Source organism: Callorhinus ursinus, unplaced genomic scaffold, assembly GCF_003265705.2.
Source record: "Callorhinus ursinus isolate GAN/ISIS: 27379988/994484 unplaced genomic scaffold, GSC_fseal_2.0 scaffold18, whole genome shotgun sequence".
In the NCBI taxonomy this organism is placed as follows: Eukaryota; Metazoa; Chordata; class Mammalia; order Carnivora; family Otariidae; genus Callorhinus; species Callorhinus ursinus.
In genome coordinates this window covers 18568013-18708437 of record NW_027397080.1, presented here as the reverse complement: position 1 = coordinate 18708437, position 140425 = coordinate 18568013, and the positions used below count along the sequence as shown (strand labels likewise).

General features: G+C 44.5%; 2 protein-coding genes and 2 long non-coding RNA genes across 5 annotated transcripts in view; 3 read left to right on the top strand and 1 right to left on the bottom strand.

Moving 5' to 3' along the window:
- Window positions 1–2192: 2192 nt before the first annotated feature.
- On the top strand, window positions 2193–5636 carry LOC112811702 (uncharacterized). The gene is made up of 3 exons (XR_012381425.1): window positions 2193–2275; window positions 2377–2525; window positions 5424–5636. It is a non-coding gene; the product is annotated as an uncharacterized lncRNA (long non-coding RNA).
- Window positions 5637–24131: 18495 nt separating this feature from the next.
- Window positions 24132–95531, top strand: CLIC4 (chloride intracellular channel 4). Its single transcript, XM_025856439.2, has 6 exons — window positions 24132–24385; window positions 61203–61312; window positions 72171–72296; window positions 78740–78846; window positions 91123–91304; window positions 92062–95531. Exons 1-6 carry the CDS (start codon window positions 24314–24316, stop codon window positions 92224–92226), a joined length of 762 nt encoding a protein of 253 aa, XP_025712224.1. The 5' UTR covers window positions 24132–24313; the 3' UTR covers window positions 92227–95531.
- A 6536-nt stretch (window positions 95532–102067) lies between these two features.
- Window positions 102068–106778, top strand: LOC141374443 (uncharacterized). 2 transcript variants are annotated; one of them, XR_012381338.1, is made up of 3 exons: window positions 102068–102315; window positions 103849–103912; window positions 106424–106778. It is a non-coding gene; the product is annotated as an uncharacterized lncRNA (long non-coding RNA). The 2 variants fall into 2 exon arrangements; XR_012381339.1 differs by lacking the exons at window positions 102068–102315; window positions 103849–103912 and adding an exon at window positions 104737–105141.
- Window positions 106779–136938: 30160 nt separating this feature from the next.
- The window catches only part of RUNX3 (RUNX family transcription factor 3), a 60977-nt gene continuing 57490 nt past the window's right edge, over window positions 136939–140425 (bottom strand). Inside the window, exon 6 of the mRNA XM_025857186.2 lies at window positions 136939–139982. Coding sequence (XP_025712971.1) covers window positions 139453–139982 — 530 coding nt within the window. The 3' untranslated portion in view covers window positions 136939–139452. The remainder of the gene's footprint in view (window positions 139983–140425) is intronic.

The following is a 140425-nucleotide window of genomic DNA, read 5'->3' as shown; positions in this document are numbered from 1 at the left end:
TTTTTTTTTTTTTTTTTTTTTTAAGATTTTATCCATTCATTTGAGAGTGAGAGATCACAAGCAGGGGGAGCAGCAGAGGGAGAGGGAGAAGCAGACTCCTCACTGAGCTGGGAGCCCGATGTGGGGCTCGATCCCAGGATCCTGGAATCATGACCTGAGCTGAAGGCAGACGCTTAACCAACTGAGCCACCCAGGCGCCCCTCTGACAATCCTTTTATATGCCCTCCCCTTAGATATTGGTCCTGTGACTGCTTGACCAATAGAATACAGTAGAAATGACCTAAATCTTAAGAGACTGGTAGGCTCCACTTCCTATTTCTAGAGACACTTATTCTTGGAATCCAGCTGCCACGCTGTGCCCAGGGCACACTGAAAGGCCAAGTGTAGGTGTTCTGGCTAACCAGTCCCGACCGAGATTCCAGCTGCCAACCGGTGTCACCTGCCAGCCATGGGCCTGAGGAAGCCTCTGGATCACTCCAACTCCATTCACCACGACTGCAACGGCACAAAAAGCCCTGAGCGAGAACCCCTTGTTAGGCCCAGTGAACCCCCAGAACTGTGAGAAAAAAATAATAAAATGATTTTGCTCTAGGCTAGTAACTAAGTTTTTTTTTTTTTTTTTTTTTTAAGATTTTATTTGTGTATTTGAGAAAGAGAGCACATAAGAGGGGGCAGGGTCAGAGGGAGAAGCAGACTCCCCGCCGAGCAGGGAGCCCGATGCGGGACTCCATCCCGGGACTCCAGGATCATGACCTGAGCCGGAGGCAGTCACTTAACCAACTGAGCCACCCAGGCTCCCGCTAGTAACTAAGTTTTGGTCAATCCATTTTGCAACAATGGTTTCACTGGACCGGGAGACAAGGCATGGATCCCTTCACAAGTGGGATGGGATAGGGGAGCCAACTTTTCATGAAATCTTAAAGTACAGAGGGGCCTCAGCAAACTGTTCTACTCGGAGGCTGACAGGAGTGACATCTGGATGAACTTGGTATGAGATAAAGTTTCTGCTGTGACCTTGAGGAGGGGGCCTGGGGCGTGTCCAGGTGAGAAACGGAAAGGTGTCAAGGGTGACTCGGAAGCGTCTGTCTTGGGCAACTGTCCTCAGGGACAATGTGAACTGAAATTGGGGGCGGGGGGTTGGGAGGAAGGGGAGAAGACCAGTTTGGGATGCACTGCTGCATTTTCGATGTGCCTTGTAGAAATACCAGAACCTGCTGATACATTAATAAAAAAAGAGAAGCTTCAGCTCGTGCCCCCAGAGCAGAGATTTGAGACGTCTGAACCCCAGAACTCATTTGTCAATGCCCACGTGCGTTCATTCATGTATTCCCTCGCTTACTCAGCCATTCAGGCAGGCAGATTTATGTCTAAGAGGGCAGACCCTGCAGCCAGACCGCCTGCGTTCAAAGCCCAGCTCGATCTCTTCCTAGTGGCAGGGCCGTGGGCAGGCGATGCAGGCCCTGTGCTTGCAATTCTTTGTCTCTAAATAGAGAAGATAACAGTATCTATATTATTGTAATGATTAAAAGAGTACACACGTGGGCGCCTGGGGGGCTCAGTCGTTAAGCGTCTGCCTTCGGCTCAGGTCATGATCCCGGGGTCCTGGGATCGAGCCCTGCCTGCATCGGGCTCCCTGCTCCGCGGGAAGCCTGCTTCTCCCTCTCCCACTCCCCCTGCTTGTGTTCCCTCTCTCGCTCTCTGTCAAATAAATAAATAAAATCTTAAAAAAAAAAAAAAAGAGTACACACGTGGAAAATTCTTAGAACGGTGCTTGCAACATAAGTACATATGACTTGTGAGCTACTAATATTCAACCAAAAATCTTGGGGCCCCTGCTGCACTCTGGACCCCATGCCGCACTGAGAACGCAGCAGGGAACAAGGCAGACACAGGCCCTGCCCCGGGAAGCTTCCATGCCAGTCCTTATTCAGCACTGGGGCCCTATGGTTCCTTAGGTTTTTTTCTCCTATGTATTGTTCCATTTGATCCTCAGAAGGGCCCCAGGAGGTTGTTATAACAGTGACCTTATCCCTACTTGACAGAGGTGGAAACGGAGGCCTGGAGAGGAGAATTGCTGTCTTCCTTGCACAATTGATGTCCTCCATCTGCAGTCACAAATCTGTGTGTCCCTTCAACAAAGGCTCTGTGACACGAGGGGTGACCAACCTCTTGCGCCCGAGTGAGGGGCCCCACAGCCCTCTCGTGCCAAAGGTTCTGGAGGCATGAGGTGGGGGCACTGGACCTGAGCTGCTCCTCTCCCTGCTCAGTCTCCCAGGTGAAGTGGGTGTTTTTCCACTGGGTGTGACTCACAAAACCCCACCCAATACCATCTTCATGGATGCCTGAAATTCCACCATTTGTGATTCATTCTTTCAGGTTGAGCAATTGTTCCCAGGAACATCTTTTAATATCCCAAATTCTTCTGGGATGGGTTACTAAAGGCCCTAAAGATGATCCCTTTCCTTCTATGGATGAAGAAAGTGTGCTCCAGAAGGAAAAGTGACTTGCCCAAGGACATACGACCGGTCAGTGGCAGAGCGGGGATGAGAAGCCAACATTGCTGACCCTGCAGCCCCACCCTGGCCGGGGGGGGGCAGCGAGAGATACTCCCATGCACCTTACGCTACTTTGCAGCCTGCGAGGAGCTTCCCTCCCAGAGTCCACTTGCTTCGGGTCATCCCTACCAGCTGGCCACCCTCCTCCCTGCTGTGGGCATGAGCTGTGTGGGGCTGCTACAACCATCCCCTCTTCTGATAACAGGGCTTGGTTTATTATTTCGGGAACTAACCTAAAGGTGCCTTTCCCTGGTCCCCGCTGCTGGATCCCTGAGGGGCTATGGTTTCTGGCCTTTCCCAGGCCTGGTTTACCTCCTCCTTCCATCTTATGGGCAGCCACAGATCCTTGCAGGGCATTCGTTTTCATTGTTGAGATAGTTTTTTTGTTTTGTTTTGTTTTTTAAAGATTGTATTTATTTACTTGACAGAGAGAGACCCAGCGAGAGCGGGAACACACGCAGGGGGAGCGGGAGAGGGAGAAGCCGACTCCCGCCGAGCAGGGAGCCCGATGCGGGGCTCCATCCCAGGACCCTGGGACCATGACCTGAGCCGAAGGCAGACGCTCAACGACTGAGCCACCCAGGCGCCCTCGTTGTTGAGATAGTTTAAGTGAGCCAAAGTTGGTTTCTGTTGCTTCCTCCTGAAGAGCTCGTTAGAGCTCTTCGGCATACCCACTTTCCAGACGAGGAGGTTGAGGCGTGGAGAGGAAAGGTGAAGGAGACGTAGGGCCAGGACCGCGAGCCTGTGGCCTGCTTCCCAGCCTGGGCTTGTACTCACATCGCCCTGGGGACTCGGAGCAGCGGGGTCCTAAGAAAAGAGGGAGAGAGGGATACAAGTGAACAGGCCTGAACAGGGTGTAAGTGAGAGGTTTTGGAGTCAGACAGACCTGAGTCTGAAGCCTCTATCTGTGATATATTAGTTTTGGGGCCTTGGACAAGTCATTTCATCTCCTCAGAGCCTGCTTCCCTCAGCTGTAACATAAGGAGAATAGCACCTTGGTACAGACACAGGTCTGCAGGGTTCTGTTGGTGAGTAGTGCACTGCGGGAATTTTGGCTTTCACACATTTCCCTTGACGGGGACCCCTGTGCAGTGAACAACCTGGACAATGGTACAAGACATCCCTATGGATAGATAATATCGGCCTTATGTGGTTGGTATGAGGATAAATGAGATGATGTATATAAAGTTTCTGGCACAGTGCTCAATACTTAATAGGTACCCAATAAATAGTAGCTAAGTATTGTAACACAACCCCACAGGCTCAGTCTGGAAGCTCTCCGGCACTCTGTGCTGACACTGTACAGCTTAAGCTCCTCCCTTTCTCACCACCCACCCCCAAGCCCCATAACCTTTCCTGGATGGCCTCAGTGCCCTGCCTCTCCCTTCGTGGCTCTTCAAGTTTGGCTAGGCTGCTGGGCAACAGGGTTCTGGCCTTGTCCGGCACACCATGGCTTTCAGTTTGGCAAAGGCCCCAGATCCGCTGGGGTCCAGCTGGCAAGGCCCTCCTGTTCCAAGTTTCTGAAGGTTCCAGCAGCCAACCCTGCCCTCCAGGCTCCTCCCTCAGACCCCAGGCAGATGGCAAGCATATACTCGGAGCCTAGCTGCTGCAGGCCCAGAAGTCCCCTATAGCCGCCCAAGCCCCCTTTGGCCTCCTCCCTGCTCTCTGGAAAGGCCCAAGCAGCCAGAAACAGGAATGGCTGGACAAGGGCCTCTGGGAAAGCCACGTATGCCAGCCCAGCTCCTGCCAGCTCTCAGGCTGATCTCACAATGGCTCCTTTCACCAGAGAGAGGAGCTGGCCTGCCTGTAGCCCGCGAGGTGCTGTCCCAGGCCCCAGGGGCATGGAGTGGGGAGATCAGAAACTAAGGAAGGGGTTGCTAAGGCTGGGAGAGGTAAAGGTGCTGAGCCACCCCCTCACGACCACCTGATGTCAAGGTCACCACCCCACAACTGAGGCCCAGGAGATCAGGTTCTCTGGGGCCCGGGGCTGGAGTGGGGGTGGGGGGGGTGAATAAGTGTGGGAGCAGATGGAGGGAAAGAGTTAGTCATGGGGTTCTGGGGGGGATGGGAGACCGGGCCCTCAGCCCACGCTCTCGCTGGCATCTGCAGGCCCATAGCAAGAGGGTGACGTGGTCCTGGTCCTTGAAAAGCCCTTCCAGTAACAACTGGGGCATCCCAGCCAGGCGTCTTTCACATCCCCCCTCTTTTCCATGCCCTCTGCCCAGGCTTCCAGGATCTCTCAGAGGGACTTGCATCTTCCTACAAATATATCTGCCCCCATCCACTCCCCCTTCTCCATTCCCAAGGCACAAATCTGATCTAAGCTGCTCAGTGAATTAAAGTCCTCACCAGCTGCCCACTGCCCGAAGGACCATGGCCTCGGGGTCCAGACCACCGTCTTTGCCCACTCAATATCTACCCCTTCTTCCCATCACTAAACCCTCTTTTTTTTTTTTTAATGTTTTTTTTTATTTATTTATTCATGAGAGTCAGAGAGAGAGGCAGAGGCAGAGGTTCGAAGCAGGCTCCCCGCCTAGCAGGGAGCCCGATGCGGGACTCGATCCCAGGACCCTGGGATCATGACCTGAGCCGAAGGCAGACGCTTAGCCATCTGAGCCACCCAGGCGCCCACACTAAATCCTCTTATTCCCAGGAAACCATCTTTCCCCCACCCTCAGTCCCCGTGGTGTGGGTGGGGCTCACACCTACGGATAGGCATGTGACCCCAATTTGGCCAATGAGGTATTCTCCCCCACTTCCACACAGTGACTGGTTCAGGCATAGGCATGTGACCCAAACAACTCCAGAGAGATGCAATTGCAGAATCTGTGTTTAAACGTTTGGACAAATGAATCTTTCCTTCCACAGGGCTTGGAACTGGGAGGGTGTCAGCCTGGAGCTGCCTTCATTTGGAAAGTAACTGCTCCACAGTGAAGTCAACAAAGGAAGCAGAAAGATGGGAGCCCAAGTCCTGGTGGCATCATTTGAACCCCTAGATCCAGCTGTACCTGAAGCAGATAAGCTCAATTATTTTTGTTTGTTTGTTTGTTTCTTGAGTCAGTACATTTCCTTTTCATTTAAGCCTCTTGGAATTGTGTTTTCCGTCTCTTGCAACCCAGGATTATGACCAATACAGTGGCCTCAAGCCAGTTTTGCAGTCCCATCTGCCTTGCTCTGGACTTGCCATTCCCTTGAACACCCCATGTGCTTGGTGACTTCTGTTGGCCACTCTACTTGGGATGGACTGACTTTCCCCCTTTCACACTTGCTCAGCTCTCTCTCTCTCTCTCTCCTTTTTTAAAGATTTTATTTACTTATTTGACAGAGAAAGAGAGAGCATGAGCACAGTGGGGGGAGGCAGAGGGAGAAGCAGACTCCCCACTGAGCAGGGAGCCTGACGCGGGGCTCGATCCCGGGGCCCTGGGATCATGACCTGAACTGAAGGCAGATGCTTAACCGACTGAGCCACCCAGGCGCCCCTGTCCTTGCTCAGCTCTTAAAAGTCCAGTTCAAATGCCAGTTCCCTCACAGAGCCTTCCGCAGCACCTCCCCAGGGAGAATTTGCTCTTTGCTCCTGTCCATTCCGGAAGCATTATTAGACTGTTTCCTAGTGATCTGCTTGTTTGTATATCCATCCCTTCGGTTAAATTATTTGAGCTTCTTGAGGGCAAGACCTATGGTATCTTGTTCTTTTCTTAGTACCCAGTGCCTGGCTTGGCACAGAGTAAGTGCCCAAGAAATGCTTCTGGACTGACCTCACTTGCCTTCGGACCGGGGGGGCCTGGCTGGGTGTTGGTGCTGCGGGGCTGGGGTTGGCGCTACGACTAGGCAGCTCTGCGGCCCATTTCCACCTCTGTGCAAATGCTGTTTCTTCAACCTAAAGTATTTATCTCCCCTCAGCCCGAATACCCTGCTCATCCATCAGGAGACTCCGCCCCTCATATGTGACGAGGGGGCTGTTCCGGAAGCAAACAGACTTGAGTTCAAGCCCGATTCTTCTACATGGCACTTGAGTGATGTGGGCCGAGTCACAGAACTTCCTTGAGCCTCGGTTTCCTTAAAATAGCAAACACATGGTGCTTATTTATGTGCTGGGCATTGTTCTAAGCGCTTTCCAATGTCCTAGCCCTTGCAGTTTCCTTATCCGCCCTGTGAGGCGTAGGTACTGTTACTGTCCTCGATCTAATGACAAGAGAGCTGAGGCCCGGAGAGATTAAGTGTCGCCCGAGGCCGTGACCCGGAAGTGGCCGAGCAGGGTTCGGAACGCCAGCTCCGGTCAATGCTCTTCACACTCAACTGTCCTGCCCCGTGGAAAATGGACATACTAGAACCTTCGTCATAAGGTTGTTGTGAAGTCCAACCCTTACGTAAGGCGTGTGGACGATCCAGCAGAGCTGAGCGCTGCTGTCACCGCTGGTGTGTTCTGAGCCTGGCGGAGTCCAGTCCTCTCAGAGAATCCTGAATCTTGCGGTCGGGCCGCCGGGAATGGGGGGGCCGTGGCTGGGCCAGAACAGCATCCACTTGGCTCTGGCTACATTCTAGGGCTCTCTCTGCTTGGCAGAAGGACTCTGCTCATAAGGCTCATTTGTCCAGACTGTGGTTCAGTGGCTTCTGCATTCTCTGCACGCACTTCCCTGGGCCCAGAAGGGATGGAGGGCGACGGAGGTCAGGGAAAGCTGCTGGGAATTAAGAGGTCTGGGGAGGCAGGATTAGCCTAGTTTCTAGAAACCCCAGCTGTGCCACAGCCTCGTTGTGAGAACTTGGGTAAATCTCATACTCTCCCTGGGCCTCAGTTCCTTCATCTGTGAAATGGGGACAGTAATTGTGCCTACTTTATCGGGTGGTGTAAGGATGAAAACAGATGATGTATTTTGCAGTACCTTTGTGGGCACCCAATAGACAACAGTTAATTATTAGTTTTATTCGGCTGTTTGCTCAGCCAGGCTGCCTAAGTTTCAGTCTTGGCTCTACCATTTCCTAGCTGTGTGACCTTGAGCAAGTTACTTAACCTCTCTGTGCTCAGTTCCTCACTTATAACCTGGGGACGAGGACAAAACGCTAATTTAACAACAATGTGTCTGCCCCGTTAAAAGTGCTCCGTAAGCTTTGGCGCTTGCTGTTATTATTCTCCAGCTGCAAGACCTTGGCCACAGCCTGTTCCTTCCCATGCCTCAGTTTCACCACTAGTTCAGCGAAGTTTAGACCTGACTGTGAATGCCATGTGCTAACAGATTTCCGGGCTCCACCCCACTCTACCAAGTCGGTCTGTCCTTGTTTTTGCTCATTGGCGTATTCTCAGAACCTGGCCTGGATCCGGCCCTCACTAAATATTTACCGAATTTATGTTTTTCATTAAACAAATACCAACTTAGTGCCTTTTTTTGGCATTGATTTTTATTTTTTTTAAGTAGGCTCCACACCCAACACGGGGCTGGAACTCACGATCCCGAGATCAAGAGTTGCATTCTCTACCCGCTGAGCCAGCCAGCCGCCAACTTAGTGCTTTTTACGTGCCAGGCACTCTTCTGAGTGCTTTACAGATATGAATGCATTTATTCCTCGCCGTCTTGGAGGGAGGGACTATCAGTATCCTCATTTTTTTTTTTTTTAAACAGATGGGGCAGCTGAGGCAGAGAGTGAATGTGCTGGGGGATTTGAACCCAGATCCTCTGGCTCCAGGTTTATCTTCTGAACTTCTCTGACCCTGTCCCCTCTGTTCAGGAGCTGGGGTGCACAGTGTATGCACCCATCCATGGGCATCCATCACTCATCTCCTGGGATGGGATTCTCCCATCTTCGGGGTGGGAGGAGGGGGTTGGCTGTGGGACGTGGGGAGCTGAGCAATGCGCCTAGCCCCTGGGGACAGCCTGCCAACACCTGCTGCTCGGCCAAGTCCAAAAATGGCTTGGGCGCAGCTCCCGTCCTGCCGTTCTTCCGGAGCCTGGGAAGGGAACAGGAAAGGCTCAGAGGCCTGGTTTCGGTACTGACTCATGGGGAGGTGGGGGGAGCCGCAGAGTCGGGAAGGGCTCAGCGTGCGTTAACTTTGTCTTCCTTCCTTGGACACTCACTGGAATGAGGCTGGGTCCCCGGAGCCAGAGGCCTGAATCCACCCACCCCAGAGCCTCAAGATTCTCACAGACTTGGCAGAGGGAGGGATGCCACGTTGAAACCCGGCCACAGCATTCCTCCTGGAAGAAGGGGGGGTCTTTGCATGGCCAAATACACTGGTGGCCACCTCGGGTGTGAAGGGCACTGCCCTCCCCCTGGCCACAGCCTCCAGGAAGGCCTCGAGCAAGGAAACAAGGGAAGACCTGTGACCAGAAATGGGTGAAGAGGACGAGAGCAGCGAAATGGAGCCTGAAGAAAGAGGCAACCTGTCCAGGGTCCCATTGTTCCCGGGGTGGAAATGTTTGCGGGACTTTTAAGATGAAGGATATTTACTAATCAGACTCAACTGTTGAGCAGTGACTCTGTCGCCATTAACCCTCCAGACGGATACCTGCCACACCTGGGCCTTCCCACCACTTAGGGGCGGGGGTTTCCAGGACTGAGCGTGGGGGTGTGGACAGCACACACGGGGCCCTAGAGAGGTCTGGAGAGGGCCAATTCAGTGGATGCGGTCCGGGGAGGCCAGTGAGATGGGTCGCCTGTAACCTGCCCATCTCCCAGGCTTCTCCCCACTGGGCACTAGGGCTTTGAATCAGGTGGTCCAGACTGCAGACTGAGCACTAGATTGTGCGGGCTTGACTCCCTTACCGCCCACGTAAACGTGGGTCCTGTCCTGGACTCTCTGGGCCTTGGTTTCGTCTGCAAAATGAGAATAATAACATAAAGGCTAAGGTGTAAGGACTTTATGTGGATTATCCTATTTTAACCCTTGCTACAACCCTATAGAGTAGGTGCTCTTTGCAGGCCAGGACACTGAGGCAGGGGAAGCAGCTGGCTACGTTTCCACAATAGGTAGCAGAGCTGTGAAAACCCAGGAGGTCTCACTCCAGAAAATGTGCTGTGACCTGTGACACGAATCACATCAACCCACGAAGGTAGTTGTGAATGTTAAGTGAATTTAAGTACGTAAAGCTCTCAGAACAGTGCCTGGTGCACGGGAAGTGCTCAAAAAGTTAAATGTGAGCTCTTGTGCTGTGGTCAGTGATGTGGACACCTGACTCAATAGGCTTAAACATTAAGGTAATTTATTATTTCACCAACAGGAAGTCCTGACGCATTCCTGGCCTCAGGATTGATTAATTCAATGGTTTGACGATGGCATAAGGACCCAGGAGCTTTCTGCGTCCTGCTCTGTGCAGTGGATGCAGTCTAAGGTCAGCTCCCCTCTTGGTGGCAAGATGGCTGCCAGCAACACCTAGACCGTCAAACATCCTTACTCTTTCCCAGCAAGAGGGAGAGGCTATGCCCCTAAACCAGACATCCAGGGCCTTCCCCTCAGTCTGACTGGGCAAGCCGTGTCATGTGGTCATCCCTGGACCAATAACGACACCAAAACAATGCCAGGAGCTGGTTGGCTTTGCCTTCTCCGTCTACAGGCTTGGAACTGATATGGGGGCAGGCTTTCCCTGAATAAGGGGGCTGGCCAGAGGGTTCTGTTGGGAAGGGATAAGGGGGTTGTGGATGCAATTTTAAAGAACTAGTGACCCTTGTCAACTGGAGGATCTGGGGAGGACCCCTGGGTTACACAAATAATTTGAATACAGTGTGTTCACCCAGTGTCTGTTGGTGCCGGATCCAGAGAAGGAAGAGGTTTATTTGGACTGAGGGTGGAGGTGTATTTGTAGGAAGATCCCTGGAGGCTTCGCCTCTGAATCCTGGACTATGAGAAAGATTTCCTCGGCCGGGAAAGCCTGAGAGGAGGGTCAGAGGGTACAGCATGAGCAAAGATCTGTGTGCTTCTGGGAAGCTGGGGCTTACGGGCAGAGTAGCCTGGGAATGGGGAGTGTGGAGACATGGCCCTCGGAACACAGAACTGGTTCCTCTCTACTTCCTCCCCAGCCTAGAGCACCAGAACTTTAACAGCTAGCACTCCGGAGCACTTGCTATGTGCACGCACTTCTCTGGCGTTCAAGACAATGAGATACAGAAAGCTAAAGTCCCACAGCTGCCAAAGGGCTCTCTGACCCCAACGCCAGGGCTTTCAATGTTCCCGGTACCTTCCTCACCAGGTCCCCATGCCTGCAGTGGGAGGAGAGAGAGGAGCCCCATCAGGCCAGGGCGTCAGTGCATGAGTCACTGCAGCTGGTGGCGGCCTCTGTTAGGGGAACCTGCATCTGGCAGACAAAGGCGGGAAGCCAGGTTTTGTCTCTGGTGAGCAGGGAGGTGGCTTCCTCCCGAGGTCTGAGAGATGGGGAGAAGGTGGGGGAGCGGATGTGGAAAGAGGCCCTAGAGCCCAGAGATCTTGCTTTCTAGGACTAGCTCCCCAAATCCCTGTTTGCTCACCTGAAGTAATAACAATTATATATATTGTTATAACAATAACAAATACCTGCAGTATTTCAAATAGCCTGCCATTGGGAGGGGGCAGATGGAACACGGTGAAGAATGCCAAGAGCCTCTTTACCATGCCATTCAAATGTTACTTGTTTTTCTTATTAAAGCAGAAATCCTGGGTTGAAAATGTGGGCAGCAATTGCCTTTGCTGCTCAGCCTTTGTTCTGCTTTTCTACTTTTTGTGTTTTTTTCCCCCGATGTTCTCTACAACGAACATATTTTACTTTTTAATGGACTCCCCACCCCCACAAAGAAGAACATTAAAATTCATTATTAAAATTCCTCCGTGGGATATGTCTACATAAACCTATGCATATATGCATAGAATGTCTTTGGAAGGCAACCTAGAAAAATGGTCAAGCACAGGGCTGGTGGGAGGGGAAATGGGGGAGGGGGGCTCTGGGCTGTAGTGTCCGTGGGACTGCTTGAATTATTATTTATTTATCTTACCATATGTGTGCATAACCCTTCAAAAAAGTGTGTTTAATTTTGTTTTTGTTTAGATTTTCTTTTCTTTAAGTAATCTCCACAGCCAACATGGGGCTCAAACAACGCTGAGATCAAGAATCACATGCTGTACCGACCAAGCCCGCCAGGGGCCCCCTCAGAAAAGTTCTGTTTTGTTTCCCTTTTAGTCAAGAATATCAACCAGACTCAAGCCCCAAATTTCCATTGGGTCCCCCAGTTGCCATCCTGGGGACTCGGTTATGGGCTTCCCCCTCATTCTCTGGTTCTGGCTCTTGAAGAGACACCCCTTTGGAGAGACCCTGGGTCCAACTGGGAGTCTCCCAGCCAAGTGGCTGTTTCTACCAAAGTGGGCACCTGGCTGCTCAGGGAGCAAAACCTCGGGGGTGCCCCTCTGCCTGGAGGACCCCCACCAGGGCAGGCAGCTGCTCCTCACTGCACCTCCACACCAAAGAGGAAGGCCACGTATCTTAGGAAAGCATGGGGTCCTCCCTGACCAGCCCCCCCTTCCGTCTAGTTCATCCTCTCCACTCCCTCATCACTGACGCTCGGCTGGGAAGCAGAAGAACCTTCCTTCTCTCACCTCAGGCCCACGCACAAGCTGTTCTCTGTACCTGAACAGTCCCCCTCCCCCATCTAATTCGCCCACCATCTAATTCGCCCAGCTAATATCGACTCATTACGCAAACCTGATCTTAAATGGGCCCTCCTCCAAGAAGCCTTCCCTGATCAGTCCTGTTAGGGGCCCTCCGTAGGGCTCCCATGACACACCGGGATTCCCTAGTGCGGGCTAATTACCTAACCTCACCGATCCTCAGTTTTCTCGTTTGTGAAACAGCGCTTAGTGCAGAGTTGTAAAAGATGACATGACTTAGGGGCGCCTGAGTGGCTCAGATGGTTAAGCATCTGCTGTTGGCTCAGGTCATGATCCCAGGGCCCTGGGATCAAGCCCCGCATCAGGCTCCTGGCTCAGCGGGGAGCCTGCTTCTCCCTCTCCCTCTGCCTCTCCCTCTGCTCGTGCTCTCTCTCTCTCTGTATCTCTGTGTCTCAAATAAATAAATAAAATTAAAAAAAAAACAATATTAAAGATGACATGACTTAATAAAGATAAAATGCTCAAAATAGCGCCTGGTACACGGTAAGAACTCATTAACTCTTGGTTCTTATCACGCGATACTTAGAATCGCCCATTGATCTGTCTCCCCAGCTAGACTGTGTTGAGTTTCTTGCACACCGTGGTTGGGTCATGTCATCCTGACAGTCACTCGGGGCCTGGTACATATTAAAAAATTTTCAAAAAAATTCTTGTTAAAATGACATGATCCATTCACACCAAGAACCATTTCTTGAGCATTTGCAAAGCATGTAAAGTATTGAACGCTCTGTGTCAAACACTGAGCTACGCATACTCTCTACATGATTTTCATTTAATCCTTGTGTGGAGGGTGTGAGTTAGATCCTTGTAGTATCCCCATTTCACAGATGGGTAAACCTTCTATCCTCTCAACCCGTTTTATTTTTTCATCACAGCACATCCCCTCCTGATGCATTATGTTTTATTTGTTTGCTAGCAATAGAACCTGACTGTCACCCCACCAGAGTAGAAGCTCGGTGAGAACTTGTGTTCTATTTTGGTGGTGTTCACAGGGCCTAGCACAGGGCCTAGCACACAGCAGATGCTCAGTTTATATCTGTGCTAAATATCCTTGCTTCTGGAAAACCTGTTGGCTCTTCTCCATCCCAGACTAAGATGGATGCCACCACCTTTACTTTCACAGCATGTGCAAATTATGAGTACGTCCCCTTCTTTGATATTCCTTCTTAAATCTGTGGCTGTCTTGGCCAGCCAGCAAACTCTTGGAGGATGGGGCCTGTGGTTAACAATAGGAACAACAATGAACATTCGTTGAGCATTTAGCATCGGCCAGCTCTTCACCTGAGGTATCCCATTCACCAGTTTCAAGGAGCCTATGGGTAGGGTCTTGTCCCCTCCTTACGGAGGGGGAAACTGAGGCTTATGGAGGTGAAGAGACTTACCACAGGTCACTGGCTAGTCACTTGCTTACGGCACCTGACCCAGGCAGTCTGAATTTAGCATTGGGGTCCTTAACCGCCACACACATTGCCTCTTTGGGAAAGACAGTAGTCATCTGGACCATAGATTGAGTGGGGAACATTCCCAAACGCCTTGACAAGCAGGAAACAGAAAAGGTGGTTTCTGGTTCCACTGATTCCCAGCCCCACTTGAGACAATGGGAGGTGGGATGCTTGACAGAAGTCCCTGCAGGGGAGGAATCGTGCAGGAGGAATCAGGCCGACTTTCCAACTTGCCTTTCATGACATTGATATTTAGAAGCATACGGACCAGGTATTTTCATAGAATGTTGCTTGATTTGGGTGAGTCTGTTGTTTCCTCAGGGCCAGATTCAGGTGATACATTCTCAGCTGGAATATTTATGCAACTGATACTCTGGGCGTCTCTTCCAGAAGCCCCCGATGTCTTTCTGCCTGGAGAGGGTGATGTTTATTTTGATCACCAGTTAAGAGGTGGTCTGGTTTCTCAACTGAATGTTACAGTTTTCATCCTTGCAAGTAATAAGCAATCTGTAGGGACACTTCAAGGTCACATAAATATCCTGTTCTTGTTAACTCTTGTAGTCATTTTCTTTTTTTTTTAAAGATTTTATTCGTTTATTTATTTATTTGTTTATTTATTCATTTATTCAGAGAGAGAGCACAAGTGTGGGGAGAGGCAGAGGGAGAAAGAGAATCTGGAGCAGACTCCTTACTGAGGATGGAGCCCCATCTCATGACCCTGAGGTCACGACCTGAGCTGAAATCAAGAGTTGGACACTTAACTGACTGAGCCACCCAGGCGCCCTTCTTGTAGTGTTTATTTCTGATCAGCAGGAAGAGGTGCCTGGCCCCCTTTCACCTTCCTTGTCCTTGTCATCCTCCTCTGGCGAGGGACTGGGATGGGCCTTGCTTAGCTTACTAGATCAGCATTCTGTGGGGCTTGGACATGCTCACCCCCTGAGGGGCCCCACTGGGTGAATCCAGGGACTCAGACCCCTACCTTGGCAGGGTATATCCAGCAGCTAAAGAGAACGGCAGGGGAAGAAAGGACTCCCTCCGGAGCCTCACCTGAAAAGGAAGAGGTGAACCAAACGACAGAAGAAAATAGTACTGGGCTCATCCCCCAGGACTCTGGCCATGTCTGTGAACAGGTCAGACAAGGCTGTTGTTCTTCTGTCAGGGACCATCCCCTGGGGGTTACACAAAGATTAGGCGGTCCTGGTCTAAACATGGACATTGCTTTAGCTCTGTGGGTCTCCAGGTATCACCAAGCCAACAACTGAGGGAGGTGGACCCCCCAGGGCATGGGATGCAGCTGGGAAAACATCAACTCCAGGCTTTTCCTTTTTCCCTGTTTGCAGGGTCTCCTCTGGTTGCTGACATTCAGCACAGCTCAGAGCTGGGGAACTCATTTTTTCTTTTGAAGCGTGAAGGACGCTTCTCAGCTTTGAAAAAAGACTGTTGCCTGCTTGAATTTCAAATAGTTTAACGCCCCCTCTGCTACCTAGCTGTGATCTAAAGGCCTGATTGTTCAGGCCTCAAAGTACCGAATAAATGAACTATGAATGCCCAAGGATGGAGAAGAAATGTCCTTATTCGAATCAAACCTTATGGCTAGAGATGATTGTCGATTTTTGCTCTTATGTAGCAAGGAAACAGCTGGGAAGGAGACTACTCAGCCCCAGGGTTCTCCTGGAGCCACGGCTTGGCTGTCTCTGCACCTTTAGGCAGAAGGAAATGAGCAGCTCCTCTGAGTCAGGGTCACTAGCTATTTGTCTGTGTTGGAAGATCTCATTCGTAGTCTTAGGTCAGAGGTCACAGGGCAGAGCAGCCATCTAGCAGAACACTGCTGAACACAGAGTACTGCCCACAGAATGGCTGTGGGAGATGGGAGAGGGGCAGAACAGTGTAGGACAGTGTACCACCTGGAGTCAGAATAGCCTTGGGTTCCAATCCCAGCTCCACTGCCCATTTACCAGCTGTTTGACTTAAGCAACTGATTTAACCTCTCTAAGCCTCAGTTTGTCCTCTGCAAAATGGGGAGCAATAATAATATTCAACTCAGGGGCGCCTGTCTGGCTCAGTCAGTAGAGCGTGTGACGCTTGACCTCAGGGTTGTGAGTTCAAGCCCCACATTTTGTGCAGAGATTACCTAGAAATACCGTCTTTCAAAAAAAATAATACTCAACTCAGGTTGTAGGTATCATAGGTATTTTAAATGAGATTGTAGGTATTAAATGAGATTGTGTTCACAATCCAATCAGGCAGATACTAAGGGGCCTGTGAACCCCTAAAAATAGTGTAAGATCTAATAATAATAATGGTGATGATGATGATGATGATGATGATGATCACTATTGTTTCTGAGCCTCCAGGCTGCTATGTTAGGGTTGACAAGGAAGTTGGAGCCGGGGTGAAGTAGGAGTGGGGTGTGGGCTAAGGGAATAGCCCGTGGCACTGAGCTGAGGCCGGCAGGTACAGAAAGCCATCCCCCTGGTGGCTACCCTGTCAGTAGACCTATTCATGGCAACCCTCAACCTAATTTTTAATGACCGCATGTTATTCCATTATACGGATGTACTATGTCTTATTTAAGCAAACAATCATTTTTAACAGTTGCAGAATATATTTTTTTAAAGTTTTTTTTAAGATTTTATTTTTTATGTATTTGAGAGAGAGAGCACAAGAGGGGGTAGGGTCAGAGGGAGGAGCAGACTCCCTGCTGAGCAGGGAGCCCGATGCAGGACTCCATCCCCGGACTCCGGAATCATGACCTGAGCCGAAGGCAGTCCCTTAACCAACTGAGCCACCCAGGCGCCCAACAGTTGCAGAATATTTCCATGATTAGATGGATCACATTTTAGTAGGGAACCAAAGGGGTGTATTAGAATCAGAATAGGCTTTGAAGATAGAGATCATCAACCATTTAATCAACACTTTTTTCCCGCCTTGACTCCGGGCCAGGCCCTGTGCTTTGTGCCAGGGTAAACAGGACAGACGTGGACTTGCTCCCACAATGCTCATGAGCCACAGTGGAGACAGACATATAATCGGCCCTGAGTTGAAACCCCTGGCTATGTGGGCTTAAGCAAGTCACGTGTCCTCCCTGAGTCATACTTTCCTCATATTGAAAGCTCAATGTATAGTGTTACAAGCACAGTGTTCAGCCAACAAATACTACTTCCCTCTTCTAATGATTAGTGGTTTTAAATATATACATATATTATTCTTTTGTTTTTATGGATACTGTAGCCATAGATATCCTCATAAATGTCTGGGTTTTTTTGTTGTTGTTGCTGTTGTTAGTTTTGTTTTGTGCATGGGTTATTTATCATCCTGGGATGATTTCTGTTTTCCAGCTAAATAAGCTTTTCTAAACCCTCTGCTACTTTTGAGTGTTCACTAGGCAGAGACGTGGGTTAGAGCCACTGAACAGGTGGCAGGAAGTGTCAGCAAACAGGTCACCAAACTGTCTGGAGCTTTGATTTCTCAGCTGCCTCTTTACCATTTCTCCAACACGCTGAGGAAATTCCTGCCTCAGTGCCTTTGTACTTGCTCTTCTCTCTACCTAGAGTGCTGTTTGCCTGGATATTGTCCTACTTCCTTCAGGTCTTTACTCCAATGTCACTTCATCAGAGAGGCTCTTCCTACTCCCTGCCCCCAGCACCCCTCCCCATCCCCTGACTCTGCTTTGTTCTTCACAATAGCTCTTATTACCTCCGGACATAAGCAAATTGTCCTGGGTATTGGTTTATGGTCTGTCTCCCCACATAAAATGTAATCTTCATGAAAGCCAAGATGCTGTCTGACCTGGGTCTGGAACAGTGCCTGACACACAGTAGGCTCGCAATAAAAATTTATGGCATGAGTGAATAAAGAGATCAAATGAGACTACTCATAATACTTGCAGTGTTTGCTAGTGCCTGGAAACAGTAAAAACTTGCTTAAACAGAAGGGAGAGTCATAATAATTGGAAACTTAATACAGGACCTTATTTGGGTGGTAGGCCATTGAAGATCTCAGCTGGGCCATGTGCAAGTGGGGACTGGGGTGAGGGAGGAAGTATTTCCTCCCTGCCAAGCTGCAGCAAGAGGCTAATGGCCTCCACAGGGATCCAATCCAATTAAGGCCCTGGCTCCATGTCAACTCTGGTTCCCTTCCTGGCCACTGCAGCTTCCAAGTGACAAAATGAAACCTGTAACTTTCCCGAGGCGAGACAGTCTCCAGGCGAGCAGGGCAGGAAGGGTCTGCGGGTAGGGTTTCTGCTCCCAGGGAAGCAGATGTGCATTGCACCCAAATGGTTTTAATACTGTGTGTGTGTGTGTGTGTGTGTGTGTGTGTGTGTGTGTGTGTGAGAGAGAGAGAGAGAGAGAGAGCGCGCGCACACAAGCAGGGGGAGGGGCAGAGGGAGAAGCGGACTCCCCGCTGAGCAGGGAGTCCCATGCTGGGCTCCATCTGGGGTCTCCAGGATCATGACTTGAGCCTAAGGCCAACACTTCACCGACTGAGCCACCCAGGCACCCCTGTTTATTTCTTTTTAAAACCAATTTTTGGAGAAGTTATGCATACCCAAGCACAGACTTTTTCAGTTATGAAACAAAACAGTGTGTAGTAAACAAAGGTTCACCCCTGTCCCCTGTGAGCCAGTTCTCCTCTTGGGGGATAAATACCCTTAGCAATTTCTTGTGTGTCCTTCCAGAGAAAAATGTATATGTGATGAAAGATGAATTACAGGTTATGAAAAGATGATTCACAGGCGTGCACGTGTGATATACAGGCATGCAAAGATGATACATGGGTATCGCATTAAATTTTGGATTAATATGGAAAGACCTAATATCATAATGATTTTGAGTCTCCTTATCCAAGAATAGATCACGCCTCTCGATTTGTCCAAGCATTTCCAAAGTTTTTTTGTGAATATGTATATTCTCTCACGTATATATGTTTCTCAAAAGCATAACCATTTTTTTTTTCAAATGGAACTTGTACATGCTATTAAGATGCTTTCCTATTTCTTAAATGTTTTTATATTTTTGGTCACTTTTAGTAAATGAGATGTTTTGTTCCGTTATGATTTAAAAGATGGTAGGGGTTTGTATATAGAAAGACACTGATTTCTAAAAGAGTATTAACTTTGTATCTCATCGCTTTTGTGAGGTCTTGTATTGTTGGTGATAGATTTCCAGCTGGTTTTCTCCGGAAGTAATGTTGAAGACAGCCAACCCAGTAGATCCTGTGAGCATGTTAATAAATTCTTTTCGATATGAATAATGGCCTCTCACATCTGTGTAAACTTTCCCTTCCTTCCCTGATTCTACATAAGCCTCTGACACTTGGCAGGAGAAGAAACTGAGGCTTAATAAGGTGGAACAATTTGCCCAAATTGGTGAGCGACAAAGGTGGAGTTTGAACCAAGGCCTGTTATGCAACGTCTTTTGACCTCAGGATCAGGAGGCAAAGGAGAAATTGAGTTGAGGAGGGGTTTGTGCAGAAGAAGCAGAAGATGACAGTTTTTGAATGTCTACACTGTGCTAAAAACTTTACCATTTTAAAATTTTGATTTGATTTTTTTCTTAAGTAATCTCTACGCCCAACGTGGGGCTCAAACTCACAATCCTGAGATCAAGAGTCACATGCTCTACTGACCAAGCCAGCCAGGTGCCTCCCTGTGCCATCTTTTTAAAACACTCATAAGAACCCTTTAAGACCAGCATTATGAGAAGATGGTTGGCCAGGGTCTGGGCGACACGGATAAAGAGATCTGGGTTTGATTATTGGCTCTGCCACTTACCGGACGTGTGACCCTAGGCAAACTCCTTAACCTCTCTGAAACTTTCTCCACTGTACCCTTGTTTCAAATGGTACCTGGATGGGTCCTTTTCTTAATGAAGGTCCATCTACTGGGGCTTGTGGCCAGGAGGAACATGTTAGTCCTTGGACCCACACACTGGAACTCTATCCTAAGGGCCTAGAAAAGCTGAACTGAAATGTGTCTCCAGCTTCTGTGTTTGATTCTTCCAGGGGAGCCCAGATCTATCTATAGAGAGGCTGGAAATGTTGGTGCTTCTATGGACACAGCATTCAGGTTAAACTTTAGCCAGAATTATGGCTAAGTCACAATTAGCAAGATTTTATAGGACTTAATTCACATCAATGGGGACAGAGTTGAAACTCAAAGCTGCGTTGGGATTTTCCATAGCTGGGTTGACTGGCATCATCAAAGAATAACTGAACACCTATAATATGTGCAGTGAGAGTAACAACAATATGAACTTAGGAAATGGGAAGTTAAAAGGCAATGTTTGAAATTTATTTTATTTATTCTTTCACTTAGTCTGATTATTATTATCCTATATAATGTGCCAGGCACTGAGTTAAGCAATAGTAGAGCATATATAATAACTAATGTGTATTGAGCACGTAGTATATGCCGGACACTATGTTAAGTGCTTTACATTTATCAACCTGTATAATCTCCATCACAAGCCTGTGACGTAGGTATTGTAATTATCATCATTTTGCATGAGGAAACCGAAGGTACAGAGAAGGTAACTTGCTTGAAATCACATGGCCGGGAAGTGAAATATTTAGCTCAAGTAAGGATGTATATGACAAGTTTCCCAGTGCTCCAGGAAGCTCATAGAATACCAGGGCAGAACACATTGATATGAATAGTAATCATAGCTAATATTTATTAAATGCTTCTTATTAAATGCTTAATGCAGATATTATCTCATTTAATCCTCACAGTGACTTTAGGAGTTAGGTTTTCTTCTATTGTCTGCTGTAGTGATGAGGGAACGTACTTGAGTAACTCACCCAAGTTGGGGTTGGAAATCAGGCAGTTTGCCAGTGAAGCCCACACTGAGAACTGCAACACCACCCTGACCTTGACCTTGATGGGTGGTGGTGTAGAATCCGGACCAGTGCAACAGTGGAAAGACACTCCCTAGAGCAGGGGAATTTATGAGTGTGCCTGGAAGTATGAGTAGGAGCCTACCTTTTCCCATACCCACTTAGTGGACAGTGTAGCCAAGAGATAATCGTGGGTTCGAATCGCAGCCCCACCATCTTCCCAGCTGAACGGCTTCTGTTTATCCCCTCTGACCCTGTTTTCTTAATTGTAAAATGGGGACAATGAAAACTATTCCTCTGACACCCCCTGAGGAATAGATGTGATTGGTTCAGGAAACAACCAGCTAGCAGTTGGGCATGTAATGTGGGACAGTGGTCAAGCCGATGCACACATGGGTACAATATCAACAGTCCCTACAGAGCACTTACCACACGCCAGGCACCATTCCAAGCACTTAACATAGATTCATTTACCAATGATCTTATCAAATAGGTATAATTTTTAGGTCCATTCTATAGATAAGAGACTGTAGCCCAGAGAGACTGGATAAGTTATGCTGAGCTAGGAAATGACAGAGTGGAAACCAGGCAGTCTGGCCCCAGAGTGCCTGTGCATAGCATCTCTCTACTGCCTCAGTTGTAGAAAGTGGGGTTTGAGACTGTCGGCCAGCAACGCCACATAATCAAGAGTGGGAGGAGGGAAGTGTGTCATCAGGGGAAGCTTTTTGGAGGCGCCATCTTGTCCTTTGGAAAACCTGACTCCTTGGCAAGTGGCAATCATAACACACACAAAGCACCTGGCTTCTCAGACCAGGAAAGCAGGACCCTCCAGAGTATGCCCGGGGTACAGGAAACCATAGCCTAAACACGGCTTGTTCACTCATTCCATAAGTTTTTATTGCGTACCATGAGAAGTTCCACGAGCTGGAAATATAGCCATGAGCAAAATCAAACAAAAATCTCTGCTCTCATAGAGTTGATGTTCTAGTGTGGGGAGACAGACAAGATGCAAATAAATAAGTAGACTGTATGACCGGGGGTGGTGGTATAGAGAGAGATAAAATAGGGGCGCCTGGGTGGCTCAGTCTTTGAGCGGCTGCCTTCGGCTCGGGTCATGATCCCAGGGTCCTGGGATCGAGGCCCACGTCAGGCTCCCTGCTCCGCGGGAAGCCTGCTTCTCCCTCTCCCCCTCCCCCTGCTTGTGTTCCCTCTCTCAAATAAATAAAATCTTAAAAAAAAAAAGATAAAATGGAGGGTGGAATGACCTATAACAGCTTGCAAGGTCAGATAGGATGGTATTTGGGAGATCTCTCAGAGTGTTTGGCCTGTTGAAGGAATAGCAAGGAGATGGGTGTGGCTGGGGTAGAGAGCAAAGGGGAGAGCAGTTAAGATGAGGTCAGAAAGGTGTAGGGGGAGGTGGGAAGGAGAACGCATCTCCACCCATCTTTAAAGTTGGTGTGTGTGCTATAGAAACAAACATGAGTTTAGAAAGCAAACTATGCATACATTTCACAGTTGGAAAATGAGACTTGAGCACAACGTGCTCATGGAGCCTCCCCTGCATAAACATCCCAACTCACCCCCTCTCTCCCCATCCCTGCGAGCCCATGGGGTTGAAAGTGGGAAAACCAGGTAGGAGTGACTTTGACCGGGTTTCTAAGCACAGGCTTGGGGTCTGAGCCTTGGAGACCACCACTGCCTCAGTGTTCCGAGGAGGAGAATGTCTGGTTTCCTTACAGCTAAGATCTGAGCGTAGTCAAGGAGGTCTCAAGAGCCCTACTTCCAGGCTTTCCCCATCTCTTTGTCCTGGTGCCGGGAGGCCAGTACGTGACTGGCAACAGCCACCGCAGGGAATGTTCGCTGATTCAAACTGAATTCGATAACCCCTCAGGCACACCTGGGAGAACAGGATGCCTGGAAATATTCCTCGGCTCCAGGGCCAGTTTGGGGCCTTCTTTGAGGTTTCATTTGATCGTTTTAGACTTGGATTTGCTTTGAACCGGTTGACCACTTTGGTTGCTTTTCAGGCAGGGTGGAAGGGGGTGGCTGGAAGGGAACTTTGGTTCAGTTCATAATTTCGTGAAAAACTAACATTGAGTTCAGTTCAGAGTCCAGACAGGCACTTCAGTTTGTTTTAGGTGTTAAGTCCCTGTCTGTGGGGCAGCCCCCTGGTGTTTCTTTCTTTTCAACAAACAAGCTGGTCACGGAGGGAGTTGAATATGACGTCATCCTAGGCTGCAGGGGTGAACGGGGACGGTACAAGGCTCAGGGCAGAGCTGACAGCCGTCACTGACTGAGTGGCACTTGCCATAAGGCAGAGACTGGTGAGAGCGCCCCACCCGCCATAATGAAACTGAGGCTTAGGGGTTTCAGGACTTCGTCTGACTCTAGAGCAGGGCTCCTGACCTCTGGGGACACTGTCTCTTTCACAGAGTCCCTACAAGAATATTTGAGCAACTTGCTATGGTCTGGGAGAGGAAGAAGCTGCAGGTTTCACAGTATTTTCACGCATACATTCAATTTGTTCAAACTGAAATGTGTTAATACACTAAGGATGTCGAGAGACAAACCTCCTATATGACTGGCCTTCATCATTCAACTGAACCTGGGAAGTGGGGAAAAGTTCTGAGTCAAGTATACGGAAAGTCAGAAGAGGGAACAAGTAACTCTTTCCGGGGCGGGCGGTGGTGGTGATATTTGCTCCAGGCATTCAGCAGTAGCAAACCTGGACTAGGTACTTACCTCCTGCCTGGCTCAAAGGGTCACAGTCCCTGTCTTTGGGGCCGAAAACCCAGGACAGTTTCTCCGGTTTAAGGACCACCTATATCAAAATTGTCCTGATGCTTGTTAAAATGTGAATCTCCCCTTTCCCCAGAGAAGTGGAATTAGATGGATAAAGCAGGTCTGGGTGTAGCACCCAGGTGATTCTGATGCACATTCGAGTTGGCCAGGTGAGTGGGGGTAAGAAATCAGTCCAGGCAGGAGGAACAGCATGGAAATGGCTTAGGAATCTTTCCTAGCCTTCAGGCACTAGGGTTGCAGCTCAAGACTGTAGGCTCTAGGAGAGGGGATCATGTCCGTGCTGTTTACCACCCGGGGCCTGAAACACACGAGGGCTTCATAAATATTTGTCAATATGCTGGCTCCAAGATAGAAGTGACAGGAGATCCAAAGAAAAAAGGAAGAAGTCAGAGGAGGAAAAAAAAGGTGTTTCTAAGGGGATGAAAACTTTTCAAAAAGTCCCTCTGGAAGGCAGCTCCGCCTAGCAGAGGGAGTTGGGGAGGTGGCCGCTGCGGAAAAGGGCTGAGTCCAGTGGGCTGCAGCGGGCGGACAGAGCGGGAGGCGCCTCCTCTCCTCCCCAGGCCAGCCGAAGGCATGAGGTCACCGGGCAGGGCGCCAGCAGCAGCTGCGAGGACGCGCCCGCGCCGCGGCGGGAGGCGGTGTCAGGCTCCGGCCCCCGCGGGAATTTCCCACCCGCCCCCTCGGGAGGCGTGGCTCGGAGTCCCACCCACCTACTGCCGGAGCCTGAGCTTCTCTACCGCCCCCGCCCGAAGCCACACCCCGCGAGCTGCGTCCTCCCTGTTTCCTCCAGGGTCCCGAGACGCAGGGCCTTTGGCCCCGCCCCCGACCAGGCCCCGCCCCCGGGCCCCGCCCCGCGGCTTGAAGCGGCTCAGGCTGGGGACGCCTCCGAGTCGCGCGCGGGGCGTGGGGCAGTGCTGGGCAGGCGAGGCTGCTGCGAGCTCGACGCCGGGACTGTCCAGGGAGGCGCAGCGCAGCGCGGCGGGAACCCTCAGCCGGAGCAGCCCCGGAGCAGGAGCAGCCGCCGCCGCCGTCCACGGAGCGCAGCCGAACCGGCCATGGCGTTGTCGATGCCGCTGAACGGGCTGAAGGAGGAGGACAAAGAGCCTGTCATCGAGCTCTTCGTCAAGGTGAGCGCTCGCCCGCCGTCCCGCCCCGCTGAACCCCCGGCGTCCGCCCGGCGGGCCGTGGAGGGGCGGCGTCCCTGCGCCCCCACTGCGCCCTCGCGCGGCCCCCGACCCCCCGGCCCAGAGAAGCTGCTCCCGCGCCCCCGGCCCATTGTCTCGGGCCCACCCGCGCCTTCCCGCCGCCCCGGCCGGTTGAGGGAGCCCGGGCGGGACCGGCACCCCCGGCACCCGGCACGCGGAGTGGCGGTCACCGCTTCCAGCTGCGCGGGCTCCGGCGGCCGCCAGACCGTCGTCCCGCGTCGGCGTGGGACGCGCCGCTGCCCGCAGGACCCGGGCGGGGGTGGGCCCGGTAACCCCCGGCCCGGCTCCCGCCCCAGCGCCGGCCCACCCTCACCTCCGAGTCTCCCCCGGCCGGGACCGAAACCTCTCAGTCGGGAGATGATGAACCCAACTTCTTGGAACGCTTTGTCAACGAGCATTTCGCTTCCCGCTGGCATGAAACTCTAACTTTAATTTTCGACGCGATCTTAAATTTTTTTTTTTTTTTTTTTTTAGAAAGCAGACATTCCGGGGCTTCCGGGAAAGACTTGGGTTTTCCTGTCTTAGGTATTTTACCACCATCTGGGTTTCTTGTTTCTCAAACTCGGAGTGGTTTGTATGATGCAACATTTTGGCTGCTCCCTTCGGTGTTGCTGCCTCGGGAAAGATTGTGTGTGCCCTTTTGTTTTGAAAGAAAAACTGATGAGGGAAAGAATTCATAACTTGCTTGGGCTTTAAAGGGTTGATTTTCCCCTCTGGTCTCTTTCCTGGAACTATCTTATTTGCTTACAGATTATACCCTTATCTCTTTCCTATTTTAATATTTTTCTTTTTAGCAAAGGAGAAGTTATGAACATCTGGCTCCAGCTGCCTCCCTCAAAACCTCAAAATCCTTGAGATTCTCATAGTCTCTTACGCAGGCTTATTCAGAGCTAGGCTCTGAATTGGAAAGTTAACAGGAATCTAGAACAATTTCGTTCTTTTTTTCCCTTTTTATTTTAAAGAAGGGAAGATACTGAAGGGTGTGTTTGAGAGATGGTAGAGAAGACATGATCAGAACAATGTTTGTTTTAGGATTTTCTTTCAGCTATCGGTGTTAGAAATATTTTGGTGTTAGAAACATTTTGGATCGGGGAACTGGAACAGCAGACAGGTATAGAACCCCCAGAATATCTTCAAAGATTCTGTTTGGGTGACAGATACAGTACTGGGAAGTGCAGAGGATGTAGGAAGGAACCTGAAATAAGAGAAAGTAAGATGGGTGGAAGGCAGAAGGGTGGGTCACAGATCGGTGTTCAAAAAATTTTATTGAATTAGGAATAGGAAGGAATTTCCATAAACTCAAAAACAGTGTATCTACTAAAGTTCTAAAAAAAAAAAACCCCACAATACTTAATGGTGAAACTTTAGAAGTAGCATTAAATTTAGACTCAGATAAGGATACTATCAGTAATGGTTTCTTTTCAGCCTTGTACTGGAGGTCCTAGCCAATACAACAAGACAAGAAAAAGAAATCAAGTGTATGAATTAGAGAGGAAGAGATCAATGCTTAATGCTCTGCCTACTGTTAATTTAACCCTTCAATTAGAAGGAGAGGGGCATGGGGCATTGTTTCTCAAACTTGAGTGATTGTATACTGCTTCCCAGTTTTCCATGTTTGTGTTGGACGTGTATTATTATTTACTAAATACGTCTCGTAGTAATACCCGAAACTGATTAGGTGTGGTGATTATATTTCTCCTGTGCCTAACTATTAAAGTAAAAAATGTTGTGATCCACCTAAAAGCATGCTGCTTACCACTCATTGTAAGCCTTTCTGACGGGGCTTGGTGGCAGAGATCCAGGGTTCAAGTCTCAATTCTGTACTCAATGGGCAAGTTGTTTTCCCTTTCTGAGACTTATTTTCTTCATTTGTGAAATAAGAGGTGAAATGTTTTCTGCTGCCCTGTGATTCTGCTTAGGTAAAACATTGTACTGATATAAACCAGGAGATTGTTTCAAAGGAGCAAAAAAAAGGTCCAGGTAAATTGTTGGGAAGAGTATTCTTTTTTTTTTTTTTTTTTTTTTTGTTAAAGAGTATTCTGGATTTCTTCTCAAAATCTATATATGGGAAATGCAAATGGGGGAAGATACCCTGGTAAATATAGTTATTTTGAAAGCAGTGAGGGGGCAGAGGCCATGGTTGTTCAGCATGGTATGTTAAACAGTGTTAATTATTCTGCCAGGAGGTATCTGAGTGTGTAGCCAAAAACTGTTATATACACTTAAAGCATATGAGTGAAAAGGATATTGAGCTTCCCTGTTTAGGTAGCTTTACATTTAAGAGAAATAGACCAGGACCTTACTAACTAGTGTGACTGGCCTCACAGCTACGTTGCCTTCCTGGTGAGTGTTGTTTTTGGAGTTCTCTGCCCCTGAGGCCAGTGGCTCCCCATCACCCGGATAAGTGCAGTTCTCCATTTGTGTTTGTTTACCCCAATATGCAGAGGGTAGGGCACCCTCCCAATAGTAAAAGCAGCTTACAAAGGCCGTCATCCTCAACAGTGGGAATGCCTTCTTCCCCCACCAAGGGGGGCCTGGTAGGTGTATATATTTTGATATACCGGCTCTAGTTGGGAACCACTGACCAATAGGGTGAAATTCAGATCCTTTAGCAAGAGCATAAGCTTCTTTATGATTTGAATGTAATTAAAATTTCTGGTCCACTTTGTTCCCTTACTGGTTGTGTGTCCCAGGACACAGGACTTAAACCTCCCCGTGCCTCATCTGTACAGTTAGGGTGTTAATAGACCAAGCTCACAGGGATAAGTTAGTTGGTAGGTGGAGCATGTAATAAGATTAGAAAAGTTTCTGATACACAGAAAATAGATACTAAGTGTGTGTACATATTTATATGCATATCTCCCCTTCTAGATAGACAGTTCCTTGAAGGTAAAGTCTGTATGTTCTTCTAAGTGCCTGGAAAATAAGAGGGTACCAGATGTTTAAAATGAGATTTGTTTCCCTTTTTCTTAGCACTTTGCTGTTTATATATATGTCTGACATGCTTTGGAATTGGGAACTACTTACTTAGGTCCTCATAGTCTGAGTCTCAAACCTTGGTCCTTTGCTTCTAAAACCCCATGTGGTTTTATCTACCTACTTTACCCTCCCTCTAGTTTGTAGTACTTCTAGTCTTTTCTGGTACCTGCCATATTTTCCATCAATATTTCTTCTTGGCCATGTTTAGAATTTGGGAACCAAGATTTGTGTACTAAGTAAAAATATTAATTATTGAACCACACAATGAGAGAAATTGAAAATGACTGATTTTCGTTTTTTTCTCTGGCTTGTATAAACCCAACTTCTGTTGACACTGCTGACTCCCCAAGCCCCTCCTAGTAGCTTTGGTATGATGCGATGGTATTTCTGATCTTAGCATAGAAGGAATCCCTTTGTAGAGTTTACTTTTATGGGCTGGAATTTATTTATTTAATGATTTATTTATTTGAGAGAGAGACAGGGAGAGGGACAGGGGAGAGGGAAGAAAAAGAGAAGCTGACTGCCTGCTGAGAGCAGAGCCCTACTTGGGACTCCATCCCATGACCCTAAGGTCACCACCCCAGCCAAAACCAAAAAGTGGGGATGCTCAACTGACTGAGCCACCCAGGCGCCCTTTATGGGCTGGAATTTAAACTTGTTGGTGCATGATTTTGAACCAGGACAATCCCTGTTGGCAGTGGTCACTAAACTGCTGGGATTGGGGTGGTGGTTGTAAAAAATTAGTCTGGTGCAGGGTGGCATAACACACAAGAATAACTGTTTCTTTTGAGATATTTGGCAGGATTTCCAGTGTGCATGGGCCCTGGAGCCAGACTGCTTGGCTTGACTCTGGCTTCAAGTAGTGTGTCAGGCAAGTTTCCTAAGTTCTTAGCGCCTCAAATTCCTGACCTCTAATTTCAGGATAATAATAATAACAACAATTTTATAGGGTTGCTGAAGGGATTAGCTGCTAATCTGTATGTATTAATTAGGGTAGTCTGAAGTGCTTTAATAAATAATTCATCCCAAACAATGATTCAAACAAGATGGAAGTTTATTTCCTTTCTCACTTAGCAGTCCAGGGAGGGTGTTTTATTTATTTTTATTTTTTAAAGATTTCATTGATTTATTTGACAGAGAGACACAGTGAGAGAGGGAACACAAGCAGGGGGAGTGGGAGAGGGAGAAGCAGGCTTCCTGCGGAGCAGGGAGCCTGATGCGGGGCTTGATCCCAGGTCTCCGGGATCATGACCTGAGCTGAAGGCAGACGCTTAACGACTGAGCCCCCCAGGCGCCCCCCAGGGAGAGTGTTTTAGACATTGGGGTGGCATTCTTTCTTAGTCATACAGGGACCAAAGTGTTAACAACTTGTTTTTCCAGCAGTCTCCAGAGCATTGAACTCCCCTAAGCTGTCAAAGCTGGTGGCTGGGAAGTCGTTTATAGCCAGTGGGAGGTGGAGTATATGTAGGAGGCACATGTCTCTTAAGGGCCCTAACCCAGAAGTTCTGCCTGTCACTTCCTTTCTCATTCGACTGGGGAGAACTTGATCACATGGCTTCTTCTAATTGCAAGGAAGGCTGGGAAATGTGATCTAGCCATACACCATTCTATGGAAAGCATTAGGAATAGGGCTTGGCACACAGTAAAGACTTATTTTTTTGTTGATGACAATATATTATTCTTTTTTTTTAATGACAGTATATTACTCTTTTTTTTTAAATATTTTATTTATTTATTTGATAGAGACACAGCGAGAGAGGGAACACAAGCAGGGGGAGTGGGAAAGGGAGAAGCAGGCTTCCCGCAGAGCAGGGAGCCCGATCCAGGGCTCGATCCCAGGACTCTGGGATCATGACCTGAGCCGAAGGCAGACGCTTAATGACTGAGCCACCCAGGTGCCCCGACAGTATATTATTCTTAAATGTAGGCTTCATTAATAGCATTCAGGGGATTCTGTAAATCCTTGAAATTACATAAAAAATCCTATGTGAGTCTTTTTTTTTCTGGGGATTCCTGACACAGGTTTAAGAACCATTGCTCTTAAAAAAGTAAATGGTGGAGTTCTGATTGTCAAGCATAATTCATATAAGCGAGGTGTAAAAGAAGGGTTTGGGCTAGATCATCATTAAGATCACTTCCATCTGATTATCTGTGACTTAAAGCATTTATTGGAGTGAATTAAGTGCCCAGTACTGAACTAGGTACTATGGAAGTTATAAGAAATTATTAAACATTTCCTATACTTACGTTTATAAATTTTATTGGAAAGAAAACAACAACACAAGATGATACATGCTTAAGGAGTCAAGTGTAATTCATATAAAGCTAAGAGATGGGGGAAAGATGGAAGTGGATTTGGACTTGACCTTAAAAAAGTGGGCAGAATAGGTGGATTGGGAATAGCCAAGAATGGGAGTGTTAGGTTTTTTTTTTTAAATATTTATTTGACACAGAGAGAGGGAGGGAGAGAGGGGAATGTTAGTTTTGACATTACTTGTAAACTCATTATCCGGGAAATAGTAGATAGAATGATACTTTTGAAAGAAGGAGCCAGGAGTGATTCAAATCCATAGTGCCAAGGAGACAAGTTATTTAAAAGTTGAGGATGAGACTTTTCAAACCTTACTTAGGTTTTTGCTCAGACATACAATTTTCCCAGCCTCGTTTGTTCTCCTAACACTTCCCTATGTTTTGGATTGCTGTCTACTCAACGGCTTCTCCATGGCATTTGGGAGGGTGCAGTTGGATCACAGAGAAGGGCAAACTGTCAGCTATTTTGCCAGTATAAAGTGAGTTCTGTATATTTTGTATCAAGGGCAGCTTTCAACCTCCTTTTTTAACACAAATGAAATACATTTTCTATAGGAAGTGATGCTGGGAACTTTGTTCTTAAAATTGAACAAAACAAATTCAACATTAAGACAATGTTACCTTGGCTCTAATTGGTTTGACATTCCTTTGAGGTTTCCAGAGAGGAAAATTCAGGAGATAAAAATGAATGTAAAATATGACGTTAGTGGGAACTCTATTCTTTCTACATGTCTCACCTATTCCTGAAGTCCTCCCAGTGCTACTCTTTGTAAGGGCCAAGGTCACGATTTTGGTTAACTGTAAAATTCTGAGGGAAAGGGACCCCGGATGGGGGCTGCTGAGGTAGGGGACTGAATCAATGAGAAGCCTAACACAATATGAATAATGATAGGAAAGAGGCAGTGGGGAGGACCTGGCTGTCCCTGAAAATTACAGTTGGTTTGAAAGGATGCTCACAGAGATGCTGAGAAGCCAGTAAAAGGATGATGAGCAAGACTTTCCCACTTCCTGTTTCATTAGTACTGTGAATCCTCAGTGTCAGGTGTCTCCTGGATAGGGAATTAGTGAGTCCATAAAAGGGAAATGCGTTAGGCCGGCTGGGAAGTGTGATTAAAGCATTAATTAGGATTTAGATCAGGTAGGGGTAAGTTAAGATGAGTTTACCCATTTTAGAGACTCTTGTAGAGAATGGAAAGGGAAATTTCTGAAGGAAGATTACATCATTACAAACCTTCCAAGTATGAATTAACAGGAATCTAAATTTAATTCAGGGTATCGGTTTGTGAGTTCTTTTGGAACTTTTAATCCTGTCTTCTTTTTTTGGACTTGGCTTTTATCCCTCAGTGCTCAGTACTTGGTATTGGTATAAGGAATATCAATTAGCCTTGTTTGGTTTCTGTTTTTTCTTCCATTTATTCATTTATTTACTTTATTATTTTATTTTATTTTTTTAAAGATTTTATTTATTTGACAGAGAGAGAGTACAAGCAAGGGGAGTGGCAGGCAGAGGGAGAGGGAGAAGCAGGCTCCTGACCCTGGGATCATGACCTGAGCCAAAGGCAGATGCTTAACCGTCTGAGCCACCCAGGTGCCCCTCCCCCCCCCTTTTTAAAAAGATTTTATTTATTTATTCATGAGAGACAGAGAGAGAGAGAGGCAGAGGGAGAAGCAGGCTCCCAAGGAGCAGGGAGCCGATGCGGGACTCGATCCCAAGACCCTGGGATCCTGACCTGAGCCGAAGGCAGACGCTTAACCGTCTGAGCCACCCAGGCGCCCGCCCCTCCCCTTTATTTAAAACCAGAATACTCTATTAGTCTAAATTTATGGAAGTAACAACTTAATGTAGATAAGTAAGACTGTATGTGAAAGTCTACTGATACATATATGTGATATTTATGTGGTATTTTAAGTATGTGAGATCCAAGTCTACAGGTAGACTAAGAGTATCTTAAATTTTAATGGTTAATGGTTACTTTGAAGAAGTAACAATATTAGAGTCTTAAACTTTAATGGTTTAATGGTTACTTTGAAGAAGTAACAATATTAGAACCAGGGCCAGATATTGACCTGAGTTTATCGTGCATATATTTTGTTTCATAGATTTTTGTTTTGCCTTTTTTTCTTAAGAGACATGTTTTTTTGTTTTTTTAGGATTTCACTTTTTTTTTTTTTTTTTTTTTTTTAAGAGGGAGAGAGAGGTGGGTAGGGGCAGAGGGAGAGGAGAGAGAGAATCTTAAACAGGCTGGGCTCGATCTCACAACCCTGGAATCATGACCTGAGCCAAAATCAAGAGTCAGCTGCCTAACCGACTGAGCCACCCAGGCACCCTTAAAGGTTTCACTTTTTAAAGTAATCTCTGCATCCAATGTGGGGCTCGAACCCAGAACCCTGAGATCAAGAGTCACATGCTCCACCAACTGAACCAGCCAAGAAGCCAGGCAAAAGGAAGCCCCTCTTTTCTTTTCTTTTCTTTTTTCTTTCTTTTCTTTCTTTTTTTCCTTCTTTTTGCTTTTCTTGAAGCTGAAATACAGTGTGGCTCTAAGGAGCATAACCCCCCCTTTTTCTTTTTGTGATAAAATTATTCCAACTTGACATGTGCAATAACTCATTCTTATGAAAAGGATTTCGTTCTCATTATAGTAGAGTTGTAAACATGTCAGTCGTCTGTAATAATTGAAGTATTGGATTTTCCCACCACATCGCATAGCTAATTATTTCTATCTGTGAGAGAAGAAAGAAAGAGAATCTGAGCAAACACTGGAGACTAGAAAAGCTGAAGTCATTAAGAACTTGTAAGGCTATGTGAGTTCTTCGCTTGTTTTGCTCTGCTAACAACTAGTTCCTTTATTTTGGAGGTGGAGACTGGGTGGTAGGTGACCAGAGGGAAAGTTCATTGAAAACTGAAGACAAACTGAAGTGGGCTGTTGTGCTGCTAAGGAAGCTGCCACTGCGGTAGCCATGACGGCTGCTGGACTAACAGGCTAATGGGAGAAAAAGAAGGTTCAGACTTAGGAAATGAAATTTTGGCCTTGAACATAGAAATGTTCGAGATGGAATTGAAATATTTTCAAAGAAATAAACTTCGAAGAGTGTGCAGTTTTCTGTTACTTGATGTTCTAAATTACAGCATATTTTAGTTAACACCGAGATCCCGAGTTTTGGCTTAGAAATGTTGAAGGCTTGTCGATTCTTCACTGAATGGTGGAAAAACTGTTGCTAGCTATCGGTAACACAAACTTTGTTTACATTTTGTACTTGTCAGCAGAACCCTTGGTTACAGTATTCGGTTTTTTAGTCACTTAGCATAAGTAGTATCTAACTTTGGTCTACTTTTGTTTAAATATTGGCCCCACATTTGGAAAGTACTGTCATTTCCTTTCTGCTTCCTAGTATATTCATTTTATATGTAATGGGCCTTTTAAAAAAACACGTTTCCCCCCCCCAATTATAACAAAGCATATGCATTTATTGTAGACAACCTAGAAAACACACATAAAATAAAATTACTTATAACTCCTCCTTTGGAAATGGCTGCTATTTCTATTTTGTTGTATGTCATAGTCTTTTCTATAAACTTGCATGAATTATTGATGAGAGTATAATATTTTAATGTTCTTCATGACAGCAGAATACTTGGAATGAAAAATGAAGCCCAGTCTAGTATGTAACATGTACTGAGTTGTGAGTTGGTTTAAAGGAAATATACTTTATTTCATTTTTTTCAGAGAAACTCAGATTGTATCTGGATTTATCTTCCTAATGGCACTAAAAGAGCATTTACTCTGATCTTTGCTGGAAGAAAGCAAGCTTTTTTTTTGTTGTGAAATTTGAACACCTAGAATTGCTCATAGAATAGATATTGATTAAATGGTTTGAGGTAGGCTGTTCTTTTACGCTCTTTAGGAGAAATCTGTTCTGAAAATCCAAATGATTTTTTAGTATTAATTTTCTCCTTCAATCTTATAGTAGGTTAGAGGATATAAGGTACAATCTTTATCTAGAAATGGTCCAGCACAGTTTAGGGATATTATTAATAGAAGCAAATGTTAACTGAATACATTCCATGCAGTAAGTGCTGGAGAGATAAAGAAATAAGAGCAAGTCTCTAGTCTTGAAGGAGCTCACTGTATAGCCTAATGGACAGTCAGCAGGTGAGTAAATGAGCCATGGTTGATGGCTTTTTCCTGTATAGTATAGTAACTTTTTGTCTTGTGCTTTTTAAAATCCAGTTAAGGGGCACCTGGGTGGCTCAGTCGGTTGCGCATCTGACTCTTGATTTCGGCTCAGGTCATGATCTCAGGGTGGTGAGATTGAGCCCTGAGTCGGGCTCTGTGTGGGGCGTGGAGCCTACCTAAGATTCTTCTCTCTCCCTCTCCCTCTGCCCCCCACCAAAAAAAAAAAAAAAAAGAAATTCCAGTTGAATTAAGACCTTAAGAAATGATTTATGTGACAAGCTAAATGAACTAATTGACTTAGAGATGAGTGAAATGTTTATGTTGTATGCTGACAGATGAAGTGTAGTTAGTATTATGGAGTCTAAGTATGGTGTATATTATCAGTTGTTTAAAAAAACTTGTATCTTTTCCCTCAATAATTTAGTTATTAATATTCTGTAATTTTAATCTGTCTAAAATAAAACTGATACTTCTTGCCTCAAATGTTAAGTGGATCCTACTTTCTCTAGTTTATTGAATTAGATACAACAACTTGATCTGGCAGTCAGAATCTTCCAGATCATGACCCAGCTATGTTCCTGGGCTTATCTCCCATAGCAGCTGCAAATTTACCTCATATTCTAGCTAAACTCATCCTGAACATGCCCTGTACTTCTCTGCCTTCATGTAAGATTTTTCCTGGTGTTTCCTTCATTTGAAATATCTTTGACTGCTCCAGCGCCTCTCCCACCTCCAATTTCTGCCTACCAGAATAATTATTCTTTTTTCTTTCAGTCATTGAACAGATATTGAGGTAGTGTTGTGGTGGCTTGGCTACAACAAGGAACAGCCTGGAGTTTGTATTCAGGTGGCAGAGGCAAACAATAAATGTATGTCTGCTAGTGATAAGGGCTATGAAGAAAACTGAAGTGTAGGGTAAGGAGCATGGGGAATGGTAGGAGGTGCGGTTTTTGACTTAACAGGACATTTGGATAACATTGCAGAGGATAGCACATAAGGAGGCATGGTCAGAAGCAGAGAGACCGATGAGGTGTCTATTTAGTAATTCAGGCAAGAGATGGTGGCTTGGGCTAAGGTGTGAAGTAGTCTGAGTCTAGATATATTTCTAAGATGGAGATAACAGAATTTCCTGATGTGGAATATGAGAGAAAGAGGAGTCAAAGATAATTCTGAGATTTTCGTTCTGAAGAAATTATAGAATGGTGAGGTTGCTATTAGTTGAGATGGGGAAGGCTGTGGAGAGCTGGTTCTGACGGGGAGGAGATCAGGAGTTGATGTTACATTGAGTATGTTAAGACCTTATGTAATCTCTTGTCTAGTGGGGGAGGCTTATGTTAAAGAAATACACAAATAAAGACAGTATGTAATTACATTAAGGACAAGAACAGGGCTTCTTGAGAAGGAATGACAGGAAATCCGATTAAATGAAAGCTGAGTGAGGTGTTCTCTGAGAAATGACATTTGGACGAATGGTGGTTAGGAGAAGAAGGGGGAGCAGAGGAGCCCAGGCTGGAGGAATTGCTACAGGTACAGGCTGGAAATATTCAACAAACACTGCTGTTTGAGGGTATGCCTGGAATGGGGAGAACAACATTGAGGTCCAGAGTGAGATATACATGGGCCACATCATGGAGGTCTTTGTAAGTCCTGTGGATTTTATCCTTAGTAAAAAGAGCAGTTCTCAAAATGGTTTGAGCAAGCGAGTGCCATGGTTTGATGTGCACTTTAAGAGGAGTAGTCTGGCCGCTCCCCGGAAAAGGAACTGGAGAGGAAAGGCAAGAGTGGAAACAAGGCAAACTATATGGAGGCCATTGTAGTTGAGAAAGAGATGATGGTGGTTTGGATTAGGGTGGTGATGGGGAGAAGAGAATGACTTTGAGATAAATTTTGAAGGTGGAGTCAATAGGAAGATACTGAAGGAGATGTGAGTTTCTAATCAGATTCACTGGTTGGTAGCAGTGCCTTTTATTGAGATGGAGGAGGAGCAGACAGTGTTCAGGTTTTGACTTGATGAGTTTCAGATGACTGAGAAGTCAAGTGGTGATGTCTAGTAGAAAAGCTGGATATATAGATCTGATGTTCAGCCTTGATACATATGTATGATATTTATGTGGTATTTAAAGTGTGTGAGATCATGCAGTGGATGAATGAAGAGTAGCAGGGAAAATGCCCAGGACCAAGTTCTGAGGAACTCTCAACACTTACGGGTGCAATGTTAGAGGAGAAACTGAAGGAGAGCGGGGAGCTGCAGTAGGCAGCGTGGGAAAGAGGAGGACTGTAGGAGTGAAGTACCAAAGGAGCCAGGAGAGGCTTTTAAGAAGGGAGTGGCCATTTGTGTGGAGTAAAGATGAGTGTCTATTTGATTTGTCGGCCTGGAAGTCATTGGTAACACTGTAGCACTCTTGGTGGAATCCTGGTGGGGATGCCGGAGTGGCGCGTAGGTGCAAGAGTGAGTGGAAGCAAGAGTAGGGGCAGCGTGTAAAGCCAGCTCTAGTGAGAAACTTGGCCATGTGGAAGGGACAGGTTGGTAGCCAGAAGGGGAAACATTTTAGGGGGAGGCATTTTTAAAAATTATGAGCTGAAAGAGCTACAGTGTTGGAAGGAACACTACACCATCCTGTTAGAGGGGAAAATATTTCCCATGGGAGTTGTCATAATTCACTGGGATGCCTTTTTCACTCCGAGGAAGGTTTGTTTTGTGTATATTTAGAGTAGATGTGCTTATTACCACTGACTGATTTTTCTGTTGCGTTTCCCAAATGCATGAGATAGAATGAATATATAGAAGAGTACTTCATACTTAACTGAAATAATATAAACATTAATGGGGTGCTTTCTATGTGCCAGGCCCTGTGTTAACTGCATTACATGTCTTAACTCAGTAAAATGTATGCTGAGAGAATATACAGAAGCTTTTTTCTCCCTTGCACAGGGTTGATTCCAGAGAAAGCTGGTGGGAAAAGAAGACATAAAATGTCATATGCTTGGGGAAAAGCAAATGCTTATTAAATTCACAGAAATCTTTGTACAAGAAGCCAGAGAAATAGAATATGATGCAGATCGCTGGGCTCAGTTCATTTTGATTTAGTGCCTCAAGACGGTAATTTTAGATTGAAATGAAGATTTACTTTTTTTTCTTGCACAATAGAAAAGAGCAAAGGGAAAGTCCACGATTGTGTCCTGTCCCTGAGTGTGTGGCTTGACAGCCAGTGGGATGAAGAGTTGCAGTCACTGTCTTGATGACTCAGCAGAGACTTCTGTGCTAGATCATAGTGCTACCTTGGTATTGATCGGAAAGGTTCTTTCTATCCTCGGTAGTATTTGGGATTCGAGATCCCAAAGTCAGAGCCAGGGGATGACTGTTGACTTCAAGTATCCTTTGTATTCCCTCTGTAGGCACTAAATAGTCTGTTTCAGAGTTGAGGATGGTTAGAATTAATATTTCAAGTAGGCAGTTGAGTTGCATTTGGAAGACTGGATCTTTGTGTTACATTGTCACGCTGTAGTGGTTAAGAGCGTGGACTGTTTCAATACCGGTACTACCTTTCACTAGCCACCTTAGGGTCTTCACTAGGGTAATGGTCTACTTCTTGGGCTTTTGTAAAGATTAAAAGAGCTAATACAAGAAAAAAAACTTAAGGTCTAGCATATAGTAAGCATTGTTGGCTTATTATTATTCCATGGGCCTCTGGAATGCTGAGTTAAGACTGTATCGGCTCATGGTTAGCTTATTTTATTTTATTTTTATTTTAAAAAGACTTTATTTATTTGAGAGAGAGAGCAACAGAGATAGAGAGAGAGCATGAGCTGGGAGGAGAGGGAGAAGTAGGCTCCCCACTCAGCAGGGAGCCTGACGCAGGACTCGATCCCACGACTGAGCGAAGGCAGATGCACCCAGGTGCCTCTCATGGCTAGTTTATATGTTCAATATATGTGGTTTCAATCTCCAGGATGTTACTAAGAGAAGCATCTGCCAGGCTGCCACTACAAATAAATAGGTGGGGGCACTTACCCTTCTTTATCGGAAGAGCATATTTAGTGTAAAAAAAAAAAATCCAAGATTAGACTCAAATTTATTCCTGAATTAAGTGAACCATGATTGTGTTGACACTTTCTAGATAACTAAAGGACATTCAGATTGGACTCTGCCATCTTAAACTCTGCCTCAGCAGCTCTTTCTGGACTAGTAGCTCAAGCTTAAGAGTCTATTATTAGTAAGAGTGGTTTTCTTTTTTCTTCCTTTCTTTTTTAGAGCATAAAGAAGTAAAGAGGAGTAATCTGTGGCTTATTGGATCTAGTGGTTCTGTGGAAGTACTTTTTGAATTATGGATTTGGCATAATAGCTTCTTGTGCTACTACATTTTACTATTCCTTGATTTTTTGTGGTATTATAAAGTTGAGCTGGTCATATATTAACTGACATTTATGTAATGCTTTACGGGAAATACAGACATGTTTAGGAGAGATCAGGTTCTTTCTACTTAATTTGTAGCAGAAGAAATTGAGCTAGTGTAGATTGACAGGTTTTATGCTTAGTAATTTTTAAGGGATTAGAGTAGAGAGAGTTGAAGTCTCCTAATTCTTAATTTATTTCTAGATCCTGAGATTGTTGTTGTTTTAAATTTTTACTTTATACCACAATGGGATGATAAGCAAACGTTAAAACTTTAGCATGGCTATAATTGAGTGATGTAGGGATCTTAAACTGATTTTTTTTTAAAGATTTTATTTATTTATTCATGAGAGACAGAGAGAGAGAGAGAGAGAGGCAGAGGGAGAAGCAGGCTCCCAAGGAGCAGGGAGCCCGATGCGGGACTTGATCCCAGGACTCTGGGATCCTGACCTGAGCCAAAGGCAGACGCTTAACCATCTGAGCCACCCAGGCGCCCGATCTTAAACTGATTTTAAAACACTTCATTTTATGATAATGTTTTAAGCTTTTTTTCTAAAAGATTTTATTTATTTATTTGACAGAGAGAGACACAGTGAGAGAGGGAACACAAGCAGGGGGAGTGGGAGAGGGAGAAGCAGGCTTCCCATGGAGCAGGCATTGGGCTCAATCCAAGGACCCCGGGATCATGACCTGAGCCGAAGGCAGATGCTTAACAGTTGGGCCACCCAGGCACCCCGTGTTTTAAGCTTCTTGAAACTATTTAATTTATTCCTGTATAAAATAGAGTACACTGATACATGAAAATAGAGTTAAGTTTTTGTTTTTCTGTTAAAGTCAGAATAAGAGTTATAAAATAGGGCCGCTTATTTATATATAATATAATATATATAATATATAATACATATATAATATATATAATATATAATATAACAGTATTGCAAGCTTACTCTCTCTGGTCCAGGCACAGTGTGCCAAGCCCTTTACATGTTAGCTAATTTAATCCTCCTATAAACTCTGAAGGTACTATGGATACTATTTTACATGTGAGGTTTAGAGAGGTCATTGCTTGTGTGTGGTCATGGGGTTGGTAAGTAGCAGAACTGGGATTTGTACCAAGGTCTTTGTTATCCAGAGCCTGACTCTTAACCACTAAGAGCTTTTTTATTTGTTTATTATCCTTTCTTTTATTTGAAACTCGAATGTTTATCTAATTGTTTTCAGTCTTTGCTGTATTCAGTCACCCTGAAAAATAAAAATAAAAAACTCTGAGAATGTTTAAGGGTATTCCTAAAACATACTAACAATCAGCGACTCCAAATGGTTCGTTAAATGAGTTTGGTTGCTTTCAGTTCTTGTAGTTAGATTTGAAAGGAAACTGTAAAATTTCCATGACCTCACCTCTGTGCATTTTTGAGGCCCGGTTAATTAGTATTTTGTAAAAGTTCTTTAAAGGGTTTATTTATAAACTTGTTAAGGAACTTGACTGGAACATCACATATTTGATTTTAGGATTGTTTTACAATTTTAAGTGTCAAAGCAGTCCAAGTTTAACAGAAATAACATACCAAATTGTTAATATTTTTCTTTGCTTTTTTTTTTTTTAACCTCTCCTTTTAGAGGAGCAGGAGCCTACACTAATCTTTGCATTGTTGATAGAAAAAAAAGCAAGGAAGTTTCTTTTTGTGGAGAGAGGAAACGGCTGTTAGTTCGGGACTTTATCCATATTAGGTATAAACTAAATATAGAAGTGTAATCCAGGAGTGAAGTCACATCTATAAAGTTTCTTAAGCAGAGCTAATGAGATCAGCCAGTGCTTTTGGATCTGAGGTTTTTTGTTTGTTTGTTTCTTTTTTTTTTAACTTTTGGCTCACTTAAAAGGCTACCAAACTGTTTAGTCGTATGGTCTGTCTTCCTTTGTCCTTTAAAGAAAAACCAAACCATTTACAAGGAATCTTTTCTTTAAAACAAACATACACACACAAATTCTTTCTATATAAAGAATAGTTGCTTATCCCCTTTTTGAGGGAGGTTGTAAATATGTTGATTTCTTTAGTTTCTTGATCCTGTTGTCATTTTCCTATCCCCAGTTCTTCTCTCTCTTTTTTTTTTTTTAAGGTGGTTTTATCCTTAAGTCTTTTTCACATGTATTTTTACTGTGAGACTAGACTCTTGTTGTCTTTTGTAAGATTGGTATTTTCTTGGTTTATTCAGTTTTTAAGCATTAAGTCAGATCTCACTGTGGTCAGTTGGTAATAAGACTCTTCTGGGGGGGTTGTTCATAGATATTGTAGAACAGAATGAAGGAATAAATCTGTTTCTGGCCAAAGCACATGTTCTCAAATAAGGACTCTTAAAAGCCCCAAAAACATTCTTACTGACAATAACTGTTTTCAGCTTTTGAGCTCCTTTGAGAGCTCTTTGCAAGCATGCAGAGCATTGAGGCACTTAGGAATGTGCTATGTTTCTGAAGAGAAGAACCATATACCTTTATGGCATATTTTATTATAACTATTTTGGAGTACACCCAACTCTGTAAAAAGTTTATCTTAACATATAATTTCAAGGGTTTTAGTTCATGAAAATAAATGCCTTCCAAGGTTTTAGCACTTTCTCTGAATTTGTTCCTCCCTCAGCAGGGCGAATCCTTCCCACTCTGTCTGGAGCTTTGTGCATTTGCCTATTCTGCCATTCATCTGAATCATTTCTCATCCTCTCTTTGTTTCAGGCCCAAGTGTGAATTCCAGGAGATCAGGGATCAGGGACTATTTTCTTCATCTTTTATATTTTCCACCCAACACAATCTCGTCATATAGTAGAAAGCTCACTAATTGAGTAAATGTCTTTTGGAGTTTTGGGGCACATTGGTATGTGAAGTCTGGGGACGGATGCATGTAAGAGAGTTTTAAGTCTGTTTTTGGTGTTGGGTTCTGTATTGCCTCATAGTAAAATACCAGAGATAAAAATAGTCTTCAGTTATTGAACTTGAGACATGTAATTTGGGTTTTATGTCTAGTGCTCACTAGATAGCCATTGATCTAAACTTAATAACAGATGGGTTTAGAGGTCTAGAATCTTCAAATTACATAACTGGAAGACCAGGTTCAAATTGTTGTTCTCATCTGTAAAGTGGGTGTGTTTCTTAGAACTAATGTCCAATCTAGTCCAGATTTATTTTATGTACCAGAGTAGCCTTAGTCTTGGATATTTTGGGTCCAGACAGAAAATTGAGACTTGTAATTTCAAAGTCAGATCCAGATAATTAAATTCTCATAATTAGATGCAGTTTATTGGAAAACAAATACAAATGGAAGTAATAAAAATTCTCAGTGATAATGAGGGCAGTTTGTCAGAGAAATGAAGAATATTTCGAAAGTGAATTCCTTGATGAAAAATATATTTTATTTTCCAAATGAACTACCTGAAAGATAAAGGAAAGATTTTGTTTGTGTGTCTAAAATAAGACAGATACAGAACTATTTATTCTAGGTTAGAATTTACTTTTTTCATATTTAAGGCACCTGTGCATTGAAATGGCAAGTAAGAATTTCAGTAATAAATATGCTATCTTGTACTGTTCAGATATTTGAAATTTATTTTAGACCAGCTAAGAAGATAGACAAGAATTCTAATGTTAATTTTTCACAGCTGCAGTACATTGTCGAGTATATTATTAAAAAAAATATTTTGTAATATATTTTAATGAAAAATTTAAACATAGATAATCCAAAATAAAATACCAGAGAAAAATTCATTCTTTCATATATTTATTGACTGCTAATGTTTTATGTTAAAATTCTGTAGCATTTTTATGACTGCAGTTTTTCATTGTTCATTGTTATCATTATTAATCCACTGTTCTTAGTTATTTACAGGTCCAAAATTTACCTATTAAACAGTACTGTAATGTGTGTCTTTATAGCTAATTTTCTGTGCATAACCATATCATGTAATTCGGTTTTTAAAGTTGCTCACATATCTTGTTTATCCTCTGAATTCTTTATTTTTATTTTGTTTACCTAAAGTGTAATCTCTTAAAAAAGAACTTCCTGGAGAATTTAGATTTTTTTTTATAAAGGGAGAAATTGGATTTTTGATCCTATTGCTGAGCTCTTAGTGGAATTTCTAGGTCTGGGAACTTGTTGATAAAGAGAAATACCTCTCATCCACTAAAATCAGGTAGCTGCTGTAAACACAGATTGGGGAGGAAGTTTTCTTTCATCCCAGGTCTCTTTCTGAGTCTCATTTATACTACAGCATGTATATTTTTAAACTACCCTTAGGGAAAGTGGCTGCTGGGTTTTGACTTGCATAAGAATTTCACCTCCCCCGCCACACTGTATTTGTCTTTGGCTAATAAAGGAAGACTCTGGAAGTTAGTGAATTTATATTTGGTTAGAAGATGTTTAAAAGAATGAGTCTTAGTGGAAAAGTTGGAGATACATTTTTTGTATGTGACCAAAGTGAAAATAACTAATTGTAAAGGACACATTTTTTTTTTTTTTTAGTAATATAATTAAGATTTATTTATTTTAGAGAGAACGTGCTGGGGGGAGGGGAGAGGAGCAGACTCCCTGCTGGGTGCATGCTGATGTGGGTCTTGATCTCACAACCCTGAAATCATGACCTGAGCCGAAATCAAAAGTAATCACCTGAGCCACCCAGGCGCCCTGAGCATATACTTCTTTTATGTTCTTGAGCATAGTTATAATAACTGCTTGAAAGTCCTTACCTGCAAATTACAGAGTTTGGGTCAGCATAAGGTGTATTTCCTTGATTATTTTTTATCTTGAGAATGGGTTGTGTTTTCCTCTCTCTTCCTGTGGGGAATACTTTTGGATTGTATTCTGGATATTGTGAATGACAAGTTGTAGAAACTTTGGATTTTGTTGTTCTTCTGAGGAATATTGATTTTGCTACCTTTTTTTTTTTTTTTTTTTTTAAAGCAGATAATTAAGTCAGCTGAACTCAAACTGCAGAACTCTCTCCCCTGTGGTGGTGGCAGCTCAGATTTCAGTTCAGTTCTTTCAGCTGTCTTGCTTGGAGTCTGTACTGTGCATGTGTATTGTCAGGGATCAGCTAGAGATTTGGGCAGAGTTTTATTCAGATTTTAGGGCTTCTGTCTTTGGCTCTCTTTTTTACAGTCTTCTACCTTATTTTCCAGTGGCGATGGTTGCTCTGAATGCTGTTCTTGAAGCCAGTAGAACTCTGAATTTTCCATTGGAGTTTTAGCTGCCCTGCATGGCATGAGGTTAAAAGATAAAAATTGGGGAAACTTGTCCAGCGTATTTCCCTTTTTCCAAATGTCAGTTCCCCTTCAACATCTGCCTGCTTTTGTTTACTCTTCAGTGCTGTCAAGTGGTTGCTTTGGTCTAGAAGTTATTCTTGTGATGGGGGCAGAGGGTTGATCTATGGGAACTTTTTGCCATACTAGAAGCCTCAAATTGTTCATTTATTTTTACTTTTTTAAAAAGGTTTTAAAGTAAGTTCTACACCCACTGTGGGGCCCAAACTCACAACCCTGAGATCAAGAGTCATATATTCAACCAACTGAGCCAGCCAGGTGACCCTCTAATTGTTTTTTTAAAGTTAACTTTATTATTTTAGAATGGTTTCAGATTTATAGGAAAATTGCAAAGATAGTACAGAGAATTCTCAAACTGATTTTAAATGAAAGAAGTTTTTAAAGATTTTATTTATTTGAGAGAGCGAGTTGCGTGCGTGTGAGCGAGGACATGAGTGGGGAAGGGGGAGAGGGGAGAGGGACAAGCGGACTACCTGCTGAGTCCCAATTCCGGGACCCCAAGGTCATGACCTGAGCCAAAGGCAGATGCTTAACCAACTGAGCCACCCAGGCGCCCCTGAATGAAAATATTTCTAAAATATATTAATGGTTGCTTGACTTCTTAAAATGCTGAATTTAACTGCCCATTAATGCCAGCATTCTGATGAACTAGGTAATATGGCAATGGCCTGGGGAACTGTTGAGGTATGGAAGACGATTTTTGCCTTTCCGCTAAGTGGCCTCAGCTGTTACACTTTTTGTATCTAGATCTCTTCTCTGTGTGTGCATGCATGGGTGTGTGTGTGTGTGTGTGTGTGTGTGTGTGTGTGTGGTGTGTGTGCGCGCGTGCGCTTTATTTCTTCCTTTGCCAGCTTAGCTCTGTTGATGCAGCCCATTTCCTTTACTTTTCTGTTGTAATCTGTTGTAGTTTGGTAAGCCAAACTTGTTCAAGTTTGTTTGGAATAAGAATATATCATTTCTGAGAGCTTGAATGTTGAGTTGTTGAGTCCAGGTACACAACCTTTAGTACATGGTCTTGGTGTTGCTTGTTCAGAGGCTTTTTCTCTAGACATGTGCTGACCAATATGATAGCCACTAGCCATAGGTGGCTGCTGAGTGTTCGAAGTGTGTTTAGTTTGAACTGAGATGTACTATAAAATCTATAGCAGATTTCAAAGATTTAGTACAAAGAATGTAGTTATTTTTCATGTTGATTACATGTTGAAGTTATATTTTAGATATATAGAATTAAATATTTAAATTAATTTCACCTGTTTTTTACTTTTTTAAAACTATGCTACTAGAAAATTTGAAATAACGTTTGTAGATTACATTATATTGATTGTAGTTCAGGTAATTTATCTTACTTGGTAGTAATGTCCATATGAATGAGATGGTGGTTGTACCGTTAAATCATGAGATTAAACAGGTAAGATTCTAGTATCTCTTTCTCACCTTGGTGTAAGAAATTGTAGAAGTGCTTAATAGCATGGGCCTCAGACATCAGACTTCAGTTCTGCTACTCCTCAGTTGTGTGACCTAAGGCAAGTTACTGAAGCCTCTCAAAATCTGTTTCCTTATCTGAAATATGAGGAAAATAGTATCTAACTTCTTATGGTTATTGTGGGAATTAACATATGTAAAACATTTTCATAATAGTGCATATCAAGTGAGAAACTGGATTAAACAGTAGCTGTTAACTTGTTTCTAGGCCACTTTGGTGACATTTTCATTTGTTGTATTTGATTCCTATAGGGAGTAGAATCAAGGTTGATCCAGACAGAAAGAAGCGTTCTACTTTTGGTTATCTTTTTTTTTTCTTTCTTGTCATTCAGTATTTTTAATTATATATGGCATATAATTTGCTCTGGAGAGATAAGAAACTTTATTTCTCCTTAGGCTTTTGATGGGTGAATGTAAATTAAACATTCCAGCAGAACTTGTTTTTGTTACGGTTCTGTTGTGCTTAGATGGGAGTCTGGTCAGTATATCTGACACTTTATTTTAACAAATGATTCTAGCTGTGACATTTCAGATTTGATTTGAGTATAGATTAGAGCGTTTGTTTTCATTTTCAGCATATGCTTCAAATATGTAACAGAACGAAAGTATTCAATAGAATCTTTCTCGACTGTCATTCATTCCCTACTTTATTTAATAAGCTAGTCATTTTTGAGTGATTACTTTGCGTTCACCATTTTTTCAAGCAATATGAAGAATTCTTGAAGAATTTCTGTCATCTTTAAGCAGTTTAGTATCTTGGCAGTGGTTAGGGACAGGAATAAGATTGTCACGTGTAAACATTTTGAACATTTTCTCCTTTTGTAATTTTCTTTTTCTTTTTTTTTTTTTAAGATTTTATTTATTTAGGGGCGCCTGGGTGGCTCAGTCGTGAAGCGTCTGCCTTCGGCTCAGGTCATGATCCCAGGGTCCTGGGATCGAGCCCCACATCGGGCTCCCTGCTCGGCGGGAAGCCTGCTTCTCCCTCTCCCACTCCCCCTGCTTGTGTTCCTGCTCTCGCTGTGTCTCTCTCTGTCAAATAAATAAAATCTTAAAAAAAAATTATTTATTTATTTATTTATTTGAGAGAGAGAGAATGAGAGAGCACGAGAGGGAAGAGGGTCAGAGGGAGAAGCAGACTCCCCGCTGAGCAGGGAGCCCGATGCGGGACTCGATCCCGGGACTCCAGGATCATGACCTGAGCCGAAGGCAGTCGCTTAACCAACTGAGCCACCCAGGCGCCCTCCTTCTGTAATTTTCTTAATACCCCCTGCCAAAAAAAAAAAAAAAGGAGAAGCAAAACAGTACAGAGGTGTATAAAGTTAATACCACCGTCTCCACCTCTCCTAAAGTGTGTCGTGAGGTCAACAATGTCAGTTTTGGTTTGTAGCCTTTCACACTTAAATTTATTTTTAAGCCAAGCTGATAGTTGTACAGTTATCTCTTGAAGGGATTTCTCTGTTTTCCAGCAAAGTATAGGCACACCCCCACCCCCATCTTGAGGCTTTCTTCTACCCAGTTGCTCAAACCAGTAATCCTGGAGTTAATTGATTTCTTTCTTTCCTTCACTTTTTTTTTTTTAATTTATTTTGTTAATCACCATACATTAGTTTTTTTTTAAAGATTTTATTTATTTGAGAGAGAATGAGAGATAGAGAGCACGAGAGGGAAGAGGGTCAGAGGGAGAAGCAGACTCCCTGCTGAGCAGGGAGCCCGATGTGGGACTCGATCCCAGGACTCCAGGATCATGACCCGAGCCGAAGGCAGTCGCTTAACCAACTGAGCCACCCAGACGCCCTCTTTCCTTCACTTTTGACATGCAAATCCTCACATCCTCACAAGTCTTTAGGATTTTATCCTCCCAATTCAATTTAATCCATGCATTTCTTTCTAACTACGTTGCCTCGAATCCAAGCCACATTCCAAGTCTCCCAATGTACATTCTTTGCCAGCTCTATGTCCCCAGCCTGTTCTCCATATGGTAGCAAGTGTTATTTATTGTCTTAAAATGGAAGTTGGATTTTGCCCTCATATGCCCCTACCCTTCAGTGGTATCCCATTACCCCATTCTCTGGCATTTCCCCCAAGCTCAATGAAGTCGTGAAATTGTTCTCTACTTAGCACGTACTTTGTTACTGAGCACTTACCAGATGCTGGGCAGTGTTTTAAGAGATTGTCATATTTACTCATTTAATCTCCTAACTATGAAGTTAGGTAATCCCCATTTTACATATAAGGAAACAGAGTCCCAGAGAGGTTAAGTAGTGTACTGGTATCACACAGTAGGTTAGGTAGACTATCAAACCAGACACTCTGCTTCCACAGTCCTTGTTGCTAACCATTGTATTAGATAATTTCTTTCTGCGCAGTAGGCACTTGGTGAACATTTGTTAAATAAGCAAATAAATGTTCCCACTATAAACATAAAATTCAAACTCCTTAATTTGGTCTAGAAGATCTTTCATGATCTGGCCCCTGCCAATACCATTTCTTCTCATACTCACACTGGCTCCTGCACAGCTGACTTCTTCTCATTCTGTAGGTCTAAGAGATCCTTTATGACCATCTTATCTATAGTAGGTGCTCCTTATCCTTATTCTTAGTACTTTGTTTCCCTTTTGGCACTTACTACAGTATGTGGTTTTTTTTTGTTGTTGTTGTTGGGTTTTTTTTTTTTTGGTGTCATGATTTTTTAAAAATTTTTTATTGTTATGTTAATCACCATACATTACATCATTAGTTTTTGATGTAGTGTTCCATGATTCATTGTTTGTGCATAACACCCAGTGCTCTATGCATGTTGTTTTTTTTTTTTTAAAGATTTTATTTATTTAAGAGAGAGAGACAGAGATAGCGAGAGAGAGCACAGGTGGGGAGGAGAAGGAGAAGCAGGCTCCCAGCCGAGCAGGGAGCCTGACGCGGGGCTAGGTCACGCCCTGAGCCGAAGGCAGACGCTTAACCCACTGAGCCACCCAGGCACCCCAGTATACATTTTTAACTTGATATATTATCTGTTTGTTCCATACAAATCTAAATTTCAGGAGCCGTCAGGTCTTATCTGACTCATTCACAGTTGTTTCCCCAGTGCCAACTCCCAGTGCTTGGGAGATAGTAGGTCCTCAGTAAGTATGTGTTGCATGTGGAATAAATATTACCTGGGTTCTGGGCAAGGAGGTGTTCTTTCTGTGAGCTGTCCCATTAATGAGGAAGAGAGCTTATAGCTTGAACATCAGTGGCACGTGCTACCCAGCCCACTGAAATCCCAGAGCCAAGTCTAAATCGCAGCCTGTAGAAAATAGAATTAATAGTAAACAAACCAGAGCCCCGGAATGGCTATTATATCTCCTTTAGCTTATATCGAGAACTTTGTTTTTTCTTTCCTTACCATGTAAGTGTTTTTATTCTTCCTGCTACTCATAATTGGAGATAAATGGTGAGAATGTTTTGAATACTTATGATTGTGAAAAACAGAAAACTCTACCTCAAATTGTCTTTGACACCTAAGGAAACATATGTAATGAAAGAAGTATGGTAGGAGGTCTGGCTCCCTTCTTTGCGATGCTCTTGGCTCTTGGTGTTGGTTGCAGCCTCTGGCTTCCCTGTCAGGTTGGCCACAGCAGCCACAGGCCTCACATCCAAGGGTTTCCTCGTCTGGTGTCTTTGTCTTAAGAGCAAAGAGCAAAGACGAGGACTGGATCTAATCACCGGGTCTTGCTACTAATCACTGGCAAGAGTAATGGAACTATCATGACTGGCTTAGAATCAGTCAGGATTTATTCCTAGCTTTGGGGATTGGGTCATCATCCTCTGTGTCCCTTGGGGGATGGACAAACAGATGCCTCATCAAAAATGGGAGTTCTATCAGCCATAAAAAGTGGGAGAATGGGTGTTGGGCAGCCAACTCTCAGAGTTTGTTATAAGTGGCTTCTGTGGTTTGTTAGCTCTGTCCCAAGTTCACCTGAAGAACTAACTGAATTTTTGAGAAGCATTAATCAGGAAGATTTGACTTGTTTTGTTTTGTTTTGTTTTTCTGTACTGATAACCTGGAGCTCATTCTTTGTAACTCAGAGGCTTTCGTTGTTAGCAATGACTAGAAAGCTAATAAATACTAAGGCACCTGCAGCAGATGAGGTGCTATGGGAGGATAAAAAAAAATGTATGCCATCTCAATGAAGTTACAGACTAGCCCAGGAGATACAGTGCAGGGAACAGTAACGATTTAAGAGATCACAAGGCAACTCAATACTAATTGTTAAATCAGTGGCACAGGCTTGCTACTTCTTGAAGTTTGTAAGAGATGCAGAATCTTGAGCCCCACCCCAGATCTACTGAATCAGAAGCTGCATCGATCTTCTGATGATTTGTGTTGACATCTGAGTCTGAGAAGCCAGAGTTCTAAGTCGAGAGGACAGGTAACTGGTTTGGGCCAGAGTGATCTAGAACGGTTTCATAGAGGTGAGGCTTGAGCTTCACTTGAAGGGCAGGTGCAGCAGTGGGTGTTTTTGTGGAAGATAATGTGATTTGAGTCACAAAAGTGTCCAGGTTCATGTGGCCTTGTTGTACAGGACAAATGGGAGGGGATAATGGAATCATGGTATAGGGTCCTCTAGAACATGGGTAGGAAGTCATCTTGGGAGAGGAGAAGTGAGAACTTTTGCAAAGACCTCATTTTTATAGACTATTGTACCTATTTACAGGCTTTTTATTTTAAGTTAAACTATTGGCTATATTAGGTAATTGAATCATAATTTGGTCATTTACTAATGGAAACAGAACTAGCCTGAGAAGCTATTGGAAAATGAATTCTGTTTGACATTCGACAGGTGTAATTATCCATAGTTGTAGGTGGACGAAGCTTAAAAAAGAGCTGTATCACTAAACCGTGACATTTGGCTAAGGCAGTGAGCTAAATTGTGTATTTCAGTGATTTCCTCCAACAGCCCTCAAGTAACTTTGAATCTTGATGACTTTAGTAATAACTATAAATTTTAGAAGGTTATTTTATATGGTTAAGCATGATAAACTTTGTCTTACACTTTTAGTTCCTCCCTCCCACATTTAAAAATGTGCATAGTACAAATATCAAAAAGTGTGAAAGGGTATACTTGAGAATAAAATAAAGCAAAAATACATATTTTTGAATAGTTTTGAATAATTCCTCAATTTGGTGATTTAGACTAAAGCAAGAGAACATCAAGTCCCCTGTTAAAAGCTGAATTACCAACTCAGAGGAGGAGCCATGGCAAGCCCATAAAACTGAAACTCACAAAATCATGATTTATTGGGGGATGTTTATGACACTTTAAATGTTAAAGTGTTATTTCAATTGTTGGGAAATGTGGGGTTTTTTTGTTTTTTTTTGTAAAGATTTTCTTATTTATTTGACATAGAGAGAGCAGGAGAGCACAAGCAGTGGGAGCAGCAGAGGGAGAGGGAGAAGCAGGCCCCCTGTCGAGCAGGGAAGCCCGAAGCAGGGCTCGATCCCAGGACCCTGGGATCCTGACCTGAGCCGAAGGTAGTCACTTAACCAACTGAGCCACCCAGGCGCCCCTGTTTGTTTTTTGTTTTTTGTTTTTTTTTAAAGATTTTATTTATTTATTTGACAGAGCACAAGTAGGTAGAGCGGCAGGCAGAGGGAGAGGGTGGAGCAAGCTCTCTGATGAGCAGGGAGCATGATGCGGGGCTCGATCCCAGGATCCCGGGATCATGACCTAAGCCGAAGGCAGCTGCCTACGGACTGAGCCACCCAGGCGCCCCTGGGTTTTTTTTTTTTTTTTTTTTAAGATTTTATTTATTTCTAAGTAATCTCTACACCCAACATGGGGCTCAAACTCAGAACCCGAGATTAAGAGTCGCATGCTTCACCGACTGAGCCAGCCAGGAGCCCCAGATGGGGGATGTATTTTGAGTTACACTGTATCCTATATTGATTTTCATTTTTAGTGTGTTCTCATATTCCTAAATTATTCAGATTCAATTTTATAGAACATAGGTAATACAAAGGTAGGAGCCATGTCTTTTCTTATTCATCACTAGATCTCCAGTATTTAGTGTAGGTAGATCCTCCCATTGTTGATGGATGATTAAGAAATAAAAAATTTTAATTTAAAAAGATTGATTTTTATCTGTCCTTGGGGATAATATAAAAATGGTACAGTAAAAATGAATTATAGTTATAAACTGTTAGTACAGAAGTGGCAACTAGATGAATAATTTAAAAACTAATTCGGAAATAATTTTACACTTTCAAGTTGCAGGAATAAGAACAGTACAAAGACCATCCTTTACCCAGTTTACCTATCAACATGTTACCCATTTGCTTTATTATTTGCTCCTTTTCTTGAAGTTGCATACACTGTATTCCCTGAGAGTAGGAATATATATCTTGTATCACAACATTATAGTTAATCAGCTTCTGTAACGCAGTCTCCAACCCCCCACCCCCTTGCCCCAGACCACCCCCGTTTCCAGAAGAGAAAACTAAAAGTCAAAACGGTTAAGTGGGGCGCCTGGGTGGCTCAGTTGGTTGAGCGACTGCCTTCGGCTCGGGTCGTGATCCTGGGGTCCCGGGATCGAGTCCCGCATCGGGCTCCCTGCTCGGCAGGGAGTCTGCTTCTCCCTCTGACCCTCTTCCCTCTCATGCTGTCTGTCTCTCATTCTCTCTCTCTCTTGGATAAATAAATAAAATCTTTAAAAAAAAAAAAAACGGTTAAGTGACTTACCCAAATGTAAAGTTCTATAGCTTCTAAGTGGAAAACCCAGGCTGTTTTTCAAGTCAGGTATTGGTCCATGTCCCTAAGAAGAATCTTTTTTTTTTCTCCTGACAAGTCACATCATTTAGTAATATAGTAATTAAAATTTGCAATTGTTCTTTTAAACCAGATACAGCAATCCCACAGAATAAAGGACTTGATCTATAGAGGACTCTGTGTCACCATAATGTCCTTAACATTATACTTGACTGTAGGATAAGCCCTTAGAATTATTATTGTTACATTGTTTTGCTTCTGCTTCTTGGTTTGTATAAATAAGAATGTTCTTCAGTTTGAGTGTCTAGGTGTTTTTGTTTTGTTTTGTTTTTAGATTTTCATTTGAGAGAGCAAGAGAGAGAATGCAAGCTTGGGTGGGGGGTAGGAGGGGCAGAGGGAGAAGGAGAGAAGTAGACTTCCCACTGACCGTGGAGCCTAACGTGGGGCTCAATCCAAAGACCCTCAGATCACGACCTGAGCCTAAACTAAGAGTCCATCCCTTAGCCAACGGCTTAACTGACTGAGCCACCCAGGCGCCCTTGAGTGTTTAGGTTTTTGAGGGCTTTTAGGTTGCCTTGGTTTTGGTCTTGATATATCCTACTTTGAGGACGGATAGAGTGGTATTCCTTTAAAGTATGAGAGGAGGCTGCTATTTACCAAAACTGCGTTTAACAAATGGTGACCAGGTTGCTGGTCTACAAAGAGCAGAGTCCAGAAGGCATCATGAGGAATTAAAACTCAAAGTCTAACCGTGGAGTAAACTTCTTTCCAGTCTTTATTTTTGGCATGTTTTTCCTCTGTGTCAGTATTTACCAGAATGTGGTCTGCTCACCAAATGCATCAGAATTAGAATTGCTTAAAGTGCTTGTTAAAAATTGCAGATTCCTGGACCCCACCAAAGACATACTGAATCCAAATGTCCGGAGGTGAGGCCTGGTAATCTGTATTTTATTTATTATTATTTTTTTTCTTTTTTAAAGATTTATTTGAGAGAGAGCGAGAGAGAGAGAGAGAGAGTGTGTGTGTGTGCAGGGCGAGGGGGAGAGGGAGCCCGATGAGGGGCTAGATCCCAGGACCCAGGGATCATGACCTGAGCTGAAGGCAGAGGCTTAATTGAGCCACCCAGGCGCCCCTGTGACTTTTGTTTTACATCATTTTCATATGTTTGGGGTGCGAAGGCTTTTGTTTGCTTGCCTTTTTTTTTTTTAATTTTATTTTATTATGTTACATACATACATTACATCATTAGTTTTTTAAAATTTTTATTGTTATGTTAATCACCATATATTACATCATTAGTTTTTGATGTAGTGTTCCATGATTCATTGTTTGCATATAACACCCAGTGCTCCATTCAGTACGTGCCCTCTTTAATACCCATCACCTGGCTAACCCATCCCCCTGCCCCCCTCCCCTCTAGAACCCTCAGTTTGTTTCTTAGAGTCCATAGTCTTTCATGGTTCATCTCCCCCTCCAAATCTGCCCCCCTTCATTTTTCCCTTCCTACTATCTTCTTCTTCTTCTTCTTCTTTTTTTAAACATATATTGTATTATTTGTTTCAGAGGTACAGGTCTGTGATTCATCAGTCTTGCACAATTCACAGTGCTCACCATAGCACATACCCTCCCCAATGTCTATCACCCAGCCACCCCAGCCCTCCCACCCCCCCACCCCCCCACTCCAGCAACACTCAGTTTGTTTCCTGAGATTAAGAATTCCTCATTATCAGTGAGACCATATGATACATGTCTTTCTCTGATTGACTTATTTCGCTTAGCATAATACCCTCTAGTTCCATCCACATTGTTGCAAATTGCTTGCCTTTTTTTTTTAAACGAAAGATTCATGTGCATAGTACAAATATCAAAAAGTGTGAAAGGGTATACAGTGAACAACTCCCTCCTATCCCCTTGGTTTTAGACCATTGTGCTGTTCTAAGCCCTTGGATTTGTTAACTCCTTCAGTTCCCCTCAACAGCCCAACTAGGTAGGTCATCTTATTGTTTCCATTTTGTGGAAGAGGAAAACTGGCCCAGAGAGGTTGAATCACTTTTTCTCAAAGTCACACAGCTAGGAAGTGGGATGTTCTGTGAGTGTGGCTTTGCTGAGTCAGAGAATATAAGGATGAAGTAGGTGAGTACATGTGAAGAGCTTGTTTGGGGATAGTAGAGAGTTCCTTTTCAGTAAGGTAAATGTTTTATGTGGAACTCGAACAGCGTAGCCTGGAGTTTCATCTAACCCTGGTAGTTGGGTATCTTCATGTAATTTCACACGAATCTGTTCTTCCCTAAATTGCATAGGACCTAACCTGGAGAGTAGACTTCAGGGCTTGGTGATCCTGAACAAGAAGATGGTAGCATCTTAGGTCTTTCCCATGCCCTGCCATTGGCTGTGTTTTATTTACGTCACCAGAGCTTGGGATATAGTAATCGTTCCGTCATGTATCCTTTGGCTTTATTTGTGGAATTATTCCTCCACAGTTCTTTCCCCTTTCTTATTTTCTGGAAGAATAAAGGAACTAGGGAGTCTAATGACTAAGTGCTTGAACTGAAGAACCTATTGTTAGGCCTTGAGTTCTGTGCATGAAGCATCTTTAAAGTCAAGTAACATTTACTAATTCTTACCATATGCCAGGAACTGTATGTACCCCAACTGATTTGACCCCCTAATAGTGTGGCGTAGGAAAGTTTCACAGATGTTAAGTAATTTACTAAAGATTACACAGCTAATAAGTAGTGAGGTCAGGATTCAAATCCATATATTTTTGCTTCTAAACCTTGTTGTTTCCTTCATGCTCTGCAGACCCCGTAGAAGGATGAGAGCTTATTAAACCTTAGGACTCTAAATCTTGGTTCTAGCATGTGGTCAGGAAAAGCTCTGAAGAAATGAATAATAGAAACCCGATGACTTTGCCCGTTTATCATGTTGTTTTGAGACTTTTTAGGTTAATCTAAGTCAAAGCAAGCCATTTTGTGTATTCAGACAGCTAAGTTAGATAGAAGCCACACTAAAGGTAAATGAAGCCTTAAAAAGTTTTTTTTGTTTTGTTTTTGTTTTAAGATTTTATTTATTTATTTGACAGAGAGAGAGAACACAAGTAGGCAGAGTGGCAGGCAGAGAGAGAGGGAGAAGCAGCCTCCCCACTGAGCAGAGAGCCCTACGCAGGGCTCGATCCCAGGATCCTGGGATCATGACCTGAGCCAAAGGCAGATGCTTAACCGACTGAGCCACCCAGGCGCCCTGAAGCCTTAAAAGTTTTTAAGTTTATTCTTTTGGCAGCATGTTGTATGCATTCCCTAGAAAATGTGTCAAGGAAAATAATTTAATGGTCAGGAGCACATTTTTACCTTCAGATCCCAGGCTTGTCTTTCTTACCCTAGTCACCATCACCCCCACCCCCATTCCCTTAAACACAAATAGAGAGGAATGAAGTTCAAGCTCACCTTCTTGGGTGTTTTAAAATGACTATTCTAGCAACTGATTAAACTAGATTTTCTAAGTGAGCCATTCCTTAACCTTGAATTAGTAAAACATTAAAATATTTATGGCATCTACCAGTGACCCCTATTCAGCAATGTAGGAGTTAATCTGGCAGTTTCTGATTAAATACTGGTATTAGGCAATTGAAGAATTACAACAGAGGCCTGAAGGGAGAAGGGTGAGGAATAATGAGTGTGTAAGAGAAACCCCAGATAGCAAGTTAAACAAAACTTACCCCTTTTATAAGAACAAAACCCAAAGGAATGGGAAGATTCATCCTTTATCTGGAAATTGGTGATTATTTCTGTGTCAGTGGGATTCTTCAAGTTTTTGCTTTATTTGAGTTTTCTAATTTTGGGGAAAACATTATGGGCATGTATGTTTTTTGTATACTATGAAATCATAATATTAGAACTATATTTCCCAAGTTAAAATCTTTTCTAGTATGTGTATATTTATACTTGTAATTTGTGCCTATATATTTAAAACAGCTTTATTGAGATATGATTCATATATCATACAATGCATCCATTTAAAGTGTGCAGTTCAGTGGTTTTTAGTACATTCACAAAGTTGTACAGCAATCACCACAATCCAATTTTAGAACATTTTTAGTGCTCCAGAAAAAAATCACTGTACTCATTAGCAGTCATTCCTCAACCCTTTTTCCTTCCTGCCCCACAAAAGCCCTAGGTAGGTAACTACTAATCTACTTTATGTCACTATGGATTTGCCTATTTTGGACATTTCATATAAATGGAATCATATACTCTGTGGTTTTTTTTTTTGTGATTGGCTCCTTTCATTTAGCATAATTTTTCAAAATTCATCTGACTTCTGGCATATATCAAAATACCTCATTGCTTTTTATTGTTGAATACTATTCCACTGTATGGATATACCACATTTTCTACACTTTTAATTTTGCTTTCTAAGTTTAATACTTCTGAGAGACTTCTGCTTCTGGGAAGGCAGAGTAGATGAGTTCCTTGGGTTTTTTGCCCTGGTCTATCCCAGACTCAGAGCTAGAGGAGCTGGCAGCTGGAAACACCAACAGGTGCAGACAGGGCTCTAAGAGAAGTCCACTATCGCTGTAGCCAGAGGACCAGGAAAGGGGCAGCCGAGGCTTAAGACAGAAGACTCAGGCAGTAGCTGCTCTGCTTCAAACACCACAGGGAAGAACTGACAATACTCTTACCCATGCCAGCAAAGGCCACACGGTTAGCCCAGCCTTCCACCCTCCGGCGGTGGTCTGTAATTAACAGATCCTTTATCGGCGCTGGGCGGTCGTCAGTGGTTTGCTGTTACAAACGGTGCTTCAGTGTTCCTCTCTCTTGTGTCTTTGGGCATCTGTATCGAAGTTTCTACAGAATAAATTTATACATAGGAAATTGTTGGATGAATAGCATAAATGAAGCCTTCAAAAATAACTGTTAGATGGATGACCTCAATATATGGAAATATATAGGAAGTGGGGTATTTTCAGTCTACTTTTTCTCTGTGCAGAGTGGGTCGTTTCTGTTCTGTCTTCCAATTCAGGGATTCTTTCCTCTGTTCCTTCCATTTGGCAGTTTGGCTGTTGAGCTCATCCTCTGAGCTTTTTTTTTTTTTGTTATTTTATGTTTTAGTTATAAAATTTCCTTCTGGTTCTTTACATATTCTGTTTCTTTGTCTATATTCTCACGTTTCAAGCTGTTCATAATTGCTCACTGAAGCACTTTTATCATGGCTGCTTTAAAATCTTTGTCAGTAGATTCTAACAGCTCTGTCATCCTGATGGCGACATTATTGCCTCTTTTCATTCAGTTTGATATGGCTCTCAGTATGACAAGTGAGTTTTGGCTGAAACTTGGACATTTTCGTATTGTGTTATGAGACTCTGGATCTTGTTTAAGCTTTGTTTAAACTTCTCTAACACTCAAATAAGGCTTCTCTGATGCTGCTCTGGAGGAGGGTGGGAGGGGAGAAGGGCAACGACCTTGCCTTGTTGCAGCCACACAGAGAATGAGTAGCTACAGTGGCCTCCGGAATCCCCTGGGTGGCTCCTCATTTCTGCTAGGCGGGGCTTGGGGGTTCTAGTTCCCTGTTGTAGTCTCTGCTGACATCACCTCCAGTTGCTCGTGAGCGTCCTGACTACTGTATACCGGGCCTCCTCTGACCGCCCGCCCCCCCCCCCCGCCGGACGGGGGGGAGGAATAGGGCCTCCTTTTCCTGGCTGGCAGGGTAGAAAGCCCTGGCTCTCTCCTTGGCCCTGTTGGACACCATTCTGGCAGGCACATGACAGCCTCTGGAGGGTTGATTGCATTAAATTGAGAATAAAATAAGGTAGATCACAAAAAAGTTGTATATCGTGTGATCACATTTTTAAAAGAGAAAAGTAGTATGTACACAGAAAATAAAAATCTAGAAGATTAGGGGCGCCTGGGTGGCTCAGTCATTGGGCGTCTGCCTTCGGCTCGGGTAGTGATCCCGGGGTCCTGGGATCGAGCCCCGCATCGGGCTCCCTGCTCCGCGGGAAGACTGCCTCTCCCTCTCCCACTCCCTCTGCTTGTGTTCCCTCTCTCGCTGTGTCTCTGTCAAATAAATGAATAAAATATTAAAAATCTAGAAGATTAAGCAACTAGCGAATGGTTCAAAGGTAAGGGAACTCTGACCTGCAGGGTTTCAGTTTTTAATTACTTTTAAAATAATGAGTGTACTGTTAGAAGCAGTAAAAAGCAAAGTTCTTTTTTTTTCTTAAAGGTATACTTTTCTTTTTTTTTTTTTAAAGATTTTATTTATTTATTTGAGAGAGAGAGAATGAGAGATAGAGAGCATGAGAGGGAAGAGGGTCAGAGGGTCAGAGGGTCAGAGGGAGAAGCAGACTCCCCGCTGAGCAGGGAGCCCGAAGCGGGACTCGATCCCGGGACTCCAGGATCATGACCTGAGCCGAAGGCAGTCGCTTAACCAACTGAGCCACCCAGGCGCCCAAAGGTATACTTTTCTTAGACGCTATGGTTAGATATACCTATGTGTTAATTTTTGTTATAATAAAAAACTGGGTGTAGAATAAAGGTACCCTGATTTTCAGTGTGTAATGCTTTCCACTATACCAGAACATCCTCCTCAGTGGATTGTACCAGTAGGTTATGTTCAGTATAGTTCATACTGAAGAGCATGCTTTTGATCCTTTACCTTGAGTGGAATTTTATTGAAATGTTGAAATGGAACTTTATTATTACAACATGCATTAAAAGAGGAAGTTTTTGACTTACGACTTTTAGAGATCCGAATTTTTCCAGTTTCACTACACTTGATGAAAACATTATCTGGTTATTAGCTCTCAATCTTCTCATGCTATTAAAAGTTCAGAAAAACTTGTACTTGGCAATGTTTCTTGCTTGAATTGTCATGAGTTTTGGAAGTAGTTGATTAAAATAGCAGTTCTTCAGATCTGTCTTGAAGATTACACATACTTTTATTTGGGTGTGCATAAAAGAATAGTTTTATAAGGAGTATGAGATGTGTAATAAGCTTCAGATATGCCTGAGAGAGTACCTTGGTAAAGTTTGCTAGAAAATTATAGGCAAGGGAGGTGGAAGGAGAGGGGGCATTTGCATCCTGACTAGGTCTTCCGGCAGCATCCCTGTCCCAAGATTCTCCGTCTGAACTCCAGCATACGCTCTGCAGCCCGTCGTTGGAAGTTGTGGTGTGGTATTTTTGATCTGTAGCCAGTTGCTGTTTATCTCCAGCTTGCCTTGGGTTTAATGTCTTTCCAAGTGCCTATATGTAACATCTTTATTACAAATTCTTTACCAATATAATTATTTTAACACTGCTATGACAGGCATCTTGGGAAATTATGGCTCATTTTATAGATTAAACGAGTGGAATAGGACAAAGTGAGTCAGACTTGTTCTTTGTCTACCAGACTTCACTGCTTTCTCAGTAAGGCTGAGATTTGGTAGACGTTTTCTTGTTGTTATATTTCTGCTGCTAAGCATGTTAATACTGGGAGGGGAAAACAAAACAAGAATGATAGTAAAATTTTAGTATCTAAGGCCACAGCCTTGTGTAAAAATATTAATCATCAAGCTATATAGAAAGATATATCTTAACTTTTTATTATCTGTGGTAAACTCACCTCCATGTTATCTGTGTTCTGTAGGTGTTGGGATGGCCAGCATCTTCAAAAAAGCAACCTTGAGTACTGGTTTGTTACATTGTATCGTAGGATGACTTAATACTATGAACTGACTTGCACTTTGAAGAAGGACTGTCATCCTGAACTTCCCACACCAGTGTCTTTCAGTGTGTTGAGCAGATGTTTTGCTTTGTGATCTCCTTGGTCGCCTAAAACAAAATGAGGATTCCTGGGCCCCACCCAGGAATTCTTTTGAATCAGAATCTCTGGATATAGGCCCAGAAATCCTCATTTAAAATGTTTATTTAGGTTATTCTTAATCACCTTAAAGTTTAAGAACTAGGCCTTCTTTAGGAAGTCAAGTTTGTGCAAGTTGCAGTACTAGAAATTAATACGATTCACTCTGGCTACAATTCTGTGTATGTTTTGTTTCTGATAAAGAACGATTTAAAAAGCAAAAAACGACTTCAGTTGTAACTCTCTCGTGCTGTCTGATTAGGGTAGGGTTCTGGGATCCTCCTTTTATGCCCATTTATTTTGTTAGTTGTGTTATGCTTAATCAGGTAACTGCTTTTATTTATTTTTTTTTACTTCACCCTATTTCCCCATTAGTTTAGGAATCAGTAACTTTTCTAATGTAGCATCTTACCGAAATGGTTTCTGAATGTTTTGAGAGTTACTTTAGGATAATAAACAGAACTTGAGCCATGCGTCTCTGAATGAGCTGTTGAAAGTTATTTCTGGCTTTCTCCACAGACTTTGTGGTGAAGAAGGCTGTGTTGCTCCCTAGCAAGTGTCAGAATGTTCTCTTCCAGCATGCTGGCTTTCTTGCCCCCACTCCTGTTCTTTGCTTCCCCTGTCCCTCCTTTGTGAACTGGGGGTGTACCTGAGAGGAGTAAAGATTTGTCCCACCCTGATTTCTTGGAAAATTCTACCTCACCGTTGAGCTCGGGGAGGTCGTCAGCTGCTCCATTCATATTAAGTAGGATTACAGATAGCTTTTATAAAGATATCTTGTTATTTTCTTGCTCCTTGAAGGAATGTGTACAGGATATGGGATTTTCATAATGAATTTTTTTTTTTTTTAATGAGTGGGGGTTGGGGATTATTTAACTCTTTGGAGATAGATACACCTGCAAGTTTCCCCCTTTATGTTTTTTTTTTTTTTAAAGATTTTATTTATTTATTTGAGAGAGAGAGAAACAGCATGAGAGGGGAGAGGGTCAGAGGGAGAAGCAGGCTCCCCGCTGAGCCGGGAGCCCGATGTGGGACTCGATCTCGGGACTCCGGGATCATGACCTGAGCCGAAGGCAGTCGCTTAACCAACTGAGCCACCCAGGCGCCCCCCTTTATGTTGCCTTATAAAGAATACTGTCTCATAGAACAAGAAATTACTTAATATTTAATAAAATTAATTAAAAGCAAATAAAAAAATTCAGTGGAATTAGTCACATTTTAAGCACTCATTAGCCATATGTCACAAATGACTACTGTATTTGGACAGTGGTAATACAGATCGTTTCTACCACTGCAGAAAGTTCTATAGGACAGTGCTGTAGTAGACTGGCCATTTTTAAGAAGAGAGGGGGGCAAATGAAAGCAGAGTAAGAGACCTGAGTTTCCACCCTCCCTTCTACAGTGCAACTTTTCCTGTTTTCTTGAGCTGTTGATTAGAAATCAGAAATTGGTCTATCATTTTGAGTATCACCACTTTGACCCTGTTCTTCAATGTTGATTTCTCTTTCCCAGGCTGGCAGTGATGGTGAAAGCATAGGAAATTGCCCCTTTTCCCAGAGGCTCTTCATGATTCTTTGGCTCAAAGGAGTTGTATTTAGTGTCACAACTGTGGATCTGAAGAGGTAAGACTTTGTTGCAGTTTGAAATCAACTTAAGTTGAGTATATACTGTTTTCAGTTTGAATCTCTCCCCATTCCTCACTTTGCATGCGTATGTTCTCTAAAGGAAATAAATATATTTATTAAATTTCAGCTGATTTGTGGACAAATTTAACTTGTATAAGTATTATGGATAACTCACAGTGTCAGTAAATTGCATTTACTGGCCACTCAGTATTTTTAAAAACTTACTGTATGTTTACCTTTAATTTCAAGAGCAGCACCAGGAGCTAAATTTTAGTGTGGATGCAGGGACATTTTTGACTTTCCGGGGTAAACGTGGAGCTTTACTTTACTTTCTAAGCGGACAACTTCTTGGTTTAAAATGTACTAAACACGCGGTGTATGTAGTCTGGATCCTTAAAAACAAGAGTGGGATTTTAGGAGGATGAATACTGCTGTGGTCTATTTCATTTATTCTACTTTTCAGGGAATAATAGGAATTTCCTGTAATACGATTTTAACCATATTTGGTTAAATATGATTGTAAGATAAGAGGGATTATCCGTGGCCCTGTGATTGTTCTTGCTAGTTGAAGAGTGTTTCTCACTTTCCATAGAACAAAGTGGAGAGGGCTGAGAAGAGCCCTGATAAATAGTAAGCTCCTTTGACTCAGGAGCTTCTGTTTTTCCTTAGCAAACAGGTTTGAGGTGAAGAACATTCATACTTAGGGAAAAAGAAGAGAATTAATCAAGGGTTAAGAACAGTTATACTAACAAAATCTAGGATTAGGCAGTGGAAAGGTATGCCTCTTGACACAAAGGCGACAACATGGTTTGTTGCTTATTTTTTTTTTAAAGATTTTATTTATTTATTTGAGAGAGAGAGAATGAGATCGAGAGAGAGAGCATGAGAGGGGGGAGGGTCAGAGGGAGAAGCAGACTCCCTGCTGAGCAGGGAGCCCGATGCGGGACTCGATCCTGGGACTCCAGGATCATGACCTGAGCCGAAGGCAGTCGCTTAACCAACTGAGCCACCCAGGCGCCCTTTGTTGCTTATTTTTTTAAGCATGTCAGTCACGAACAGGATCGAGGAGAAATTGGTTGGGCTGTCACATGATGGGTGGCGGAATTCATGTGTGCTATCCCTCCCGGCATCACCAAGTGAGAGTTATCTGGGAGCTGTCATTCCGTTCCCAGTTCTCGGCTGGCATTCCCTTGTTCTGTCTGTTCCTTAAACTTTCTTCTTTACTTACTGCTAGTGCACTTATTTGAGACTGTAGAGACTTAAGGTTTATTTATTGAAAATAAGCTGTGAAGTCTTCCAGGAACCCCTTTAGTTATGTATATGAATGCAGAGGTAAACCTCTGGGGATGGTGAGAGTTCAAACTGCAGGCTCTTCCAAAGGTACGCCTACCTCATTTTAGACAGAGCTGCCATAAGAATGAAGTAATTCATGCAGTTACCCTTCTATTACTGTTTTTTTTCCCTACATGCGCTCAAAAAGGAAGTTTCTCAATGTAACCTAAAAATAGACCATGCTGCCAGGCACACACCCTAACCGTGTCTTAAAATACACGGATTTCTCCTATTCCATTTTTGGCTTTGAGCGAGCGAGTTGACTGCCACGCTTTGAGAAAGCCTTCTTTGAGCAGCTCGACACAGTGCTTGATTGTGGTTCATACAGTGATAGTGCCGTGAATGAGGGGGATCTGGTTCAGGAAAGGAAGTGAACTCAGAATGGCTGTTTCACTTTTCCTGTACAAGCTCCTGAAGATATTATTCCTGTAAGTTGGTTGATATTTGAGGACTTGTATATGTTTAAGAGTAATATACCCTACATGTAAAAAGTGACACATGGGAGGCAGGATGAAAGATTCAGGGCTTCCTAGTTAGTCAGTATCACCATCCAAAGAAGATGTCTGTTTATTTTCTAGGGCTTTGTGTAAAATCAACAGAGAGCACTTAAAATTGGAGCCAATAGTAGTTTTCTTTAGAAATCTTAGGTCTATGGTACATCTAAAACATGCTTCTTGAGGGCCATTAAAGGTGTAGAAGAGTAGTACATGATAATGAATCCCCTCCACCCCCAGGCCCTGGTCATCAGCTTCCCCCTCACAGATACCACTGCATTTAGGTTTGGTCTTTATCCTTCCGGACCTTTTCTATGAATTTAGACACTTATAGTCTTGAGTAAGATTTCAAGAGAGTGAACATGGGCTCAATAAAACGTTGAAAGATAACGTTGTCACGGAGGAGTAAAACACTCCGTAGTAAAAAGTACTTTTCATAATCTTAACTTTAAAACTTTAGATATGACTGTTTTTATAAAACTGTGGGGGAGGAAGTGCCTCTAGTGCTTATTTTCTTGCTTTTCCTGGTAATTGCTAATTCCTTGCTGAAGAGGACTGATTCGTAGAACCAACCGGTGGAGAGCAATAAGACTCGATTGTGAACTATTTAGAGGCCCACTGTGTGCTCTGAGGAAATTGTTGTTACATGACATTTCATCCATACGAACAAGCTGGTTTCTAGTTCTGGCACCTTGTGACACGCTCTCTTTGAGTCTCAGCTGGTGTTAATGACTCTGCTGGTGGTATTCATGTGCCCCTGTGAGGCTTGGAACAGTCTCCCATTGCCTGCCTGTCAGTGCTGCCTTAATGCTTTGGTGGGAGTCATTTCTAAACCTCATTTTCTGTTCATGATGCAGTTGTATTACAGAACTGGTAGATTAAAAAAAAAAAAAAAGTGCCCGGGCTTCAGAAGGAACCACCATTTAAGCAAAATCTTCGGGTAAATCTAAATGAAAATATTAAAATTTGGGGCATATTTAAAAATGTTATCACATGTCATCAAATGGGGAGCAGTGGATTAGGGAAAGAGCCCTGGTTCTGTGTGGAGAGAGCCCTGTCACTGGTTTCCCTAGGACATTGGGCAAGACGCCTCATCTTTGGAGGTCAGTTACCTCGTTTTTAAATTCACGAAAAAGGAAGGAAAACATTAACATTTCTTCTTTTTCATTGTCTACTATGTGCCAAACACTGTTGGAGGTACTTTTTTACTACTCATCAAACCATTTTCCGACCTTTTGTTGAATAGAATTCATTGTTTTATATCATACTTCCTGGCTGACAGGTTTGGGCAATGGTGAAAATCTTTGAAGACTTCTGCTACCTTCATTATGCCCGGAAATTTCTAAATCAGTGATCAGCATCTTTAGAGCACAGATAAGCCTGAGAGGCAGGCAAAGGGGAGAGAAGCAATAAAGTGTGACAACAGTCGTCCCCCGGCCCCCTGTCTTTCTCTTTGTCTCTATTTCTCAGACTCCCCCCACCCCCCCACACCCACCCCTGAGACGCTGACTTGGATGTAGCTGAGTGTCACATACTTGTTAGGTAAGCTTTTTTAGTTTTGAGAAGTGATAAGTTTAAGAAATTAGCTTTTTATTGTAAAAGCAGTGATACTTGCTATATTACCAGTGAATAAAATCCCTCCTCCGTGGTGTTCTCTGAGAAAATAAATAAATTGGAGAAGACTGCTTTTAAAAAATCTGGGAAATGGGGCGCCTGGGTGGCTCAGTCGTTAAGCGTCTGCCTTTGGCTCAAGTCATGATCCCAGGGTCCTGGGATAGAGTTCCACATCAGGCTCCCTGCTCGGCGGGAAGCCTGCTTCCCCCTCTCCCACTCCCCCTGCTTGTGTTCCTGCTCTCGCTCTCTCTGTCTCTGTCAAATAAATAAATAAAATCTTAAAAAAAAGATCTGGGAAAGGTATGCTTCCATTTTCCCATTTCCTCCTTAAACGCTGACACTTCCTCATCCTTTGCATTGTCACAAATGGTTTCCTTCTGCTGCACATGTCAACATACCTTTGTGAGGTATTGTGTAAGACTCACTTAATAACAGCATAAAGTTTTGGAAGCTTACGATAGTTTAAACTTTAACAATTTTGTAACCATTTAACATGGAGCCATGGAGCCATAAAATCTTGAAAGTCATTTATAAACTCAGAACAAAATCTGATTTCTAAATAGATTCTTTAGCTAATTTGCTTTCCTTATCATGTCTCTGTGGTTGCATGCTTCTGAAAGCTGTCTTCAGCAAGCTGAGAGATCAGTTTGGTTTCCATGTGGTGACAGCGGTGTGAATGACACGTACAGAGAGAGACTGAATGGAATGGAACAGGCCAGCCTTGCAGAGAAACCCTCAATTTCCTGCTATTGGCCAGTCAGGAGAGTCCAGACTCCCTTCTTTCCCTTTGTGAGGTTGACTTGAGCTACATGAAGCCCTCGTTACCCCTGCAAATGTGTCTCGTAAACACATTCTGAATCACGCGGACGCCCCATGTGTGTGTGTGTGTGTGTGTGTGTGTGTGTGTTTTGAGGGCGAGGGGACAGATACACGGAGAGAGACAGACATGGACAGGCAGAGAGAGAGAGCATGTCTCGTTACCACATCTTCACGGGCTTTTTCAAAATGATTTCAAAGATGATAGATCCTGTTGAGGTTACTAAGAGCTGAATTAGAAAAACGGATTATTGGTGAATGTTTTTCTAAACCTATCAGTGTAAACTCTAAGTTGTGTTAAGAAAATCTCTTAAGAATTACAGAAGCTGTATTTGAAACCTTTTGGTTGGTGCTGTTTTGTTTTAACATGATTGCTCTGCAAATTGACATTAAAGTAGACAAAGATTTAGCAGTATACCACGTCATGAAAATAAAATCCTTTAACTGGTTGAATTGGGACACATAGACAAATGCTTAGTAACTGGGACCTTGGTGTGTATGTTTTGGTGAATCCATGATTCATTCATTCCGTTGATGACTTTAGTCAGAATATGGCAAACCTAGTGAAGAATAAGTATTCTGAAACAAAGTATTTTTGGTGTTAAGTTGTTTTTTCATACTTGCCATAGAGTGTCCAATATTCTCTTGATTTGTGTGGATGAATTTTATGCCTTGAAAATCAGTACCTTCAAAAATAAATCAATTAAAAATAGAAGTTCTAGGGGCACCTGGGTGGTTCAGTCTATTGAGCATCTGACTCTTAGTTTTGGCTCAGGTCATGATCTCAATCTTGTGAGCTTGAGCCCAGTATGAAGCCCACGTGGGGCTCCATCCTAAGCAGACTTGAGGTTATCTCTCCCATTCCCCACCCCCCACACCGTGTACACATACACGCACACTCTCTTTCTCTCTCAAATAAATAAATAAATGAAATCTTTAAAAAAAAAATATATAAGTTCGGGCGCCTGGGTGGCTCAGTCGTTAAGCGTCTGCCTTCGGCTCAGGTCATGGTCCCAGGGTCCTGGGATCGAGCCCCGCATCAGGCTCCCTGCTCGGCGGAAAGCCTGCTTCTCCCTCTCCCACTCCCCCTGCTTGTGTTCCCTCTTTCGCTGTGTCTCTGTCAAATAAATAAATGTCTTTTAAAAAAAATATATAAGTTCTACATGGTATTTTTCCCCTCCATTTAGTGGAGTCAGCTAGTTACAAAATAGGTCATCTCTAAGACCCAGCTCCGGGGTCCTGTGGCTATAATGTACTCCTTTTATAAGCAGCAGCTGGAGCTGAGCCACCAGCCCAGTGTTCGCCAATTGTTGCAAGTGTGCTGAATTAAACTTTAATTGAAGTTAAGCCACTTAAGTTGCTTAAGGTATTGGGTCCCATGAGGTTCCTCCTAGCTCTCCTTTCCCTCTCTGTCTCTTGTATTAGTTTGTTTCTCTTTATTTCCTTTCCTTCAACCAGAAGCAAAAGAATCTTTTTTCATCTACTCTGACAAAAAATAAATAAATAAATAAAGACTACTGAGATAAGTAACATTAAAAATAAGAAAACCCCCAAACATTGAAGAGTATTTGTGCTCTGCATTTTGCTTTTTCTAGATGTCACTTAAGGAAATGAGTTTGAATGAATCATTGAGTATTTATTGAAGGGCTTTTATGAAATAAACCAAAGATGTCCTGACAGTTTCAGCCATTGCCTGTCTGTTCAGTTTCATTTCTGTCCCCCTGCACTTTCTGAAATGTTAAGTTTCTATGCAGCATCTGTAAAATGAGCCTTTGTGGGTCAAACCAAATACCTGAGGCCTTGGGAGTGCCAGGTGAGATTCTGCTTGGCTGATGACTCCATAGATACAGTTTAAGTCACCTCAGTGCTTGCAACTTGAACATTTATTTTGAAGTCTGCTAATCCATTCAGATGCATCCAAGTTTCTTCTGGGATCTACTTTCACTTGGAGTAAGGACCCAACATGGTTGCCCTTCATCTTAACACTTAATCCTAGAAAACAGTTTCATCACCTTTGCTTTTTAAAAATCGATACAGCTTTTCAGCAGAAACAAAATGGAATAGTCACTAGTCACTGATATTAGTAGAAAATTGGTAATCATATGCTTGGTTTCACTTTACTTTTAAGACTCGATTTTTTTTAAAGATTTTATTTATTTGAGAGAGAGAGAGAGAGAGAGAAAGCACGAGATGGGGGAGGGTCTGAGGGAGAAGCAGACTCCCTGCGGAGCAGAGAGCCCAGTGTGGGACTTGATCCTGGAACTCCAGGATCATGACCCGAGCTGAAGACAGACACTTAACTGACTGAGCCACCCAGGCACCCAACTTACAAGCCTCTGTTAATCAGATTTCTTATTACCAGTCAGTTAATGCTAGATAACCAGTTTTGAACCATCAGACCTCAAGTAGAGTTTAAAACTGCCAGTCTCATCTCCTGCATAATGCTATGTTAAATGTGATCCTGAAAGCAGGCGTGGATCTCATTCACACACTTTGGTTTAGCTCACGTTCACACGCCTTATTTGATCTTCACAGGCAAAGCAGGTCTTATATCACAGTACAGAGCAGGAAATCCGAAGAGGTTGTGATTTCCTTTGTCACATAGCTGGTAGATGGCAGAACTATCCAATTTGGGACTTTAACCAGGTCCTTTTTATTCAGTCTTTGACTCTTTCTTCTCTACCGTGTCAACTCTATCCTTCTGCATTTTTATTTGGAGAGCTAAAAGCTGTCATAATTTATTATAGAATAGCTGTTACTTATTTTGCTGCCCTCCCCCCATGGGTTATTGTAAAGCATCTATCCTTTCTTCCCCTTTAATAACTCTACCTTGTTCATGAAAAAATTATTTGTAAAACATACAGATGCATGTTATTACCTTATATTTAGGCATTAATGGACTGTTAGTCATAAAAAATGTTGATGCATATGTTTTATAACTTTGGAATGAGAAAAGTCTTTTTTTTTTTTAAGATTTATTTATTAGATTAGAGAGAGTGACAATGGCGGGGGGAGGGCCAGAGAGAGAGAATCTCCAGCAGACTGCCCGCTGAGCTCGGAGGAGCCTGGTGTGAGGCTCCATCCCATGACCCGAGTCATGACCAGAGCTGAAACCAAGAGTCGGATGCTTAACCAACTGAGCCACCCAGGTGCCCTCCCCTTTAACTTTAAAATGTTAAAACTTGAAAATAAATTTATACACCCTGAACTGTTAGGGTTTCTGGACCCTTGGTTATGTACAAGGTCTTTGTGAGTTGAGGAGGAAATAAAGTGTAACTGGGAACATCTGTGAGCTGTGAGTGGGAACGTGAGGGGACTTGAAGACCAAAGATGGCACAGTCTGGGACCTGGTGGACTTGTTAGTGATCAAAGAACAGGTGGTCAGGGTGAGAAGTAAAAAGGACTAACCAAACAAACCAAAGACATGAAACCTAGAAACGGATTAGTTCTGACCTGGAGTTGAGTACTTACATGAGTTCCAAGAGTCTCGTGTGTACATCACTGTTTAAATACACGTGGATCTGGAAGACTTACTCAGCTTTCATGTTTTCCCGTCATTTTGTGCTCAACTTTACCTTCTCAGACAAAGTCTGCTCAGGAAAGGTATCAGAATTGAACATCAAATCAGATTTTGACTTTTAAAAGTCCTCTGTTAGAGCTTAGGTTCTTTTTTTTTTTTTTTAAGATTTTATTTATTTATTTGAAAGAGAGAGAGAATGAGAGAGAGCACATGAGAGGGGGGAGGGTCAGAGGGAGAAGCAGACTCCCCTGCCGAGCAGGGAGCCCGATGCGGGACTCGATCCCGGGACTCGATCCCGGGACTCCAGGGTCATGACCTGAGCCAGAGGCAGTCGCTTAACTGACTGAGCCACCCAGGCGCCCCTAGAGCTTAGGTTCTTAATACAAGTTGATAGAAAACATATTTTTCTTTGGTTTGGGAAGGAGATGGGCTCTAGAGCTTGGTGGGGGGGGCGTCTGAGCTAGAAAATTTGGAATGATCAGATAATTAATAAGCCTTTGTATTTTTGGAATGTAGTCATAGAGGAAATAACTTTCCAAACCTGAATGGAGTGGAGGGAGAAAAAAGGAGAGGGGCCGTGAAGGAATAGGTGTAAGACCAGGGAAAATTGGTTAGCGGGGATGAGTAGAGATTTTGAGGTACACTCTATTTTAAAAAATTCTTTTCAGTGACAAAGTATTTCATCTTCATGGTACACTTAGAGATAGCCTTTGTTCAAGTTCTGTGCATTTATGTTAGGGAATGAAGGAAGGGCTGGAATAATAGGTAGGGGAAAAGTTCTTTGAAGCTTTTTTTAAGTTTTTCAAAGTTTATCTTTTTAATTATGAAAATTTTCAAACATACACAAGAATAGAATAAACTTCCCCCTAACTTCAACTCAGTTATTGAGATTTTACCCATTTGCTTTGTCCCTTTTTTTCCTTCTTTTTATCCCTCCTGATATGTTTTAAAGCAAATCCCGGGAATCCTGTCATTTCAACCCTCCATACTTCACTGTATATCTCCAAACAGTACTTACATTTTCTCACCCAACCACCCTGCCATTATCATGTCTAGTCCCCAGCATATGATCCGATCTCCCCAGTTACCTCCAAAATATCTTTTTTTCTTTGCCTGGTTTGTTCAAATCACGGTCCAAACAAATTCTACTCATTATATGTGGTTGTTATGTCTCTTAAATTTTTCTTAATCTACAACAGTCCCTTCCAGCCACCATTTTTGGCTTTTTCCCCCTCATGCCATTGACTAGAAATCCATTCTGTTGAACTGTAGAGTGTCCCAAATTCTCTATTTGGCTGATTGCTTCTTTGTGGTATCATTTAACTTTGTCCTGCATCTCCTCAAGTTTCTTGTAAATGAACTTTTTGGTCTCAGAACGCCCTTATACTCTTAAATTATTGAGGACCTCAAAGAGCTTTCAGTTATGTGGGTTATATCTATTAACTTTACTGTATTAGAAATTAAAGCTGAGAAATTTAAAACATATTTACTAGTTAGAACAATCGTGAACCTATTATTTGTTATCACAGAAATATGTTTTTAATTAAAGCCATATTTTCCAAAACAAAATTAGTTAGAAGAGTGGCATTGTTTTACATTTTGGTACATCTCATATGTCTGTCTTAATAGAAGACAGATTCTCACGTCTGTTTCTGTATACAATACTTTGTAATACCACACAACAAGTAGTCTATGGAAAACTCTACTATACAGGCATGAGAGAATGAGGGTGGAAAAAGTAAGTGATGTCTTAGTATTATGAGAATGGTTTTGACTTCATGGACCACCCGGTGAAAGGGTCCCCTAGATCATACTTTGAGAGACAGCTGCCTTAGGAGGCTTGATTCTAGATTTGGGTTAAACTTCTTTGAATTCTTCTAAGAATATTTCATAGATGGTGATGTATGCTTTGTATTTTATCATTAGGATATACGCGCTATCTGGTCATTATTATTGATCCTAGGATTCACTGGTGGGCTTAGGTGAGCCATTTTGCTTTTTAATAGAGTGGTGCCAACGTTCCATGCTATTAGTAGTTGTAAGTATCCACTTTCACCATCTTTATCAGTGTTCTGTGTATTTTCATTTTTTCCTAATTAATAGGAGAGAGATGTCATCATAGTTTACACTTGAATTTCTTTGGTAATTGGTTTGTTGTTTTTTTTTACATTTTTCTGTGTGTTCATTTATTTTATCTATTGTGTGTCCATTTCTTTTGGCTCCTATCTGTTTGACTTGATGGCTTTTTAATGAATTTGGACAAACTTCTTAATCTAATATGTATTTGAGCCTTTCTGATTCACTATAATATTTTGCCCTTTCTGTGTTGTGTCTTACCTTTGGTTAGCTATGTTTTATATACTGAAGTCATTTCGACTGGTGATCTTTTTCCTTGTTGAGTGTGGACTTCTAGGAAAATGGAAAATTGGTAGCAGCTGAATTTGGAATCTCATAGTTAGGACTGTAGGAATCAGTGGCTCTTCCTTATTAAAAAAAAAAAAAAAGGAAGACCTAGAGAAGTTATTGTTTACTCATCTTTACACAATGAGTTGGTGCTAGAGTTGAGACCAGAGACAATTTCCTTTCAATTCTACCACCATTTCTAATAAGCACTTCAGTTGAATTTGGAATAAGAATGGGGAACTTTGTCTTTTGGTTAGAATCAGAGATTCCTGATTTTCTTATCATGAATTTTGTGCTTTGTGAAGGTTTGCTTCTCCATAGAATAGTATTGCAGCTGTTTTAACTAGTGGAAAAAAAAATTCTACTTCTCTTTCTTTCGAGAGAGCAAGTGAGCAAGTGCGAGCTGGGAAGGGCAGAGGGAGAGAGGGAATCTTAAGCAGGCTCCACGCCCAGCATGGAGCCCGATGTGGGGCTCGATCTCACAACCCTGAGATCATGACTTGAGCTGAAATCAAGAGTCAGATGCTTAACTGACCGAGCCACCATGGCGCCCCCCAAAATACTAATTCTTACTCATTTTTATATATGTAAACATTTAAAACCACTCTGAGTATTTAAAGTATTGTTGCCTTCCCAGAGTTAAAAATGATCCAATTTTGACTGTTTTGCCTAACAGGAAGCCTGCAGACCTGCAGAACTTGGCTCCTGGGACCCACCCACCATTTATAACGTTCAACAATGAAGTCAAAACGGATGTAAATAAGATTGAAGAATTTCTTGAAGAAGTCTTATGCCCTCCCAAGTGAGTATCAAGGAAAATATGCATGAAAATATTGCCGTCTCTTTAAAGCTTGGTCTTTTCTGGCCTTTAGAGATCTTTCTCTGGATTGTACTGTAGTTAAATCCATACAGCATTAAGTTGCAGTGATTGGGGCTTCTCTTCATTCATTATAATTAATGCTACAACTAAATGCTACACAGATGTCAGAACTGCCTTCTGGCTAGGCCAGTAAGCATAGGTAGGAATGTGATTAAGCTATAGAGTATACATTGAAAGTAGGTTTGGGACATGGGAGCTAGGTTAGGAAAGACTATTTGAGGGGAATTGGTCCCAAACTGAGAGAGAAGTTCAGGGAAGACAAGGGATAAGGAGAGACAGGTTCGGACTGAACCCGGCCAGAATCTCTAAGCAGGTTGCTGGGGGGTTTCTTATCAGGCCATTTGAAAGGTAATTGTCTGAAGCTATCACCCAAGGGAATTGACTTTTTAGACTGTGTCCCTGGGATTCAGTTTTTCTTTATGTATTTCTCTGAAGTGTTCTAGATTCCCAGGTCCTGCACATTAGTCCACATAGTTAACGATTCTAAGGTACTCAACTATTTCTATAGCCTGAGGTACAGGTGAGGGATAGATGGACTATAGTGACAGTTACCTGAATTGCAAATGTGCAGTTTTGCATCATACTGTAATCTTGGCATTGCCGTTTCGGATTGCTTTAGGCTTTTCTGCCTTGATTATCCTGAAAACTGAAATGTTTTTCTTCTGGCCCAAGCCTTTCTTGCTAGTTGATTTGACTTTTACTCTCCATCTCCAGATAAATTTCCCAGGAATGGGATTATTGGGTCAGAGAGTTCTAAAATAGTCAGTTACTCAGAATTCACTCATTCATTTGTTCTACAGTTACTAGGCGACAAAGCCTTACAAATAAGGTAGTGACTAAAACATCATTCTTATCCTCAGGAAACACAGTCCAGTATGGATGGAGAGGTCGTGGTGGTGGTGAGGGAAAGTGAGTGGAACCAGGAAAGGCTTTAAAAAAGAGAGAACATTTGGATTCAGCTTTAATTTACAAAAAGTGGCATCTCACAGGGGAATGAAAGAACGATGGGCATTCCAGGCTTTCTTCAACTGTAGGAACAGTTGTAATTATTCCTTCTTGCTGTTTTTCTCAGAGGTAATGGACATGAAGATAATGGTAGAACTAATATCAAAATATTCTGGTTTCTTGCAGCCTCTATAAGACATATCATAGCTTTCTTAATTGGACCTTGAAAATAAACATTTTCTTCTTCTTTTTTTTAATATTTTATTTTTAAGTAATCTCTGTACCCACTGTGGGGCTCAAACTTACAACCCTGAGATCAAGAGTTGCACGCTCCACCCACTGAGCCAGTCAGGCAGTCCCAAAATAAACATTTTCACTTTGCTTTTTATATATAGAAATTTCAGCTTGATTTTGTTTGGGCATATTCATAGAGATACTCTAACCAGAGATGGTCTTTTCTTTCAGTTTAAATAATTTAATTTAAAGCTTGGAGATCTTTCAGTTCTAAAGGGTTCAGTGTGCTAAATTCTCTCTAAGGGTATTTTCCTTGTGTGTGTTTTTTTTTATTATTTTATTTTATTTTATCATGCTAAGTGTACTCTTTAATCCCCGTCCCTATTTCCATTATTTTCCTTATTTTTCTGTTGTAGTTTATATTCTGAAGAATGTTTCTACATAAAGTTTTAAAATTTCACTTTGTTTATAGAAGGGAGTATTTTTGATGTTGCTGATGCCTCTGCTGTTACTAACTAACATTCAAGTGCTAATTGTGTGCTATGCACTGTACATTGTGGATTATTTTGTGGATTACCTCACTCCTCTCCAAGACTTTGGAGAAACTGAAGACGAGGAATCTAAATAACTTGTCCTCGTTTTATAGTTGCTGGTGACAGAGCTGGCATACTTCAAAGCCAGGCCTATAGGACTTCAAAAACCCGTGTCTCTTCTATTTTCCTCCTCCTGTTTTTCATTTTGTTGAGTTTGACTTTTACAAAAGAGGTGACATGTAAGTCTTTTAATTGGAATTGTGCTTTAAGTGAGTGTAAAATTGCAGGCTGGCTCAAGCTTGGAGGAAAGGCAGGAGAGAAATCAAAGAGAGTTTCCTGTGATGAGCAAGTGGGACTGAAGGGGGCTGTCAAACTAAATTTAATGAATCCTTTTTAAGAAATAGGTGAGGCTTAACTTCTGATGAGTTTTTCTTTCTTTTCTTTTTCTTTCTTTCTTTCTCTTTCTTTCTTTCTTTCTTTCTTTCTTTCTTTTCTTTTCTTTTCTTTTCTTTTCTTTTCTTTTCTTTTCTTTTCTTTTCTTTTCTTTCTTTCTGAGAGAGTGCATGCCTGTGTGTGCATGCAAGTGGGGGGGAGGGGCAGAGAGAGAGAATCTCAAGCAGACTCCCCGCCGAGCACAGAGCCTGAGCCAAAATCAAGAGTCAAACGCTTAACCGACTGAGCCACCCAGGTGCCCCCTGATGAGTTTTTATTTCTGTGCATTGGAACAGCATGTTTAGATTGGGAGTGCCTTCCCCTGACTGGGCTCTGCAGCCCCTGATGTGACATGCTGAGGGACAGGAGAGCCTCTGTCCAGAGGAATAGCAGGAGGAAGTTCTTTCCAGGACTGCCACGGGCATTCCTTTCCCTCTCCTGTGTTCTAGGTCATTCAGGGACCATCCTGGCTCTCTCCCTTTCCCCTCGAGGACAAGGAGGTCTTTGGGTCCTTAACTCCTGCTGATCCTCCTCACACCCTGATTGAGAGCCTTCTTGTTTCTAGACTGGATGAAGAGAAAAGGCAGAGGAGTTGCACAAGCTAGCAGACCAGAATCTAGCATTTCTTTTTTTTTTTTTTTTATTTTTAAATTATTTATTCATGGGAGACAGAAGGTAAGAGAGGCAGCGGCAGAGGGAGAAGCAGGCTTCCCGCTGAGCGGGGAGCCCGATGCGAGGCTCGATCCCAGGACCCCGGGATCACGACCTGAGCTGAAGGCAGATGCTTAACGACTGAGCCACCCAGGCGCCCGAATCTAGCATTTCTAATAACATGTTTTTGGCATTTGATGATACCGAGAACATAGTGTTTTTGTGAGAGCACTTCTGATTCAGTCATGACAGAGGTAAATACAGGCAACTGCTTGTTCCAGAGTTCAGAATCTAGAGAGCAGCGAAGAGCTTAAAGCAAGGAGCTTTTGCTGGTTTGTGTGGCCAGTATACATAGAAAGAAGAAACTTTATTTTCTCCTCTGGGGAAAGTATTTATAAATATATATTTAATTCCCCTTGCTTGAATGGAGGGAGTACTTTGCCCACAAAGAGCTTTGAAACTTGGATTTTTAACTGAAGCAGACCTGTGTGCGTGGCTCCCTTACTGATGAAAGGATAGAAGGGTAGGGGAAGTTAGTTTTGGAGAAGAGCCCTATAAAGAGTTCGTAAACCTTTTTTTTTTTTTTTTTAAGTGAAATACAATGAAAGTTGAATTTACAAGGGTAACTTAATGGGTTGTGTAATCAGACTTTATTCTTATATTCACATGAGAAAGAAAATGTCTGAGATCTTTCCTAAAAGGATGGAAATATTCTTAGCTAGGCCTTAGCATTAATAGTCTGTGATGTAATACAGAATAAAGGACGGATCGGGAAGTCTGCACGCTTGTGCCCACGACGTTGTTGACACATATCCTTTCATTGATTATTTGCCTGCCTTTTGTCAAATGTTGAATCGAGGCTCTCAGTCTTTGAAAAGTTTTGCTTTATCAGGCTATTTGGGAAAGTGAATAATGATGAATTATTAAAATCCAGTGTTTGGGGGAATGCAAAATAAGCTGGCACCTGATTGAGGACCTCTTGGTTTAGAATTTGATTTATCTTTCAGAGAGAAACTGATCTGTAGTAAAACAAAAACAACACTTGATTTGGGGACAGGAAACCTGTGTTGTAGTTTGGCAATACTTTTAACTAGTCTAGGGATTTTGGGGGCCCAAGTATATAAGCTTTCTGGAATATAATTTCCTTTTAGGCAAAACGAGAGCTTGAGGTGAATGGTCTCTTGTAGTTCTAGTATTGTATGCATTAAATTAATAGTACAAGTTTAATGGTTTGTCTTGGAGAAGAATAGGGCCTGTTTAACCTGCTTTAAAGAACACTGGTTTGTTTTTTGTTTTGTTTTTAAGAATTGTGATAGCATCTGTTTTCATATGGATAAGGCTATGCCAATTGCAAATCCTTCTTCTTACCTGTTCATTAAAATAGGTCTCTAGTAAATATGCTTCTAATTGCTCATCTAAGTGTACAACCTCTGCACTTAGTATAAGCCTGACATAGGGTAGACCCTTAATAGTTAGAATAAGTGAATATATGTGAACAATGAACGTATAAATGATCTGCAGTTTAATCCTACCTTCAAGCCTTACTTCATTAGAAAAAGTAGGTACAGCTAAATATTGGTCGGGGAAAAGAATAATTTTGGAAACTTGGCTAGAGGAAGACATAGATGTATTGAAGAGGCACTTAATGTTCCTTGTGCTGTTTTTTGTTTGGAATGAGTCAATGAAGTTACTGTATTACAAGCAGTAAAAACATTTAAACTGGAGGCTGGTTGTTTTTATAGTCAAGGGGAATTCAGGGATGTTGAACCTGGAATTAACTCTTTTAGCCCAGGCAGGGGGAAAAAAGGATAAAGTTTTCTGTAGTTAAGAGGAAAAAAGGGAAAAAAAAATGTATATATATATACATATAACTATATATGATTAATATAGTATAATATATAACCTCATGAAATTCACTTACTATAATTGTTCACCGAAAAATTCATTATGTTAAATATTTTTGTTTAAAAGAGAAATCTTTAAGCTTAAAAATTGGGAGGTATTAAAAGGGAAGATAAATTGAGCATGTATGTATTCAGTAGGTATTTTATAATCTCCTATGTCCAGTTTTTTAGATCTCTCTCTCCTTGAATTCAGAATTGCACATGTAAAAAAAATATGACTAAAAAAGCTAACAGGACACTACAGCTTGCAACTGAACTAAATTTCTTTCTAAAAATACACCTTCATTTTTAAGGAAGTGACAAGACAGCATCCTAAAATATATGAAGAAATATAAATTACTAGTTTAATGTAAGATTTTTTTTCCCCCAGAGTCTTAACTGCCCCAAGCCCAGTTTCCAGTGAAATTTTACAGGGCCTTTAAGCGGATGAGTCTTCCCTAAAATGGTGCTAATGGACGGAATTCCTGTGGAGCCAACTCCCAGTGGGTGTAGCTCTCTGCTGAAGGGAAGAGGGAGGAGCTGAACCTTCTCACATGTATTTCCCAATTTGAGGAAAAAATAGACACTGAGTATGTGTGTTTGGAATTTAAATATATAAAATACACATTTGTGTGGTTGAAAAAAAAAAAAAGCTGTGTGTCATGAATGTCCGTTTTCAAAGCAGATAAACTTTGTGAGAGCACTTGTTAGCAAAATTCCCAACCTCTTATTGTTCCGGTGCTCAGTCCCACCCTTACAATATCTAGTCCATGATGGGTGCCTGGATGGCTCAGTTGGTTAAGCGACTGCCTTCGGCTCAGGTCATGATCCTGGAGTCCCAGGATCGAGTCCCGCGTCGGACTCCCCGCTCGGCGGGGAGTCTACTTCTCCCTCTGACCCTCTTCCCTCTCGTGCTCTCTATCTCTCATTCTCTCTCTCTCAAATAAATAAATAAAATCTTTAAAAAAAAAAAATCTAGTCCATGGGGGGTCCTGGGAAATCCCAAGTGTGGGATCGAAGTGAGTGATCTGCTTCCTGCTGTTTTTGTCCTTAAACTACTGCGGATGACCGGGTTGCCTGCTTGTCCCTGCCGTCCGGGTTCTGTGGTACTGCCGCACCGGGTGCTTCGGTGCACGGCACATACCAAGGATCTGGTTGGCTTTTCTGTTTCGAGAAAGCTGTATAGTTGAAATGTGGTTAGTGCGATGGTGGAAGTGAATTTTTAACTTTATATAACACCAGTTCATTGATTTCAGATAGCCAGCCACACTTCACTAATGGTTACCATATTGGAAATTCAGATACAGAATATTTTCATCATTACAGAAAGTTCTTTTGGACAGTGCTGCTCCAGACTTCTCTTTCTAAGATGCCCATTGGCTTGGCACATGCCTCTGAACAAGTAGACTGTTTCCCCAGCATCCTAATTTATAAAATGGAGGTGGAGTGCAGATGCCCTTTGGCTGCCAAGAATATTAATATGCGAACAAAAACACTGCAGAGCTTTGTTTCCTAAGGAAAAAAACACATCTTAAAAATATCATAGAAAACAGATGATGGCATTTCTTAGAGTAATAACTGTTAAAAGATGTCTAGTAACTGCTAGCACAGTGGTTTGTTGATGGAGAGAACGTATGCTAATGTATCTTTGGAGTATCTATTATCCATTCTCACTTTTCCCCCCTAGGTACTTGAAGCTTTCACCAAAACACCCAGAATCAAATACTGCCGGAATGGACATCTTTGCCAAATTCTCTGCATATATCAAGAATTCAAGGCCAGAGGCTAATGAAGGTAAAAAAACAAAACAAAACAAAACAAAAAACCCAAATGATTAGATTACCACTGGAGATAAACAAACCAAAAAACCCCCAAATAAATCCAAAAATCCTGTTATGACAGTGATTTCAAATAAATATTTTGGAGTCCAGACCTTCCCATTAAGTATTAAAAACTGGCTTTCAAAGTTGATTAGAGATTTGGTGATAAACCAGGGTAAGTCCTTAAATTGCTATTTTCCTGTTTCAAGCTAGTGGGACAATGCCTAGCATATGGTAGTTGTATGACACAGTGTTTACTGAATGAATGGTTTTCATGAAGGGGGAGCTAGACAGAATTAATGGTGCATCAGAAACAATGAATGGTGTGGTTGTGGTGGTTTGGAATAGATTGATACAACTTCATTTAAATTACTACTAAATCTTTTGTTTATTGTTGGGTTCTGGTAGCCTAAAATCAGCCTGGGTGGATTTTTGTGATAATTATCCTTAAAGAGCAATTTCGGGAGTTACTCCAACAGAGCATTTATACTCCCCAGTTTCCTAATTTCTCTGCATCCTAAAATGGGATTTTAGTTTCAAGTCCTGTTTTCATATGAGAATTGTTTAGGGTAGTGCAGATACAAACTCTTTCTTCTATTTGTTAAAGGACCCCATCTTACTATTTCGTTTACCGAACTTATGTATGGTGAAGGGAGGCCTCTTTGAAAGAGGTCTGTTTAATGAACCTTGTCTCAACTACACCATTCAGTAATTTTTCTTCTCTTTGAGATGTTAAGCATCGTTCTGAGTAAAACTCTCTAGAGAGAACATTAGTGTTTAATTAAAAGTAATTACAGTAACAAGAATGCCAGCTCCTAAAGACCCTTTGATCCATCCTGGTTTTGGACAGTTTGGTGGCTTGGGTGCGGTTCCTTTGGGTAGACGTTTATGGCCGCAGATGAACAAGAAAACCAAAGGGAAAAAAATTATCAGTGCTGGTTAAGCAAGAATAAACATCTTTTAAAAAATGGAAACACTTGCCGATTTCCTTATGTGATTGCAGTGGGCAGAGTTCCAAGCTATTCAGGTTAGTATTTTTTTAATTATTAAATTTTAAAATTGCGGCATTTTATAATCTAGTATTGAATTTCAAGGGTTTCTGGGATAGTATTCGCTGCATGTGATGTTTTTCTGCAGCAGAGGGAAGAAGGAAAAAGCCGTAGTGTCCAAGCCTGGCTTACAGCTCTTCAGTGTGTTCCAGTAGCTGCCTTGGTTTGGGGACAACTTTCCTAAGTAATTGGCTTTTTTCCCTGACTGATGTTTCAGTCTAAGCATTTCATACGCTAAACAAACAGTTACGATGGAGCCCCTTCTATCCGCAGACAGTATCCTTTCTGTCATACCCTGCCTTCCTGCAGGTGACTTCTTTTCACAAAATCATCCTTTTATATCCAGATGCTCTTGCCCATAGTTCCTGAACCCTCTGAGTTGAATTCATAATGTTTTTATTTCTCTGTGTAGTTTTGGAAGCTGGAGGGTGGTTGAATTTCTTTTGACACTTGGTGGGGAGGAGAGAGGAATAAAATATGTTTGCTTAAAAAAAAAAAAAACCCACAAAGAACAAAACCAAACAATTGCTTTGGGGATGAGATAGAGGGGAGAGAACAGGGGAGGAAGCGACTCATTTAAGTATAACTTTGTATTCTATTTTTTCCTATCAGTTTATTACTGTCTTAAGTAGCCACCTACGCTCACTGTCCTTAGAATATTATAACCAATAGGGACAAACAATATGATGGATCACACAGTGTATAACTTAGAAGGCTTTATAGTAAATTACCTGTTGGTAAATAAAAATTCCAGTTGCCAAGCAACTTTCCCCGTAGGGCCTGTCACTGCCAGGAGGCTCTAGAAAACAATATTCCAAATCACTTTGGAGCTTACTGAGTGTAGGTAGATTTGTTGAAGTTTAGTGCAATAAAATGCCTTAAATCAGCCTTGGAAATGAGTGTTCCAGCTCCTTCTTCCCCCAAACTTTATTATAAACCGCTTACAAAGAGATGGATTTGTCATTTTACATGGTAAATCAGAGTAGGCAAGGTTTTGATTAGTCTTACCAGCCTATGAAATATTTTACAAAATTCAGTATGTTTGGACAATTTTAAGACATAATTCTAAGTAAGGAATTAGATGCCTAGATGCTGTGGTATTGGGCCAGTGAAAGAGAAGGGTCAGTGCTTAGATGGGGTACAAAATAAACAAATAGGGTTTAAAGAATAAAATAAAGGGAAATACGGTAGAGAGAGAGAGGGAGGGAGGGAGGGAGAAAGAAAAACAAAGAATGAATGAATTCTTTTGGTAACATGCCCAAAGCTGATTGGGAGTAAGTTTGTGTAATCTTTTGAAGCATTAAAAGAAATTAATAGGTAATTCCTTTTATAAAAGGGAATGGGTTAGATATGACTTGTCCCAGATCTGCTTTTTTTTTCACTTCTGTGATTTCATTAATTTATATAAATTATTAAGCTCCCAAGTGTAACTAATAGATAATTTATTAGTGTGTTGGTATTTATAATATTCTTAAGAGCTCAGTGAATTTAGCAGTGATGAAATCTGCCATTATATGTCCTAAGGCATATTTCATAATGTCCAAATTCCTATTTTTAAGTGGAGGCAAGGAATCTATAGGTTCTAATTAGTTCCTTTTTATTCAGAATTCCCTCCCTGCCGTTCTCCCTTCCTTTTTTTTCTCTCTCTCTGTGGAGGTGTTTGGAATCAGAGGATGGTTGTTCATCATTGTAGCTATGGAACTTAAATGTGTATTTTGTCATCTTTAAATACTCCGTTTTTTAAAAAAAAAATTTATTTGTGTGTGAGAGAGATGGCACAAGCAGGGGAGCAGAGGGAGGAGCAGACTCCCTGTGGAGCGGGGAGCCTGACGTGGGGCTCGATTCCAGGACCCCGGCATCATGACCTGAGCGAAGGCAGATGCCTCACCGACTGAGCCACCTAGGCACCCCCAGATTTTATTTATTTATTTGAGAGAAAGAAAGAGCACGAGCAGGGGAAGCGGGAGAGGGAGAAGCAGGCTCCTCAGTGAGCAGGGAGCCCGATGTGGGACTCGATCCCATGAGCCTGGGATCATGACCTGAGCTGAAGGCAGAGGCTTAACCAACTGAGCCACCTGGGTGCCCAGTCATCTTTTAAATACTCCTAACCTCTCCCTATTTTCTATTGGCCTTTAAAAATTGTTTGCGTAAGATTACCCTTTATTGAGATTAGCAGTAGCTTTAAAATACAGTTTTATCCTTGTAAGGGCTCATAATTTTGGTTTTCTTCACTGTGAATTGTATTCTTTTCCTACAGCAAATATGGTCATGTTAAATTTAATGCTTTCTGTCTTGCATTTACTCAAATTATACAAGTAATTGAGTAATGTATGCTTGTTGAAAAAGTTAAAATAGTTTAGAAATAAATTTAATAAAATTTCAGTGCCCCTTAACCTCATTTGAGCTCTTCCCAAACAGTTAATATTCATCCCTTTTTTCTATGGAATTTTGCAGACATTGTATATGAGTGTGTATTTATGTGTATATTTACATTCTGCCATCCGTTCTTTTCACATATTATGTGGTAGAAGTCCTTCCATATCAGAATATAGATCTACCTTATTTTTTAGAAATATCACTTAATGTTCCATAATATGGATTTTTATTTAACTGTTTCCCTGTTGATAGCCATCTGGATTGTCTGAAGTTTTTTTATTGTGACAAACAATGCTGCCAGGGAATGTCCTTGTGCTAGATTCCGAATAGGTCAAAAGGTTTTGTTTCTCAAAAGTCTACACCAGTTTATATTCCCACTAATGTGAAAGTATTCATTTCCCCATACTTCTGACCTTGGCATGGGTGTATGAGTGTGTGTGTGTGTGTGTGTGTGTGAGTGTGTGTGTGTGAGAGAGTGAGTTTTAAAATTTTGCTGTAGTTTCATAGGCAAAAAAAAGTTGTTTTGATTTTCAGAATTAATTTAAAACTAATCAGATGGACTCTATTACAATTAAGTACTAATTTTTTTGGAGAGCTTTTCAAATACCTTCTTAGAGATACCAGCATTACCACAGCAGGGGTGTTAGGGAATGGTAGTGGTAAGACAAGGGCCTCCTTTCTCATAGCTTGCTACTGCCTTCTAGTGGTTAGTCTTGGCATTTTCTTGATCTTAACCAGATTCCTTTGTGGTGTGTCTTCAAAACTTCATTATGTTTATTGAATGATGCTCTTTAATACCTCTTGGCATCTCTGTCTTTCTTTGTTTTGTTGGCCTTCCTCGTGTTGTTACATAAAAATTGAATGAAACTAATTCACCATTCTTTGCATTACTATACCCGTTATTCTGAGATTCTTAATGAAAAATCATTAACGTTCTAGCGAGGTACAGCAATTCAGCTCCATTGCAGGTCCAAAATTGTAGAAAGAAAGTAATTTTAATGTTTACCAGATTCTTAATTTTAGCCTTTGTGTTACATCTAGGATTATACGCATCGTATGTTTCAAACCTTGTAAATTTAGAATACTTTATTTTTTCTATTGGATATATTTGAAAACTAATTCAGGAAAAGGATGAATTTAGAGCAGGTTGAAGATCATAAACTTGCCATACCCCTCAAGTGCCATTTGAGACTTTGTTTCAGTGTTTGACTTCAGACAGTATTATCTTTGGTAGAGGCTATGGCTCTGTTCATTGTAATCTGATCAAAGAATAAGTCCTTATTATCTGTCTTATATCTGTGTATTTATTCTGTATTCACTGATTTTTTAAAAAAGATTTTATTTATTTGATAGAGAGAGACACAGCGAGAGAGGGAACACAAGCAGGGGGAGTGGGAGAGGGATGGGCTCGATCCCAGGACCCTGGGATCATGACCCGAGCCGAAGGCAGACGCCTAACGACCTAGCCAGCCAGGCGCCCTTGTATTCACAGATTTTGATAGGAAGCATATGGAATCTTTAAGTTGGTTCTTTCACAGTCCTGAGATTTACTGCCCCCTCATTCTCGCCACCCCCCACCCCCCACCCCCTTTTAAGTACAACCATGGAAAGTTTTCTGTCCTGCCCTGGACTCCTTACTAACCAAGCTATTTCCCACATTTCATTCTCTTGTCAATTTATAAATTCAACATTTTATGACTATGTGCATGATCAGTACCTTGTATGTAATCAGTGAAAGGTTATATCTATTGCTTTTGTATTTTTGACCTTTTATTTTAAATGGCTTGATTCCTTGTCACTCCTTAGTTGCAGTTGAACTCAATTCCTCAGCTTTAGTTTACTGGGCTCCAGTGTCCTCCTGCTTAACTGTTTTCTCTAAGAAATTAGTTTGATCCTGGCTATGGCTAGAGTAACCTTTTATTAATAAAAGAGGTAGTTCTTTGATCTTGATCTTGTCATCTGTCACTTGACAGACATATATTCCAGTTTGTTTGATATTTACCTAAGTAAAAAATTTTACCAATTTTTCTTTACATTTTAAAATGGCTCTTATGTTCTATAGCAATATGTAGTTCCTACCTCCTTTTCAGCTTCCCACAAAGATGTAACAGTCAGATACAAATATCTCCATTCATCTGACTTTAAAAGTGTCTATTCTACATGTTCACCTGGTCTCCTTTTGAACCTTCTCCACACATTTAAGAAACTCCAAACTTTTATATTTAATTATTGGCCTTTCTCAGTCTGTGGCAGATGTTGATCAGATGTTTAATTTGTGCTTGGGTAGAATGCCACGAATTTTAGGGGATATACAGAGGAAGCACAAGACAGACTTTACCTTCAAAGAAAATAGAGTGCAGCTGGGGAAGCAAGAATAATGCATTGACTTAATAACAAGAATTAGAAGGAAGAGGTTCATGACTTAGTAGACTTTTAGTTTAATATAAACCAGCCCTGAGTTTAAAAATTTAACAGCTCTAAAAATCTAACAGTGCTAATATTAAGATACTGAACATAACTAATACTTCTTTTTTTTTTTTTTTTAAGAGACAGTACGAGCGGGGAGGGGTGGGGAGGGGCAAAGGGAGAGAGAGAATCTCAAGCAGGCTCCACACCCAGCATGGAGCCCAACAAAGGGCTCCATCTCACAACCCTGAGATCATGACCTGAGCTGAAATCAAGTGTTGGACACTTAACCGACTGAGCCACCCAGGCACTCCACTAATACATATTTTTAAAACATAGTAAAAACTACAAGGTACTCTGTTATCAGATACTGACTTTAACTTTATTATAGATATTCAGAGGTAGAATAACAACGTGGGAAATTTCAGCTAAGAACTGGACATTATAAAAAACCAAATGGAAGTTCTAGAATTTAAAAATACAATCTCTGAAATTATGAATTCAGTGTATGAATCGAACAGATTAGACGATGACAACTGGAAGATAGGTCAGAAGGAAATAACTAATGGAAGCACAGAGACAAAAGGAAAAATAAAAACAGAGGAAAGAGTGTGAGACTTGTGGAACACAATGAAACGAGGTTGATGTATGTGTAACCGGAGTCCCAGGAGGAGAGGGGAAGCCGGAGCCAAAGGTATAGTTAGAGGTAATGGCCAAGAATTTTCCAAAACCGATGAAAGATAACAAGCCATGGAGTCAAACATTACACAAGCCAAGCAGAATAAATATAAAGAGAACCACACCTGTGTGTACCATAGGCACCTGCTGAGAACCAGACAATCTTACAGGTGGCAGAGAGAAAGCTCTTCAAGGTAAAAGCAGCGGGAGTGGGCACTGATTCTCTATAGAAGCAGTAGAATCCAGAAGACAATCTTAAGAACTCTTCAGAGACCTAAAAGTGAATTAAAATTCTCTAAGTAGTGAAATACTCTTCAAGAGCAAAAGCAAGCACATCCAAATAATGTTTTGTTTTTGCCTCAAGGTAGGACATTTATATTTATTGCCCTGGATTCATATACTTGCTAAACCGGTCAGCTTTTTCTCATTGCCTTTTCCGTGAACCTCTAAAATTTACCATTCAGTTTACAATTCCAAGTGCTCAAAACACACCCACGTTCTCTAAGATGTCAGTCAGGTCTCTTTTCTTTGATGTTCAGAATAAGGCAGATTCTCCTTCATTTCTGTATCTTTAAAGTAGGATATTATCTGCTCTTCCCATGTCCCATGGCTGCTCTGAGAATTAATTCTACTATTATATATTCCCCAAGTGTTTCAGCTGAAAAAATACTATAAGAATGTAATAAGACATTAATTTTTTATTTATGAATTTTAATAAGTGATGGTGAAATAGACATTTTAAAAAAATGAGTTCTTATCTCCGTAGACTCCCAGTAAAAGAAATACTTAGTTTTTCAGGCAGAAGGAAAATGATTTCAGATGAACACCAAGAGACGCAAGAAGAAAGGAAAGCAAAAAGTAGTATAAATATAAATATAGTATAAAAAAAGTATAAATGAATACTGTTTGTATAAAACAGTAATGCCTTGTGGAATTTAAAATCTATGTCAGAGGGGCGCCTGGGTGGCTCAGTTGGTTAAGCGACTGCCTTCGGCTCAGGTCATGATCCTGGAGTCCCGGAATCAAGTCCCGCATCGGGCTCCCTGCTCAGCAGGGAGTCTCCTTCTCCCTCTGACCCTCATGCTCTCTCTCTCTATATCTCATTCTCTCTTTCAAATAAATAAATAAAATCTTTAAAAAAAAAACTTAGCAGTACATTTCTAGTAATCTGTGGGCTGAAGAAAAATAAAATTAAGAAAGACAGCAGGTCTAAATTTATGTGATATGGCTAACAATGTGCTTAGAGGGAAACTTATACCTCTAAGTGCTTATGTTAGAAAAAAAGATTGGAGGGGCACCTGGGTGGCTCAGGCATTAAGCGTCTGCCTTTGGCTCAGGTCATGATCCCAGGGTCCTGGGATCGAGCCCTGCATCGGGCTCCCTGCTCAGCGGGAAGCCTGCTCCTTCCCTCTCCCACTCCCCGCTGCTTGTGTTCCCTCTCTCGCTGTGTCTCTCTCTGTCAAATAAATAAATAAAATCTTTAAAAAAAAAAAAAAAAGATTGGCAATCTGACGGTCTCCACCTCGAGGGTTTAGGTAGAAAAAGGTCAGCAAATTAAACCCAAGAAAGTAGAAGAAAGGAAATACTAATGAGCAGATTTCCTTGAAATAGGAAACAAACATGACAGAGGGTCAGTGAGGCTAAAAGTTAGTCTAATAAATAAAATTGATAAATCCTTGACAAGAATCCAGAAAAGTGAGAAAGGCAACAATAACCAATATTAGGAATAAAAGGAGATTGTTACAGATCTTACGTTGAGGTGATTTTTAGAGGATATTATGAAAATTTTTATGCTTACAAATTTGAAAACACTGTCGGTGAAATTTACAGAAAGTCTATATAGTGTAACAGAATTACTATAGGAGGGCATAAAATGTGAATAGTCTTATATCTGTAATTAAAAACCATTTCATAAAAAGAGATTCCAGATCCAGATAGCTGCACCAATGCACTCTTCTAAGCATTTGGGGAAGAAGTAACACCGGTGTTGCACATAGTCTTGCAGGGAACAGAAGACAGGAAGATACTTCCCCGCTTGCTTTTTGAGGTCAACCTTGACACTCAGACCACACAAGAACATCAAAAGATTCTCCTAAACATAGATGCAAAAGTCTAAATAAAATATATCTAATCCAGCAGTATGAGAAAAGATAATACACACAACCAAGTGGGGTTTAAGTCAGGAACAGAAGATTGTTTAAACATTAAAATATCTGTATAAATTAATAGCATAAAGGAGAAAAATAACTTCAATAGAAGCAGAAAAGTACTTGATAAAATTTGATACTTATGGTAAAATGATATATATATATATTTTTTTTTTGTCTTAAACTAGATATAGCAGGGAACTGCCTTAGTTTGGCAGAAAGAATCTACCAAAAAAGCTATAGCAAATATCAAATGTAATAGGGAACTAGTGAAATTTCAATTTCCTTTGAGACTGGGACTAGGAAGTGGTGCTCCCTATCACCACTTCTATTCAGCATTGTAGTGAAGGTCTTGGCCAGTACAATAGGGCAAGGAAAAGAAATAAAAGGTATGAGAATTGTAAAGGAAGGAACAAATTTGTCATTCTTCTTTTTTTTTTTTTAAAGATTTTATTTATTTGACAGAGAGATAGAGAGCACAAGTAGGCAGAGGGAGAGGGAGAAGCAGGCTCTCTCTGCTGAGCAGGGAGGTGGATGTGGGGCTCGATCCCAGGATCCCCAGGATCATGACCTGAGCCGAAGCAGCTGCTTAACCGACTGAGCCACCCAGGTGCCCCAAATTTGTCATTATTCTTAAGCAATATAATTGTGTATATAGAAAATCCAAAGGAATCTACAGATAAACTGTAAGAATAAAAAAATGAAAGAGCAAGGTTACTGGATATGAGGCCATTATAAGAATCAGTTGTGTTTTTACATGCTAGCAACAAACAATAGAAATCATGCAAAAATACACCATCAAAATGTCAGATATTAAAAAAAAGTCAGATATTTAGGAATAAATCCAATAAAAGATGGTCAAAGCCTCTACACAGGAAACATAAGATACTGAAAGAGATGTTTTAAAGATTTAAATAAATGGTATTGATAGATTGGAAGCTTCAGTATTGTAAAGATGCCAGTTCTCAAGTTGGGGTTCTGTTGAATCTGTAAATTACTGAAAAGCCCAGCTGGTTTTCTGTGCATGTGCGCGTGTGTGTAAATTGACATGCTAATTCTAAAGTTTATTAGGGAAATGGGAGGAACCAAGAATAGCCAAGATAATCTTGAAGAGAGACTTATATTACCTGATATCCAGACTTACAAAGGGATAGTAGTTAAAACAGTGTGGTATTAATACTAGGATAGACAGACAGAACAATGGAACAGAATATGGAGTCAAGAAAATACCCCTATCTCATACCTACACAAAAACCATTTCTAAGTGGATTGTAGATATAAATGTGAATGGTAAATTATACGCCTCCTAGAAGATAATGGAGGATATCCTCATAATTTAGGGGTAGGTAAGGTTTCTTAATCTGGATGAAGCACTGGAAGTTTGGAAGAAACAAGATTAATTGGACGTTAGGTTTAGTAACTTCTGTTCATAAAAAGTCACCATTAAGGGAGTGGAAAGGATGGAGGTATATGTGATACATATAAACACAAAGGTTTGCATCTGTAATTTATAGAGAACTCCTACAAATAAGACAGGCTATACAATGAAAAATGAACAAACGGCACTTTACAAAAAGAGGATATCCAAATAGTCGGTAAATATGAAAAGCTGTGAAACCTAATTTGTCATCCCCCCAAATGGCTAAAACCGGAGAGACTGACGGCACTGAGTGGTGTTGAAGATGTGAAGTCACTGGGATGTCTCTGCACTGCTCTTTGTTGTGTTGGACTTGGCAAGTTGATTGCAGTTTCTACTAAACCTGAACACAGGTATACCCCGTAACCCACAACTCCATTTTTGAGTGGAATATGAACAAATGTGCACCAAAAAGATATGTCCGAGAATGTCTGTTCCACGATTAGTCATGAGCCTCAAACCGGAAACAACACAGACCTCATTAACAGGACGGATGAATATTTCTTACACATATAGTGGAATGCTATATAACAACGAAAATGGCTGATCTGCCACGCACAACACCACGGATGATGTTCCTTAGGGCGCTACCCTGGGCCCCCCGCCTGTCCTTCGCCTCTGTGGCTTTGGTGTTCATTTATGTTCTCAGGATTCCCAGCCATACTGCTCCAGCCCAGACTGTTCCAGACACTGTAGCCCAGCTCCTACTCCGAGGTCTCACAGGCACCTCACCTCAAAGGCAGCACGCACTGAACTCTTGTCCGCCCCCTGAACTTGCTTCTCTAGGCAGGTCAGTGTTTCAGCAAATGATACCAGCGTTTACCCTGGGAATCGTTTGTTGGCTGTTTCTCTGTACTATGCCGACTCCCCAGAATGTAAACTCCAACTGCTTTGTTCAAGAGTGAATTTAACGATGCTTAGAATAAGAGTTGGCATGTAGTAGGGGCTCAGGTCTGTATTTTGTTGAAAACATCTACCCTCTTTCCATATTCAGTTTTGCTTCCAAGCTTTGTTGTTTTTTATCGCCTAAGTACCTCCAGAATCCACTTAATCCTTTTTATACCCACAGCCCCTTATCTAGCCCCTTATCTGCCATCTGTTGTCTGCACTGCAGGGGAGGGGGGCGGCCAAGGGATGAGTGGGTGGGAGCAGTTTGGAAGAAGAGGTTTTGGGTTAGGACATAACTTACGTTGCTGGTGAAATATCTAATATCTGGTGAAATACCTAATATGCAGCATATAAAACTTCTGTCTTTTTCTCTAATGGCACCAAATTTATTCAAACTTGTAACTGTATTGGTTGTCACCTCATGATATGTAGCTTTCTTTTATGGCCAAGCACTGTGGTCACCAGTGTGAGCTTGTGCATTCGGGGGGTGGGGGGTGAAGGCGGCCTGGGAAGGTAAAGGATAAGGGATAGCAGAAGACTGGTCTGCTGGTACTCCGTATCTAACAACATTCCCACCCCCTCTGCTAAAGGTCACTGACCTTGACTTTCCAGATATACAGGGGTGGCTCTGTCCCACTCGTCTCTGAATTGGAACAGTCATAACATCTTAATCTATCGGGGTGAAGAGCCCCCTGATTCACTTTTATAAATTGAACTCTCTAATCTGACGTCTGTGTTTTCCGTGTTTTATAAAATAGTGCTATTCTTGACTTCTAGTGTATTACAAGATAGTGCAAAAACTTCAGGCTTTCTGCTTGGATTGTCTGTATCAGAGTATCTTAACGTGTTTCTTGGTGATAAATCCAAATATTCCCGGGGAAACAGGCATTAAAATTCAGGGCAAGAATCTCTGTCTTGGCAAGATTTTCTTCCCTAGACTTGAATTAATAGGTTTGCCTTTTCTCACTAATTTTTCTAGTTTAAACATCCACTGTATTGGGCCGTAGTGTGTTTGTAAGTGGGACATTTAGTTATTGAGTTTTTACAGATTCCAGTTTCTGAAACGGTCATGCTCATTTCTGTACTTACCTGAACAAATGTACCTGTTTGTCTCATCCCTTGCCCCATGTAAATAAGCTTCAGGAGAGCAGGAACCTTGTCTGTCCTGTTCTACAGTGCTTCGTGTCAGAGTAAGCAGTTGATAAAATAGTTATTGACCGAAAGAGTAATGCTTCTACTTCGGGGCTTTGGTGGTTTTCCTTCTTACAGTATCCCCATCTTTCTTTCAGCATTGGAGAGGGGTCTCTTGAAAACCCTACAGAAACTGGATGAATATCTGAATTCTCCCCTCCCTGATGAAATTGATGAGAATAGTATGGAGGACATTAAGTTTTCTACACGTAAATTTCTGGATGGCAATGAAATGACATTAGCTGATTGCAACCTGCTTCCCAAACTGCACATTGTCAAGGTAGGTGTCAAGGTAGGCCTGCAGGATGTGGTGTGACATCACCATTAGACCGGGTATTCTCTGTGTACTAAGATAGCACTTTCTTTGTCTATAAAAATTTTTTTTTTAATCTGGTATATGACTAGGAACCCCGAACAGTATAACTTAAAGCTATTTAGGCAACAGTTGGAATACCCTCGAGTTAACAAAATGGAAAATTATGTCTTAAAATTGAGGCATATGAGAAAGAAGAATTTTTTTTTTTTTTTTTTTTTTGGTGACTGTATAAAAATTCAAAAATGTAGCAGGTAACTTTGAATTGGAGTTTGCTACATTGACTTACGTTGTCAGATTCTGCTGTGTGATCACCTGGTTATTTCTATACAAGGCAAAGAAATATTTACTGAGCATTTATTGTGTAAGACACTCTGCTAAATAGAATAGTAGTAAACACTAGTTGTGATAAAGATCAAGACCAAGGGAAACAGAGATGTAAAATCATATGTGTGCCTTAAAGTATTTCCCCGGGGATTACACCTGGCTGTCTCTCTGGGTCACCAGGGCAGGTGTTTGTGGTCCCTGTCAAATTACTGAAGTTCAGATGTACTTTGCAGTCCTTGTCATTATTTAAAACTCTAGTTAGAATGAAGGTGGCTTCTTCTCAAATAGAAGCAGTTCTCAGAGATTCACAGAATTAGTTTGCCCTAAAATCAGAGATTAAGTCTGGTTCACAGGTCATGGAAAATAAATGTTAACTTTTGATCTCTTTGTATTTCAGGTGGTGGCCAAAAAATACCGCAACTTTGATATTCCAAAAGGAATGACTGGCATCTGGAGATACTTAACTAATGCGCACAGTAGGGATGAGTTTACCAATACCTGTCCCAGTGATAAGGAGGTTGAAATAGCCTATAGTGATGTAGCCAAAAGACTTACCAAGTAAAATATCCCTTCTGAGGGTGATGTCTTTGCATCTTCCCCTAAGAATATGCTTTTCCTAACAGACTGCTCCTGTTCCTATAAAGTAGAAATTTTATTTTGCATGAACGTGCAGTTATTCAAGATTAGGATAAAGGACAGACAAGGTGTAGTAGCTATCTTTAAATATACACTCCGAAGCAGTATTATGTTAGAGTACTTTATCCTTTCTCCCTCCCCTGCCCCATACCCTCTTCTCCTCTAATCCGAGACACTCCGCCACACCCTTCACTCTAGAGGCAGATTGCCGTCCCTCCGGAGCCCTCCCCGTTGTGTCTGTTCCCTGTGGACTGAGGGCAGAACTTCGGAGGGCCAGTGTTTAACTGTCAAAATAGTACCCACGACTTCATCAGTCAGCCCCAAACTGGTGCACAATGCATGGTACAAGGCATATTTATGTATTTGGGGAATTGTATAATATTTAGTAAGAGTATATGAAAGGATTGCTACTGTATCAGAATACTCTGTCTCAATTCAGTCTGTCCTGGGTGTGTCACCACCAGTGAAGAGAGCCTTCCACAGAAAGTCACTACAGATTTTGCTGTTTTACTTTGTACATGGATTTTTACTTTTGCCTAAAAGCATTTATCCTTCATACCAGTTATAACATCTGACACTATGTAGGAGCTACAAGTTCAGAGAGAGGGATGATATTCTCGAGATCTTCCTCAAAGCATTTTATCTATCTGAGAAAAACCTATGGGCACCTGCTACTCTGTCTGAATGTGTTGCTTTTTGTGTGTATTTTGCCCAGTGCCATTCATTTGGAATCTTATTGCTTTCCTCCTTTATTTTAAAAAGCTCCTTTTTAGGTAAGCGTAGACCTTGCTGCGTCTGTAGATCTTTTGAGTAACACTACATAAACTGATTAGTTGATTTAGCGATAGCAGTATGACTTGTAATGTAAAAATTCACAGATAATAACCTAAGGAATGTAGGGTGGGTTTGTCAAAATGTCAAGGAGAATTTTGTTTCTGAAGCATATTTAATTAATATGGATAATCTAAAGAATGCCTTTTCCATCATATATTAAAAACAAGATAAAACAGCCATCACCAGCTTCCCCATTCAACCCCCGTTGACTCTTAAACTTTGGGTAGAGCATGGTTCACTCCTTTGGAACTAAATTATAGTTGTTATGGTGAGTACGTATTTACTGCAGTTTTGCCTAATCTCAATCATTGTACTTCCTTCAATTAAATTTTTCTAAAGCCACGTTGAGGAATAGCACTCTGCATGTTTGTTTTTTTTTTAAAAATTGAAGTCCTAAACCAGGAATGATTTGTGCTCTAACAAGGGAGGATGAACTGGATAAAAATAAAAGTTTGCTACGTATTTATTCATTTTAAAAAAATGGACTAAGTACTACTGCTCCAAAGACCATAGTTGTAACTATCATACATTTTTGGTAATTTTTTATATGTAACTTGTTTAAGAAGTGCTATTTCTCCTAGGCTGTTTTTGGAAATTTACGTTATTGCTTTAAAATGGCAATGTTTTCCCCCGTTTGGTGTGTTAACATTTAGTAATCACTGGCATTAGGGAAGCAGCCTGATTTTTATAAGCGTATACTGCATTTTTTAACCTATCAGTCAGTAATTAGCTTGGTATAGAAAGATAAGCTCCATATTGTATCCATTTGGCTCAGGGAGGTTTCTTTGCCTTGCCTTTCTTAGAACTCCTTATTGCAGATCAAAAGTTTGGGCACCCACCTTTAATTAAATATTGGATGATGACTTACCTGGTTGCAAGAAAAGCACTCAGGTTATCGCTGGGAAGTTCTATAGCAGTAGCTTCGGTGGGAGAAAATGTCACTTGTGCTCCAGGACACAGGCAGCCATCACCACTTTCCACCTCCTTTTAAAATAGTAGTAACTTGGCATTCAGGTGATACTGAACCTCGCCTCCTGGCTCTCAAAATATGAAAAAGATTCAAGAGAAGGGTCTGTTCTTTCCAGTGAGCAGGGGACTAAGTGGTGCAGAATAGAGGGGCTAATGAGGACGGAGGTACATTTCTCAAAATAGAGGGATGAAAACCACATTCTGAAATTCAGTCGTGAACTACTTTCACTTTGGATATTTATTCTCTTCATTGTCTTTTTAAAATTTATCCCATGATTGTACTTGGCTGTTTGTCTAGATGTCCAAGGAAGGCAGGTCTGTCTGTTACAATTTTGATGTAGAAAGACAGATCTTATTATTACTTTATCAGGGAAGATAGATGAAATTGAGATTGGCAAATGGACAAAAGCTAGGAAAAAGGATGATCCCAGAACATGATTTTTTTCCTCCCATTTATACTTGTGGAAAGATCATAGCTTAAAATCTTGGGAGATTTTAGGGCATAGAAGTTTTCATGGCAGTTCGTGTAGTTTATGAACTGACATAATGCAGATCATCTGATACTATTTCTATAACTACTAAATCATTTCCCCCTTTATGTAAACCCCTTCTGTTCCACCTCACCAAGATTAGAGTCTGAATGGAAACTCTCACTGTTTTCCAAGGAATTCTGAGAAAGTTTTGTGTTCAACAGTTGGAAAGCTCTTTACTATTTCAGTTGATAAAACTTTTTTTTTTTTAAATGTAGGTGCAGATTTTCTATACCCCTCTGCTGTCTTTTATTAAGAGCATTGACTTTTGTGGTGAAAATCATATTAGGTTTGATTTCTTGATAACTCAGCTTACACAATAGTTTTAAACTCTTGAGCAATCTGTGTACAATTAAGAGATTTCTGACATTTATTCTTCACTAAGTTGATCAACTCTAGAATTTAGGCATTTTAACATCGGTTGAGTTTTGGATCTTTCCAGAGTTATGTAGATAGCTTTTGTTTCTGTACATTTAGAATATCCATTTAAGAAATATCTACAAGGTAAAAAATGAGAAGAAATAGCAATGTATTTTTTCATAAACATTTTGATACACATTTCATCGATTAACCATTTTCTTACACTGGTTATAATCAGTATTTGATTGAGAGAAGGAAGCATTCATTATTGATATACTAAATGGGCTTTTTTTTTTATTCCATCTTTTACAAATGATCAAGATCAGGGCTGTCGAAATTATATTTTTATCATGGAAAAAATTTCAACTCCCTAAGTCTTAATGTTGAACAGAATTGGAGTATTTTCTTTAGAATTGCTTGAAAAGGCAAATGAAAGCTTATTATAGAATGCTTGTATTTTCTTTTCTCTCTCTAGAACCAGTATATTGCTGGCAGCTATTGTATTAAAAAAATAAAGTATATTTTCACTATCATAAAAGGTTCTTTTTTCCCCCATCATGAAAATAAATAACAACCTGGGGTAAAAGTGTTTTACTTGAGACTACTTTTTTCCATGAGTGGGTGACTCAACACATTTAATAGATTAAAGGGGAAAAAATCATATAGTCATCTCAGTAGGTGCATAAAATAATTTGATAAAAACTTTCATGATTCTCATTCTTAGCAAAGTAGGGCCAAAGGCAAAAATTTTTTAACCTGAAAAGCCATCTGCCAAGAACTTAGAGCAAATTTCATATGTAAATATGAAACAAAAGCCCTTCCATTAAAGCCAGGAATAAGACTGGATTGCCTTCTGTCACAGCTATTATTCAGCTACTTTTTACAGCTACTTTATTAGAAGCATCCTAGTCAATGCAGTAAAATCCTTAGAAAGAATAGGGAATGGAAAAGAAGTGACCAAATGGTTGCTCTTTGCAGATGATGCATATACATAAAGGAAATCCAAAATAACCTGTCAGAAATAATAAAAAAATTCAGCCAGATTACTAGGTAAAATATTGAGAAAATATAATTATACTAATATTAACCATATTAAAATTAATAAGCTAGTAACATTGGATGACATTTCTTCTGGACAAAACCTGGGTGACTGAGGGAAATGAGTGGGAAATTGTCAATTTATACTTTTTGAGCTTTGAGAAATTTGTAACATATTACCTATTCTAAAAAATAAAATGCTTTAAAGGATAAACTAATCTTTTTATTAATCTCTTAATCTTAGACCAAATCTAATAAAAAATGCAATTCCTTTATAAGAAAAGTGCAAAATATTATCAAAGGACCTAATAGAAATTTGCTCAATGGATAGGTATACCATGTTCATGGATAGGGAGCTTAAGACTCTTAATTAAGAGTTTTAATTCTGTCTCAAGTAATTTATAAATTCAATAGGTTTTTCAACAAAATCTCAAGTGTGTGTATGTGTGTGTGTGTGTGAGAGAGACAGAACTAGACAAATGCATTTTAAAAATTCATATGGAAGAATTATGCCCCTCTATAGCCCATATATATTTGGAGAAGGGAGGGAAACCTAGGAAACTTGCCTGACAAGTTATAAAGACTTAAAAGTTTACAGTAATTGATGGGTAGGATATAGTAGGTCATAGCAACACAACAGTCATACTGCAACTAACAAAAACACCAAAATAATATTTTTATTTTATTTCAGAAAACTGGAAGCAGTAAGGACTAAATGAATTGGAATTTCAGAGAAGGAAGGCTTTCTGAGGTGGACTGGTGGTTTGGCCGTTTTCTTCCCTGGGGGGCATTTGCTGATTCTAGGCCCGAGACTGAGGATTGGGTTTGGCCCATGCAGAGGGGCTCTGCTGGGGAAAAGAAAATCACAAGACTCTTGGTTACAGGGCACACTGGAAACCTGGGGACCCCAAATACATGACTGGTTTTCTCACAGGACATCTGCTGAATTCCAGAGCTGTACATGGCATCCTAGAAGCTAAGCCCAGGGCTTCCAAAAGGCAGAATGAAATGTCCCATAATCTCACCGTATTTAGGAGACAAGATTTCATTAGCAGGAGTTTACCCAAAACACACAGAAAGCAGCATAATGGTTGCCTGGCACTGGGGGCAGGAGTGGGAATTGCTAACAAGCATAAGGGATCATTTTGGGATGATGGATCTGTTCTAAATATGGATTATAGATAAGGGTCTAGTGTCCAGAATACATAAAGAATTATTATAACTGAATAATAAATGAGCAAAGATTTGAATAGATACGTCTTCAAAGAAGATACACAGATGGCCAATAGACACATAAAAGAAGCTTAACATACCACACACACACAAAAAAACCCTGTCTAGTATGGCTATCAAGAAGACAATTTTTTTTTTAAGATTTTATTTATTTATTTGAGACAGAATGAGAGAGAGCACATAAGAGGGGGGAGGGTCAGAGGGAGAAACAGACTCTGCGGAGGAGGGAGCCCGATGTGGGACTCGATCCAGGGACTCCAGGATCATGACCTGAGCTGAAGGCAGTCGCTTAACCAACTGAGCCACCCAGGCGCCCAAGAAGACAATTATTAAATGTGGGCAGTGATGTGGAGAAATCAGAACTCTCAAACATTGCTGGTGGGAATGTAAAATGGTGCAGCCACATGGGAAAACCAAGTCTAGCAGTTCTTCAAAAAGTTAAACATAGAGGAGTCATATGACCCAGCGATTCCACTCTTAGGTTTATAACCAGGAGACATAAAACTTTGTCCACACATCTTGTACATGGATGCTCATTTCACTGTTACAGTAGCCAAAAAAAGTGGAAGCAACCCAGATGTCAACAGATGAATGGGTAAAAGAAATAAAAATCTTTCCATATATGCATATAATGGGATACTATTCAGCCATAAAAAAGTACAGACACAAGGTACAATACAAGAAGCTTGAAAACATGCTCAGTGAAAGAAGCCAATTGCAAAAGGCTGCATATGATTCCATTTATATGAAATTTCCAGAATAGGGAAATCTTATAGAGACTGACAAATTGGTGGGTTGCCAGGAGTTGGGGGAGGAAAGAATGGGGAGTGACTGCTGGTGAGTATGTGGTTCCTTCTTGGGGTGATGAAAATGCTCCAGAACTAAGTAATGGTGATGGTTGTTCAACTTGGTGAATACTAAAATACAAAAAAACCACTGAATTGTGTACTTTTTTTTTTTAAAGAATTTTTTATTCATTTGAGACAGCAGGAGCAGTGGGGAGAGGCAGAGGAAGAGGGAGAAGCAGACTCCCTGCTAAGCAGGGAGCCCAATGTGGGGCTCGATCCCAGGACCTGGAGACAATGACCTGAGCTGAAGGCAGACACTTAACCATCTGAGCCACCCAGGCGCCCCTGAACTGTGTACTTTATAAGGTTGAATTTTATGGTATATATCTCAATTTTTAAAAATTGCATGGAGGCAGCTCTGCCATGCTGAAGTTTTGGATAATCAGTATACTGACAGGTTAATTGGCAAAATTAGTGATGTGGATTTCCTTTGTGTTTGAATTAAAATTCAATTTAAATGTCATCCAAAATATATTCCTTTAAAAAAAAAAGATTGAGAGCGAGAGAGAGCATGAGAGGGGGGAGGGGCTGGGGGAGAGGGAAAGAGAGATGGAGAAGCAGACTCCTCACTGAGCGTGGACCCCAACATGGGGCTTGATCCCAGGACCCTGAGATCATGATCTGAACCAAAATCAGATGTTTAACTGAATGAGCCACCCAGGCACCCCTTTCCAAAATATATTCTTAAGAAGGAAAAAGGAAAAAGAAAAGACTTTTCTATAAACCATTTAATTGTGTTCACCTAAAATGGGTGAATTCTACAGTTTGTAAATTATGCCTTAAGCTTTTTTTTAAATAGCTGAAAAGCACAAATCTGAAATTATTCCATCTTATGGGCTTAACAGCAAGATGGACACAGCAGAAGACAGGATTAGTACTTGAAGGTAGGTCAACAGAAAAAATCCAAACTGAAGGAAAGACAGTAAAAAGAATGCAAAAACAAAACAATCTCCAAGAAAAGCATAGGAGACAAGGAACACAATATAAAGATATGTGTAACTAAAGTCGCAGACAAACAAAATGGGGCAGAAGCAGTATTTAGTGAAATAATGGGTGAGAATTTTCTCAAAACTGTTGACATCAAACCACAGATTCATAAGCCTCAGCAAACTCCATATGGAATAAAAACGGACCACATCTAAGAATGTCATAGTCAAACTGCTGAAAACCAAAGAGAGAAAATCCTAAAGACATCCAGAAAAGAATGACCCATAACCTTTGAAGGAGTAACAATAAAACTAATGGTTGACTTTTCAGCAAAGACTGGAAGCCAGAAGACAGGGGAATCTTTAAACTGCTAAAAAGAAAAGAAAAAACCTGGGCTGCCTGGGTGGCTCAGTCGTTAAGCGTCTGCCTTCGGCTCAGGTCGTGATCCCAGGGTCCTGGGATCGAGCCCCGCATCCGGCTCCCTGCTCAGCGGGAAGCCTGCTTCTCCGTCTCCCACTCCCCCTGCTTGTGTTCCCTCTCTCGCTGTGTCTCTCTCTGTCAAATAAATAAATAAAATAAAATAAATAAAACCTTACCAATTGAGAATTCCATACTTAGGGAAAGTACTCTCACGAGCTAAGTCAAAAAGGGCATTTTCCGACAGACAAAAACAATTCGGCACTAGCAAACTGGTGCTACGAAAGATACCGAAGGAAGTACTTCAGCCCAAAGGAAAATGACCCCCAGATTGAGGTACAGAATCAGAAGGGAGAATAAAAAGCAATGGCAAAGATAAAATCTGTAGGCAAATGTAAAAGCATATTGATTAAACAGCAACAATAATGTCTTGAAGACATGCACTGTTGTATATTTCTGTGGAAGTAAACATTTACATATTCTGTGGAAGTACATTTTGTGGAACGTGTAACTGGCTTACAGAAGTAAAATACGGAGGAAAATAGATAATGTGGAATATATAACGGTAGTTATGTATTATGAATATATAACTGGTGTAAGTGTAGTAGGAAAGTGAAGAGTTAAGTACTTGTAGGATCTTTATTTGGCAAGTGGTAGAAGTACTAATTTAAGAAAACTATAATAAATATTGCAATGTCTAGGGTAGCTATTATGATAATTACAAGAACAAATAACTTAAAAATCTAAGCTTCAAGGGGAAAGGAGTTAAAAAAAAATCCAGTGAATCCCAAAGAAAGCACAAGAGGGCTAAAGGAACGAAGGATAGGACAAGTTAAAAAAAAAAAAGTTTAGCTGTAAACCATACACCATTAGTACTTCTATTAAATCTAAGTGGACTAAACAATCTGATGAAAAGTCAGTGTTGAATGATAAAAAAATAAAACCCCAATATATGACATGCATAAGAACCCAACTATGAGGATACTTTCGGGAAGGCTGAAATTAAATGATGGAACAGTCAGTCTGTGGAAACAGTAAATCAAAGGAAAGCAGATGTAACCATTTATCATACAAAGCAGGCTTTGAGGCAAGAAGTACTACTAGAGCTGAAGAGAAGGACATTTTATAATATAGGACATTTATAATGCCCTTTTGTAATGAAAAACTTATTTACTAGAACGATACAACAGTCCTAAATTTATATGCATCTGATAACAGTCTTGAATACATAGAGCAAAAATTAAGCCAGAAGGAGAAACAGATACACCTTCGTAATTAGAGATTTTAAACATAGCTCACTCAGTAACTGATAGAAAAACAGAAGGAAAAAAAGCACCCATCCCCCCCAAACACACACTAAGGAATTTGAATAACTCACTTAACCAACTTGACCTGATTGACACTGGAACACTATATCCAACAACAGCAGAATGCACATTCTTTTCAAGTACACATGGAACTTTTAGCAAAGTAGACCATATGCTGGCCTATAAAGCAAGTCTCAATAAATTTCAAAGAAATGAAATAATACAAAGTATGTTCTCTGACCACAGAATTAAATTAGAAACGGACTGAAAGACAGCAAGAGAATCCCCAGAATGAGGAACCAATTATATAGCAAGTGCAAAATAAGACTAAGACCTACATTGAAATTTTAAAAAATTTAACATATGTGCTTCTTATATGCCAGGAACTATGCTAAGCACTCTACATATATTAACTCACTTAGTCTCCCTAACAATCCTATGAGATGGAGACTATGATTCCCATTTTATGGATGAAGAAATTGATGCACAGGGAGTTAAGAAAGTTGCTCAAGGTCACACAGCTATTAAGCTCAGAGCCAAACTTCAAGCCCAAGGCGCAATATGCAGATCGTGTTCTGCAATCTGCCCAAGTGTTTCTGCTTTTACCTGGGTGGACTTGGTGGCCCAACCGCTGTTGGCTAAGGTCATTGGGTGGCCAGGCCAGCCGAGCTCCAGCGGGCGCAAACCTATTCTTGTCTGTTCTCGGGGGCAGGCTGTCCCTGGCGAGGAGCAGAAGGTAGAGGGCCCAGGCCCGCACAGGCCCTGCCTCCTCCGGGAAGGCTCACCACCTCGTGCTGCAGCAAGCATTAGCTTTGCCCTGGCGGGGCAAAGAACCGCCCGTTGGGTGCGGTTCTAAAATGACCGGCAGGGGGCACAGGCTCCCCTGCTGTGGCTCCCGCGGCTGCAAACGGCCGTGACAGCTGCAGACCCTCGTCAGTTTGGGGAGCCGTCAGCTCGGCAGCCTCGCGCGCTTCCTTCCTCTTTATCAGATCTGTCAGGGCTGCCGCGCGCGGCGAAGGCACCTCCGGCCTCCTCCCCACCTTCCGGTGCCGAACGGCCGCTCTCACCCGCGCCTCCGCGCCGGGGAGTGGGACCCGCTGCCGGGAGGCGAGGCGGCCCGCGGGCTTCGGCTCCCCGCACAGTCCGGCTCCTCCGCGCGCCCTCGCGGGGTTGCGGGGGGGGGGAATGGCCGCGGGGAGCGCCTGGGCCGCGACGGCCGCAGCCGGTCCGGGCGGCGGGCGGCTGTAGGGAGGGCCAGCGACGCGGCCGCCGCGGGTCCCCGCCGCGCGGACCCGGCTCCCCGAGCCCGGCGGGACACGGTGCGGGACACGGCGCGGGGGACGGCGCGGGCGCAGGGCGGGGTCGCGGGGCAGGCGCCCCGCAGGAGGGGTCCGCAGCGGAGCGCGGCGGGCGGCCGTGGTCCCCAGGAGGGGGCACCGTTCCAGGCCCGGCCCCGGCCCCGGCGGGAGGAGTGGCATCCGGTGAGGGGAGCCCCCCGGGGCGGGGGGCGTCCTTCGGGAGAACGACGGCCGGCGACGCATTCCTCATTCTGGTTTGTATACAGTGAGAACGCGCATTCCTCGAGTTTTTTCAAGTAATCCTTCTTTCTCTGACTTCCTCAGTCAAATAAGAGTAAATAATTTTCAGTAAACACCATGTGCCGGTTACTGTGTTAAGCTTATATATAACGTACATATAAATATATAAAATGTCTTGATTTATATGTAAATAAAATGTTTCAGATCTTTTAATCTGGTCAACAATCTATTGAGGTAGAGATGACTGTTAACTCCATTTTTTTTTTTTTTTTAATGATAAATTTAAGCACAGAAAGGTTCAATACTTTGCCCCACGCCACATGCCCAGGAAGGTGATAGAGGCCCGTCTGGCTCCGGAATTTCCTTATGGCGCTGGGTTGGGAGAGGCTCAAGTGGGGACTCGGCAAGGCTGATTTCTCGGCCCAGCGGTGGGGCCGCCCGGAACTCCCCATTTCGACTCTTCCAGGGGGCCATCCAGGGGGCGCAGGGCTGTACCCGGCCCAGCTCCAGCTCCGGGGCGCAGTGAGGTGCTGTGTGCTGGGTGCTCAGCAGCGCTGAGCCTTTCCAACACTAAGTACCGAGCGCACCTCGCGCTTTGGAGGAGGTGTCCTGTCTGGGGGGCCTCCGGGAGCTCGGGGAGAACAACAGGGGCCTCCCTACCTCCTTGGCTCAGAGCTAGATGTGCAACTCCCTGCTGTCTGCAGAGGTCACTGTAAGCCAGCAAAATCGTCCTGCTGCTGAGGCGGCGTGGGAGGGTTCCTCACCCAGGGAGGGGCAGAAGAAAAGCCAGGGTATCTCTCCCTTCCCTTCCTTCACTGGAAACCCCGTTAGGTCAACGATGGCCTGTCCTTCTCCTAAATGGTTTACTGCAGAGAGATCATTCTTCATCTCTACACGTGCTTCAAGATAGGGATGGTCCTTAGCAGAGTCTTAAGGTTACCTATTTTAATTATTTTTAAAATGGACCTAAAGACAAAAAATGTACATAAAGTGAAATGGAGCCCAACTCACTGGTGCATAGTATTGATCTGATTATCAAGAGAGCCTTTTTTTTTTTTTTTTAAATTCTACAGTGTTCTTAAGATACCTACCAACTTGATATTCTGAGCCAACTTTCATTATCAGATGCTTTTCAGAACTCTGAAAAGTGACCAGCAAGCTGCAAATACTCCAGCACCCTTGGCTCATCCAGGAACGAACTAAGGATGAGTGACTTGCCCACGGCCCCTTAGTTAATTAGTTGCAGTATGAAGACCCCTAGGACAGTGTTCTAGGGACTAGACAACGGGAGGGCCATCAGGTAGCGGCACAGTGGCCCCTGGAACCACAGCTTGATCCCTTCTGCTTGACTCTCAGGGAGTTCCCTGACTTCATAAGGAATGGGTTTAACAAATAATCCTTGGGATCCACAATCTTAATCTCCTGTTAAAACACACTTAGCTATATCAGATGCTCCATTCATTAAAAAAAATAACACTGAGTGCCCCCTGGGCACAAGGCCCTGGCTGATCATGAATAAATGGAGACACATGATTTCTGCCTTCCAGGAGCTTCCAGGATCACAAGGGAGAAAAGACATAAACACAAATAACCAGGCAATAAAAGCAGAAGGTGAGAAACGATTCGCAAGAGACTTAAAAGCTCTGTTCATTCCTTCACTCGTGCATATTTATGGAACCTACCTTGCATCGACTCAAAAAGGGAAAATTGCTTTTCACTAGGAAAATCAACAGTATGTCAAGGAGAATACATTCATAAAAGGTTTTTAACCGTTTAAACAATTACCAAAGTGATTCTGCCCACTGTAAAAATTTTGGAAAGTACAGAAAAAAGTAAAGAAGCACATACATAAATTTCCCCCAAATTCACCACCAGAGGCAACCCCCAATTCATGGTGTGTTTCCCCACCTATTGGCTAGGATTTTTTTTTTCTTTAAGAATTTTACAGCTGACTTTCCATTACAAATCTATCATATCATAAGCATTTCCCTCATCATCTGGAACTCTCGATTATTATAAGGCTATTTGCCTAACGCTTTCCGTCACATGGATGCATCATAATTGACTCACTGATTCCCCGGCTGAGGGGTGTTTAGGTTGTTTCCAGCTTTCTGTTATCACACATTTACATCGCAATGGGTATCTCTGTGCGTACATCTTTGACCGTCATTCAACTTCCATGTTTCGGAGAAAATAATCAGAAATGTGAACCAGAAGTATGAACCTCCTAAGAGAATTGACACGTATCACCAAGTTATTTGCTGGAAAGTTTCTAAGGAAATGGCTTAAAAAGTTATATGGACAGAAAGTAGGAACATTTTTCAGGCTTTTGATAAATATCACCAAATGGCTTGCCAGAAATACCACACTGGTTTACAACCTCCCCCCCCGCTGCCCCCACCGCCCAGCACTGGGGTGGATGCCATCTCGAGCAGTATCTTTGCTAACTTCATGGCATCTTATTGTTATTTGCATTTCTTTGGCCTTTTAGACAGATGGAGCATCCTTTTTCCCCTCCAAGTGTTTACTGGCCACTTATATTTGTTTCTTATTATGTCTTTTGCCTTTTTATCCATGAGCATCTTTGTGTTTTTTTTTTATTGATTTATGTGGGTTCTTCATAAATTAAGGGTTCTAACCATCTGTCTGTGGTATTTGCTGCAAACATTCTTTCCAGTTGTTTGTCTTTTAATTTTGCTTGTATTTTTTAATCACACCGGAATTTTTTGTTTTTTTGTAGCACAGATCTGTCAAACATTTCCTTTGCGGTTTCTTCCACAGCTTTGAAGCTTAGAAAGCCCTTCCCTGTGTACAGGGCAGTTGGGGAAGAGAGTTGCCAGGTGAGGGATACAATGGGGCCTTGGCCTGGAGGCCAGAGGTGAGACAACTCTGGGTGCCCGGATTGGACTCGTAGTTTGGGGACAGATCCGGGACCCTTTTTAAGGCTGTGCTGTAGGGTTCCAGACAGGGGAGCCACTGATGGTTTCTAAGCTGGGAGAAGACATAGGGAAGCGCCTGCAAGAACAGATTCCGTGTCTTCAGGACGAGACCTGAATATTGGAACATCTGAGGTTCACTGTGACCAATATGGAACCTATTCTGGAAAGGTCTTATGGGAAGCCCAAAGTTCATAGCTCAGTGAAACTTGAGAACTCTCTCCTCTTCTTTGTGAGTCTGCAGCCATTTTGGAATTGGAGGGTGATATTTCTGCTCTGAATCTGTTACTACCAGCACTGGGAAGGATCTCCCAGGGCCGCAGATTTCCCTCTTACTTCACAGCAAGGTGATACTTCCTGCTCTGTTTGCCCACGATGTTGCGACACCTTCTCTCTCCCTCACCAGTCCAGGCGGTTCTGTGAACCTTGGGAGTAGGCCTCCACTTTTCTGCCTTTAATGTAAACGGTAGTTGCCATAACCGATTCTGTTAGAGAAACCACACTTGAGCTATTTGTAAAATCTCTGGGAAGGAGTTCTGGGTGGTCAGATTTTTTGGTGAATAAAAAGCGTACTCCTTAGAAGACTATATTGTAGTTTCTGGTTAGACACCCTACAGATATGTATTTTACCTCAGCCCTTTAGTTCATTCCTTTGAAAAGACAGTATAATACATTCTTAGAGGAAATACTTAAAGATGTAAAGATGGCAAATGAAATAAAGATGTAAGGATGGCCAGGAATCCCTGCCCCCCAACACAAACATTTCCGGTTCTTTCCCCCCTGCCTTCCAGTGTTTGTGCGTGCTGTAGGACGTAGATCCTTGTACAGGCTCTCCCATGTCACTGACCAGAGCCTGGTCACAGGTGTCTAGATTTTATACAGTGCATGTAAAATGGTAATTTGTAAAACATTTTGTATTGAAATAGGGTGTATATACAGACGAGTAGCAAATGCACAGCTTGATGAAATTTTGCACACTAAACGCACCCATGATCTGAACTAAACAACTCCCAGATCGAGAAGTAGACCATTAGCAGCACCTGGGGGCCCCCTCCTGACTGGCCCCCCCTTGCTAACCTCCTCCTCTCAAAGGAAACCACTACCCTGATAGCACAGATTAATTTTGAGTGTTTTTTTTAATTTAAATTTGTTTTTTTTAAGATTTTATTTTTTATTTATTTGACAGAGAGACAGACAGACAGACAGAGAGCGCACAAGCAGGGGAGCAGCAGAGGGAGGAGTAGCAGGCTCTCCACTGAGCAGGGAGCCCGATGAGGGGCTCAATCCCAGGACCCTGGGATCGTGACCGGAGCTGAAGGCAGACGCTTAACCGACCGAGCCCCCCAGGCGCCCAAGAGTTGTTGTTGTTGTTGTTGTTTAAGTTTTATTTACTTATTTATTTAAGTCATCTCTACACCAGATGTGGGGCTCGAACTCACAACTCCGAGATCAAGAGTCATGTGCTCCACCGGCTGAACCAGCCAGGCACCGCAATTTTGAGTGTTTCTGACCTCTTTATCAATAAAATCACAAAGAATGTCCTCTGCTATCTGGCTTCTTTTGCTCAACGTTGTGAAATTCACCCACATTGCCATATGTTGTATGTAGCAGACGTTCCTTCACGTTCCTTGCTGCATGGCATTCCATCGCATGGGGCATCATTTTTCCACCGCTGTGGAGCAAGTTACTCCCAAACCTAATGACTTAAAATGACAACATTTATTCATTTATTTTAATTTTTTCTTTTTCTTTTCTTTTTTTTTTTTTTTTGGTGATCAAAGCATTTCATGGAGGGGTTTTGGGGAAAGGTCAAGGGTCAAGAAGATGCTGAGAGCCTATGTCCTTGGCCTGGCCAGGATCTCTTTCCAGCTTCATGGACACCCAGCCACAGCACTTACTCTCTTGGCGTTTCTGTGGGTTAAGAATTTCGGGAGCAGCTCAGCTGGCGGTTCTACCTCACAGTCTTTCATGAAGTTGCACTTCAGACGTCAGGCAGGGCCGTGTCGTCGGAGGGCTTGACGGGGGCTCCGGGGTCTCCGTTCCCAAGATGATGCGCTCGTGTGGCTATTGGTGGGAGGCCTCAGCGCCTCTCCACCTGGGCCTCTCTGTCGTGGGGCGTGCGTTTCTTCATGACGTGGTGGCCGGCTTCCCCCGGTGGAGTGATCAAGAGACTGAGGTGAAAGGGCAACATCTTTCACGACCTCTCCCTGAAAGCCGCCTGTGGTCCCTGCCACCATGGCCCATGGGTCACCAGGTCAGCCCTACTCAGCGTGAGATGGGGCCTCACAAGCGTGCGACTAGAAGGAGGCAGGGCCTTTGTGGGGCCTCATGGGCATTGGCCACCACGTATGGAGAAACTATTTCCCCATTGCCGAAGATCACTGTTTATAGCATCTCCTGTCACATTGTTGGATTATATGGTATTTGCTGTTGCAGTTAATATTGACACAAACCTCTTTATGCCTACAGCTTCCTAATTCTGCTGAAGTAGTTCTTAGGAATCCATCGCCAGGGATGGAATTCCTGAGTCAAAAGACCGTACCCTGCTTCCAGCTCTTTCGCCACTGTCATCCATTGCTTCTGGACGGATGGTCCTGGTCTTCAGTGCTGCGGGCAACCAAATGGTAGGCTGAGGCCACTTCAGCTTTATCTACAAAACGTTGCACGTGGGACATAAAATGACCCTCTGTCATCAAGAAAATGGCAAGTGATGGACAGCGGTCACTTCTGGGCTACAATACAGTGGTGCTGGGTGGGGGGTCTGTATCGTGAAGAACCGATGACTCTTCTCTAAGAGGCACGAGATAATAGATCCTCTGGTTGTATTGTAACCAAACTGGTTTAGAAATTGCATTTTCTGCCACCTCAAGGAAGGGCAGCAGTATATCCGTCTATAAAATGCGGATCATAACACCGAACGCCCAGGATGGTTGTGAAGATTACAGGGATCATGGACATAGCATTCCTGGCACCTCATGTAGTAGGCGCCCAACAAATGTTGGTTCTCTGGCTCTCTCCCTCTCCCATGTCCTCTTCTTAGTTTAGCAAGTGTCACATAATTTATGGTCACTGGCTGAAATATGTCCTGTGATACGTCCTTGGTTTCTCCTGGAAGAAAAAAAAAAGTACAGTATTCTTTTCCTAATTATAATAGTGATACATGTCCACCAAACAAAAATTTGGAAAGTGTGGGAAAGTACAAAGAAGGAAATAAACATTACCCGCAATTTCACGCCCCAGATCTGCCCCTGCGAACATCTGGGTGTGTCTCCTCTGGGGTGTTGGGCCACTTCTGATTCTCAGAATTCTAAGGTGTGGCTCTGGGGCAATGTGATGCCGCTGTCCAGGCCCCAATGACGCCGAGGACGAGGGTTCGTGGGAACTATGGGGTCCCAGCTGTGAGGGGTGTCCTGGAGACCGCCTCCCCTTTGGCGGCCAACCGGAGGCCCACGGGACTCAAGGCACGGTCCTCACCACCCACAGAGAGCAAGACAGGGAAAGCCTGGACAACAAGATGGGCTTTATTCTCCCCTCCTGCCCTGAAAGGCCCTGGCCAAACTCCACCAGACATGCGGCTCTCCCTGTCTGTGTGCCTCAGGTCCCTCATCTGTCAAAGGAGCAGAAGGGCCTTGATTTTCAGGACCAACATTGTGTGACGCCAGAGGTGTATGGGAAGAATAAAGGGCTTTGGAGCTTGCAGGGCCCTACCCAGAGTACACCCTCGTTATTTCTCTGGTGCCCTCAGGGCTTCCCTCTTAGAAAAGAAGAGGGCAAACCTCCTACCGGCCTCCGATTGCGTTGGGACCTGGGCCAGCTCGGGTCGGCCTCCTCAGCTGCCCTTAGAGTACCTGAGTCGGGCCCGCACGCCCTCTGGGAGCTTTGTGAGGGTTAGAAGTGATGCACGACGAGGCCTCCGAGGGGATATCATCCACTGGTCGCACGGTTGCTGGAGAGAGACTGCTCAGGTTCACATGCCAGCGCCACCACGTACTGGCTGTGTGACCTCAGGCAAGTTATGTAACTGCTCTGGGCCTCCCTCATCTCTAAATTGGGAAAGATGATGGGAATAACGTGTGGATTAAATGCGTTAATGGGCACGAGGCCCCTAGAACAGCGCTCGACACACAGTAGGTGCTGTGTGAGTGTTAGTGAAACCAGGGAGGGCCCCGAGGTGTGCTCTTGAGAATTGTGAACCGATCCCCAAAATGCAGATGTGTTTGACATGAAAGTGAAAGTTCTCTTCCCCCACCTACTCTCACTCTCCTGAAGTAACCACTGAACAGTTCAGTGGGCCACCTTCCAGATCTTTCTCTAGGCATACACAATGATCATATGTATCTAGGGTTTTCTTTTATAAACAACACATCATGCAGGTTGCTCTGCAGGTTGCTTTCTCCCTCGGAATGGCATAGGCCTACCTTGGTGTCCGGACGCGCAGACACACAGCTGTTCGACTTATGCCTCTAGTCCTCTCCTCGTGGACAATTACGCAATTTCCAGTTTCTTCAACTATACAAAGTGCAGGAAGGATGTTCTTACTCCCAAAGGGGGGTCCCAAGGGGGAGGGGGCACAGGGGACAGAGCTGTGCGTCTGTCGGTGCTCCTCTGGGAGGACCGAGTCAGAGGCGGTGGTGATCCGCCCTTCTGGGCACTGGATTCCGAGTGGCTGTAATGTGTCACCCTGGGAGGATGCTCCCCACACGCCCGAAGCTTGCAAGGGCCTGCCCAGGAGGGTCTCTCTTGGAGAGGAAGACGACTCTGCAGGCTGGGGGGAGGATAGAATTCAGCTGACCCCGGGACCCTTTCGCACCATTTCCTTTACAAAAATTATGAGTAAAATCAAAATAGTTCGTAATTTTTGTTATGAAAACTGTCAGATGTACAGAAAAGATGCAAGAATAGTCCAACAGGGGCGCTGGGTGGCTTGTTTGGCTGAGCATCCGACTCTTGGTTTCGGCTCAGGTCATGACCTTGGGGTTGTGGGATCGAGCCCTGTGTTGCGCTCTGTGCTCATTGTAGAGTCTGCCTGGGATTCTCTCTCCCTCTCCCTCTGCCCCTTTCCCTGCTCGTGTGTGCATGCTCTCTCTCTCTCTCTCTCTCTCTCTCAAATAAATAAATAAAATCTTGAAAAAAATAAAGAATAGTCCAACTATTCTCCATACTTACTACCTGGATATAATAGCTGTTGACATTTGGCCATATTTGTTTGCTTATGTACCTTATTTCTCCATATCTATATTTCTCCGTATCTGTATGGACATCTGTATCTATATATTTTGTCTGAAACATTTCAAAGGAAGTTGTAAATGTCATGACATATCACTCCTAAATAATCCAGCCTAAGAAAATTAACTATCGTGTTCTAATATCAACTAATAATAAACTGATTTTCAGATTCCCCAAGTTGTTCTCCAAATATATATAATATCTATACAGTTTTATAAACCAGTGGATCACTGTTCTCTTCCTACCGGGGCCCGTCAGGTAGAGACAGCTTGTGTGGCGCTTTGGGGCAGATTAGAAAATGTGTCTCTTGTGGGTACCGCTCACATGCCAGTGCACAGTCAGGTGGGACTGCAGCTCCAATTCCAGCGGCAGCACTTTGTGCAGTGTACGAGCTGTGCAACCACCCGTGGCGGCCCCAACGGGGAGGGGTATATTTAGGCTAGCGAAAAAGGGCAGAGAGAGACCATGGCCCGAGAGCAGGCAGGGCAGTCTTAACAGCGGGCTCTCCGCCTCATGGCAACAGCAGTACTGACCGCTGGTATTTATTGAGAGTTCACTCTGTGCCGAGCCCTGTGCTGAGGGCTGTAGGGAGTGCTCTCGTATTTTCTTCATGCCCCCTGTGGAGGAGGTGCCACTATCACCCTCACTTTAGGGATGAGAAGACAGGCTCAGAGAGGTTCAGTTACGTGCTCAAGTTTACACAGCTCATAAGGGGCTGAGTCGGGGCTCCATCCTGGGTCTTCCGGCTCTTGGGATTAAGCCTGAAGACTTGTGCCCCACAATGCAATTGTCAGGGGCCTGGGAGCCTAATGCAGGGGATGCCGGGGCTTTGGGGATTCCGTGTAGTGGGTCGGAGGTGGGCGTTGAGCAGTCGGTCCCTCCCCCTCCCCCAAGGGTGTACCCGATGTGCCCCCCATCCCGCCCCATTGAGAACCACTGGGTGGCAAGAGCACGTGCAAATCCAGCCACTGTCACTACTGGGGGTTGCTTGCCAGCGTAAGTCCCCAAGGCAGAAGTCGAGTCACCTGAAGGCTAAATGGGGGGGTCAGGAAGGCATCGGGAACTTGTGACTCGGGCAACGCAGGGCTCAGTCCTGTCACTCCTTGTCCCTGCAGCATCAGACACAGGGGATGGCTGGCAGGAGGGAGGTGTGGTTGGGCGTGGCCCACATGGGCACCCAAGTGTCCTGATCACACTGCCAGCTGAGCAACCTGGGATGGGCTGGGGAACAAGACTCACCCTGGGCTCCCCCTACCCTGGCCGTGACCGTCGGCTTGGGCCTGGAGGGGTTATAGGAGCTGGCAGCCGAGTCAGGGGATCCTGAAAGCCGGAGGCTCATGTTCCCAAAAGAAGCAGGGGAGTGTGGTCTGGGAGCAGATTCTGAGGCCACCCCACAGGCCGTCCCTCAGACAATGGGCAATTTACTGCACCCCTGCCCAGACGTTGGCACACGTTCTGCGGGCTCAGACTGGCACTCCCTTCTGGAAGAACCCGTTGCTAACTCTGACAAATTCACTAAGAGATTCCGCAGTTTGGATGGGTGGGTGCTCAGAAGGGCTGGGAGGTTTGCCAGATTACCTTTGTCCAGGACAAATGTCTTGCTGCAACCCACATCAGAACTCAGGACTGTTTCTCAGTTGTTAGATAAACGTCGTGTTTTCTACAACTGGACCTGAAAGAAATCAGGCAGGGCTTCCAGGAGATCAGGCAGCGGACCAAAAAGACACTGAGGCTGTGCTTCCTTCTGGTTTGTTTGTTTGGAGGGTGAGGCACTTTGCCGAAATTCTTGGCTGCGGCCCCCAGCTGTGAAGGCTTGGAGGGGAGGAGGGAGTGGCCATGGGTGAGGGGAGCACTGCTGGAAAGTACGGTGGGTAGTGGCAGGCTGAGCGAGAGATCTGTGTGGAGATGGGGCCCCCAGACTCCCAGAGAGGAAATGGAGTGGCCAGTGGTGAGCTCAGAGTCACAGCTCGAGGCAAGGCACAACCGAGTGGACACCAGGCATCTCTCCAGGCCACCTTCACCCCTCGGCCTGGTGACAGAACCTGCATCTCCCCTCCCCCATGCTCAGCAGTGGATGCACTGTCCCCCTTGTCATCGCTGTCATGCACCCCCAGCCCCCCTTTCTGACTGCCAGTCTGGGTGGCACGCAGTGACACCGGATCCCTCAATTGCACGAGGCCTAACCCCATAGCAGACCCTTACCCTTCTTCCTTACCCTTTGCTGCTCCTTGACCACTCCTGCCCCGGCTTCCTCATTGCTTTTTCCCTTCCCATCTCCTTGGCACAGGCCCTCCCAAGGTCACCGCCAATGACAAAAAGAAAAATAACGCCAGGGCGCATGGGTGGCTCAATCGGTTGAACGTCCGACTCTTGGTTGCGGCTCACGTCACGATCTCAGGGTCGTGAGATCAAGCCCCGAATCGGGCTCTGTGCTGGCCGTGGAGCCTGCCGAAGATTCTCTCTCTCCCTCTGCCCCTCCCTCCCAAACAAAAACAAACAAAAAAAGAAAAATAATGCCTCCCATTTACCGGGACTGTACCAGGCACAGTGCTAAGTGCTTATAAGCATCACTGGGCCCTCCCGCAACTCCACATGGGGGGAAAAGCGGTCTCTTACTGCAGCCCAGGTGGGCGGGGAGCCGGCAGTTTTGGAGAACATGGAGGCCCTTTCGATGGTAGCTCCAGAAGCTCCTTCCACCCACCCAAAGGAAAAGAAATTAAAGTCAGCAAATGGGTATGTGTGTGTGAGAGAGAGAGACTATATCTTGTACCAGACTCAGCTCCCAGGCCCGAGAAGGGGACAGTGGGGAACAGGAAGTGAGATCGGGCTCCCTGCAGGTGACCATGACTCTGGGTGTTCTGCAGGAGCCCAGCGGGGCATCCCCCCTCCCCCCCCACAGTGGCAGCCTGTCTTCTCCCTCATTGCCCATGGTTCCAGACCATGGAAGGTTCTATGTGAAAGGACTCTTCTGGGGATGGTTCCAGAGCTCTACCTTGTAGGGTTTCCTTTCTTCCCCTGATGTCTTTTTTGCCAGCACGGCTCTCTTTCTGTGTGCACGCATGTGCACAGACACACGGACATTCTTACCCACCAGTCTCCCATCACCTGCATCTCCCCTAACTCAGTCCCCTAGACTTTCCGGAGTCGTCCTCGTTAGCAGCCCGTGTGATTCCTCGTGCAAGGGGATTTAGTGCTTCTCATAAAACTCCACTTCACCTTGTTTTCTTTTGTCCTCTCTCTCTCGGCCCCTGGCCGCATAGCCTGTTTTTCTCCCGTGTTTGGCCAGATATATAAAATAATACATCCACTGTGCAGGAGGAAATGACCCTCGGGTTCGGGGGCTTTTTTAATGTGGCCTGAGCACGGTTGATAGCTCTCCACGTCCCCCGTTTGACCCTTTCCCGATCTGAGTGCCCGGGCACCCGCGCTAGGCCCCAGGCACTTCGGGCCTTGCATTGCCCCTCGGTTTCTCACTGGGCTTCACCTTGCTTCCCCTCTGCCTATGGACTTCCTCTGGATGTGGGTTTTTTCTTTATAGTATAGGGAGAAATGTGTGTTTGCCTCTAAAACTATCAGCAGTCTAGACATGACGACCCCCCTCTCTTCTTGTCCGAATCTGTCTCCCGGCAGGACTCATGGGACTGGCACGTCCCGGAGCAGCTGTCCCTTTCTCATGCCCCCTTCTAGAATGTCAGGCCGCTGCTGGAATCTCTACCACAACAGGAGGCCCGCCCTTCACAAAGGTTGAACAAAGGAGTGAATGAATGAACGAAAAGACGGAAGCTGTGCTGGGCGGTCTGTCCCCAAGTGGGCCTTTGATCCCAGAAGACGTGGCTTCAGCCATCCCGGAGCTGGAAGATCCTGCTTTGGGATGTGTCCCGCTCCTTCCTCCTGCGTGACCTTGGGCAGATGTCTTTACCTTTTGGAGCTTTAGTTTGTCCCTTTATTTGCAGGGTTTTATTATTGTTTTTTTGGTGACAGAAATGTACTGGGGTTCTACTTCTGTATTGAACATATACACATATAAATAGCATAACATTAATAAGAGACTCCATGTATGGAACTCTGTAGCGGGCTGTGAGGATTTTGATGCCCATTTTACAGATGAGGAAGCCAAAGCCTGAGAGGTGAGTGGCCCATCTTCCATGCCAGCAAAGGCGGCCGTAGACACCTGAACCCTGTGGGGACTTGTTGGTCCCTAAATGGACATTGGTCACAACAGCCACTGGGCGGGCAGGGATCCCGGGTGCTTGTCTCTGCACAAGGGGGGAGTCAGCCTGAAGAATGTCTTCACAGGGACCAAACTTATCACATCACAAGATGTTTGGCATCAGAAAGACCGGGGTTTGTGTGCCAGCTGTGCCACTTCCTGGCTAAGTGACCTCAGGCAAGTCCCTTTACTTCTCGGGGCCTCAGCTTGCTCATCTTTGAAAGGGGTGAGAAACTACCTTTCAGGCTTGTGTGGATTGAGCATGTGGCGGAAACGAAAACAGCAGGTAAACTGTAAAGAGCTGCTTCTTCATCCCGGAAATGAGCATCTGTAATGGACCTGCTTCCTGCTAGGCCTCTCTCCGGCAAGCATGACAGAGAAGGTCGTGGTCCCCAGAGGTGACTTTCCAGGGGTCGGAGCCGGACGGTCAGCCGGGAGGCCAGTGAGAGAGTCTGGAGGACGCTGGCAAGGGCGACGCAGTGGGGCGCCGGTGTGGCTGGGCCCAGGAAGGCCTCTTTGGGCGGGTGACATCTGGACGTAAGAGGTCCATGGCTGAAGCTCTTTAGGACACGTGTCATAAATAGAGGGACAGCCCCGAGGAAGGGAAAAGCGGGTCTGGCTAGGGACAAAAGGAGGCCAGGGCTGGAATCTGCAGGGCTCGAGGCGTCGAGACACGGAAGACGGTAGGTGGCTTTCCCAGGGCTGCTGATGTGACTCACGGTCCCCGCCCTGGCCGAGGGTCCGTTGGGTGGTGCCTGCGTACAGAGTCTCAAGAGGTGGGCCTGTGCTTGAGGACATGGGTCCTTTTCTTGAAACAGAGAGAGCTTCCCAGGCTGGATGGGCTGGAGAGAAAGCAGGAGGGGTCCCCAGGCAGGGCCCCTCAGGGGCGGGATTAGGCACCTGCCTGAGCCCCTCATGCGTCTGGCCCTGATGGGAAGATGGGGGGGGCGGTTAACGGGCAGGAACGGGGCAGGGGAGGAAAGCAGGGGGCAGCAAGGGGGCGACAGGAGCCCTGAGGTCCAAAGGTGCAGGGAGGCGTGGGCAGGCCGGGCAGGTGCCTGGAGCTGGACCACAGAGGCTCAAGGACACATTTGCAGATTGGCTCTTGAGGCTGCCTCCAGTACCCCACACACAGGGGTTGGCCTGCTCAACCCAGAGATCCTGCATCCTCAAAAAAACCCCCAAAGGGCCAGTGCGCATTCACTGACCATGAGCCTGAGCAAAATGGGTCTTTCTAGAAATGTCATTTTCTCCCCACTGCAATTGGTCTGATTGAAGGTATTTTCGCTTTTAAGCTCCCCGGTCGTTGGCTTTGTCCTTCTGAATCCCAACTTCCCATCTTTCTGGCTGTGCAGCATTGGGCAAGCGGCACCACCTCCCTGTGCCTCTGTCTCCTTGGCTGTAAAGCAGAAGCCAGCTAAAGGCAGGGCAGCTGGACGAGGTCTGTGACTACGGTGATAACGGATGCTCAGCTCCAGGCATATTCATTCGCAGACCAACTGCTGTTCTCCGAGAGGGGTCCGGGGCTTGCCCAGAGGGCTGGGACCGGCCTTCCAGGTGCCAGCGCAGCTCGGGGGACAGAGAGCTTTGTGTTGGCCACAGCAAACTGCAGCTTCAGTTACCCTCCTTGGTCACAGCGTGGGGAGGAAGGGGAGCCTGGGGCGCAGACGAAGGAGGCTGCAGAGCTTGAGCCTCCGTGGGGGCCCAGACAAGGGACAGCCATCGCGGAGCTCAGAGTGGCCGTGCTCTGTGACGATGAAGTCCGCAAGCTCCAAGACACGGCAGTTGTGCTCCTGGTCCAACCCCCGCCGCAAAAGCAAGCACAGGGGCTTCACTGCTCCAAGGGTGGACGAGAAGCGTCAGCATCTCCTGGGAGTGGGTCAGAAATGCAGATTTCCAGGCTCCACCGCAGTCCTACCAAATCAGACTCTGCCCCCCTCACAAGAGCCGCGGGTCATTTGTGAGCTAAGTCTGAGCAGCGGTGGTCTAGGGGACAGTGTCCCGCACAGCCTTGTCTGTGGCAGGTGTCCCTCGCTGGGGGATGGGGAGGGCGTGCCACGGCTGGAGGCAAGGTGGCCGTGTGCCCGCGGGGACACACAGGGATCCCACGTCGTGGGCTGAGCAGAAGAAGCAGGAATGGGGACGAGAACCCACGTACTAGAAACACGCACATGGAAAAATAACAGACAGGACAGCGTTGGGACAGTTGGTGGAAGGAATGTGGACTGTATGTCAGGGAACAGTGCTGTGTCATGTGAACTCTCCCGAATGTGATCGCTGTTCCGGGTTAGGTAATACAACGGTGCTTGTTCTCCGGAGGCGCCCTCGACATCCAGGGCTGAAGGGTCCTCATGTGTGCAGCAGACGTCCATATGGGTCCGTCCAAAATAAAGTACATTGGTACGTGGAGAGAGAGCACATACAGCAAAATGTTAATAACTGGTGAATCTAGGTGAAAGGGACATGGGAGTTCATTTTGTTTTTCTTGTCGTCTTTTTGAGGGCTTACATTTTTTTTTTCAAATTTAAAGTAAGATAGAATACTAAAAAATTCCGCACAACACATTTGTGCCAATTTAAGGCAATATGTATTTTATGAGAACAGAGAGAACCGGAGAGACTGGCGAAGTGTCCTCTCAGGGAAGGGGAAGCAAGTGAGAGGCGGGCCTTGCTGACTGGGGCACCTGGGACTCAGGAGGGCGACGGGTGTGACACTGAGGGGCCTGGCCCCCGGAGCCCTTTCCTCACCTGTGAACAGGGGAGCAGGGGACCCATATGGACGTCTGCTGCACACATGGGGACCCTTCAGCCCTGGATGTCGAGGGCGCCTCCAGTATTACCTAACCCAGAACAGCGATCACATTCGGGAGAGTTCACACGACACAACACTGTTCGCTGACATACAGGTGAGCAGGGGTACCTTGCCACGAGGCTTGCGGCTCTAGAGTTGGAAGGACCCTTTACACAGTTGCTGGGCCCATAGTGAGAACTCAGCGAACTGGGCTGTCCCGGTGCTGGGTCCTCCTGTCCCAGGATCACAGACTCTGGATGTCAGAGAATCCACCCCTCCGTCCTGCGACTGAATCACCTTTACGGAGTCCTGCTGGCCAGCGCCCAGCCTCTGCTTGATCTCCTCTTAATGACAGGACACTTACTCTCAAAGCAGTTCATCTCATCTCAGGTTGGTATATTGGCAGCTCTTTTTTTCTTTTTTAACTTTTTTTAATAAAAATCGAGGCCTAATTGACATACCACATTATGTTAGTTTCAGGTGTACAACATAATGATTCGATCTTTGTATAGATTGCAGATGATCACCTCAGTAAGTCTCGTTAGCGTCTGTTGCCGCACATAACTACAATTTTTTTCTTGTGTTGAGAACTTTCAAGATCTAGTCTCTTGGCAACCTTCAAATATGCAGTGCGGTATTATTAATGGTAGTTGTCATGCCGTACATCACATCCCCATGGCTTGGTTATTTTATAACTGGAAGTTTGTACCTTTTGACCCCTTCTCCCGTTTCACCCGCTCCCACCCCCAACCTCTGCACCGCCAGTCTGTTCTCTGTATGTGTGAGTTCGGTTGTTTTTTGTTTTTTAGTATTTTTTAGAATCCATATGTAAGAGAGATCATACAGTGGCTGTCTTTTTCTGTCTGGTTTATTTCACGTAACCTAATGCCCTCAAGGTGCATCCGTGTGGTTGCAAATGGCAAGATTTCCCTCTTTGTTATGACTGAATAATATTCCCTTGTATATATAGATCACATCTTCTTTATCCATTCATCTGTCGATGGACACTCAGCTTATTTTCCATATCCTGAGTGTTGTAAATCATGCTGCAAAGAACTAGGAGTGCAGATATCTTTTTTTTAAACTAGTGTTTTCGTTTTCTTCAGATAAATACCCAGAAGTGGAATTACTGGATCATGTGGTAGTTGTATTTTTAATTTTTTGAGGAACCTCCATACTGTTTTCCACGGTAGCTGCACCAATTTGCATTCCCACCAACAGTGTGCAAAGGTTCCCTTTTCTCCAAATCCTCCCCCACACTTGTTATTTCCTGTCTTTTTGATAATAACCATTCTGACAGGTGTAAAGTGATATCTCATTGTGATCTTGATTTGCATGTCCCTGATGATGAGTGATCTTGAGCATCTTTTCGGGAGCCTATTGGCCATCTGGATATCTTCTTTGGGAAAATGTCTATTCAGTTCCTCTGCCCATTTTTTTCAAATTAGATTGTTTGTTTTTTTACTATTGAGTTGTAGGAGTTCTTTATATATTTTGGATATTAACCTCTTATCAGATATATGATTTGCAAATATTTTCTTCCACTCAGTAGGTCGTCTTTTTGTTTTGTTGGTGGTTTCTTTTGCTCTACAGAAGCTTGATGTGGTCCCACTTGTTTATTTTGGTTTTTTTTTTTGTTGTTGTTGTTGTTGTTTTTGTTAGTATGGCGTCAAGTCCAAAATATTATCACAGAGACCAATGTCAAGGAGCTTACCATCTATGTTTTTTTCCTAAGAGTTTTATGGTTTCAGGTCTTACATTCAAGTCTTTAATCCATTTGTGTTCATTTTTGCGTCCAGTGTAAGATAGGGGTCTAGTTTCATTCTTTTGCGCATGGCTCTCTCATTTCCCAGCAGCAACATTTGCTGAAGAGCCTGTCGTTTCCCCAGTGTGTATTCTTGGCAGCTTTGTCATAGATCTATTGACCATATTTGTGTGGGTTTATTTCTGGGATCCCCATTGTGTTCCATTGATCTGTGTGTCTGTTTTTACATCAATACTATAACTGTTTTGATGACTGTAGCTTCGAAATCAGGACATGTTATGCCTCTAGCTTCACTGTTCTTTCTCAACTGCCGGTTCTTTCTGATATGGAGTCCAGCTTTATGTACTGGGGGTCCCCTCCCATGGAGTCCAGCCCTTTCTCTTGGCACCGCACGGAGCGCTTCACATATCTAGTCCACAGGCAAGTTCCAGCCGCCTTGGTCTCTCCGGTCCCTCTAGCCATCCCTCCTGCTGCTCCAGGTCCCCCACGTTTCTTCCCTCCCACCTCCCAACCTTCTTATTTGTCCGGATCCTTCCACCCCGCAGGCCTGAACACAGACTCTGGGTGCAGAATGCAGATAAGACTTTTCCTTTTATGGGGTGGACTTAACTGATGCCATGGCTCCCCTTTGCTCTTATCTTTCTCTGGGCATCCTAAAAGGCCCAGCTTTCTGCAACATAAAGGTGGGGCTCCTAGCCTGCCTCCCTTCCTCCCTTGGCCAGAGGAGGGGCAGGCTGAGTCTGCCATGTGCCAGGAAGACCAGAGGAGACCCCAGCCAACCATAGGCATTTGTAACTGAAAATGTGTTTTTTTTCCTCTTTTCTTTTACTTATAAAATAAAACAAGTTCATCAAAAAAATGTGAAACAGTTCAGAAGTGGATAAAGTAAAAAGCAGTGTCCTTTTCTCCTCCCCCCCTCCCCCCCAAATCTTAACCTGTGTCGACAGTTTGGTGTGGTTCCTTCCGGGCATTTTTTCCCTTCCATATGTAAGTAAGTATTTTTTTCTTTCCTCCCAGAGGGCACACTACACAGATAGCTCATTTATCGGGGTGATGTTTCCATGTTAGCACATAGAGCCCCAACCCATTTCTTTCCTTATGTTTTAAGTGACATATTAAAGACAACTTTATTAACTATTCTTGGAACAATGGTATGCCTGCAGCCAGCACACGAGCAGCATGACGGGTTTCAAGTGAAAAGCACATTATTTCCAGTGCAGACCCCTGTCCCACCCCAACACTGACCCCTGCTCAGAGTTCTCTATGCGCACCTTAACGAGGGCTCCCTTGTGGAAATGCCACAGGCCGAGATCATTCCGTGTACGGTCTCGTCGCTGCCCAGGGCCACAAGGGGTGGGCACGCCACACTTGTGACTAACCTCCTGCTGATGACACTTAGGTCATCCTTAGCTTTTCACTTTTAGACAAGGCTGCAGGCCTCCCACTGCCCAGATGCCCTTAGGTCCGTGTAGGAAACATCCCGAAATGGGCTGGCTGGACCAGAGCCCATTGGCTAGACCCAACTGCAATCAAGCAGGTGCACAGTCCCATCGGTGAACGCGATAACACAGGAGGGAAAAGAGCACCGGACCAGGAGCCGAGACACCCGGGTTCCAGCTCCAACTCTGCTGCTCCCCTGCTGGGAATTCCAAAAAAGTCACTTTCCCTCTCTGGGCCCGTTTCCTCACCCTCAAATGGGGATGCTGGCCCAGAGGGCAGTGGAGGCCTTGCCTGCCTTGCAAGCAGGACCCCAGTCTCTAAAAGTGGGGTGAGAGGACCCTTCTCCAGCTCTCTGTGCAATTCTTCCTTGTGATCTGGAACTGACTCTCTCTGCTCTGGGTAACCATGGAAGGGCTCTTGGACTTTTCCGGTGGTTGGTGTTGGGACTGGGGGTTCGGTTTCTGTTCGAGGACCTGTCTGCGTGGGGCCGGTCTGTGGCCCCCTCCAGAGAGAAGTGGCGCTGGGACGAGAGGGGGGCCGTGGATGCCTGGGGGAGAGTGTCAAAGGACCTTACAAAGGCCCTTCCAGATCAGCCTCCCATCAATTACTTGAAGTCCTGTCACATGACCGCAGGAGGGTCTTCTGTCGTTTAGGGTCCGACCAAGAAACAGAAACACTCTAGGTATTTCAGACAGAGAGACTTATACAGGGAGTTGGTTCCACAGGTCATGGGAGAGCTAAGAGCCGAAGAGTCAGCCCAGAGATTCGCTGGTGCCCTGGGGATTGAGGGAGCAATCAAGGGGATGCACTCGATTGCAGTTGGGTGCTCTGCCCTGGGGTGGCGGGGTCCGCAGAGCCCGGAAGCCCGGGCTGCCTGGTGCCAGGTGGAGGCTGCTGCGTGGGAGCTGTACCACGGCGGGGATGCAGCTGCTGCTGGCCATCTCACTTGACGAGAAAGATTCCAGCTTCTGTCTCTATCCGCCTCTTCCGTCTCCCCAGACCCTGCCTCGCCTGGATGGAACCGCGCTGGCAACCCCCTGGCAAGGGAGTCTGGGACACGCAGCCCACAGACACCGGCCCCCTGCCACACAGGAAGGAAGGTGTTGGAGGCGAGAGGCCTGGGACTGGCCCTGTGACGACTTGTCCTTAAATGCTTCAGGTGTTGGGGAGCTCACTCTCGAGCTCTGGAAGGAGCAGCAACAGTCCATTTCGTTGCCAGCTGAGTATGAACGTTGGCTCAGAATAAGGAAGAAATTTCCCTGTGACTCCCCACCTAAGCCGAGGGATCCATCTTTGGAGCATCAGCCCTTTGTGTAGTAGGACAGTTGGCTGCCTCAAGCCTCCTGGCTTTGCTCACGCTCTCGTATCTGCCAGGAAAGCCCTTCCCACCCTCCACTGCTTGGCTACTTTACCCATCTGATGAGATCGAGCTCTTCCAGGAACCTTCTGGCACACCCTGTGCCCTTCCATAGCACCTCAGACTTCGTTCTCTGTTTGGCACTAACCATGTCACGGTAAACGTGGATTTCCGCCTTTGGCCCCCCTGACTCACTGAGGGCACGGAGACTGATGGCCTTGGGCAGCACCACATTACAGAGACACCTCCAGTGTGCCGAGCCTACCAGAACTTTGCAGACGTGATCTAACTTAATCCTCCCGGTGACCCTGAAAGTAGCTATGATTAATCCCCAGTTTTCAGCTGGAGGATCTGCGCAGAGCTGGGATTTGAACCCAGCTTCTTCTGGCTGGGAAGGCCACGTTCCTTAGCCGTGGGCCACGTGGTCTTGTCACGGCACAGCTGGGCAGGGGGTGCGACTGCCTCAGTGAGACGTTTTCGGTTCAGCTTCTGGCGCCTCATCCCCCACCCTCTGTCCCAGCCCCTACGTCAGCCCCTCGCAGACGAGGATGCCGTTCCCATGGCCACTTCTCCATTCTGAAATGACCAAGCGGCCAGGCTGGGACGGCGGCTCTAACCACAGATTGACAGATGTTTCCATGTGTGGAAGTGGGGTCTGAGTCTTGAGGCGCTGTTTTCGCTGTTCCCTTTTCGGCTCTTTTCCTTGGGCGACGTGGCCCATCATGGTTTCGTGGCCCTGATGTGTTTCCCATGTGTACTGCTCACAATCTTTAGACTGTTCTTAACAGTCCCTTTTGTGAGCACAGCACGTTCCAGTTTGCAGAGCCTGTTTATACATATTAGCTCATTGGATCTTCCCAGCAAACCTAGGACGGGGCTTACTTGACAGATGAGGGTTCAGAGAGTCTAAGAAATGACAGCAACAACAGTTTGCAGCCCTTGGCTGAACTCTTAGCATGCGTCCCTGAAGCACCGTGCTAAACCACGTGACGCAGCCGTGGGAGGCGGGTAGCGTTATTATTCCTATTCTAGAAGTAGGGAACTTGAAGCTCAGAGAGGATAGCTGACTTGCCCAAGGTCACAGAGCAGCAAATCCAGACCCATCTCTTAATTCCTGGTCCAGTGTTCTAGCCAACTCTTGAGAACAGCTGTAAAACTGAGCAAAAATGCATTGCTATATCTCAACAAATCTGTGACATCACTGCATACAGAAACACCACTATTTTATATGCCATAGGAAATAAAAATGCTGTCAGTTAGGCTAAGGCAATACTTTCTTATCACTTAGACTTTTTTTATTTCACACTTAATAAAAGAGCTCCTTTAGATTTAGGTGCATAACATACATGTATCACTCTTGTACATACATAAAAGGAACATTTATATGAAAAAAGTGATATGAAATTTACACGAAAATGTACTTCATCACATTCAAAATCTGGCTCTGAGCCAGAGTGACCAATGCCTGTGCTTTTTTTAAAAAAAGATTTTATTTATTTATTTGACAGAGAGAGACACAGCAGGAAAGGGAACACAAGCAGGGGGAGCGGGAGAGGGAGAAGCAGGCCTCCTGCTGAGCAGGGAGCGTGACACGGGCCTCGATCCCAGGGCCCCGGGATCATGACCTGAGCCGAAGGCAGATGCTTAACCGACTGAGCCACCCAGGCGCCCCTACCTGTGCTTTTTCAAACAGTATTGTCCTCTATGTCAGCAAGTGTTGGTGATTTCTCTCTCTCTCTCCCTTGCCGTTTTTAAACGCATTTTATTCAGCAAAAGCTTACGTATAATAAAGTGCACAAATCATAAGTATATCTGATGAGTTTTTATCTATGTAAATATACATCTGTGATCATTGGTGGGCTGATTGTTAAATATTTAGGAATTTTGCAAACCAGCTTTTAAACTGTTTATTGTTCAAAATCAGCCATCGTGGGAATATTTACACCATGGAAACTGGCAAATGCTACAATTCTGGGCTTTTTTCTCCCTCAGGGACCAGTTTACCAGCACAGAATTGAACTACCACTGGGTTTAGGAGAGAGATTTCCAGCACCCCCTAGAAGGCTAACTTTATGCTCTCCCTCACCCCCCTGCCACAAGCTAACCATTCTGAAGCAGCTTTTCTTCTAAGAATCCGTAGGTGGACTGATGGCCGCAGGTGCCAGGCCCTCCAAGGGCTCTGCATTGTGCAGTGCTCCCCACTTTTCACTCCCACAGGAAGAATGCTGTTAAACACGTCTGCTTGCCCACGTCCCCTGCCCTGTACCCACAGCCGTCTGGTTCCTAGAGGCAAAGAAGAATACTTCTGTATTGTCTCCAGGATTTATTTTTCCCAAGCCACAGAAACCCATACTAGAGAGATGCTTGGCTTGAGAACTCCATCCAGAGGGCCCCTGGCCAATAGCCCTGGTAAGACACCACCCCAGTTTTCAGAGATAGTAAAATATGGAAAATGGCGCCTCTTAGAACCGCTGAAACACTGAGCACTATTACCCTTCTGAATGTCTTCCTTTCTGGTTTCCTTTGAGAAGCAGCTCAGCTTGGCGATTGAGCCTATAAAGATGTGCCTGCGTTCCCTGGAGGCCAGCGATCTCACAGGGTGAGCTGGGTCTGCCCGCTTCTCTGGGGTCAGCCCCGAGCTGGAAAGAGAACCCGAACCCAGCAGGAAATCTCGGCGTTGCCACCAGCCTGCTTCTGGACGTCTCTGGGGATTGCTCAAAGTGTACCCTTATGGGGTGGCACCTTGGACACACCCCTGTGATGACTGTTTCAGGGTCAGCATCGTCTTCTCCACCCGGCCGTGACCTTCTGCGACTGGCTTTTAATCACCCCTGGGCTCCCGCAGAGCCCAGCACACCCCTGACATGGGGCAAGTGGCCGGGATATATTTGGATGAGTGAGCAGATGACAGAGCAGGGAGGGAGAGACTTCATCCTGAAGGCCCGTCTCACTGCCCTTGAGAAAGTCGCTTCTCTGTCAAATCCACAAGGGCACTTGAGATGACCACGCAAAATGGCTTCGCAGGAGCTCTGTGGGCTTAAGAACATGAATCATGTGACCCCTTCGGAGAAGTCAGGACTCACGTGCTATTTGAGTCCTTGCCCTGGGCCCGGACACAGAGCACTTTGCATGAATCCCTTCAGTGCTTCTCAAAGTGTGGGCCACAGACCAGCAGTGTCAGCATCCCTCCGGAACTTGACGGAAATGCAAATTCTTGGGCTCCTGCTGAATCTGAAACCCTGGGGATATGGCTAGTAGTTTGTCTTTGACAGGTGCTCCAGAAGGTTTTGCTGAAAGCTAACATTTGCAAATCACGGCATGAGCTCACCATCAACACAGGGTTCGATCCCATGACCCTGAGTCTGCCCACCAGTCCTGTGAGGTAGGTACTGTTATCATAAAGAGCAAAAGCCTCGGTCATGCGGCTTGGTCCCCAACATGTCCAGACTGGAAGACAATTTTTTTTAAAAAAGGTATCATTCCTACACCATACAATTAACCCTTTTATAAGGTGTACCATTCAGTGGTTCTTAGTATAGTCATGAGGTTATGCGATCATTACCACTCATGTTCATTGCCTCCAAAGCAATGTTGTACCTTTCAGCAGTCACTGTGCATCTCCCCCTCTCCCAGCCCCTGGCAACCTCTCATCTACTTTCCATCTCTATGGGTTTGCCTATTCTGGACATTTCATATAAATGGAATCCTATAACTTGTGGTCTTTTGTTTCACTGAGCATCATGTTTGCAAGGTCTATCCATGTTGTAGCATGTGTCAGTCCTTCTTTCCTTTGTGTGGCTGAGTAATATTCCGTCGTATGGAGAGACCACATTTTGTTTACCCATTCACCCACTGATGGGCTTGGGTTGTTTCCACCTTGTGGCTATTGTGAAGAGTGCTCCTGGGAATATTTGTGTACAAGTGCTTGTTGGAACACCTATTTTTGATTCTTTTGGGCATATATCTAGCATTAGAATTGCTGGATCATGTGGTAACTCTGTGTATAACTTTCTGAGGAACTGGCAGACTGTTTTCCAAAGTGGCTGAACCATTTTAAATTCCCACCAGCAGTGTATGAAGGTTCTAATTCCTTCACATCCTTGCCAACATTTGCTATTTCCTTATTTTTTCCCCTTTAATTGTAGCCGTTCTAGCGGATGTGAAGTGGTATCTCATTGCACTTTTGATTTGCATTTCCCTCATAATTAGTGATGTTGAGCATCTTCATGTGCTTGCTGGCCATTTGCATATCATCTTTGGAGAGATGTCTATTCAAGTCCTTTGTTTATTTTTGAATTGAATTTTTTTGTTGTTGAGTTTAGGAGTTCTCTGTATATTCTGGATATTAATCTTGTATATCAGATATATGATTTGCAACTATTTTCTCCCATTCCATAGGTTTTCTTTGGACTCTGTCAATAGTGTCTTTTGCTGCACAATTTTTTTTTATTTTGATGAAATGCAATTTATCTATTTTTTTCTTTTGTTGTTTGTGCTTTCATTTCATATCTAAGAATTCAAGGTCATGAAGATTTAACCCCTATGTTTTCTGTTTTCTTTTTTTCAAGATTTTTATTAATTAATTTATTTATTTGAGAAAGAGAGAGCATGAGTGGGGGGAGGAGCAGAGGGAGAGGGACAAGCAGATTCTGTGCTGAACATGGAGCCTAACACAGGGTTCGATCCCATGACCCTGAGATCATGGCCTGAGCTGAAATCAAGAGTTGGATTCTCAACCGACTGAGCCGCCCAGGTACCCCAACCCCTTTGTTTTCTTCTGAGAGTTTTATTGCTTCCGTGTTTACATTTAGGTCTTTGATCCATTTTGAGTTGATTTTTGTATATGGTGTGAGGTAGGGGTCGAAACTCATTTTTTTTCATGTGGGTGTCCAATTGTCCCAGCACCATTTGTTGAAGAGACTAGAAAGAGACAATGTTTTAAAGAAAAATGTCAAGTAAAATACTAGTGTAGCTGATATAGCAAAAGTGGGAAGGTGGTACTTGAGTGGGGAGATGTTGTTTCTAGTGGATTCTTGCTTCTTAAGTATTTCCTCTGTCCTGAGGACATGCTCTGTTCACTAAAAGATGCCAGGACTGAGGTGATTATGGCCACTGGTCTCCTACCCAGAGGGGCAACTTGGCAAGACCCCAGCCAGGTTTCCCCTTCTCTGCTTTTTCTAGCCCTACATCTATGAACAAGGGGTCTCTGGGAGTAAAGAGGAGTGATCTCCCTCACTTGCTCACCCAGTACCCGGCTGCTCCCTCCTCTTCCCCTAACTGGACCTTGGTCCAGCTGCCAGGCCCAGCACCTCTCCCATCTGGCCAAATGCATTTCCAAAAACAACCTCAAGAGCACTTGGATATGTTTTCTTGCCTGGACTAATGACACTTCTGTCCACATCCTGGGCCCAAGTTCCCATTGGGTGGGGTGGCAGTCCTCACCTCCTGAAAGTTGGTGGAAATGTGTGGTTTTTCCTTTTCTCATTTTGCTTTTGGAACATAAGTACCTTTCCAAGTCTCTCTGGCCAAAAGATGACAGTGCAGGCCTTTTGGCCTCCCTGCCCAATCCGAGTGTCTCCATGTGTTGCCCATCTTCCCATCACCCACACGGTTCCAGGTGTATTCATTTCCTAGAACTATCAATACAAAGTGCCACACACTGGGTGGCATAAAATACCAGAAATGTATTCTCTCACAGATTGAAGACTGGAAGTCCAAGACTGAAGTGCTCTCGGAGTTGGTTCTTTCTGGAGGCTCTGAGGGAAAATCTCTTCCATGCCTCTCTCTTGGCTTCTGATAGCGGCTGGCAATCCTTGGTGTTCCTTGACTTGTAGAACATCACTCCGGTCTCTGGTCTTCTCCCTATGTTTCTGTCTCCGTGTCTTCTCCTCTTACAAGGACACCATTGGATTAAAAGCCCACCCGACTCCAGTATGACTTAATCTTAACTAATTACATCTGTAGTGATCCTATTTCCAGATAAGTTCTCATTCTGAGGTTCCGGGAAGGGCATGAATTTTGGAGGGGAGACTATGCAATCCATGGCACCAGGCAATGCCAAGGGCATAACTGGGAAAAGGCTGTAGCTGACACTCCATTTCTGAGAGCCTCCTGTGTGGTTCTGCTTCTAACAGCCTGCACCTGAGCCTGGGAGTTAGCGCTGACATGTAGCACTTCTTCCTCCATATGACGGGGGTGACCAGATGTACTGCTCATAGTCTGTGTGCCAGCCCATGAACCAAACCTGAGTCCTTTGCTCCTCTGACAGGTGACTGTAGAGAACTGTGACCATGAGGCCACAGGTGTGTGTCTAGGGATAGAGATAGGGACGACAGAAGCAGATGACATGGGGAGGGGGTCTGACGCACCTCTTCACTTACTTGGATCCTCTGGATCTGCCCAGCCCTGATTCCGAGTGGTATATGATTTCTAGTCTATACGGGGTTGCTGCTATGCCCTCCTACCCTTATGACCTGGTGGATCTGATAATCCCTAGCTCAGTTTGGAAGCTCAGGTAGTAGAGTTGCTTCCTGTCCCAGGTGCTCCGTCTTTCTTAGGATCCGGTAGCAGGCCAAACACTGTTTTTCAAAAGGAGAGTCATTTTCTGCTGCTGACAACCCTAAGTGTCTGCACTAGCACACTTCTACCAGGTTTGCCAATGACTTCGCCCAATATCCTTCTCTTGCTCTGTGGAATCTTCTTGGTTGTGTGGCTTGAAGAGCAGGGCATCATAGCTTGGACCTTGGCAGAGTCGTCTCTCTCTTCATCTCAGAGCTGATAGCTTTCTCTGACAAATGTCAGTGAGGATGTAGAGAAAATGCACTGTTGGTGGGGATGTAAAGTGGGGAGGCTGCTGTGGAGAACAGTATGGCGGCTCCTGAAAACATTAAAAACAGGACTACCGTATAATCCAGCCATTTCACTTCTGGGTATGTACCCCGAAGAACGAAATGCGGTGTTTGAGGAGATATTTGTACACGCATGTTCATAGCAGCATTATTCACAATAGCTGGAACATGGAAGCAACCCAAGTGTCCAACAACGGATGAATGAACGAGCCTAATGTGTATCCATACAACAGAATAATATCCACCCTTAAAAAAGGAGGAAATCCTGTCATATGTCAATGTGGATGAACCTTGAGGACGTTATTCTCAGTGAAATCAACCAGTCACAAAAGTACATGCACTGTATAATTTCACTTATATGAGGCACTGAGAGTGGTCAAGATCATAGAGACAGAGAGGAGAATGGTGATTGCCAGGAGTTGGGGAGTTATTGTTAAATGGGGATAGAGTTTCATTTTGACAAGATGTAGAGTTCTGGAGATGAACGGTGGCGAGGGTCACATGACAATGTGAATATATTTAATGCCACTTACGATGGCTAATGTAGACTTAAAGTGGTTAAGATGGTAAATTTTATGTTATGCGTATTTTAACACAATTAAAAGCACCCACTAGCATTCTAATCACCTAACAAATAGGTCAGAGTATTATTCCCAAGTGTGGTATATGCTGCTTCCAAATTCAAAGAGGCCAAAGAGGGTGCCTTTAAACAATAGATCCCCTCCAAGTTCTAGAGGTCCGAAGCCTGAAATCAAGGTGTTGGCAGGGCCATGTTTCCTCTGAAGGCTCCAGGGGAGAATCCATTCTTTGCCTTCTCTAGCCCCTGGTGGCTCCAGATATTCATTGGCCTGTGGCTTCATTACTCCAATCTCTGCCTCTCTGGTCACATTGCTTCCTCCTCTTCTCTGTGTATCTCTTATAAGGACGTTTGTCATTGGATTTAGGACCTGCTCAGATAACCCAAGATGACATCCTCATCTTGAGGTCTTTAAAGACCCATTTTTTTCCAAATAAGATAATATCTACAGGTGTCAGGGATTAGGACATGGACATATCTTGGGGGGGGGGGGTGTTGTTTTTTTTTTTGTCTCCTGCATGCTAGAAGAGGAAAGGTACAACATGTGTTGTCTCCCAGGTGTCTCAGCCCCTTGGGTCCTTGATATCTTCATCAACATGATGGACCCCTGAATCTTCATGAGGTTCATCTTCTACCCTCTGGCACACATGGTCTTGCCCCTCCCTGCTCCCCAGATTCACAGCAGCAGGGGAAGGGGGGCATTGGCCTATGAAGGGGATGTGGGTAACTTTCCAGAAGCTTCCACTACAATGTCCTCGATAATCTTGACATTCCACAGACATCACCCAGGTCCATCGTGTAGACATTGCGTGAGTGTTGGCTGCTAACAGTGCACATCTGCCCCTTTCTCTGGAGACCTGCTCTCTGCCCAATAGTAGGGATCTTACCAGGGAGGTTAGGTCTCTCCTGGGGATCGGCAAAGCCACAGTCTGGCTGACCGACACTGGGGTCCAAAAGGCTGGCTCTCGGTGGGGAAGGGGCACCTCAGCGGTGCCGTTCATGCTCCAGAGGCCCCTGGGAGACCAGAGTGAGGCCAGTCTCCAGCCCAAAGACCTCACCAATTAGCTCTCTCCCCTTGCTCTGTCCCCCTTCCCTCATTCCACTCCTGAAAGCCCACGGCCCACAGATCCCTACCTCTGGATCTGCCTCTGGGAACCGGAGCTAAGACAGTTGCTGGCCATGATCTGATGGGGAACAGGGCCTTAAGAGAGGCCCTGGGCAGGGCCAGGAAGCTGTTCTGTGGCCCCTGCCTTGTAAGGGCCAACGGCTCTGCGGGTCTGCCCGCTGGAGAGACGGCAGCAAGCCCAGCAGCTGAGATTGGGCGGTCCCGTGCTGTCCCCTCCTCAGAGGGACCCTCCCGGGCCTAATGTCGCCTCCCGGCTCCCAGTCTTCCTCCAGCTCACTCTCCTACTTTATTTTTTACAGCCCTTATTACTCTCTGAAACCAGGTGACGGATTCGCTCGCGGCCTCCCTCTGATCCGAGGGCCCGGGACCCCGGTGCCTTCGCAGCTGGCTCTCAGGCACCCGGCACGCCCTGAGGTGCTGAACCAACACCCAGCGAATGAGTAAAAGAGCAGGCTGATGTTCTTTCACTTAAAGTGGACAGAAGGGAAGAATTTGGGTTTTCTGCAGAGATTCTAAAGCGAAGGCCATTTCTGGGGGTCACTGGGGTGGGAGAAACCAGGTCAAGGCAGGCTGTCTTCCAGGTGCTGAAAAATCCCCTCGGCCCGGGCCAGACCCTCACTGGCCGGGCTTCTTGTTGGGTCTGGCGCAGACCTCAAGGAAACGTAACATTTTTAATAAAACCTCAGAGTCAATAAAGCCGAATGGTCTCTGTGCCTCTCTTGCCCGCCCCAGCTGTTGACTTTAGAAGTCAAGAGGTTGGGGTGTTGCCCAATCCCCGCGTAGTCCAGGGAGATATAAGCGAGGAGGGCCTGGCCCATTTTCTGTGAAAAAAACACAAAACAAAACAAAACTCACTGGGCCCTGGAAAGATTCCACCGCCAGCCAGAATCAAAGGTCCATTCAGAGCGACAGAACTCCTCACATTCGCTGCTAATGAAAACCAAATTTCGCGTCCCTCTGAGCATTTCCAGGGGCTGCAACTGGAAGGGGCCGCCATGGAGCTCTTGGCCACCCCTCCTGCCACCAGGAGGGCCCCACCGTGTTAAAATCGTTTTATGATGATATGGGCCTCGTATTTTTCTAATTTCAGGCGTTGGTGATTTAGGACTGAGTTGTTTTCATGGAAAAAGAAATAGAACTTGTGTGAGGCAGGGCGGGACGGCCACCTCGGCAGATAGCCCCCTGTGTGCGGGTCCTGGGGGATTGAGCCCCATGGCCCACCTCCAGGGAGGCCTCGTTCATGGGGCGTCCTCTCGGAATGGGGAAGGATGGACTGGGGGGTCACCAGAGGGTTCAGAGACACGGATTTCCGTCTTTCGATCTCCTGCTTTGTGGCTCTCAGAATCGCAACCCAGAAAGGCACATACTCTCAGAAGCAGAGAAAGGGCCATAACACCTTGTGTCCTTTCTGCTTCTGCTTTTTATATTATATTTTTTTTTATTTGAGAGAGAGAGAGAGATCACAAGCAGGGGGAGAGGCAGACTCCCCATTGAACAGGGAGCCCAATGTGGGACTTGGTCCCAGGACGTGGGATCATGACCTGAGCCGAAGGCAGACGCTTAACAGACTGAGCCACCCAGGAGCCCCAACTGCTTCTGCTTTTTAAAAGAAAAGACCAAAAATTAGAAAATGATTTCTTTTTCCTTTCTTTTTCCCTGTGATGATCAGTCTTCATACAAGTACGAGCCATGGGGCACAAACCCAGGTGTGCAGGAAATAGTGCCTTTTCCCTGAGGTCAGTTCTTACTTTGAGTTTCCAATACCTTCAGCTGCTGATGGGGAGCAAACAGCCTTTTCAGGTATTGCTCTGCCCTCACTAGAATCGGGAGGGAATTCTGTTCTTGGTCCTCAGTTTCCTCATCTGTAAAATGGGGATAGTGATAGTATACACCTTAATGAGCTGAGTTAAAGATGGCAAAATATTTGGCAGGCAGTATTAGCTGTTGTTGTTGTTATTATTTCAAAGATAAATGCAAAGAGAAGGCACCAAACCTAGCACTGCGTTATCAAGGAAGGCTCTCTGGAAGAGGTGATGCCTCAGCTAATGTCAAAAGCTTCGGTCCAAACCCAATCTTGAAACTCCTCTGCTTGCATATTTAGGGTCTAGAAATTTAGTAATATATGATCCCCCTGACAAATGTGCTCATTTTGGAGAACTTTGGAAAACACCAAAAAATATAAAGAAGAATATGGAAAACAGTTATAACCCAACCTTTCAGTGATTTCATTCTAGATCACTTTTGTTTCTATCTTTAAAATGCATTAATTGATATATTGTTATACAATGTATACCTGGCTAGAAAAATGTTTATTCCTGGAAAAGTACATATTTATAGAAAATAGAGTTCTGGATGGGGGAAAAAAACACTGAAAATATCAACAATGCTTATCTTTGGTGGGGTGGGATTGTGGGTGATTTTTCTTGTGCTCTTTTTGGTGATCTGTATTATCTCCCTTCTCTCCCATGACTATGTATTATTTAGAGTAGTTTTTTCATTTATTTATTTATTTATTTATTTATTTATTTATTTATTTATTTTTGAGAGAGACTCTTAAGCAGGCTCCACACCCAGCACAGAGCCCAACTCAGGGCTTGATCTCACGACCCTGAGATCATGACCTGAGCCAAAACCAAGAGTCAGATGCTTAACTGACTGAGCCACCCAGACACCCTGTTATTTAGTGTAATTTTAAAATGTGATTTTACAATTTGTAATACATAGAACTTGGGAACCTCAAACTCAAGGTCTTATAACTATTACATCTTCAGGCCACAGAGAGTGGGGTGGCTGGACCAGACTCTGAGCCCTGAATGCTTTAGTCTGAGAGGCTGCCTGTGCCTTGGGTGTGGTGGTCAGGGGGTTTGTCATGAGGCAGGACAACCTGTGGGGTGGGAGGTCAGGGAGAGGGCAGGGCTGTTGTTTTTGCACGGCTGTCAATAACAAGAACTATTATTGCAACCTTGTCTCCGGTGGCTCCTTCAGAGGCTACAACCCTGAGAAACCGAGAAAAACAAGGCTGAGGTTTAGGGCCTGGGGTCCTTCCTGTGACTTCAGTATTAAGAGTGCCTTAGGAACGCTTTGCTCCTCCTCCTGCCATTTTGCACAGGCTCTGCCCTCCTTTGCCTGGACCATTGCAGTAGCTTGTGAACAGGTCTCTGCACCTGCGTGCAGCCCCCCTTCCACACCACCACGGTGCTATCCCCACCAACACACACCTATCTCAATGTGCCGCCACGCCTCAGCTTGGTTCCCCAGTGTCTGCAGAACCAAATCCCCTCCGACTGGCCGCCGGCCCCTGTGACCTGGGCCCCCCCTACCTCCCCAACCTGTTGCTGTTACTCCACTTTCCCCACTGCCAAGCTCCCGTCCTTCAGGCCTGTGTACAGGCGGTGCCCTCGGCTTAGAAGACCCAGCTGCCACATCTCTGCCAGGTGAACTTCCTGATCTTTCTGTCTTATCTCATCCACACCATGTACCCCATGGGTCAGCACACCTGTTTTCCTGTCTGTCAGCCCCATGTGCACCTCAAGAGCACGGCTATGACTTATTTGCCAGTTTCTTCCTGCTGTCTGGCAGCTGCTGGTACGGTGGGGCTTGGGTCTATGTTTGGCGAATGAGTGAACAACCCTGGCCAAGGCCTTGCAGACATCAGGCCGAAAGAGCAGAGTGGGGGGTGTGGCCCAGACAGCTGCCGCCCATTAGGACACCAACGAGGCCACAACTGTTTCCGGCAGTCGGCGTGGGCACAAAGGAAGGGTGGCTCCAGAAGACTGGCTCTGGGGCTGTTCTACTCTCCTTTCCCCTGAAGCCTTCCTCCTGGCCGGGCTCAGGGCAGGCTTTCTCCACGGGTGAATATAAATATATAAAACAGCACGAGTTTAGCTGCAAAACTAAAAATAGGAAGCCTGGAATCCGGCCCTCCAGGCTCCTCTCGCCGCTAGACCACACAGGTGTGGATGCGGATGTTGGGGGGTGCGGCCCATCCCCCTTCCAGCTCCCTGGCCCTCGCGGGGAGGAATGGGGGCACTCCGAGTTTCCGCAAGGAACAGTTCATTCTTTCACTCTGGCTGCCCCCACCCCCATTTGTTTGACAGCTCATTTCATTTACGACCCCAAAATGAACCGACCCACTGAGGTGCCATTCCCTGCTCATGTGGCCAAGCGGGTGTCTGGTGAGGCTGAGAGCTGCCCCCTGGGCCATGCCAGCGGGGGGAGGGGGGAACCTGGGTGCCTGTGTTTATGGGGTCTGCGTCTAACCCTGATCCTCCCCGGAATACCCCCGGCTGGCCCCCCAGGAGTCTTCTAAGACCCTCACAATATTCCCCTTGGGCACGTGTCACTCTCTCGGGCCATAAAATCCTGCCAGGACGTCCCTCTCAGAATACAAGCCAGAGCCGTCCCTATGGCCGGAAGCCCTGCAGTTGCAGGACTGCTCCGACGGGGGGCAGTGCTTTGTCTGGGGGCCACATCTCCTCTCAGGATGTGCTAAGCACAGCCCCGTGCCCAGGAGGCCACCTATGGGAGCCCCAAGGCCTGCACCGCCGCTCTCAGCCTATGGCCAGGCCAGCCACACACACAGGCTGTGGGGCAGGCGTGGGGTTTGGTGAGACGGTAGGCCCCGCCCAGCCCAGAGCAACTCCTGGAGCCTCCAAAATGGAGTTCTGGAGGCCAACGGGCTCCCAGACTCCAGGACAAAATGGCCTCCTCATCCCGGACGGGCTGCTTCATGTCCTGAGCTCCTGATGGCGGCTCAGGGGAGGTGGGGGCGCCTGGCCAGGGCTCCAGGACTCTGGGGTGGCTGAACTAGGGATGTCAAACTTTCCCTCAAGCCAAGTAAACCGCTGTCCCAAAGCAGGGCCTTTAGCGATCATGGGACCGGTGATTCCACTCACGCACTGGTACTCAGACACAGTGTGAGCTCAGGTACTATTTGAATAGAAAAGGAAGCTCAGACAGGGACAGGGACCACCCACTGCCACACAGCTAAAGGGGGAAAGCAAGTCGTCCTTCCAACCAAGACATTTCCCGGGCCCTTCTGAGGATGAACCCTCCAAGATTGGGAAGTCCCTCTGAACCACCACCCTGAGGAGAACTTGCATGCTCCCCATCTGCTGCCACCTGCAGGCCACCGTGGTTACTGCAGCACCGTCCCCACAGCCCTCAAGCTCTGTGACCCCCGCACCCCCGGGGGCCAAGTCCCAGGACTTCTTCCCGCCTCAGTTCCCGTCTTGGATGCGCTGGGTGCGCTGGTCCGTGCCTGCTGGGGGAAGGCGATGGAGCTTTGAGTCAGGGGCTGTAGAGGTCACAGCTCCTCTCCCGGCAGCCGTGGCACCAAAGTGTGGCTGGGGGGGAGGGGCTTGAACTGTGGTCCCCTCCTAATCTCCACGATTGCCTACAAAGTGACCCCAACTCAACCCATCTCTGGAAGCAGAGTGTTGGCCTGTTCAGGACCAGCCCTGCTCATGCCAGGTAGACGCCACCCGAGAACACTCACAAGAGAAATTCTGCAGCTGTGGTTGGGGGCTTGCTGAGAGACAACCTGCCACCCCTGGGGCCCAAGGGGTGCTTATGGGGGCAGGGGCCTGGATCAAGGGTTTAGGCCGAGGAAAGGGAAACTTCCTGTCGGGTGTTGGGTTTCAGGCAGACCAACCTAACGGAAAGGGGCAAAGTCTTGGGATTAGTTTTGAAGTATTTTCATTAGAGAATAAGGTCTGTTCTATGAAAATTCGCCTCCTCAAGTCCCACCTGGACAGGCACGGGCGGCCGGGCCTCTTTGCTGGCAGGCACCAAGGCAGGTCCCCATGCAGTCACATGCACGGTGCCCGCCGTCAGCCACAAACAACTCTGGGGAGATGTGGGGCCAGGTGACACCCTCTCTTTGCACCTTTACTGCCTCATCTGCAAACTGGGGGAGCTGACCCAGCTGCCTGCTTTGTAGTTCTGATTGCTGCTAAACTGCCGCTGTCCCAGCAAACACAGGCCCCAGAGGGGCTCTCCCCGAGGCTGTGCTCCCTCCACCCGCCTCTGCCCCCGCCCCACTCCGAGCCTGGGGAACAAGATGGGGTACGCTTCTCCTTCGGTCTACTTGTGAGCGGTGGTGGCAGCATGAAGACCTGACGTTCCTCTGGGGTTTCAGCCTCACCACGAGGAGGCCGCACTTGCCCAGAGCGGTCTCCTTGGTCATTACTGACGGAGCTGGATGCAGGGAGGCCAAGGTGCTGGAGGTCTCCAAAGCAGTGGGTTTAGTCCTATTCCTGTCCCCAGGCCCTGCCCTGTTCCTCCTTGGCCATGGTGGGAGATTCCCCCCACCCCCACCCCCCGCCTTCCAACCCCATACACACAGCCCTAGAAGTCTGGCATTGGGATCCTTCAACACATCTCAGAGTTATATTATTGTAACAAATCAGTCAAAATTCCATTTTACAGTTAAATAGTACAGAAGACAGTTTACTGTACAGTGGGTTGTGCATTGAAAACAAACACACTAAGCAAATTATAGTGCAAAGCAGTTTCCACCCCTCCCCCCCTTCCCAGCTCTGGGACGGTTTCACTGAAGACGTGTGTGTGGCAGGTATTAACACCTCGACATGACAATATGTCACAAAGGCTCTGTACCTACCACCACCAAGCTTACAGTAATATAGTATCAAAACCCCTCCGTTTCCTTGTGCTTTCTAAATCAGTGTGTTCGCCTAGGACAACTTTAAAGCAGCCTTGTAAATAAGGACCCATTTCTAGCAGCCCGAGCCGTCTGTACCCACTATGGGCCTTAAAAACAGACTCGGCATGGCTGTCATCACTTTTAGTCGGGGGGGGGCAGGGAGATCCACGTATTTCCTGTCTCTGCCCCTACCAGGGCTTGACTATCAGGAAGGGCTAGTAATCCAGAATGGGGCTACAAAGTGCTGAGCACTGGGAACGCCAGGGCGCCTCCCACGCAGGCCTGGGGCCAGTCTGCAACCACAGAGAACAGGCGTGAAGGAGGTACCAGGGCAATGGATGTGTAGCTGCTTCCTGAGAAGGGGTGGGGAGCCCCCCTGGGTGCAGGGGGTCAGCAGGACACCCCAGCAGCTATCTTGAAGAGATGGAGACTGCTTTTTCCAGTGAGGACAGGACCAGAGAAACTGCAGCGGGAGGGGTTTGAGTAAGATCACCAGAAGGACTTCCTAGCTCGCTGGAGTGTGTATCCGGTGCGTATCATCTGGTTACAGGTCGGGGGTGGCACGGCAGGCCGAGAGCTATCACAGAGACAAGGACGGAGGGTAGGTCGTCACATCCACAGAGGATGTGGCTGAAACGATGACTGAAAACCACACGCTGTCTAGCCCTTACGGGTTTTCTTCTCCTCTCCACTTGTGCCTTTTTAGAACTAAACTCAGACATGAGCATCTATGCAGCCTGAACCCCTGGGCAGGTCCTGCCTTCCCATCTGCACACTGAAGGGGCAACACCTCCCCCCTGAGGACAGGGGGTGCCGCACCAAGGCTGGCCAGCCCTTCGGTCCCACCGCCCCGCAGCCGCGGCTCCCCACCTCTCCACTTCCTCTTGGGCAAATGTCTGCGGGCCGCAGATGTGAGCTCTAGGGTCGCCAGGGGTTCCCTTGGGTCCCCACCAACGTGGGCCTTCGGCTGGAAGTTGGTGGGACACCGGAGGGCCTAACAATGCCACACTCTCAGAAGGCAGAGGGCCTGCTGGTCACTACTGTAGGGCTTTACCTCTAAGAGACCGTGGGTTTGAAAATGTTTGATGCTTCTTATTCTAAAATCAGCTTTAAAAACTGGTTTTTGTTCAAGCCTGCTTTTGGAGCACAGACTGGCTCAAGATGGAGCACTGTCAGAGGCTGGAAGATCTGGCCAGGCCTGCTCACAGGGGTGTGCACAGCTTGGCTGGACCAAGGTGGGACAGGGTTGCTGAAATCTGACCCCGTGACCTCTCACCCCGATGCCTTCTGCTAGGACCTCTCTGGTGCCGGTGCTCTTTCCAAAAATGGCAATTCTGAGACCAGCCAAGGGAGGGGCGGAAGGGGGATCCCTGGCCCTCCAGCAAGAGAACAGAGGGTGAACGCCCTGGGCTGGTAAAGTGCACGGAGGACCTGTCTGCAGGTGTTTTTCCTGGTTTTAGGGACCTGCTGCCATTGGCTAGTCTCCTCTGGGGCCTGGGACCCGCAGACGGCTGAGACAGGGCGGGAGGCTTTCAGCTGTTAGGGATTCTAGGGAAGCAGAGCTGGGTGGGGTGGGGGGACTTCTCAACCCATCTCTGCTGGCGACTTCCTGGGGCCTCTGGATGGGTCCCGTCCCCGTCTTTACAATGAGGGGAAACCCTCTCAGGGGTGAGGAGAGCTTCCAGTTCTGATTCAGTTTGCATAAATGCTGAGGGAGGGCTGGGCCCGTGGGGTAACAGGGTCTCTGAGGAAGGGGAGGGGCTGGGGAGGTCTTTCAGGGCCCCGTGGGTCAGAGGCGGGCCATGTGGGCCAATGCCACCTCTCTCTGGAACAGATGGTCTCTGCCCCCAGGGGACCTGGGCCCTGTGATAGCACCGGGCATGGCTGGGGACAGCCAGGTCATGCCAGGGGAGGTGGCAGGAGGATACCTTCCCACAGGAACGTGGGATGAGATGAGGATCTGAGCTATAGGGGCAGCGTCCTGAGGGAGGTCCCTACCTATCTGTACAACGACATGGCTGGACTAGATGCTCTCAGAGCCACCCACCGGCTCCAGGCCCCAGGACTCGTGGACCCTGGGAACCATGATTGGCCCAGGAGCGTAAGTCCCATTCCTGCCCCGAGCCTCCGCGCCGGGCCAGCCGCTTGCCGGGAAGGTTCGTGGGGTCCCTGCCTCCGTCGGGAGCAGTCCGCCTTGACCCGGGGGGAGGGGTCAGTAGGGCCGCCACACGGCCTCGTCCATGCGGCCCGGCGTGCTCAGGGCGGTGGGGGAGTTGCTGTGGCTGCCGTCCGCCTCCACGCTGTCGCTCTGGCCGCCCAGGCTGGGGTTCATGAGGTTGCCGGCGGCGACCGACGCGCTGCTGGTGCAGGAGGCGAGCATGCGGGTGGGGGAGCGGTCGCCCCCACTGCTGCCGCCGGCCACCATGGAGAACTGGTAGGAGCCCGAAGACGCGCCGTAGTAGAGGTGGTAGGGGGACGGGTTGGCCTGGAAAGGCCCGCTCTGGTTCTGCGGGGCCCCCGGGTAGGGCGGCGGGAGGTAGGTGTGGTGGAAGCGGCTGGTGGCGGGCATGCTGGCCACGCTGAGGCCGCCCGAGGGCGTGGCGCTGTAGGGGAAGGCGGCCGACATGGCGCCCGGGTAATGCATCCTGGGGTCCGGGAAGCGGCTCTCCGTGAACGTCTGCAGCGCCGGGAAGGAGCGGTCAAACTGGCGGGGGTCGGAGAAAGGGTTCAAGTCCGAGGTGCCTGGGGGACAGCAAGGGGGACAGTCAGCCACAGTCTGACAGCACCCCCGGGGGGGGGGGGCTCTTCAAGAACGACCTTGGGAGGGGCACCCGGCTCCGTTTCGGCTCAGGCCATGATTCCAGGGTCGAGAGATCGAGCCCTGCGCCCGGGGCTCTGTGTTCAGCAGGGAATCTGCTTAAGACTCTCTGCCCGTCCCCGCTGAGCACGTGTGCTCTTTCTCTCTCTCCAATAAATAAATCTTTTCCTTTTTTAAAAGATTTTATTTATTTATTTGATAGACAGCGAGCACAGCAGGGGGAGTGGGAGAGGGAGAAGCAGGCTCCCCGCAGAGCAGGGAGCCCGATGCGGGGCTGGATCCCAGGATCCCGGGATCATGACCTGAGCGGAAGGCAGACACTTAACGACTGAGCCACCCAGGCGCCCCAAATAAGTAAAAAAAAAAA

What these genes read in the sequence shown, in the direction of transcription:
- CLIC4 (XM_025856439.2), top strand. Translation starts at nt 24,314, where the DNA reads ATGGCGTTGTCGATGCCGCTGAACGGGCTGAAGGAGGAGGACAAAGAG. An exon ending in TCATCGAGCTCTTCGTCAAG is followed by an intron (nt 24,386 to 61,202) that starts GTGAGCGCTCGC and finishes TCTCTTTCCCAG; the next exon opens with GCTGGCAGTGATGGTGAAAG. An exon ending in CCAAACTGCACATTGTCAAG is followed by an intron (nt 91,305 to 92,061) that starts GTAGGTGTCAAG and finishes TTTGTATTTCAG; the next exon opens with GTGGTGGCCAAAAAATACCG.